Genomic DNA, 137202 nt, shown 5'->3' with positions numbered 1-137202 from the left:
AAGATTTTATTTATTGAACATTAAAAAAAGAAAGAACTCATAGTCTTCCAGTTGGTAGCCTGATGCCTTAATCACTACACCAAACTGGCTTTCATCTCTCATCTATAACTATATAGATATGTATATATACCCATATTTCTATTTCTGTACTCTGTATTTCTTACTTAAGAGTCAAGGGATAATTACATTGTCTACTTCCCACTCCACCCCCCACCCCCGGTGTATTTTTCCTGAACAAATATGATCTCTGCACTCTGCCTTCATTTTCCTATGCTAATCAACTGCAACAGTTAGAGTTGTTCCTCATAGTGGTCTTCAGTGGGTCTTCTCTAATTTAATTTAATTTAATTTAATTAATCATAATTCTATGCTGCCCAACTGCCAAGGGACTCTAAAACCCCACTTCAAGAGTCTTGCCCAAGCTTACCTGGAAAGAGTTACATTGTCTTCAATAACTAACACTGTCTATAATCCATTTTGATCAGTTTTAACCACCATCACCACTATCTCTTAGCTGTAAAAGAAAACCAAGCCATTAAAGAATACAGTGGCTGGACATCATCAAAGCTGATACCAACTCAAAGAAATAGTGCAAGAATAGACATGCTGGAGAGTCCTGGCCCTTAGAAAGAGTTGGACACAACTGAATGGATAACATCATCATTACCACCACCTCTTCCTTCTTGTTCCTTTTATTATTATTCTCCTTCTTGCCAAGTTCTTCCACCTCGGATCAGAACAAAGCATCCCGTTTTGTTTCCACCTTGAATTAAAACTTTTTAACAAAACGCTTTAAATTGAAATATATGTCCTTGTATACCATTTATCTAAGCACAAATAGCCATCATGAAACAGACTAGAAAATAATACGATCACTTTTCTCATAAAAGGATCTTTAAAATGTGTTAAAAAGCTGACAAGTTGCCGAAGAAATGAGAAGGTGGATTATTTAAGGACAGGAATAACACAAGTTTGAAGAAAGTTACATAACCCCCTGCCAATCCTTCCCTTTCTCCCTTCTTCCTTCACACAAATTTACATTGTTTAAAATAAAGAGCATTTTAGAGTGAACTCAAGCAGCTGAAGAGAAAACATACTTCCCAGGAAGTTGAGCACATTCTTCCTTCAGTATCCTATATTTGAGTAAATTGTTACAAAGCTTGTTCTAGTTAAGCATCTCAAAATTCTTATCTTAAACATGCTCATTCAAAAATAACTCCTACAAAATTGAATGTGCTCAACTTCCTGGGAAGTATGCTTAGTTTTGAAGCACCTGAATAAGGAATGGTTAACTTAGCTCTACTGTTATCTGAACCTATGATTCTGAAAAAATGTGGACATTCTATAATAGAGACTTAGACCACCAAAGTAGTCCACAGGAAACTAGCAATTTAGATTAATCTGGATGATTAAGTCTTGTACAACTGTGAACTGTTTATTCCAAATATAACAGTTCCAAACACATTCCCTATGCACATTCATTAGGGGAAAAATCCTAGCGAAAAACTCATTTCTATATAGATTTCATTGCTTGCAAATTTCAAGGAATTCCTCTTTTCAATGAACTAAAAATTGACACATGAAGCAAAGGCTTTCTTCCTAAGGCATGTTCACTTAAGGAAGTTTACAAAGAAAAGGTTTTTGTCACATCATGCTCTTGAATGATGGGGAAAATGATGCATGCAGGGGCCACTGGGGAAGTATTACCCTAAATCAAATTTCAGTCCATTCAATTTTCTTCTATTTCCTTCTACCAATAAAACTTGCTTTTAATAGCCGTGTCCTCCTCTCTTACAAGGTATCAGCAAAAGCAGTATCTTCTTTCCTTTTACAAAAAAGCTTTTGTGTAGTGCCTAATTTCACTGTGAGAAATGAAAAGATAGGGTGAGAAATATACTCTTTATTGTTGCTACCTGATTTTTAAGAGGCGTCAGCAGGAAGTATAGACATAAATAATATTTTGTTTTATTTTATTGAATTTTTATAGCCGTTCAACACAACCAAGTGATTATGGGTGGCTTACAATTCTAAAATTATAAAAAAATATTAAAACTGTAAAAAACATCCACAAAATAAAATGCACCAAACCATAAGACACGCTCCTGTTTTCAGCCTCTGTGTGCCCCATTTTTGGCCTCTGTGTACCCCATTTTCGGCCTCCAGTATCCCATTTCTGGCTTCTGCATGCCCATTTTCAGCCTCCATGAAACTGAAGGCCGAAAATGGGACATACAGAGGCCAAAAATGGGGCACACGGAGGCTGAAATGGACCACATGGGAGCAAAAAATGGGGCACACGGAGACCAAAAATGGGGTGTGTGAAGGCTGAAAATGGCTGAAGGGTAAGGGCTGGTGGGTAGGCAGGGCTTCAGCAATAATCACTCCATAAGACACATAGACATGTCCACTTTTGGGAGACAAAAAAGTTTGTCTTATGGAGCGAAAAATGCAGTAAATGCAAACAGCATCTGGGATGATTAATCAACTAATAGTAAACTCAAGCAATGGAACCATTAACACATTCCAAGTCCCAGGCCAGGTACACAGCCAGGTTTTTAAAACCTTGCAAAATGCCATCAGAGTTGGGGCTATTCTAAACTCTGATGTGAGAATATTCCAGAAGGCATAGGCTACAACAGAAAAAGCCATCTTCTAGTTACCACCAGTTGACATCCTGTGGCTCACAGTATCTGCAATATGGCCAATGAGTTGGATCAACAAATTTATGTTGGAGAATAGGCACTGGAAAATAGAAAATCTAGGAGAAGTTCAGGGAATGTATTATCTGGAGCCTCCTTAATTCTGGCAATACCATTATGTGTACCATTCAGAATTCTATATTATAGTTATTATAATTATAGTTAATGGCAATAAAAAAGTAATCCAGAGAAATCCCCATTTGATTAAAGAAGAAAATATACTGGAAACCAAAGAAGTTTATTTGCTTCTGGAGGCATAGAAAAATAATTTAAAATACTATTTTAAGTAACAGATGACTCATTCTGACTAGAAAACATCTGTTTCAAATGCAAAATGGCCTGTTTCCCAAAGTGTTTTGGGGTTCCCAATGTGAGATACACTGTAAACAAGACTGAAATACATCTAAAACGAATGAACCATGCGACTTCATATGTAAAACAGCTGTTTCTTACTTTACATGATTCTAATTACTAATAATTTAAATTTGACCTGTGAACATCCGAATTTGCTTCCATGATTTCTATGGGTTCTGAAATAGCAGAGAAAGGTCACTCTTATGTAATTTCTACATCTGTGAAAGTTATTTGAAGTGGTACCAAACAAAATAAATAAATAAATAAAATGAATAGGTCTCAGTGAAATGATTGCAGAAGCATATTCATTTCCCCTCACTAGAGTTAGAAAGGTTCCTTTCTTCCCATTTCTCCTTAAGCGCAAATGTTAAACTTATAGGTAGTCCTCGACTTACAACAGTTCATTTAGTGACATTCAAAGTTACAATTGCACTGAAAAAAGTGATATAACCCATTTTTCACATTAATGGCTATTGTAATATCCCATGGTCCCGTGATCAAAATTCAGACACTTGGCAACTGACTCATATATATGATGATTGCCATGTCCCAGGGTCATGTGATTCCCTTTTGCAACCTTCTGACAAACAAAGTCAATGGGGAAGCTAGATTCACTTAACAACCATCTAACACTAACATAACATTTTCTGTAACAACTGTAGCAAGAAAGGGGCAAAAATCACATTAGAACTGTCCTGCTTAGCAACAGAAATTTTGGGCTCAATTGTGGTCATAAGTCAAAGACTACCTGTATACAGGTAGGCAAAATGGGAAAGAGCAGACAACTCCGGGGGTGCTAACAGGTCAAGAGAGAGATACAAAAAGAAATCCAGTTGTAGTTTTGGAGATTAAACAGTACAAAAAATCTTATAACACTTGACAACACATTAATATAATGTAAAAAGTTGAAAAGTTAAAAGTAAGCTGACTCAGGATGGTGACTCAAATACTGGGTGACTGGAAGACAAATCTTTTTCTTTTATGTACATTGAGAGCACATATACCAATATATGCTCTCCTTCCTTGTGTGTCCAATCACACTTGGCCAATAAAAATTGACTATTAAACAAATCAATCAAGAACCATATTCCATTCTGGCATGCCATTGGTGGGGTAGGGGAATTGTCCTTCTTTTTTACAGTTGGAAGTGGTGCACATTTTACTCTCTTATGCATCTTTTGTATCAAAATATGGAATTCAAAAGTGTAAATTAAATGAGATGACTTTGAACTGGCCAGTTCCCTACATCAATGGGTTCCTGCTTGCCATTGGATATTCAGTTTGTGACATTCATGTTATGGAATGAATAACAGCTATTTTAGATAATGGAGCCCATAAAGAATTAAATCTAAGGGAAATTGCCCAAAGTTTATAATATCACGGAGAAGGAAATCTCTATGCTGATAGCCTCAGCCTTAGATTGACTGGCAAAATTTTAAGGGATAAAATTCACTTCAGTATAAATCTCTGTTCCAGGGTCTGGGACAATCTTGTTATTTGTCTTTCTTACAAATGAAGACTTTCCATTAATGAACAAAATAAGATAATCTTGATAATTTGATTTATCAAAATATGAACTGGATCAACAATGTTCAATGTATGCCTAAGGTTTTGAAGCAATTCATCAAAGATTGATCAATAAGATTAGTAATCATAGTGATGCTTCACAGAAAAAAAATTATTATATAGCAAAGTTGGAAGAGTTATGATTATGAGGGAATATTATCAAGATATTGCTATTTTGTTAACTAAGGCATAATGATTTCATAGAACACCATATAGAATGTGGTATTCATAGAACATTAGGATATAAATCATGGTTTCAAATCTTAATGGTTAGATTAACAAAATACACTAAGCTTGATGACTAAATGTGGGCTAAGTGTGTTTTATGAACCAACAATTCTTTCCATTCAAATATGGCCAGAAAATTAAGGATATTTTTCCACAGTTGGTCCTAACTCTGTAGTTCTAGACATTTAACCATTAGTGCAATAATTCAGAGATAATACCTAATCGCTATCATAATGAATAGTTTAAAGAGACGGAGCAAAATCACAACACTGAAGTCATTCAAACAGCATCTGTGTAAAATTCAACATTCTGATTGAATACTGATGTTAAAATAGTAGGAATATGAAGAGGAGAAACACAGAACTACAGGAAAGCATGTCTCCTGAAGTCACACTACTTCATTTTAGAGCTATGAAAATTATTTGAACAGATGGAAAATCCAACGTATCTGGAAGAAGTCAACAGGTCTGTGGTGTCTGCAGTGAATCATTCTTTATTCATGTCTACCAGTAGTATTTATAAAATAAAAGAGGTCATTATTTTCATTCTTTATTCCATCCCAATTTTTCTGCATTTACTTATCCTTTTTTCCCCACAATACCATGCCTGAGTCCAATGGAGTTTATCCTCAGCAAGGATACGTAGCAATATGTGGCCTAGTTGATTTAATAAATTTTGATGTTGTATTTTAGTCACATCAAAGATCCACCTTTAAGGAAAAACTGTTTTTAATATTGGTTGCAGGGCAGATGGGGGGGAGGCATTGGAAAAGAAAAGAAAAATAGCAGGGGAGGTGAGAGGCAGGATATTTATTTGAATGACAGTTTAACATATGCTTGTTAGGTCAGTTAACAAGACTTTGTTCTGGGGAAACAAAAAGCAATGTACAGATATTTTAAATAAATATTAATAAATGTATACATTAATTTTTCACATGCCAGAACTGACACTGAACAGTATATAAGTTTCATCTGAAATTCTAAACTAGATTTCATAGGGATGTGTATTGCAATCTATTTCAATAAAAATGTATAATTCTTCATCATCAACAACAAAAAGAATTAAAATGGTAGAGTATTTTTTTTCTTTCTCCTAGATTCATTGGGATATGGGGAATTCTTCTTGAGGATTATTCAAATTTTTAAAATTATGGTAGTTTAAACTATTTTTTTTCAAATGGACTATAACAAATATTAAAAATAACTGGTATGTATGATATTCTCAACTCAAAACTCAAGACTAAAAATCCAAAGGCATATCAGGAAAAAATAGATTTAAGAGAGGAATTATAGTTTAGTAAAATAGGAGCTTTGTAGAGGATCCTGAAATCTTAATATCTTAAAGTTCTGTTCTTGAAATATCTAGCCTCAAACATACCAGTCTGAGTTGGAAGCCACAATATAGAAACCTCTGATTGCACCTTTGTTAAACCTGAACATTAAGTACTGAGATTACACTTCCATAAAAATGAAGTGCTAGACTGCTCATTTTAAAACTCAATTATAAGCTACTAACGTAATTGTAACCTTGCTTTCTAGAAATAGATTCATGTTTGTTATGTTCTTTTGATTCTAAACTTCAATTAATCTCTTCACTGATGCTTAGGGATATTGGTATAAATTATGATTTATTGGAAGAGTGTCTAAAATAACATATAGAGTGCATTCAGAATCTTTTATAGCCCACTGCTGACTTTAAATGTTTATGTTTCCTGCAGAGATTTAATCCTCAACCCATGATACAACCTAGGAGTTAACTTGGATTTCACTATTTAAGTGTAAGCTGAAGCTGAAGGATGATTATTTGGTTTTTTCCATTTAATATTTGATTGTGTATTTTGGCAGTACAGAGCTTCTCCCCAAACATTTTTAGAAACAGTTGACTTGCAATCTGATTAGTAGCCAAATTAAGTCAAAAATGATTCAATTCAAAGACCCTACCAGCAAAGCTTCTTTAAAAAAGAACTTTAACTCAAGGAATTCCAGCTATAATTGATACTCAGGGATCAAAAGATGAATGGTATTGATTTGCAATCACATCAAGAATGCAACTGAAATACTGTTATGGCATAATCATCAGTCCTGAAATTTCATGGGCAGATTTTGTTTCTTCACTGTTTTCTAGAACCAATGTCGTACAATCCTGAGACTAAAAAGAAGACAGCATGATTTTTCCCCCCTGGTTACAAAAATGCATCTTTTCTCTTGACTAAAATGCACCCCACCCAGTGCAGTCCCTAAATTCCTGTGGACTTTATTTAGAGAGAGAAAAATAGTATCTAAATTTATGATGGGGGTAGATATATGTCTTGTTGTTATTGTTATAGCTATGTACTCTTATTACGTTGTTGAACATTTTGGGAAAAACAACATCCATAGGGAATTTAGAAAGTATCAAAATTGTATGGAAAGCACTGTTAGGAGTTATAGGCATGACAAGAAAGCAATAGATTTGAAATGATAGAAAATACTTGTAGCTAGGATTTTAGATTTTGGCAGTGATTTGCTCTCCAAGCTTGCCATTTAGCTCCTGAATGTTTTATAGTCTAGTATAATGGTAATAAAATGTTTGGGAGCTAAATGGCAAGAAATTAAAAATTTGGCAAACCACCACCAAAAAGCAAAAGATTATTTATTTTCCTTATTAAATCACTTTGGGAGTGTTTATTATTCTGGGGGGTGAGAAATCCTTCAGTCTGAGATGACATTTTAAGAAAAAGTCTTTCTTCTTTAGCTTTGGGGTGCAGATATCATATTTCTGCTGTTTTGCAAAATTGTACTGGGACCGTTTCATTGTTCCTGACAGGAAGGGGTTAACCAAAATGCCAAGTTGGATACTCCACACAGTCATATGCTTTGACTTGGCTGATAGTTTAGGAAACATCTTAGTGTTGTAGATTTCTGCTGAGTGACATATATCTGTACTCTTTTTCCTTTACTAATGAAAGTAAAAGCCATTGCAAAACATGAATAGCTAACCCAAATTGGACTCCCTGTCTTGAACATTCCAGGGAAGTTATAACTTTCTTCTGTCCCACAGTGCTGTCAATGTCATGCTTCATGTTTATAATTACCCCAAATATGAAAACCTTTACAAGAATGTACTGTATGTAATTTAATATCTCTTTAATTTTTACATTCATTTTTCTAAATGGCATTTTGCTTTGCTGGAAAAAAAATCTAGCTTCCCCCTGCAAATTACAGTTCGCTTAAATATCCAAGGACCTACAGTAGTCATTAGCATCTTCTTGCCTATTAAATTTGGTATAGATAGTTGTTTACGATAGCAAAACTAATTATGGACTTCCTCACTGTACTTACTCTGTATTCAAAACAGACTACCTGAACGGTTCAAGAAAAATCTGCAGTTCATGATCCACTAATCTCTAAAAGATTAGTTGGATTTATTTTAGGAAGTTGTATTAAACCAGTTCCTGTGGTTATAACCTTGGTTATAATTTAGCAAAGCCTACTGAATGAATTCATCAAATTATTTGTTCTGTTTCTCTCTCTCTCTTCAATAAACTAACATGGCTTTTGTAACCCCAGTCAAAAATGTATGTAAAAGGTGCAAAAAGTGGGGGGAGGGGTATCATGGAGATATTTATGTAGGTTCTACCTTTATGGCTTAGTTCACACATTGCACTGTCATAGTATAGTTATGATTTATAAACATGATATATAAACAAGGTCAGTGTTACAAGTTTCTGGAACATCTGGCTAATAAAAGTGCATCAAACTGTTTGAGAAATATTTATAACTAGAAAAATTCAGAACAAAAATAAATGGATAAATGAATAATTATTGTGGCTACTACATAATATGAGAGCAAGTGTTTAAGGGCAGACTGAGACAGTTTGAGAAGGCTTTAATCTGTTAAAATTAATATTTTAATAATTTGCAGCCAATTTACAGTCAAAATGTCAGCCTTGGAAACTTGAAGAATTATTTGTAAACATACATTGTGCGCTGTCACTGAAACATATGCTATCCAACCTCTTTTAACCACCTTGGCTAGCTTTCTTTCAACCAGTTTGCCTTGTTTGCTTTGAGCAGACTTGGACTGAATTTTTTTTTTTTTATTTCATCAAGCATGTATTTTATGACAGAAACGAGTGTAAACATAATTATAAATACACGAAAAGGATACAAATAAAAGAAAACATTAGGACAAGGACGGTAGGCACGTTGTGTGCTTATGCACGCCCCTTATGAATTGCTTCATAGTTCAGAAGGAAAAATGATGTTTTACAAATCTGTGATTTTCAGCCAAGCTTTCAGAGGTTCAGTATTTCCCCTCTTCTACACAATCAGGCATATGACATCTGAACTAGAATAGCCTCTTTCATACAACCAAATCAATATCTTATTTAAAAGCTTGTGCTACTGGCAGCCAAGGAAAAGATGTAAATTACAGTTATAAATCACTTATCTTATTATTAATAATAATAATAATAATAATAATAATAATAATAATAATAAAAATTATAATTATAAATCCAGAAAAAGAGCTTATTATAAATTATTCAATGCACCATTATGAGTTTAGTCAGACATTACTAAAGTAGGATAAAATACTTGCCTTAGTTTTGAAGTGAAATGTACAATGAAAGACATTTCTCCAATTATTTAGGAAAAAAAGATGGTTCAATGTTTTTTCAGTTTCCCAGTGTCACTTACAATAGTAGGATTGCTTTGTGTTTTCTATCCAAAAGCTCTCCTACTTCTCCTAACATTTTCTAGGTGCTGCCATATAATTGGACAGCATTTGGTAAAAATAATGGGTAACATTTTGATTCATTATGACACACCTTAGTAGATATAATGAGATTGCTATTTTCACTATCACTTGATATATAAGAATAGCAATCTATCAGTTGAGGTAAGATGAAAATTTATCACAATAATTATTTTAGTAGAAACTACTGTAGATTTCCCAGACACTGGTTCTTGACTGAAGATGAAAAATTAAATGAAATTAAATTAAAATGGAAAACACCAGGCAGAGATTTTTCTGCATGAAAAAAACAGAAAAAAAATAGCGCTCTCCAAGCCAGGTGTTACATAATGATAATCAAGAAATGGAAAGGGCTAGTTTAGTTTAGTCAAACTGTAGGCTATGCAGCTGTTGATTCTATCTCCCGAGACAATTGACTCTGACTTTCCACTGGTTGGGTTGGTCTGGATTTAATATAGTAATACCATTCTCTGTTCTACCTTTCAGTAAGAAGTGTGTTTTTTAAGGTCTTTTCATTATAATGGGCATGTTATTCCCATGTGTCCCTGGAATTTGCATGATATATTTTATTAATGTATATGACTAGGGTATGAATTTTGTACTATGTTTTTGTACTTCTTCCAGTCTTTGATACTGCAATCCTCCACCCGTTTTACTTAGAAATAAATGTGAGATACAACTGCAGGACAGAAAGGTGCTATACACACACATATTAGCTTGAAGATAACTCACTATATATCCTCATGACTCCATAGCCTAGATCCTGTCTAGATCAATGGTGGGTTTCAAAAATTTTTACTACCGGTCTGTGGGTGTGGCTTGGTGGGCATGGCATGGCTTGGTGGGCATGGCATGGCTTGGTGGACGTGGCTTGGTGGGCATAGCAGGGGAAGGATACTGCAAAATCCCCATTTCCTCCCAATCATCTGGGATTTGGGAGACAGAGAATAGATGGGGGCGGGGCCAGTCAGAATTTTTACTACCGGTTCTCCGAACTACTCAAAATTTCCACTACCGGTTCTCAGAACTAGTCAGAACCTGCTGAAACCCACCTCTGGTCTAGATCCTGCAATAATTGAGCAATAATGCAGGTCATGTGAAGGATAATTGAAATTGACTAGTTGTTAGCAAGCATTCTCTAACTATATTGAAAAGGAAGAAGTGACTAAAACTGACAATTATGACCATCGTGTGTGACTCTGTGTCTCCAAACTGGACTACAGAGCCATCTCCACGTCCACAGATAATCTGCACAACAAGAAATCTTCACTGAACCCATAGGACTACCTGTATAAAGAAGGAATCAAGCAGCAAAAGCTCTAGACAGCATTCCTCATCAGTCTTTGAACAATGCAATCAGGATATGTGGAACTGTTGCATTTTGAGATGAAGTACACTTACAAAATTGGGAAGAATATTTCCTCTTCTTCCAAAATGAAATTATGGAACCTCTGCTTTTTATCTCCTTCACCTTGTCAGAAGATTGGAAACAAGTTGATGGAAAGTATGAGAGAAACTTGGAGAATGAAATGGTGATACAGAAGGCAAAGTCTGGGAGGAAAAATAAACTGTACTGGAACTGTACCTGCAACTCCCAACACTCCAATCACATTCACAAATAGTCAGCTGATATAGCTTTCAGGATGATGAATTATGGCAGATTTTATATACATTGAGGATGCAGTTGGGTAGTTTTGGAAAAAAAGAATGATCCATTTATTTTTATGTAGGTACAATTTGGTATAGCACTGAGTTAGAACTGGGAGTCTATGAATTCTAGTCCTGCCTTAGGCACAAAGCCATCTGGGTGACCTTTGGCCAGTCACTCTGTCAGCCCTATGAAGGAGGAAGTGGCCAACCACTTCCTGGCTGAAGACCTGGCTTTTCTGGCAGGCCTGGGGCCTTTGATCTTGCTCTTGTGATCTGGCAAGATCCGGCCATGAATGGCGTGAATGAGTTTTTAATGTTTTTAATTTTAAAATGTTTTTTATAATGATTTTTTAAAATGTATTATGAGCCACCCTGACTCTTCGGAGAGGGGCGGCATATAAATTGAATTAATTAAATTAAATTAAATTAAATTCCAAAATCTTGCCAAGAAAACTTGTCCAGGCCATCACCAGGGATCAGTGCACAAGCGAGCAGAAAACTTTTGGCAGGATATAAATGTAATAATGTAATAATAATGTAATAATTAATCTCATAAAATCCATAAAACATACTTTTGCATGAACTTATATAAGGCAGTGCTATAAAACTCAAATTGATCAGATTATTTTATGCTGAATGGAAAGTTCTCTCAGCTGAATTTTCTGAGCACTACATTTCAATGAGGATTCCCAAAAAATTGCAAAAGATTCAGCAAAGGATAGTAAATACAATCAGGGGACTAAAAATTAACAGCTAGTAAAAGAGGATGAAGGATATGGGTATATTTAGTCCTAAGAAAATACAGCTGAGGATGATGTGATACCATTCTTCAAATAACGGAATGCATGCCACTCAGAAGAAGATCATGGCCTGTTCTTTTTCATTACAACATGCAGGACATGAAATAATCAAATTAAATTACAGAAAAATAGATACTGATTGAATGTTAGAAATAACTTCCTAACACAAAGAGCACAGCAACAGTAGAAGCAAAATTGTGATAGACTTCCCTTTACTGAATTTGTTCAAGCATGGTTTCAACTGAGGTCTGGAATGTTTTAATTTGCATTCCTGCATTAAGCAAGGGGTTGGAGTCAGAAATCTAAGTAACCCCTTCCAGCTCTGTTGTTCTATGGGAAGTAATTGATTCTACCTAGTTTGTTTTGTAGTAAGGATGGATTTACAAAAGAATTCTATTTAAAAAAAGAAGTAATATATTTATTACAATCCTTTCCTATTCAGAAAAAGCCTCATTAAATGCAAAATCAAGTTTTTGCCATTTGAATACATATTGGTATTTCCATCTATCCTGGGTGCGCATTTGAAAATGTAGGAAATGTAGGAAATGTAGGAAATGTAGGAAGTTAGTACCCATCCTTCTCCTAGAAAAATGTAATATTCTAGGAAATATTAAAAAGGCAGAATATTTCCCCTAAAAGAGAAATAGAAATCTTAAGACAGAAACTCAGCCCCAGCTCCCTGCCCCTAGCAGATACTTTGGTTACTTACAAGACAAAAGGCTGGGCCAGCTTATCTACAATATAAAACCATCAGGATATAATAGGATTAGCCCTTTACCCATCTCACCACATGGCACCCAGGAAGATTACATCACCCAGCAAGGATCAACCAAGCATGGGAGTCTGACAACCAATCAGAAGACGGAGTCAAACTATTCTTCAAAGCACCTGAGGGTAGAACAAGAAGCAATGGGTGGAAATAATCAAGGAGAGAAGCAATTTAGAACTAAGGAGAAATTTCCTGAATTAATAAGTGGAACAATTTGCCTGCAGAAGTTGTGAATGCTCCAACACTGGAAATTTTTAAGAAGATGTTGGATAACCATTTGTCTGAAATGGTGTAGGGTTTCCTGCCTGGGCAGGGGGTTAGACTAGAAGACCTCCAAGGTCCCTTCCAACTGTTATTCTAGTCTATTCTATTCAATCAGGATACATTTCTTGCCTCAGGAAAAGGAAGTAAGTTCAAAGCCCAACAGAGGGTATAAATCTCTCTCCCTCTCTCACCCATGTGCTTTTTTTGCCCAGGACCTCAAACCATGTGGTCTTGTCCGCCATTAAGCCATCTTTCCAAGCAGTCTCAATGTTTCCAATATCTTTCTGCCCACTTGGAACTGAACCCAGATGGACATTTCTTCCAACAAAAGGAAAATAATCCTATTCAGAATTCTAGTATATGTTCCAAAATATTTTTCTGGACCTAATTTTAATTGTCAAACTTCTCTGAAACACAAATAGAAATACATTTATTTCAACTGCTGTTCATTTTAATTACTATTTAAAAGTCCTACTTTTAAGAAGTTTCTTTTCTTTTTCTTTTCTTTTTTAAAAATTTCTTTCCGCACATATTAGCTCACAGCTTTTCTCGTTTTCCTATGGTTTGGTCAGTGGAAAAGATACACAGAGCACAGTAACTCCTTGTTCACTCTGAAAAGCTAGCTACTATTTCTTTCTTCACCTTGGCCAGAAGCAGAAGGGAAACAAAATGAAGTTTATAAAGCCATGTATACTAGTGCTTTGAGCTGAAAGAATTATTATTTGGTCAGTTCAAAAATTTACCTCTAAGCAACACAGTGTGTGCCTATTTTATATGTCTATGTGTGTCTGAGAGAGAGCTTTATATTTTTATTTATTTATTACATTTAGATGCCACCCATTTCACTATCCAAAGCAACTCTGAGTGGCTTACAATGCAATAAAAATATAAATGTAAGAACAACTATAAATATAAAAATAATTCTAAAATTACAAGAATTAAATACAGATTAAACACCAATATCTTGAGCAGAACAGAAATGGTGCCTTCTATGTCACTGCACCAATCTCTGTTGGGGCCCCAGGTCAACTGGCAGAGCCAATTTTTAACGCCCTTTAAGAAGGCCAGAAGGGTGAGGAGGATCTCACCTCCTGAGGCAGGATGGGCAGGGATCAGGCAGAAAAGGCTTTTCTCCTAGATCCCACCAGCTGAAATTCCTTTGCTGACGGGGTCAACAAATCACCTTTTCTGCCACAACAACCTGCCAATCTCACTGGGACAAGATGGCCTTTCTCTCTTTCTTATATTGAGGAGTTGCAAAAACTTTTTTCTTTCTAATTGTCTTAATTTTTTCATAGGAGAAATCCACAGAACGAAAACTGATCAACAATTATGGTACAATAAATGAAACTTTATAGTGAACAAATTAAAACTTAAGGGGAAAAAAGAATACCCATACTGTTAATGTAAAACTAAATTTCTTTCACTTATTATGGAATTTCTTCAAGAAAAGATTCGATGGACCTGCAGCTTGATATAATGCATACATTATAATATTTAATGACAGATGAAGAAGTTGGTCTCAAATAGAGCAAATTTGTTCCTTAGTTTCAGTTAAATCGCCAAAGAAGTTATTTCAAGAAACTTCCAGAAATCTTTTCAGATAGTAAGCCATTTGCATTGGATGCTTAAATTAGAGATACTCCCAGGAGCAGGAATTTTCAACAGAGAAATGACATTAAGACTATTTGCCATGTAAAAATCATTAGTTTAAAAATATGAAATTCAAAAATAATATGAAAATGAGGCTTTTTTGCAGAGTGGAAAAAAATGAGAAATTGGAAACAGATTTTGACAAAGTATTACCTGCTATTTTATTTGAATAGACATAGGCATACCTTTCTAACAGACTGTAGAATATTTTTTTATTGTATTTATAGAGAAATATAATTAGAATATTAAATAGTGTATGTATTTCTGGGAGTGAGGAAATGGAACTCCAAGAAAAAAAATCAGAAATATTCATAAAACTATAACAGCAGTGCCCCCTGTGGATCACATGGTGAATAGAAAGGTAAAGCAATATTTGAATGTATCTCAATAGCAGTAGGTAAGATAACAATATTATATAAAGTTTCTTCTATTTAATCTATTATATATCACATGAGTTTACAAGAATCCAATTTGCATAACTCCCTATGTTTTACATATCAAATGGAGGTTCTTTTAGAGAAATTTGAGAAAAATAAATACAGAATTCCAGAGACATTTAACTATTATTGTTACATAGACTTCCTTGGATGAATTGTACTGTCACGTTGTTGAAGAAGTGGCTGGTCCAAATCTGTGACTGAGATCACATATTCCTTTAAGCGGTGATTTCAAAATCATAGCTTGATGATAAAATCGGGAGACAATTTATATCAGAATAAATTAAGAATAAACTCAGTTACAAATCAGAGTGGGTTCACGTTGGATGTTAGTCAAAAGCCCAAAGAAATTGGATTATATGGTTTAGAATAAAATTCTAATTCATCTTTTTAGGCTTATGAATGTTTGCAACAAAAAAAAGATATGGGCAATCACACACCACACATTTACCAAGAAGCAAACTGGTGACATTTCTCTGAACTCCTAATCTACTTTTCTACTTGAAGCGCTACCTTCTCTGCTTGTCTTTTCTTTTTCTTTTTACAGGCAGATAGACATACTTCCAAAACATGTTTATTTTATATGATTAATTTTAATTAATCAAGTTGTAATCAGCAATGACTCAAGAAGACATACAGTAACATTTACACCCAGCTGCTGTGGCATAGAGGTGGAGCTCCTGCCTCACAATCAGGAGGTTGTGAGTTCGATCCTAGGTAGAGGCAGATGTAGGGTCTCCTGCTTGGGCAGGGGATTGGAATAGATCACCAGCAAGGTCCCTTCTAACTCTGTTATCTGTAAAAAAAAAAATTAAAATATCTTTAAAAGACAATACAGGATAAATGCATAATCATCATTCTGACTCCAGGATATGGGACAGCATCTGCCAGACTATCAAAATCATACTTCCAAACTCTCAAATAGGTTCAGAGGAATAATGTGATTTATTATTTATTTATTTATTAGTCCAATTTCTATGCCGCTCTTCTCTGTAGACTCAGGGCAGCTTACAATGCATTATAGCAATAGCCTGCATACTTTTTTGTATATACTTGCTTATTAGGGCTTTCGCCTCCCTCCCCCCAAGCGGTGTTGTTCTATACAAAGTCAGCTTATTGCCCCCACAATCCGGGTCCTCAATTTACCTACTTCGAAAGGATGGAAGGCTGAGTCAACCTTGAGCCTGGTGAGATTTGAACTTGCACTAATTGCAGGCAGCTGGCAGCTAAGTGCTACCACTTAACAGCACCTTAGTCTGCTGCACCACCAAGGGTCTTAAATTAATGGTATAATTTTTTTTTTTAATTTGATTTATATGCCGCCCTTCTCCGAAGACTCAGGGCGGCTTACAATGTGCTCAGCAATAGCCTTCATCCTTTTGTATATTTATACAAAGTCAGCTTATTGCCCCCACAAACTGGGTCCTCATTTCACCTACCTTAGAAAGGATGGAAGGCTGAGTCAACCTTGAGCCTTGGCGAGATTCGAACCCTGCAGTAATTGCAGGCAGCTGGTCTTAATAACCAGCTTAATAACAGGGTGCCTTAAACCCCTGTACTACCAAGGCAAAATTGCCAAGAGATTAAGAAGAACTAGGAAAGTTACATCCTCCTTACCCCACCAGAGGCTCTCCACTAGAAAAATCAATGCTGTTTTAAGATTATATCTAGGCCTGCAATTCAAATAAAAGGGATCCAGATAATCTGAGTCACCCTGGCTGAACTATCATTTCTATAACTTTTCCCCCAAAAAAGAGAAAAGGTTGAAGGCCAGACAGAAATTGTCCAACACCATTGAATCTAGTGCTGGCTTCCTGTTGGTGCATTGCACGTGCCTGTGCTCATTTCTTCCTTTCCTTTTCAGCCCTTCAAGATGGCTCAGCTGCCAGAAAAGCAGCAAGAGTTGTGCTTCTGTATCTGGAAGGGAAAAAAACAAGTTGAATTTCTTGGAACTCTGGAGCCATATGGTGATGAGCAAACCAAAGCAAAAAGCCCAGCACTAAAGTTGAAGAAGGCCAGTGAGAAAAGCCAAGCTTGCTTCAAAGGAATCAACAGGAAAGGAGGCAGCAGCTTGGAAAACTGGGTGGGTAGGTGAGAATCATCCTTCTTTCCTCAGATTGGGAGTAAGACAAACACTCTTCTATGGAAGAAGAGAGACAGCATTCCACCTGCCATAGTGAAATACTTAAAACTGTGACCTTTCTAGGAAAGGTGAAGGAGAAAGGAAATTAGATAAAAGGCTAAACTTGATAGGAAAAGAGTGTAACAGCAACAGGAATATATAGAGATTTGAAGCAAGATCTATTGAGTTTAGTAACAAAGAAATACAGCGATTAGTGGTTAGAAATATATTGTAGAGAAATAGAATAGATTGATATGATAGATGAAAATGGTCTTTAAACTTATAGTGAAGATAAAGAGGGTAAATCAAATAGATAAGGAAAGTTTAGTACTACAAACATTGATTTAGAAGTACTGAATCTGGTGAAATGTAGTCTGTATTCCCTCCATTCCAGATAGCTCAGAGGCTGTGAAGCATGGAATATTTGGTCAGGAGGAGGGAAAAAGGAAGATAAAAATCCTCCCTAGTGATTCCCAAAATCTATCTGTATAGATTCATGGTCGAGCACTGGACCAAGGCATGCCAGAAACCAGTTCGTGCAAACAAGCAAAGCCCCATCCCCAGGATGCAGGCATCATGCAAAACCATACCTTGTCTGATCCGCAGAAAAACTTCTGTCCACAGAACCTATCCCTAGTGCCCAAAAGGTTGGAGGCCGCTGATCTATAGTGATGGAAATTGTTGTTCTGATTTGGCAAGATTTCTTTCTATGATAAGGGATAATAGAGGAAACTACTGTTCTGACCCAGCCTTAGCAGAAGCAAGAAACAGACTCCTTGTCATGAAAAACCCCTTTATTTATCTTTTGTGAATTAATTGCATTCACCCACCTAAAAGTCCAGGCAATAGTCCTTCAAGGAGTTAACTGCAGCAACAGACCTTATCAGTTCCTTGCAATAATTGCAAGGCCATGAGCTCCCAGCCGAAAGGCTGCAAATTAAGTTCTGGCAAGCAGTCTTTGTGGCACGAAACACAATGAGCAATCTTCAGAAATATGAATCGTTTTCTCCTACGACAGCCATTCCCCTTCTATTTATTCCTCAGCCAGGGAGGAGCCATTCAGCATCCATATGCTTCCCGAGCGACTCCTTGTCTTTAGTTGTTCACCTCTCCAAACTACTCTGCACATACATGCATCTGGAACAGGCCCCAGCTGTTCTTCCTTTTCATTCATATCAGCCTCCAAAGGCAGCTGCCTCTCCGGTGGCTGGGAAATGTTGGTCAGCCCTGGCACTTATCTCTGTGTCTGATGCAGAGCATCCATCAAAGCGTTCCCCAGACTCCAGAACTGGACCAAGTTTCTCCCAACCTCCTCATCGTCCGAGTCTGCCACCAGCTCCGCTGGCAGCTGGCGGGCCACAACTACTACTCAGAAGTAACTCCCATGTGTTTTTCTTAGTTTGGGAGGGAGGGACTCACACGTAGGATATTAGGACAACTAGATAAGGGTAGCAATAAGGCATAGAAGTTAAGTAATGTGCCAGGAATTATGTATTTAGATAATATCTCAAGAAATAAAGTGTTTATAATCGCTTTTTATAAAATAAAAAGATTTCCTCCAGTCCCAAGTTCCAGGATTTTTGTATCCATATGGACTGTAATTCCAAAAGAACCTGCAATAGAGCAAATTGATAGGATTCCACGTGGTGACTAAATCAATCTGCCCATCATAGCCTCAAGAAATTTTTACAATTTCAAGGAAACACAGAGTAATCTAAGAATGGATAGATATTTCCCAACTTCTAATCATTTTGCAAGTGTTCTGAGACAAAGAGATCCAATCTGTGATAGGACCTCAATAACTTAAATTAGGTTCATGGTTATCATGGAGGCCATAGACTCCAAACTTGAGAGCGGTATGCAATGAAATTTCATTTTAATGTATGCCAATTAGTGTACATTCAAAGTGACAATAAAGTTATTCTAAGTCTTCTAAATCTAGATTTACTTCAAATTCCACATCAAATACAGACTGAAATCTCCCAGGACAAGATATGGCTGCTTTAACAGTTTTTAAATTATCGAAGTATATTTTCAGTTAAAAGAACTGTTTTAAACATTTATGGAGTCCTTGGTGCTCCCTGAACATCCCCCAGATGTTTCATTATCCAACTAGGTAGCATTATCAGTGCTAGCAAGTCTGTTCTGAGATTAAGGAGTTCTCATCATTTCTTCTGATTGCTAGTTGGTGTTAATGGATGTGCTCTGCTAGTCTTTTGTCTGTCCTACTTAGTAGCTGTTATAGTGGTTACTCTGTATGTTGAAAATGACTCTAGGTCTATTAGGTCTTTTGGTTTCCTTACGATGTTTGGTTTTAAAACTTTTATTGGAAAAATATGACTCAATCAATTAAGGTAATCTAATTATTCTTGCTCTCAAAAGAACTTGCACACTTACTACTCTTTGCCACTTAAGCATAAATAAGATTATTCTACAATATTGGATAGGAGTGCTGGTTGGAGGACAGACTAAAGTTAGAGCTTTAAGAAGCAAGTGTTTTAATGATTCCTTAAATAAATGACTCAAAAAGGAAAATATCAACTTTATTGAATTTGTCAGTTGTCTGAATATTGAGATACCCACTTTGGTTCATTTTATTACTGCAAGATAATACACAATAATTACAGAAAATAAAAAAGGAAGACATAATAAGGCAATTCTTAATATATAAGAGCAGGAAAAAAAATGGCAAATGGAATATATCTGTTTGCTGAGTGAAAATTAGCCGAATTTATATACTATATATTTTTGCTATTATATAGGGATATCAATATACTATATATAAATATTTGACAAATATTTTGAGTTATATGGAATATTCTGACATATATGGTATAATAGTTAAAGGTATGATTGTAAATATTGAAATAAGCAACTTTAGAAATTAATAAAATTCCTCCTGCAGGCATAATTCAATGTGATGAGACTCTTAATGTCTTGATTTGAACTAACGTCTACGTCTATTACGATTGTTCCTGTTTCCAGCCCGTTCAAAAAACATGAAATCCTAAAATGTAAAAGAATAGGAAAAATATTAGTCAAAAAAACTTCAGACTAAAACGCTTGTTTATTTATATCTTATATCTGCTACTCCAAAAAACAGCACCTGAAGTAACCTACAAACTTCTGAATGTATGAGAAGATTGCTGGGATATCTAATAACATCTCCAAGGAAGGAGTGCAAACAGTGCCTCCTCCTCCTCCTTTTACCAATCTCAAGAAGGATACCATGTTTGATAGGTAAAAGGTTGCTGACTGTCTAAGTAGAACTAGAAATGCCTTGCTCTTTATCACAGTCTCACCGCAGATTATTCACAAGAGCAAAAAGTGAGGTCTTGGTACCAAAGCTTAGCTTGCAGCTGGACTGAAGAGTCCAAATAATCTATTTCATCCAAGGTTTCCACATAGATAAAACTATTCACCTTCTCTATATTCTCCCTCCAAAAGGGAAGGTTGGAGATTAGTTGATAATTCTCTAAAAGAGTTGAATCAAATGATGCTTTCTTGAGGATAGGTGAACTACTACCTCTTTCAGTCACCATCTTCATCCCATTTTCACCCAGCTTCCTGTTATCTTCATGGAAACTATAATCAACCTAAAAGTATATGGATCTAACCTACATACTGTATACCCACCTAATAGATGGTGGAACTGATATCATAAAGAGCACTGTCCATTTTTCTTAGGACAAACAGGATCATAATGTCTCACAAGAAGTTAAATCACACTGTCCTATACCTCCACACTCAGTGCACATTAACTACTAGCTACAGTAGCTGAACAGCAAAATCTCGAGTTAAGTGGATGATCTGAGCTACTAGAACTAAACTTGCAGAGGCAAGATTTCTATCTAAATTATAATCCTACACATACCAAGTTTCAATCCTGCTCTATACCACCTGTTGGTAGTGTAGAAGGTTACTACCACTAAAAAAAGTGGACATGTTGTTTATGGACCACTAAGAGTTGATTTGTCCTAAGTTCCTTTTACTATCTTCATAAACCCATTGTTTCCAGAATTCACTGAATTGTAATGTTTTAGGCCTAGGACTTACCAGAAGAAAGCAAGCCCCTGTTATGATTGCTTTCATATTAATATCAAGATCCATTGGAAAACCGATTTGAAAAACGCTTGCATCTGTAGCAACCTCTCTTGCTAAACCAGTCCATTTTTTTACTATGTTTCCAATTGTAGATTTCCCATCCACAGTTTTCACCTGATTTTAAAAAGAACAAGAGAAAAAAAAGAACAGATTTTATCCTTTCTAAAATTTAATTTTTTTAAATAAACTTTATATTTTAGAAAGTATTACATCTTTCTTTCCAGTGTTTAAATTCCCAACATTGATGTCCCAGATAACATTACAATATTTCAAAATAGCTGAATTAATTTTTATAACTCACCATCAATTATATAAGAAATTTCAATATAAATAAATATGTTCATTGAAAAACATTGTTACTTCAAAATGATCAGCACAACTCCTTTATATTTATAAGTATACTATGCTTAAATATATATTTATGGAATATTTTAATTACACTAATGAAAACAAATACAAACTAAACTCAGAGAGAGAAAGGACAGTAAAAAAATTAAAAGAATAATGAAAGAAAAATCAAAAGAAAGAAAAAGGAAAGAGTGAACTAAAGAAACAGAAAAGAAATACATAAAGAAGTGGCTTCTAATCTTCATCAAAAGAATAAACAAGTTTGGTAGCTCTTCACCTTCTATAAGATTACAAAAGATATATTTTCTTTCCATAACCCATTTTTTATATATAAGAAAATCCATAAAAGATCAATTTTTCAACACTGGTGTCAGCAAAAAAATCCATAAAGGTGTTGCCAGAATTTCATAAAAATGCCTTATTTTACCCTTCATTAAAACAATCCAATTTTATATTTCTTCCTTCTACTTCTGAAAATCTTAATCTTTAATTCATTCAATTATTGATATAGGATTTGATTTATCTTGATTTCTTCTTCATCTCATCACATAGGCTTCTTCAAGGCTTTAACAAGTCTCTTTTGTAAATCCAATGGAAAGACATTGTCCAGGTCATTGTTTTAGTTCATCATTTGCATTTCCATTCTTTAGTATAACAAATACAAAATCCTTATCTGGATCATTCTCTTGGCTTGCTATTTGTATTTCCACTTTAAATAACTTCTTTGTCTTTTCCAATATTTCTGATTCCACTATTGGATCTCTATGAGTCCACTCTGCATCAAGCAAAATTTGTTTCACATCTGCCATTTCTTCATTAACATCCTTCAAACATAGTCTATCCGCAGAAACAGACATCGTTATTGATATTGTAGGTATTATGGTTATTAATTTCTTTCCCACTCCCCTTTATTTTTAAAAAATGTTATAGTGTTTTTGTAATTTTGTAAATCAGAACAAAAGGCAGGGCTTTTTTTTACTTTTGGTCTGGAATACGATTCCACTAAAATATATTGCTTCATTCCTTCCTATTTGGGACAGCAATTGTCAAGTGATAACAAAGTTATCTTTCAAGCCTTGGAGCCTTGGTAGTACAGTGGTCTAAAGCACCCTGTTATTAAGACCAGCTGCCTGCAATTACTGCAGGTTCGAATCTCGCCAAGCTCAAGGTTGACTCAGCCTTCCATCCTTTCTAAGGTAGGTAAATTGAGGACCCAGTTGTGGGGGCAATAAAATGACTTTGTATAAATATACAAAAGGATGAAGGCTATTGCTTAGCGCATTGTAAGCCGCCCTGAGTCTCCGGAGAAGGGCGGCATATAAATCAAAATTAAAAAAAAAATAACTCACCAAATTAAGGAAAGAAATGATAAAAGATTGACAAAGCTGGACAAATTTAAAACTCCTTTCATTACATGAACTGTGATTATTAACATGAATATATTACTTAAAATATTATTTTAGTATTTGCTTTTTTGTTCCAGAATCATAGTTCCACAACTGACAAAGAATAACTAACAAATTAGCTCTAAAACAGGACTGTCAAACTCGCAGCCCGCAGGCCAGATGCATCACACACTGGCCACGCCCACACCCGGTTTAGTAAAGGGGAAAAAAGTCCCGATACGTCATGTGATGCTGCTGTGACACCACAAGTTTGACACCCCTACTCTAAGAGGAGAAAGTTAATATTATAAGGTGCTGGTTTAGCCAACAGATAAAAACTTAGACATGTTGTAGGACAGAGCTTGATAAGAACATGGAATTCCATTAAAAACAAAACTCAGTAATCTTGTCTTTAACCTTCAGAATTCTTAATTGTCTCCACAATAAAAATATTCTGGAATAATTATTATAAGAAACAGCCACAATTACAATTTAAATGGACAATCTAGAAATGATAAAAAAAAATAAAAGTAAGAATTTATACAGTCACCCAGAATTGCTTTGCAGAGTAAAATGGACGGCATATAAAATTAATAAATTAGTATATATAGTTCAGGTCTAAGGCCTTACTAATAAATAGTAAATAGAGGTTGTGTTTACCTCAAAATTAACATCCTGATAGTATTGGCAAGACACACAAGGTGCAGTAATTTTAAGAACATTTTCTCTGGCCTCATTCTGGATAGTAAATTTTGGTAGGCATGGATGCCAGTTTTGTTTCACATATCCAATGATGTTGCCTAGAGGTGCCTGAACTTCAAGCTAAAAGAGAGAGAAAGAAGAGGAAATCCCAGTTAATACAAAAGGTAGATTTATAATTTTATCTAGCACAAAGTACACAAAAGATTTCATTCATTCATAGTCAAAATCAGTGTACACTAATGCTGAAGGTTAAAATAAGATTTGAGGATCTTATTTAACAAAACTAATAGATAATACAGGGACAACAGAAATATACCTGAGAAGGTAAATCACTTTCTTAGCCTTAACTATCTTACCATCCTTCTCTTCTAACCCCCAAAAAGGTTCATGACGACATGAACCTTCAGTAGGAAGACATCTTGTCTTCTAGTGCAATATAGAGAAGAGAGATGCTGAAACAAATTCTCAATATACACATTCAAAATAATCTAAACTTAGCTTCCAAAGTAATTAGGAATTGTGCTTGGAATGTTAATATGGAGCCATTTGACTACTTTAGAACTATTTACTCTCAAACCCACATTCATGTATTGCAACTGCCATGCTGGAAGGCCATTTTCCCATAAGGATGAATGTATCCACTTGGATCAGTTATGTCCACAAAGAAAAAGTTGTAAGTGAAGTAAATTCATCCCACCTTTTATCATTTCTCCAGATCGTATAGGGGATCTCTTCCTTCAATTATCTGATAAGTGCTCAAGTATGATACCCATTGTAGACAAATCTCTTTTTCAGAGCAGATCAATCCAGCCTGGGATAATAGCAAGCTATTTGTAATATCTTTAAAACCAAGAGGTCTAGGTTTATTGGGACAATGAAATTATGACTATGCCATTGTGAAATATTTCCTTTGTTTTAGCCTGGCTTTTCCTCCCTAAATCTCACAAATTCTAAATACCAAACTAAAATCTCATAGAATCATAGGGGATGATGGGATCTTCAGGGATCTTTGAGGTTTTTCTATAGTCCAAACTTCTGCCAAAGGCTCCTTCAGTGGTGAAATCTGTCCGGCTCGCGTGAACCGGTACTGCCGCCGCTGCATGGTTCAGCAAACAGGTAGCGGCGGTAGCGCAAGGCTCCGCCCACCCACCCAGATGTCGTTACTTCCTGGTTTTAACCAGGAAGTAACCTGTTTTTGACCCTCTGCACATTTGCAGAAGGCTTTGCGCATGCGTAGAGGGTCAAAAATAGCGTGTGCGAGCTTCCGAACCGGTAGGGAAGGTAAGTAGATTTCACCCCTGGCTACCTTAAACAGGTAGTTCTCAACTTACAAAAGTTTGCTTAGTGACCATTCGAAGTTACCACAGCACTGAAAAAAGTCACCTATGACCATTTTTCACACTTAAGACCATTGCAACATCCCAAGGGCACAAGATTTATGTTTGGATGCTTGACAACTGCCTCACATTCATGACAGTGGCAGTGTCCTGGGGTCATGTGATCACTTTTTGCAGCCTTCTGACAAGCAAAGTCAAAGGGGAAACCACTTAACAACCATGTTACTAATTTAATGACTGCAGTGATTCATGTAACAAATGTGGCAAGAAAAGTCATAAAGCGGGACAAAACTCACTTAACAAGTTTCTCACTTAGCAACATCAATTTGGGGCTCAATTATGATTGTATGTTGAGGACCAGACAAATGGTTGTCCAATCTTTTCTTGAAAACTTCCAGCGATGGACCACTTACAACTCTGGGAAGTAAGCTGTTCCACTGATTGATCATGTTCACTATCAGGAAATTCCTTCTTTTTTCCAGGTTGGATCTTTCTCTATCCATTGCATCTTGTCCTACGCTCAGGTACTATGGGAAAGAAATCCATGCTCTCTTCCTTGTGACAGCTTTTCAAGTTTTAGAAGACTGCTATTATGTCTCCCACAAGCATTCTGTTTGTTAGATTAAACATACCTAATTTGCTTAGCCATTTTATTGGTTCGATTTCGATTTATATGCCGCCCTTTTCTGGAGACTCAGGGCGGCTTACAATGCGTTAAGCAATAGCCTTCATACTTTTGTATATACCTGCTTAGTAGGCTTTCACTCCCCCCCAAAGCGGTGTTCTTTTTTATACAAAGTCAGCTTATTGCCCCCACAAACCGGGTCCTCATTTTACCTACCTCAAAAGGATGGAAGGCTGAGTCAACCTTGAGCCTGGTGAGATTTGAACTTGCAGTAATTGCAGGCAGCTGGTGTTATTTAATAGTGCTTTAGTCTGCTGCGCCACCAAGGCTCTTTCATCATATAATTTATCTCTAGACACCATCATCATCTTTGTTGTTCTTTTCTGCACTCTTTCTAAAGCCTCAGCATCTCTTTTGTATCATAGTGACCAAACTGGACGCAATATTCCAAATATGGCCTCACTAGTGCAGTATAAAGTAGTTATCACTTCCTGTGATCTTGATGCTATTCCTCTGACTCACTGACTGACTCAAGGAATTTCATTATCTCACAAGTTTTATTTTAAAAATAGTTTTATTCTTTCTGTACATCTTTCTCTAATATTTGTATATGTCATATATAGCCTGGTAAAACAGGTGCCCTTTTGCCTATCAGTTGATAAGAGAGTCATGCTTCAAGGCAAAATGGTTGTTTGGAACATGATAAATGTGTGTTCAGGTGGAAATAAACTTAAGAGAGCTGTAACTATCACTTGAAAATCAGTAGCTTCAGAACAAAGAATGGTCCTGCCCTTACACAATAAAAGGATCTGTTTATTACGGATGCAATCATTAGTAGCTGAATTTAATTTTTCCACAAATGAAGGAGGGCACTAATTATTGCTTGGTAACAGAATACTATTTGTTTTTCTGATATTTTGCAATGTCCTTGCCTCACAATTATTCTCACATTTGATGAAAGAGTATAACATTAGCTACACCCACCCCCTTCTGTAACGTCTTTCTTCCTGAAATTTTAATCATTTTCCCTGATGATAAGTTTCTGGAAATTCAAATGCTTGCAAATGCTTTTGTAAATATTTGGTCTATCTAGTTGTTAGAAGGCTTCCCAATTGAAACAAAGCTGTAAAATTAATTCTTTGAAATACTCTAAAACATGTAGAGAAAGACACAACTGACTTGCCAAGTTGTTGGAAGTTGCACTAGAAGGAATTCACAACCGCTGTTCTCTTGACGATAAAGAAACCGATTTAATAGAAAAAAATCAAATGTTGGGCACAGGAAGGGAAAAAGCTGTTTACCTCTTGCAGGCAACAAATACAAGGACAGCAGCAACTGGAGCAATGGAACTCTCTTGACAATTGCATTACTGGTTGGTTTGTACTGTCAAAGAGTTTTATGGTAAACGATCTCAAAGGGCCGTAATAATTCAGGTTGTAGTCATCATTTTCTTCAGCTGCGAAGTATACCCAGTGCCCCATGGCATTTTTTACTTCATACTTATTACAAGTTTCAAAGCCACTTATCACTGAAAAAGAAGCAAAAACTTTACAATTAAGTGAATCTAAATGCTTATCATTAAGAGGAACTGAGAAGAAAGAGAAACCAGCTTCAGACTCTAATATTCAATTCCATAACACACGATACAGTATGGCGACATCCAAATTTTATCAGCCAGTTCCATCTGGTCAGGCAGGGAAGATATTTTGTGGATCCCATCGGTCAAAAGATTCTGATTGGCGGGTCCAGGAAGATAGTCTTCTCAGAGTCCCATCCTCTGGAACATTTCTCCCACTGAAGTGTAAGGCAGGCTCCCACTCTCTTGGCCTTTTCAAAGGTGTGAAAACATGATTCTGTGGGCTTGTTTGGGACGCACAGAGAAGCATGCAACCATGGGGCTGGTTAGTGTCCTAAAAATCTTTCCCCTGTCTTTTACTTAATTTTAATATTGAATTTTAATCACTCTTTGTAAGGTCCAGCCTCTCCCCCTTATTCAAGAAAGTAAAAACTCTTGAAACTTGGCATTTCAAAAGGAACCTTTTATTAAAAAGGGATGATAGCAAAACGAATTCAAAGCAGGCTCTGAGATCCCTCAAGGCATACAACTAGAAAAGAGGAAATTAGAGTCCCCTCCCAACAGTCCGATGTGGATCCAATCAATTCACAGGTGTGAAGATATTATTGTACAGGCCACTCTGAGAAAGAGATAAGAGAACTTTCTCAGGGCCATCTTCCGGGGATGCAGTCCACATGGCCCACCTCTCTCCTTACATTCCCCAAGAGGTGAGAAAGTGCCAGGCAGCTAGGGTGCCAGACAATGGTTATAAATCAGGTTAAAGGTTATGCAAGAATGCAATGCAGGATATAGGATACATAGCAAAGGGAAAGAAGAGAAATGTGCGAAGGGACCAAATCACCCCCTTCCTCCGAAGAATTGCAGATACACGGATCTGACACTCTTGCCTCTTTTTAAATTTTATATACCATTTTTATGTTTTAATATTTTTATTTGTACACTGCTCAGAATCCCTTGGGCAGGAAGATGGGTGGTTTTGAAATCTGCTAAATAAAAATAAATTGCCATGTAGATTGTCACATCCTTACTGCTCTCCCCAGCACCTAGCGAGTTTTCATTCACACATTTTATTTTTATTTATTTATTTATCACATTTTTCTAGCGTCCATCACATTTGCGTGACTCTGACATATTTATAAATAAACTCCATCTCTAATATAACCTTTAAAAGGCCAAATATGACCAAACAAAATTTTTTTTTGCCATACACCCCAATTTTATCCCCAAATAATTGTAAGACCCCAAATAATTTATTGGCTAAGTATCATTGTGGATCATGTACAGAGTGCACAGTCAATAAATAATATCAATGAATAAATATTTCAGATTTACAAAACTATATATTTTCCTAATCCTCAGTCATTATTGAAATAATAAAGCAACATACGTACTTTCCATGAGTTCAATCTGCTCTGCAATTGTTATCTGATCAAGCTGTTGCCATAATAAAAAATAAATAAGAGACAAGAATTAAAACTGAAGAAACATTTACAAACATTAAATGACCGATTATCCTATGACTATAAATATTTTCAAAAGCATTAATAACACTGCCATTTCATTGGTATTATTTATTCAGATTACATAATACATGCTATAGCCAGGAAGAATTATTACCTATTTTGCTTGGTGTTCTTTTCTTCCCCCAAACAAAGGATAGGATGGCAGTACATGTCAAAACATATTTCTGGATTATCTATTCAGTGTCTAGTTGCTGTTCCATATTTGTTATATTTAAATAAATTCTTGAAGATATGTATCAAAAATACGCAAAACTGCATGCATTCATGGAAGAGAAGTTAGAACTTGGGAGTCAGACCTTGGTATCTCTGACTAATGATAGGATCTCAATATCCTGATTGGACCCACTTGGCCTGAGCATAATTTAACTTATCCTCTGAATTTTTTACAACGCATCATCAAAAGAATTCTGAGCACTGTGGGCGATTTAAATAATAATTATTGTGCCAGGAGATAATCCATCAATCTTTGCCAAAAGAGATTGTTTTTCCAGGTCTGCTGTCAATTGAAAATGCTCTTCTACTTGCACACAGGTTTAAATTGCTAGCTGATTCTGTTGCAACTGCCTATACAACTGAGTAGGCAAATCCTACATTGACCATGTGTACACACTTAGAAATGTTAATAGTCATTAATATTATTTATTTTTTATTGCTCGGAGGTACAAAAATAACACTTGGCAATATAAAAGCAATCCATCATAGATTTCTTTCAAAGTGAAGTGCCATTAATTGCCAAGCCCAAATGTGCTTTAGTCTGGGGAAACATTTTACTCACAAAATCCATCAGCATCTATAAAATATTGCTTGAACCTTAGAGGATTGGGATATACTTAATGTTTTAAAGAAAGTAGCTTGGCAATTTAAAAATATATTTTAAAAATATATTTTAAAAAACTGAAAAGAACACAGCAAAAATACTTGATGGAGAGAATTCTTTCAGAGTGAATACAGATAGTCTTTTGACTTACGACCAAAATTGAACCCAAAATTTCTGTTGTTGCTAAGTGAAACATTTGTTCTGTGAGTTTTGTTCCATTTTACAATCTTTCTTGCCACCCTTGTTAAATGAATCCCTCCACTTATTAAGTTAGGGACATGGTTGTTAAGTGAATCTGGCTTCCCCATTAGCTTTCTTTTGTCAGAATTTCGTAAAAGGTGATCACATCATCCCTGGACACTGCCATTGTCGTAAATGTGAGTCAGTTGCCAAGCATCTGAATTTTGATCAGGGGGATACTGCAATGGTCATAAGTGTGAAAAAAGGTCATAAATCACTTTTTTCAGTGACATTGAAACGGTCGCTAAACAAACTGTTGTATGTTGAAGACTACCTATTTGCTCCCTAGTTCAAAGATTAGTTTCACATTTTACTAATGACTAAGGTATTTATGGGATCCCATGCTTCTCTACAAAGGACAAGAGAATAAACTGAAAATAAGAATAATATACTTGGCTGAAATATTCCAATCCACGAGGGCACTTGGGGATCTGAGGTGGCGGCGGCATCCAGATGATGGCTGGAGGTGGGTTGGCTTGAACTAAGAAAATTAAAGAGGATTAAAAAAAGAAAAACCTCAGACAACTATTTTGAATTTTAGACTGCTGAAAGCCTTCTTCTAAAGACCTGTAGTATCTGGATATACTTTGGCAGGGCCATTTCATAAGTATCAATGAAGCACAGCATAATTCTACATTATATAAGGTACTGGTGATGCCAATCAACAATCAAATTAAACCAGCTGCACTACTGGGAAAACATGTATCTAGAATGAAGCACTCAAACTTTTATTTCAACAAAAGGCAAAATATCCACTAGAGGGTGCAAAGGACTTGGTTGATGAAATTTGAAAGGAAATTTCAACAGAACTGCAACAAATATTTTTACAAACACCTTATTGTTGTCATATGTATTGAAGATTTCCAAAAGATTGAACTATTTAGGGTTTAAATTAAATACATATGCCATTAAATTGAGTTCAGTTTCTAGAGACTTCACAGACATGACCATGACATTTACTTGAAAGCAATATCACAGTATTATAGGGAATGTGGTGGCTCAGTGGCTAAGACACTGAGCTCAGCGGTTCGAATCCCTAGTGCCGTGTAACGGGGTTGGCTCCCGTTACTAGTCCCAGCTTCTGCCAACCTAGCAATTCGAAAGCACGTAAAAAATGCAAGTAGAAAAATAGGGACCACCTTTAGTGGGAAGGTAACAGCATTCTGTGTGCCTTTGGCAGCCACATGACCACGGAGATGACTTCGGACAGTGCTGGCTCTTTGACTTTGAAATGGAGATGAGCACTGCTTCCTAGAGTCGGGAACGACTAGCACATATGTGCGAGGGGAACCTTTACTTTTTAATATCACAGTGGTTTCCCATTGACTTTTTCTGTGTTGGTTTTTCTTTTTCTGTTTCTCTTTCCTTGTCTAGCATACAACTCTGATATTCCCATGTACAGTAGTGTCCCATTCACATACTAACTAGGTATGACTCTGCTTAGCTTTGAGTGCAGTTGAAATCAGCCAGGTAATGGCACCAGCTGGAACATTTGAAAATCACTCAGAGTTTAATTAATAGAGACGTGTGATGCTTTGGCTTCAATTCCCGAAAGATGTTTTGGAGTGTGAACATAGCACCTGTCTGCAATGCCTTAAAGCAATTACGTCTTTTCCTAGGATCACAATTCAGCTATTTTATAGAGATGCAAACAAGTATAGTCATTGTGTCCCTGTGTCTTTCAACACACCATTCTATGATCCAGTTCAAAGCATTGCATAGCCCTACTGTGCACACATTCAAAATGTTGTCTTTCAGAAGCACCTCTCTTTGAAGCACTAAACCAGCTATACCTCGTTATGCAATTGCATCGAAACTATTCCTGTGCAACTATTCCTGGAGATAGTACTCTGCGTAAGTACTATCTTTGCATGCACACAGAAAAGCAAACAAGCAATTGCTTGAATGCTTCAAAAGGAGGTACTTTGTCAAACTAATACTTTGCATAGCCCTCAATAAGTGATTATGTTATTATTTTTTCCTGAAAGATATTTAGTAGAGAAAGGATTCTTTGAAGTGCAGATTGACAAACATACACTCTTTTTATCACTTTCTTAAAGTAGCTGTATTTTTCCTGGGCTCACACAGTAGTTGCTCAATTCCAGCCAAAATGCATTTGAGATGAGGCTTTTACCATGGACCCATGCCTGCTCTGAAGCACCTTCTCTCATTTTCCTAGGATCATACGGCTTCTTTAAGTAGGGCCCTATAGGGGTAACATCGGTGTCACCCCTGCTCCAAAGAACTGAAATGCAATTCACCCCTATTATTTGTGTCTATAAATTTTAAGCAAGAAGGTTTATTAATTCCTGGGGTGGAGATCAGTCAATCTTTATATTTAAAGCTGTAGCTTAACATGGATCTGTCAGGTTAAAAGCATTTTTACATTTCTTAACAGATCAAGGGTTTGGCTAAGGCTTCCTGGATGTTAGAAGTTGGTGGAATGTTTTGGAATATGTGATGGGTTTACCACCTTGTTCTTCTTTTTAATTTGTCCCAATTTGGTTTCATTGTTTATTACTTCTTATTATACTGTTCCTATAAGGTGGCCAGAGTCAGACATATCAAGCTGGATCAAATAAATGAAGTTCCCAATGCTGCAATTATAACACCCATTCACCTAAGTCTCTTTAGAGCAACAATTCTCTCTCAGCCTATGGTTTTAAGGGATTGAAGTGAGTATAAAATGACTATAGGAAAAGCATGGAAGAACAAATGTATGTTTATTTTATATAAACGACATGCTGTATGCCATGATTATCTACAATAGAAAAGACACTGTAGCAATAGCTCTTAGACTTATATACCACTTCATAATGTTTTACAGCCCTCTCTCAGCACTTTACAGGGTCAGCATATTGTCCCCAACAATCTGGGTCCTAATTTTACTGACCTCGGAAGGATGGAAGGGCAAGTCAACGTTGAGCTGATCAGGATCCAACTCTTGGCTGTGGATAGAGCCAGCAATACTGCATTCTGACCACTGCACCAACAGGGCTCCTATACAACCTTGGTGACCTTCCTAGAATAGTTCAGATCACTACAATTTTATTTCTTTGAAATATGACTACATTCTGTAAATTTACAGAGTGTAGGACAAATAATATACATACCTGGATTCCTTTAATCACTTACAATTTTATGGGGTTTCTTATTTATTTATTTGAAATAGAATCTGTTCTGTTACTTTATTTTTGTTAACTCACCAAATTCTGATGTGTGACTATAATAAAGATTATTATTACCTGTAAATGCTGGTCCATACTGAGGATATTGGACTTGAGGATGTGAATAAGCTGGGCCTGAATATTCTGGAGGTGCCGATGTGGGCTTAGTTTCATTTGCTGGAAGAAGAGAAAGGCATACAGATATACAGTATTACATGCACGCCTTGTATAAATTACATAAATAAATGGCATTTTATGCCCTATTGCAAGTGTATGTATAGTAATTGAATTTTCCCAGTGCTTTAAGGATTATTTTGAATGAGCCCATTCATTAATATATAGAAATGAAATCAAAATATATGCATTACATGACCAAACATGTAAAATAAAATGAAAATGTTTATTAGTGAAATTTTTTATATATAAACATTCTTTTAAACAGGCTTTTAAACATGCTAATTTATTGCATTATTCATACAGCTACTCCTTGCTCAATTACGGCAATTTGGACTGTCAACCCCTTTGATAAGTGATACCCACATAAAGCACAATGTTACATGATTGTGCCAACTTACAATGGCAGTTGCAGCAGTTGCAGTTGGTATTAAGACAAATCCTCATGGTTACAGCATCCTGCAGTCATAAGATTGCCATTTGCAACCCATTTGCTGCCTTGTCCATTGACTTTGCTTCTTGGAAGCTGGCACCAACTGTTAAAAATGGTGATCATGTGACTGTGGAATGCTATAACATTGTAGTTGTGAGATGGCTGCCAAACATGCAAATTGTGATTGTATGACATTCGTACTTAAGGGAGTGTGTGTTTGTGTGTGTCAAAAGGAGACTGTTTCATCTCAGGTAACAAAGTTATTTTTCCAGTCTGAAAACTGTACAATGCCTCAGCAGACATTCCTGGTTTTAATAAAGAAATAAAATTGTTGTTTATATTCATTTATAAACTTGAGCACTTCCCATACCACTCTCTTACACATATAGACATATAACAGATATGTTACTTACACATTTCCATCTTCTTTTATTTCGTCTTATCTGAAAAAACAAGACATTTCTTTTATCATGTAAGTAAACACATTGTTTCAGATTCTTCAGTTTGCTTTTTGAATTCATAGATAAAACTAAAGAGTGGGTTGACCAAACATTATGAAGAAATCAATGTAGGCTTTCAAAAGATCCAAGTAATCTGTAAATAAAATCAAATATGACCTTTGAAAAAGGTGTGATACATTTTTAGTACATTGTAACATACATATTTGAAGGATAATTCCATTTCAAGGACAATCTTCTGGGCTCCAAATGTTATACTTTCATAGAAAATCCAAGAGTCTATTGTTGAATTTCACCACATTGCTAGTGCTTCAAAATGATCTTTCTTGAAAAATGATAGAGGTATAGTTCTGATACAAATTCCAGTTGAGCACCTGTTATTTCTTGCAACCAACTTTTTTTTTTTCCAGTATTTTTTTTTATTCTGGACACAGCCACCATGAGTGGTAGAAGTTTCTTCTACCTGTTTCTGTCCACATTTCCAACAATTTGGGGCCAAATTTGGGTATATTTTTTGCCAATCTTGAGGGAACCAAATGCCAGCGGTAAAACATTTTATATTGGTTTTCCTTATATTTTACTGATCTTGTTAATTTATAATTTTTGTTCCAAATTATTTCCCATTTCTCTCATTCAATATTGTGCCCTACATTTTTTGCCCATGCTATCATCGCTCCCTTCACTATTTCCTCTGCTTTATCAAATTCCAAAAAATATTTATACAATTTAGTTATTAATTTTTTATCTGGGCCAATCAGTACTTTATCTAAATATGTGGAACCAGTTTAATACCTCTTTGTCCTTTGAATACTGCGATTTTATTTGTAGGTAAGGCCACCGATTAATAATAATTCCTTGTTTTTCCAAATCTTGCCTACTTTTTAAATTTCCTTGGGAATCTAAAATTTCATATTTGACCATTTTGTTTATATCCATAGTGTTTGGGTGTATCATTGCCTCCATTGTCGACAGCCACCCAGGCATTTTCATATAACATTTTTTTTAGTTTCTTGCCATATTGGCATGTCAATTTATTTGTTTGTTTGTTTGTTTGTTTGTTTGTTTAGTAATTTATATAGACATCCAACTCAAGCAGGTAGCTCAAGATGTTAACTACATATCCAACATTTGTAAAAATAGGGGGAAAACTTTCTGCTGTCTCTACTGAGAATTTACGAGGATGTTTCTGATAACATTTTTGAAATAACTGATTAAGTATTTAGTAACAATGTAGGACAGATATGTCCTACATTCTCTTAAGAATTTTTACTTTTTTAAGTTGGTTCCACAGTAATAAATAGCCCACTTCCCTTTATGGTCCCAGGCTACAACGTAGGGATCATGAGCTTGTTAACAGTTAACATATGTTTTGTTTTGATAGAACACTGGCAGATAATTTTGACTGGCTAAAGTCAATTGGCTCACTTAATGACTGCATTATTTACTTAACAACTACAGTAATTCACTTAAAAACCAGGGCAAAAAAAAATCATAAAAGCAGGTGTGGCTCGCTTAACAACTGCTTTGTTTAGCAATGGAAATTCGGGTTCCAAGGTAAGTCAAGGACCAGCTGTATTCCAAACAATGCTACAAGGTTCAAGTCACATTTTACCAGGGATGAAATCCAGCAGGTTCTGACAGGTTCTGGAGAACTGGTAGCAAAAATTTTGAGTAGTTTGGAGAACCGGCAAATACCACCTCTGGCTGGCCCCAGAGTGGGGTGGGAATGGGGATTTTGCAGTATCCTTCACCTGTCACACCCAAGCCACACCATGCCCACCAAGCCACGCCCACAGAACCGGTAGTAAGAATATTTGTACTTCACCATTGCATTTTACCCTTCAATTCCAAATCTCTGAATACTTGCAATCTGCATTTCACACACTGCAGAAATTACTTGGGATTGAGAATATTTTTTTTAATTGAACTTAAAATCATGAATTTATTGAACTGGATAGGGGCCAATCTAAAGAGCTATGCCCTATATATGTCCCCTATGCTGGTTTATAAAATATCTCTAGCTGAGAATTTATTGATTGCATAGAGAACATTAACATGCTTGATGTAAAACTGAGCTTTGCTTGTACATGACAAATACTGGACAACATGTGCAAAAAATGATTCATTTTGAATTTAACATTAGAGAATGACGTATATGCCAGAAACACTTCTAATTTAAATGTCATTATATTAAAAGGTTTTATAAGGAATCAGATTTGATTAAAGCCAAAATGGTTAGCAGAGTATTTGGAAGTCAGCAACATAAGAAACATTAGAAACATAAGAAAAGTTGAGTGTATTCAAGAAAAAAATAATGAATAAAATGGAATGTGATAGGAAAACAGGTATGTTCTGTGCCTGTGAATATCAGAGAATGAGGAAAGGAAAGACATAATGCATCAGAATGAAGATGGTCTAAACTTGTGGAGTAGAATTTGTTAATACCTGCCTAGAATTAGGCAGGTTAATTCCTAGAAAAGGAACTGTAGGCTTAATTATGAATGAAAGAGCTAAATATATATCTGAAAAAAATGGGCTAGTCTCATTTAAATTGATGTGTATGATATGAAAGTAGCAATGTACGATACATTTCAGTGAACTGTGATAATGGAAGAAGCAGATATGAATTCTGGATGAATGCAATGTTGGGGGAAGGAATATTCTGTCAGACAAGGAACCTCTTTCATAAAACTTTGAATCAGGAGGTGGTTCCAACTTCCAACTGCTATGCTAAAAAACTCCAGTGGAAAAATAGTAACTGGTTCAAAGGAGATCAGGCAAAAATGGAAGGAGGTTACTTAAGTATCAGATGTGTCAACATCCAAGACACTTTAGAAGATATTACCTACTTACAAGAACCTCTTCTACTTAGATCAATTTAGATCAGTTTTCTGATCACTACAGAATTGACTAGCTAGTGCAATACTGTAATGGGCTGTAAGAATAATCTTGAGGAACAAGAAGAACAGCTTCAACCAATACAAAACTCAGACAAAAGAAATTTGAATCCAAAGCAGAAATGTAATTTGACAAAAAAAACCCCTACTTTGTTAGGCGCTTTGTTTGTTTGTTTTGTTCTTTTCAGATAAAAGCAGGGAGTGGGAAGACATATTCAGACTTGCAATATTCTGTTACTGTACCTCTATAATAAAAGTATGATTAGCATTCATAAGTTTGGTTCCCAGTCTGGTCTACCTCAAAAAGTTGTAAAATACTTACTGAAATATGGCAACCAATTCCATAAAATACAGTAAAAATTCTAACCAAGCTATACCAGAAAATCTGGAGAACAACACAGTAGCCAACAGATTGGAAAAGGTCACTCTACATTCTGAAACCAAACAAGTAGAGTTAATAGACTGCACAAACTATCAGGTAATATATTTATTTTCACACGCTAGCAAAATAATACTTAGGATCATCCAATGCAGATTACAGCCCTATATAGAAAATGAGATGCCACATATTCAAGTGGGCTTTCGACAAAGCTAAGGAATATTATTTCTGCTGCGTGATGGATAATTGAGAAAGTGAAAGAATACCTAGAATAAATCGCTGTGTGCTTCATTGATTATAGAAAGTCCTTTGATTTGTATCAATCACATCAAACTGTAGAACGCTTTCAGAAAAGAATGGGAATATAGCATTGTGTAATCAGCTAGAATTATTTGCAGCCTTAGAAGCAGCATTTAAAACCACAGGATTTGTCACAGAGACCCAAGAAAACACAAGGCAGACAATCAAGCTACACACCAGAAGAATCAAAACCACTGCAAAACAGGAGATAAAAGCAGTTCTCAAAAAACTAAAGAAAGACCAAACTATTGTCATCCTTCCAGTAAACAAAGTCTGGTTATTATAGACAGAACATAATAATACAAAAAACCAAAGAATTACTGGAAACCTACATCCCAGTAAACCTCAATCAAACACAGAATCTGGGCAACTTGATTAAAAGAACTCTAAATAATCTGACCAAAAAAGATCAAATCACAAAAAAAAGAATGAAAGTGGATGAAAAACAGTGGATCTATCTTGTCACTCTTTAACTGATGCCCCAAAATGCACAAATCCAGCATACCTCTTCATCCATTACTAGGGACCCAATATACAACTTAGCCAAAGCATCAAAAAGTCTTAGCCATCTCACCAAGGGAAACAAATATTCTACCTTTTTTCCACTACAGTGTCTCCATAAAATCAAGGCCATAAAAATAGAAAATGAAATTATGGTTTCATTCAATTTCACACCATTCTTTATGTCCATAGATCTAGAACTAGCAAAAGAATTCATGGCAGAAGTACTATAGAACTAAAATCAAAATACCCAGAATCATAGAATAGAATAGAATAGAATAGAATAGAATAGAATAGAATAGAATAGAATAGAATAGAATAATTTATTGGACAAGTGTGATTGGACACACAAGGAATTTGTCTTGGTGCATATGCTCTCAGTGTACATAAAAGAAAAGATACATTTGTCAAGAATCATAAGGTACAACACTTAATGATAGTCATAGGGTACAAATAAGCAATCAAATCATATTAGGAAACAATCAATATAAATTGTAAGGATACAAGCAACAAAGTTACAGTCATACAGTCATAAGTGAGAGGAGATGGGTGATAGAAACGATGAGAAGATTAATAGTAGAATCATGGACCTGTAAGCACTGTAACAAACACTATGTAGAACAGACTGGCAGAAAACTATCAGAGCACATCCATGAACATTACCTAGCAATCAGAGGCCATGATGAAAACTCTTTAATTTCATGACATGTGCATAGACTCAACCACAGTTTCAACTCAAAAACTGAATATCCTGTCTGGTTGTAATGACATAAGGTGTGGTGGCTAGGGTGTGAAGGTAAATGTACTTTCATACAAAGATAATGCTTATTGCTGGCCAAAACCCAAATACTTTTCAGTGTTAGATTGTATGCCTAAAGGAATATGAATCTAATAATTAACATATCAAAAACAATATAATTGTGTTTGACAGGAGATATTGAGTGCAAATTGAAACTTATACACAAATGATTAAAAAAAACTTAAAATAAGTGACTAATTTATTGGCTTTAGGAGAATGTTTATGGGTGGGCATGGTATCCTAGCGGTTAAGACACTGGGCTGTTGAGCAGAAGGTTGGCAGGTCAAGACCCAAGTATTGTATGACCTCCCATTTCTTGCCCTAGCTCCTGCCAATCTAACAATTTGAAAGCATGCAAATGCAAATAGATGAATAGGTACCATTTTGGTGGAAAGGTAACATAACATAGTCATGCTGGCCACATGACCATAGAAACACCTTCGGACAACACCGGCTCCCTTGGCTAGGAAATGGAAATGAGCACCATCTCCTAGAATCAGACACGACTGGGAAGGAGAAACCTTTACCTTTAGGAGAATATTTATTGAAGTTGGGAAAAATAGATGAAGAAATGTTAAAGCATGCAAATGCTGGAACAAACATAATGGGTAATATAAAGTCATTCATGAAGATGAATATTTGTTGAAAAAAGCCGTGCATCTGCTCATTTTGTTACATGGAAATTAGAGCTGGATATGTCAGGAAAAAAATGATATTAAGTTAACCAATTGGAATGATAGTACATAAGAAATCTGTGTTGCAAAAAATACAGTTAGAATGAGTATTATAGAAATGGATAGAACACAAGAGTGAGTGACCAAAGAAACAAAAAACAAAACCTGGAGCTATGTAACAAATGAAGTTGTCATAAACTTTCGCCTATGGTTATCACCTTCAAAGTTCTTCAAGGCATAGGGATACACTACAAACATATTTTTCATGATTTGCCTTTGCTGTGGTATGTTTACATTTGATTTACAGTAGTCCTTGACTTTTGATCACAATTGAGTTTGTCCAGAATTATAGTTGTAGATTGTGGTGGTTGTTAAGCAAGGCACCCACTTAACTCAAATCCCATCTCTCTTTTTTGTGATCATCAAGTGGAATAGAGTGCCTCAGGTGGTGGGGAAAGCCCCAGGAGGCTGACCTGCAGCACATCCACAGCTCCCACATAATCTTCTCAGACCATGACTGTGGCCACTCCAAACTGGCACATAAAGTGGTCTCTGTGTAGGAAGGTCACCTGGCAGTTTGGCTGCTTTTCTTTCTCAAAGTTGATTTCCAAGTATCACATTTCGAAAGACGCCATCTCAGAAGCAGGTGCCATTTTGGAGGCAGCTACAATTCTTGAATTGCAAGAATTGTGATTGCTTCTGGGATCACACCATCCAGTTTCTGTATAGGAAGGCTGTATGGCACATCAGCTGCTTCTCCTTGGAAAAGCAAACTTCAGAAGAGATCAGTGAAGTGAGACATGATGGGGCATGGGAGGTCGAAAGATGTGGGTCCCAGTGGGGCAGGAAGCAAGTTCAAGGCCTGAGGGGACCCAGCTGCATGGGAAGTACATCCAAGGAACTGAGTGGGCAAGGATGGAGAGGAAGTAGGAGGGTGGAGCAGCTGCAATGCCCCTGCAGTTTGTCATAAGGGCAGGCACATTGCCAAGTGCCCAAATTTTATTCATGTGACCCCAGGGTGTGCATCAGCCCTAACTTCAAGTACACGTCATAAGTCCCTTTGTAAGCGCCATTGTAATTTTAAATGATCACTGAACGAATGGCAGTAATTTAAAGATTATCTTATTGATTAAATATTATTTTGTTTGAGCACTTTTGTGGAATTGCCTTATTTGGCGTATGTCTTAATTGGACTCAGAGCAACATATATTAAAAACTTAGTAAAATTAGAGCACACAATACACATTATAATAAATAGCAGAGTCACAATTCATAAAGTGGACAATATACTGAACAGTTTACCTGCTTCAACCTTGGCTAGCTCAACGCCTCCAGCTCTCCTTCCTGGTCTGAGACTGCAGGACACACGACAGTTACAATTTTTTTCTCCAGGTGTGTGAATTCAGATTGTATAGAAGAGATTCCCCAATTGTTTAGCTCTGAAAAAGCTATCTTTTTGCAAGCCAGTGGAGTAGCTAGGTGATTTTACATTTACAGAAATAGTTTTATTTGGATCCCTGTTAAAAATTGCTGTAGTGTATAGAATTTATCTTCTACACTGTTCTTTGTTTTAAAATTGTGTCCCCATGCTTCACCTATTGCAGTCTACAAACCAACCACGGTGTCCTAGCTCTGGTAAACAAATGCTTTCAGCAAGTGTTTATTTATTGTAATTCTTTCAATCAGAAAACTTCCTCTATTCTCAACAGCAGAGAGGGGGCTTCAATGCTCAACACATTTTCACAGGAAATGGACCATAAAATAATAAAAGTGACAATAACAACAAAACATCTCTAATAATGTCCTCCCCAAACCAGATGCTTCATCATTTCTGATTCTACAAGAGATATTAGAATTCTGACTTCAGGGCTGCCCTCTGGTTATTGATAAAGAAACAGGGTGGTACTGGGTGGAAGAAAAAGAAATCGGCAGGTGACAAGTTCGATTTTTCCAGGGATATAAATTCAAGAATAATAGGACAACTCCGTCTGTGAGTGTGTGGAGTCAAATTGTCCCTGATCCCGCTTAACAGTCCTGAAGAACTCACCAATACCTTGGAAAACGGCAAAGAATCCCTGGCCGTTTCCTGTTTACTATTCTTCCGTTTCTTTGTAAGAGGGTTGTCATTTTCAATCAAAGCAAATAGCGGAGCCAAGCAAACCCTTCGATCCCTCACCCCTGAAGTTCCGAGACGAAAGGGAAAACTTACATTTTACGACCTTGCGACGGAGTTACTCTAGACTAAGCGGGTCAGAATCGCCTTTGCAAAAAAAAAGGAAAGAAAAGGTACTTCCACCCAAGTGACTGTTACTGCTGATCGGTGCGTTTGTTTGCTTGCTTGCTTTTCCCCACCCATGAGAAAAACGAGACTTGGGCGACTGCTCTTCTGCCTCCTCCCGCCCAGCTCCGGGGGCCCTGCTAAGGGAACAGGATAGGGAGGGGGAGGAGGCAAAGAGCAAATGGAGCTAATATGGGAGCGGGGGAGCTCAGAGTATTCGACGGAAAATATTTCCCGCCAGAGGAAGTTGCATTTGCCAGACACTGTTCTAGTTAATCGCACAAAGGAGGAGCTCGCTGCTTAATTGCCTGCGTTTCAAATGACGGAGAGATAAGGCAGAGAGAAGCGCGGGCTGCAGTTGTTAGAAAAGAAACGAGCGGTCTCTTGCCTACGTCACGGGGCCGAGCCCATTGTGCTCGTCGCTGTAAAATCAACCACCTAAATCCATAGGCTTAATCCATAGTTTTTTGCCATGGATTAAGTAATAACAAAGCACCCATTATGCCTTTGCTCCATCCCGTTCCGTCTACCACCCCAAGTGTCTTTTTTTTGTTGGGGGGGGGGGCGTTGGTCGGTGGTGAATCTTGGAACAAGAGGAGCCTGGATAGCTCAACAGACAGAGCTCTGTAATTTAAGACCAGCTGTCTGCAATTAAAAGTAAAATCTAATTCCGCCAGGCTCAAGATTGACTCAGCCTTCCATCCTTTCTAAGGTAGGTAAAATGAGGACCCAGATTGTGGGGGCAATAAACTGACTTTGTATAAAATATACAAAAGTATGAAGGCTATTGCTTAACGCAGTGGTCCCCAACCCCCGGTCCGCGGACCGGTGCCGGGCCGTGGAGTACCTGGCACCGGGCCGCGCAGCAGCCGGGGGACAGGAACGCTGCAGCGCAAAGGCTCCTGGGCCGTGCGCAATGGGCCTGCGCAAAGGCTCCTGGGCCGTGCGCAATGGGCCTGCGCAAAGGCTCCTGGGCCGTGCGCAATGGGCCTGCGCAAAGACTCCTGGGCCGTGCGCAATGGGCCTGCGCAAAGGCTCCTGGGCCGTGCGCAATGGGCCTGCGCAAAGGCTCCTGGGCCGTGGCCCCACCCCTGTGCGCGCTCAGCGGGCCGTGGCGATAAAAAGGTTGGGGACCACTGGCTTAACGCATTGTAAGCCCCCTGAGTTTCCGGAGAAGGGCGGCATATAAATTAAAGCAAAAATAAAAAATAAAAATGAAGAATTGCCTGAAATTCAATCCGAGGCAGGCGCTTTCTGGCAGCACAGTCTCTTCCCGTTTTTTCCCTTTCATTACAAATCTATTTGTTTAGTTTATTCAATTTATTTTAATTTAAGGCATCAGGTATGCCAGGGGAATTTGGTGGGGTACTCAAAAAGTTATTGACTGTTGCTCTGATAGCTCAGCATTAGAAGAATCAAACATTCATTTAGTTGGCTAAATAAACCATGGGCAGAGCCCCAGTCTAATTCATCCCATGGTTGTTGTGACAGGAAATGGGAAAATGGAGTAAGACCCTTTCTACATTGTTTAATGTAGAAAGAGCAAAGTAATATAATGAAACAAAATGATCAGTGGTTGTTGAAAGTGTTGGGCTGTTCGTTTTTTAGGCTTGTTGATTAGCTATGAAATAGAAACATTACTGAAGTTGTAACAGTGTCTGAGAATTATAACAGAGGGTAGAATATTTAGAAGTAGATGGAAGGTTATGCATACAAATGCTTTGTATAATGAAAACTTTTTTTTCAGCCGTCAGAACAGACATTTATAGAGATGTCTTCTCTTTCACTTTTGCTGACACATCTGGATGATACAAATTGCACGGACCAAGGTAGATCATTTTATTCTTGAATATTAATAGCCCAAATTTAAATCTGAATGCAAAATAAATTGTCTATCTTTAAAATGAATTTAAGATTATAAACAGAGAAGCATGCTAATGAAATATAACCACCTATTCTACAGGAACATAATGTTCTGACTTAGGCTTCACAAAATCATGAAGCAGACTCCTTTGTTAAAGGAGTTAAAGTACAATTGTATTTATTTAAACTTATTTTTCCTTTCAGACTAATCAGAGGTTAGAAATAAATTCCCAGAGGAAAAAAAGACTCAAGAATACCAACAACAGTGCCAGATTTAGGCATAAGCAAACTACAATTTAGGGCCTTGCAATCCACAGACATTCATAACATTTTACTTTGTTTGCTTGCTTTTACAATTTTATATGAATTTTTAGGTGTGCTGCAAAGTATAGGTTGTCCTCAACTTACCACAGTTCATTTAGTGATGGTTGTTACAGTGAGACTGAAAAAAGTGACCTGTGACTGTTTTTCACACTTATGACTGTTGCAACACCCTCATGATCATGATCAAAATTTAGAGACCTGGCTACTGACTCATATTTATGACAGTTGCAGCATCTCTGGGTCATATGATCACCTTTTGTGACCTTATTACAAGCAATGTTAACGGAGAAACCAGATTTATTTAACAAACATGTTACTAATTTAACAACTGGAATTATTCACTTAACAACAGTGGAAAGAAAGGTCTAAAATGGGGCAAAGCTCACTTAGTAAATGGCTCACATAGCAACAGAAACTTTGGGCCTCAGTTTTGATCGTAAGTCAAGGACTACCTGTATGAGATTATAATTTATGAGAGAGAAAAAAGAACCATCTACATCACAGGTGTCAAACTCGCAGCGTCATGTTGCCATTACGTGACGTTTCACGACATTTTCTCCCTTCGCAGAGCTGAAGTGGGTGTGGCCTGTGCATGACGAATCTGCCCCACACGCTGCCAGTTTGACAACCCTGATCTAAATGATAAATATATAATCAGTAAAACCATTCATTTGAAAATAATTTGTGTTTTTCACCTTAAATAATTTGCCATTAAATAACTAAAAGCCATATATATGTATTCAGTTTTTTTGTGTCCACCCAAGGTCCTATTTTGGTGTACATTTTTCTAAGGCCTTCTGATGTAACTTTTTAACAGTTTAGAACCTCACCAAATCTAAATCTGGCATTGCAGCAATTAGCTTTTCAAAATTCAGAATAAAATGAAGGTAACCTGACCTCCCCTTGAATTTTAAGATACAGCTGTTCACTAAACATCTGTTAACACTCTTTTTTCAAAATTAATTTGTCCCTACTATGTAGCAAAAGGAATTTCTTTTTGTTTTGACTCAGATAATTACCATTCTGAAAATCCAAAAACACAGGAGTAGAGGAAAAGACAATTCTGGAGAATTCAATTCACATCATAAACCTCTAACAAAGAAACTCATCTTTCCCACAGACAACCCAAATAAATCAAAATTAATGTGGTAAAACTGGTTACCAGAAGAACGCAAGTAAAACTGGCAACCGGGTTCATGGCAATATACTTTGGTGCAAAGGACATGAAAGATGTTAGGTGAAACCAACTTGGTGTTCCTTCCTATTTTTGCCTGCAGATCAGCATCTTTTGTCATAAATAGGAAGAATTGTCTCAAGGACTGCTTCTTATATAACAACCCCTCGGAAAAATAACCTATCTGGAATTGAAACATGAGAGAGGCTCTTCTGAAGATCCCATTGCTTTCAGAAGCCCATCTACGAGACACATCAGACACTATTATTTTTATTCACTCATGCAGTGAATAAAGAAAAGTGCTGAAATATTTTATTGAATCTTACAAGCATATTTTAAAGCCAATATATATTACAATGGAATTGTTATTATTCAGGTTTTTACTTGAACTATACTTAACCAAACTGATTTTTTTACACTTACATTATTTTTTAACAGATATAAAATACAATCCTCTCTGTCTCTCTCTCTCCTTTTTCCCCTTTCCATCTCCCACTCTTTCAATTGTTGATATCCATCAAGGCACCAAAGAAAAGGAAATTGTTCTTTCCATAGTTTCTGTATGTTCCATAGTTACCTGTATGATCTTTCATCTGGGAATATCATTAGCGTCCCTCTAGAAGTACCTTGAGCAGTTGCAAAAGAGTCTTTTTAATATATTATATATTCTAGAGCAGTGTTTCTCAGCCTTAGCAACTTTAAGGTGCATGGACTTCAACTCCCAGAATTCCTCAGTTGTATGCTGGCTGGGGAATTCTGGGAATTGAAATGCACATATCTTAAAAGTTGCCAAGGCTGTGAAACACCATTCTAGAGTAACACTTCTTGCCTCATAAGAATCCACAATCTGGTTGCTTGCATAATATGAGGGTCAAGATCCATTGGGAATTGGATTAAGAAATTGCTGGCATCTGTTGAAGCTTCTGTTGCTAATCCTTTCCATTTCCTGTGAATTTTTCCAATTGATGAGTTTTGATTGAAAGATTTCACCTAATTTTAAGCAAGTAATAAAAAATTATTCAAGGAAGTTACCATAAACCATAAGGCCTAGTCCCAAGACTGACCCAATATGCAGCTGTGTGTTTTATAATTTCATATACATACATACATAGATACATACATATATCATTTTGTACGATATAAGGATAACAATATCAATGCACCATAGTCCTAAATGCAATGTGATATATCACCCTTAGTAAGAAATTAGAATTTGAATTCTATTAATACATAAAACATAAGTTATGAAGATCTTAAGATATGTAAGCAACCACACTCAGAGATTTGCAAATCATATTATGGAGAATATGAATATGCAATAAAAAGTAGTATGAATTTTTATTAGATAATCGATACAATTATTTTATATGCAATGTTATACAAATTTTTCCTTATCAGAAAAGTTTGTGTGTGGCTTCACTCGTTGACTTAACTCACTCACTGACTTAAATATGTTATTTCCACTTAAGAGTATGTATTATTTTTTCCCCCTTCGGAATAAGTACTGGAATGTGACATGCTTTTGAAATAGTTATGACATCATCTAAAATAATTACTTTTAAGAGGTAGGACAGAAATGCAAAATACATATCAGCTTAATAAACAATAACATTATCATCATCATCATCATCCCCCAGGATATCTTCTAAATTATTATCGTAATTTATAGACTTCACATTGGGCATATAAAATTCCTTGGCTACAAAGAAGAAAAAGGAAACAACAGAGAAAACTGTATGCAGCAATCTTACTTCTGCTCTTATGAATTAGAAAAATCATAGGTCTATCAATACTTAATATATTTCAACACTGAAAAGTGGATAAAGACAGAGTTTAGAGTGTCACCTTACCTCAAAATGAAAATCCCTAAAGCCATGGCGTGATAAATCAGGTCCATGCAATTTCAAAATGTTTTCTCTGGCCTCATTCTGGATAACAAATTTGGGTCAGCAGATGTAACACTTCTGCTTAACATATCCAATGACTGTGCCTAGTGGTGCTTGAACCTCAAGCTTTAAAGGAAAAATAACATGCAGCAGAATTAGAATAAAGAGCAGTATTTTATCTCACATTCAGACATGTTAACAGGCACTTTTACTATAGTTGGGTTTGAATGCACATGGAAAATCAAGGTAATAAATGATCAAAGGGAGTTAACTGTTAATGTGGAACAGAACATTTTTAATATGTTGTTTTTGGATTTTATGCCCCTGCTTTTTGTTTTGTTTTTGTATTAGTGTGAAGTCGTGAGCAGAAAGAGGTTGACTTGCTCAAAATAACTGAATGAATATCCATATGTACACTAGCCAGTGTGGGTTCCTCCCGGTTTGGCCCGGTTTTCCCGAGCCGGTAGCAGTGATGATATGATGTCACCGAACCGGTTCTGCCTCCCTGCCCCCCCGCGCCCCCACCCCCCGTGTCCCCCCACTCCCGCATTCTTACCTTTTATTTGGCCCCACCCCCAACTATTGCTGCCTCCTGAGTCCCAGCTGATGGCTAGAGGGAAAAAAACTGTTTAAACTCTTGCCGCGGGGCTTCAAAGGGCCGTACTACAGCTGATCAGTGTTAAAAGAAAACAAATGAGTAGATCGGTGCCTGCAAAAATACATGAGTAGATCAGTGCCTGCAAAAATAAATGGGTAGACCAGTGCCTGCAAAAAATAAATGGGTAGATCAGTACAGCTCTGCAAGCAGTTAAAAGACTGGTAGACCAGTACCTCTGCTAAATCCTAAATAATTGTCACATGACCATCAAGCCACACCCACAAAATAAGCCACACCCACAGAACCGGTAGTAAAAAAATTTAGAACCCACCCCTGACACTAGCATATCTGGGTTGCAAAAATCTGAACAATTCCTATATGACAACAAAGACTCTCTGTTTCCTCAACCTCTTTGCTTCCACCTAATGGTCATAAAGATTTTTGTAGCTTATATTTGATACCCCTAAAGTAGATATGAACTTGAGTCTCCCTAATCTATTCTAGTATTTAACAGCTATACCATCGTAGTTCTTATAGAGGAGTCTTAGAGGGATACACTGACTTGTGTAAAGTTATTGTGTAAAGTTATTAATTATTACTGTGACATCGTCTGTTTATGGTTCTATTACCACTCTGAAACCCCTATAGTTATGGAGAAGATCTAAAGGAAAGTCAAGATACATATATAGTACGTACGTATATGTAACAAGAATCTTTACAATTAAATACTATTGTAATAATAACCATAGGAGGGAATAGAACGCTAATTTATATTTCTGTAAAGTTGTATATCACTTCTTGATACTCTTGGAAAAGAATTAGTGAACAAAACAGTCCAAATGGGCAGAAGGGTTGAGTTTACCTTTTGTAGGCAGCAAATACAAGGACAGCAACACATACAATGGAACTCTCTTGACAATTGTATGACCGGTTGGTTTGCACTATCAAAGAGTTTTATGGTAAATGATCTGAAAGACCCATAACGGTATATATTATACTCATCATTTTCTTCAGCTGCAAAGTATATCCATTGCCCCATGGCATTTTTTATTTCATATTTATTACAAGTCTCATAGCCACTTATCATTGGAAAAAAAAGAAACATTAAGTTAAAGACCTGTATCAAAATAATTATATATTACTAAACATACAAGACAATGCATCATTGGGCAATAGTTTTGAACCAAGGTACTTCAAATGGACTAATTTACGGAATGTATCCAAAATGACAAAATGTTAATGGATGCATGCAGTAGCCCAAGAAGAAAAAATAGAAATCTTCCATAACATACAATGTAAAAAGTGTAACAACCATGATGTATGAAAACAGATAGAAAACATCATGAATACCACTAGTAGTCAGAAGACACAACGAAAAATCTTTAATTTCACAACAAATGGACAGACTTTACCTAGATTCAGTTGGGAAACTCTAAGCATCCTAGACCAACCTAAATCCAAATTATACTGAGGAATTCCTGGAAGGTTGTCAGTCAAACAAATCAGCTAGCGACAGGCTCATAGAGATAAATAACATTTATACCACATTCAAAAGAGAAATAAAAACCCTAAAAAGGAAACAAAAAACCTAGAATGTTTTTTTTCTTTTCATCAGCAATCAATATCCTGAAAAGCAGAGTTTTATACCAGGATCAAGACCAGACAAATAATCAAACACTAGACAACAGCCTATCAAGGAAATAACAAGAAAATAACAAACAATATTTCCGCCAATTCTGATAGGGCAAGCCACTGTATATAACCAGATAGAAAATACCATTCCCTTCTTGCACTAAAAATGTTACCTAGTTGGCTAACAAAAAGTCTGCAAGAAAACAACCAAGTTCAGAGACCACCAAGGACTCCATGTTGAAGTCTGGTCTACATATATTCTCTCCTATTAGAAGTGCCAAATGCTGGTTAATCACTGCAATGAGATGACAATAAATTCATCATAATCAGGGGGGAAAGTGAAAGAATATGAAGAATTCTTCATATGCATTCTTCTGCACATCTACAAATACTCCGTTGATATTCATCAGATCCGCTACCAAATCTTTTTTTTTTAATCAGTAATTTTATTTAAAAACCAGTAAACAGGAAGTTGACATCCTTAAGCCCCTAGCATCAACTTTCATTACAAAAAGAACTCTCGGAACACAATTGCCTGAAAACATTCTTAGAAAATAAAAATGCTATGTGACAGCAGTCCACACTTGTGCCCTCGGAAGAAAAAAGGCAAAGGTAAGATTGGGTGATAAATGCATCTTGAACAGTTGAAAAGATTGATGGGTCAAAACTTTCCTAATTTATTTTCTGGTAAATGAAAGATTTGAGACCAGCTGTCATTTTCACTCTAAAGCAGAGGTTGGTTGTAAGCCAACACCAAAGTTGCGAGTTTTAGTCTAACAGTATCTGGAAGTCTTGGTTCCTTTATAATGGGAAGCTGCATTTCCAGATATTGTTGAAGTACAATCCCATCTTTTTGGTGATAATGTCGCTCTAGAATACTTGAGCCAAATTTATCTATTTAACTGAATGCAGTTTTACAAATGGCTATTTAATAGTCTCCCAAATGGTTTTTGGTAATGGTTGAAGAGAATTGGACTTTAATTTTAATTCTAATCGCTTTTGAATTTTAGTCCTAAGACTACGTTACAAATTACAAATTTCATTTTTTAATGATTGTCAAAATATACTTTATTACTTTTTTGACCCCTACCCAAAAACCCATCATGAATACTAGTGATTTACTAGTGAATACTATTAATTTATTATTAATAGAATTATTAATACATCTGTTTAATTCACTAGTGAATTTATGTAATCATTCTTCAGTAGAATCACATTGATTTACTAAGACTATAAGGATGCAAGAGAAATAAATACTTCATTATGTAGGCTTGGTGGAAATTTCCAAATTTGCTGGCCAGTGTTAGAGAAAGTATAGTCCAGTATAATTAGAGGCTATTAAATAGGGAAAAGATTTAGAATCTTGTAATCTGTACTGATCAAGTAAAAGGAGCATAGGAAAAACATACCTGATTTAAATATTCTAATCCAGGTGAACATTTGGGAGGAACTGATGGGGCTGGCATCCAAACCACAGGTTTAGCTGTAATAGGCACACTGGCAGTTTGGAGAGCTCCATAAGACAATGCATTAGGTTGAACTTCCAAGTTTCAAAAGTTTCAAAATGAGATCATAAGCAAATTATTTTCTAAAATGCCAAGGATAACCAAACTTTAACAAGGATTTCAAGTTTCTGGTAAAACTTTAGTTAAAATATCTGCACCGGTCTATCAAATAAGAAACATAGTCTTCTCTGTTATACAGTATAGTATTATGTAACTACATGGTTGGAGGTTATAAAAAAAATTAAAATATAAACGAATTTTTGGATTTTAGTCACATTACTTTGCCTGCTCCTGATCTGCTGTGCTCTGCATTCTTTTCTGGAATTTTTTAGGAATGCGATGGTTTTATGCATTATTCATATTGGTGGAAGGGGAGAATTGGTAATTGCAAGTAAATTACCAATTCTCCCGTTCCACCAATATGAATCTGAGATGTCTAAGTTTAACTTTGCTACATCTACCCAAATACTATGGACTTTGGTAAACTTCAGTAAGCCATCAATTTTCAGTCTATCTGATGTTGCAGATGATGTGCTGCCATTAAGAGTACTCTAACATGATCAAAAGAACAACCAGTTAAAATGTCACAAAATATAATTTCAACAATATGAGAAAAGACAGGACGCCTCTGAGGTTGTGTGTGTTTTATTCTTAGAAAGAGGCAGAAATCCTGCCTTTTAATCTGTGGTTATTGATGTGGGGGAAGACAGAGGTAAAGAATTCCTTTCTAGTCAATCTTGATTCTGGGTGATATCCAGATACATTACTTTTCTTGATAATAATGGTAAACAGTTTTCCTTTGCCTTCTTCCAGGAACTGTTTTCAACTTCTTCATGTAACCTACAGCCTTATTATTTCCTAAAATACCAAAAACCTTAAAGTATTGGAAGAAAAAGTCTAGATTTGGCTTTAATGCTGAGCATTTGTGCCCTATTAAGAACTATTAATTATTAAGGCATTTTATAGTCCTCCAATTCTGAAATTCAGCAGCAGTATGACCAATTTTTAGCTATGCAATTTTGAAGGTTTTTTTTTTTAATTACAAAAAAAGCTATGAAAGCAGGCGGCTTCATACTGGCATACCACAATCATTTCCACTCTCAAAACCTTCAACATAATCCCCAATCCTCCTGTCAAATTTGTGAATCATTCAGTGAAACAAAAGCTTAATGGAAAAACTTTTTGAACCAAGAAGGCTGCAGATGCCTCAACAACCTACTTGGCAAAGAGGATGGAGGTGTATATTGAGGCAATCCAGATGCATGCTGAGGAATTCCAACTTGGACCTGGGTTCCTGGATAACCTGGGACATCATATCCTTGGTCTGGATAATTTAGGCTTGGATACTCCGGAGGTGGTTCTGTAGGTGGGGTTTTTTTAGCTAGAACAAGAAAGCATTTAAGCTAATAGATGGATGGATGAAATGCTTAATGTCAATCTACTGCCATAGTGATCTCAACCTTATTTTTTATTTTTCCTATACATGGTAAAGCAAGTGGGTTTAAATGCAACAAAGCTATTTTTAACAGAGATATGTATTTTCCATTTTTTATATGGGGAAAAAACTTACAGATAATAAAAATGAAAAACAAAACCACTATAAAATCATATCAAACTAAAATTTCTTTATAGATCCCCCTAGTATAATGTAATATCTTCAAGCACACTTTAAATCACATATAGTGCTTCATTTCCCAGGCACATTAGGCAAAGATAATTTAAATGTACATTTACATTTTTTTCTATTTCTAGTGCCACAATTCACAAATTATAAATAAGATTTTTTTCCTATATTTTATTTAGATATTTTTTGCTTGATTATCATTTTTAATTGTAATAGTAATTCACTTTCCATAAGGACTACCCAAAGGTATTCAGCCAGCTGCTATGGTTGCATTTAGCTGTAGCATGAATAATATCCTTTCTCTAATTAAATCCCAATGCATTATTATTGTTGCATTGTTTGTTATGCTATAACAAGGCTAAAATTCTTTTTTTTTTAAGTTTTAGTAAAGGTTGCAGAATTAATTGAACATCCACCTGCTTTTTTATTTAATTTATAGCAGCACTCTAGAGGTATATTGATACTTTGATGGTAACTAATAATGTGTTAGGACAGGGGTGTCAAACTCATGTCATCATGGCAGCATCACATGACTTTTTCCCCTTTGCTAAACCGGGCGGGGCCGGTTGCACATGATGCAACCAGTCCCTGGGCTGCAAGTTTGACATCCCTGTGTTAGGGCAAAGCAATTTGCCTTCCTCAAGATATTTTCAGTTATAACATCAAAATTCCTTGATGGATGTCAAAGTCCAATTCTATATACAACATTCTTGGGATTAGATACTTCTTACATATAGATATTGGTATTAGAAACATCCTACATATAGAGAAAGAGCTATTGCTTAATGCATTGTAAGCCTCCCTGAATCTCCGGAGAAGGGCGGCATATAAATTAAAGCAAAAAAAAAAAAAAAAGAATCATACAGAAATGAATTAAATGAAATACTCCACATAAAAAGTTATTACTATCTTAAGATATAAATGTTCTTTACTACGTATTTGAATTTATTTTATGTACATATCAATCTGTACTGCAAGATATTTCAATAGAATATAACAGATAGATCAGTCCTGCTATGTTTTTCCAGTCTTCTTACCATTTCAGAGATTAAGAGATTAAGCTTTATAGTTTAACTAGGATAATTTAACTAAGGTGATTTCATTGATTTTAATGATTTCCAAAGCAATACACACTGCACAGATATTATAGGACTCTATTGAAGTATATGATAAGGACACTACAGGTAATCTTCAATTTACAATAATTTATTTAGTGATGGAAATTACAACAGCACTGAAAAAAATTGACTTATGACCAATTTTCACACCTATGACCGTTGCAGTATCCCCATGGTCACATGCTCAAAATTAGGTTACTTGACAACTGACATGTATTTATGACAATTGCACTGTCCCAGGGTCATGTGATCACTATCTGTAATTTTCCTGGAAGGTTTCCAACAGGCAAATCAATGGGGGAAGCCAGCTTTATTAAATAACTGTATGATTCACTTAACAACTGTGGTAAAAGAGGTCACAAACTGGTGCAAAACTCACTTAACAACTACCTTGCTTAGCAACAGAAATTTTGGGTTCAATTGTTCTCATAAGTTGAGGACTACTTGTAAAAGACAGAAAAATGTAGAGGGCAGAGACATTGATGATTCACAAAAACAATATTTCTAATTTTAAAAGTAATTAAATTTTACTTACACTCCATTTTTCTTGATTATGTCTTCAAGTCGTTCTGAAAAAAAAAAGATACAAGATGCTTCCAAAAACCAGTAGCAAAATCAAATGTTATATTTGGCAAGACCTTTTATAATGAAGGCTGATTCCATTCAGATGGCTTTTTACCTTATTTAGCCGGACTGAGCTGTCTTTAAAAAAACATTGGGACAAAGTACTTTTGAACTTGCACAAATACAACATTGCAATGCCACTCTTTAAAGCAGCCACTTTTTAAATCTTCTGAAAAGAATATGCAGCTGCTTTAATTCTTAGTTTGTGTAAGTTCCGAGTCACTTCCTCAAGGTCATTTTCAGGAATGCACAGAGCTATTCTTCAATTTTGGTTCATACACCATGAAGTATAAACATGTAAATTTTCTATATTATAGAGAGTACTACATTTTTCCCATAGTGTATACTCCACTAATTTCTAACCACCACAATAGTAGATCATGCTGTGCTATAATTTTCCAGTTTTATAAATCCACATACATTGTCTGGATTTGCATATTGATTTTTGAACATAGTGGCTGAATTCTTACAACTACAGACAAAAAAACAGCCAAAGAAAAAGTCAAAATCGTAGCTTAGTAGAATGCTTTGACAATGGTAACTCATGCTTGGATCATTACTCATTGGCATACTGTAACTTGCTGTTCATGGGAAAGTTTCTGAAGCCAATCCAAAGATCTAATTAGGGTTGTAAGTGGCTGTTTTTTCATTCATTTACTTCTCACATAAACTTATTTTTGAAAAAAATATTTAGTAGCATTCTTTGGTAAGAGAGGATGGAGTTGATAATCCAGCATTCATTTGTATGAAGAAGTGTCATGCACTTTTCCTAGAATTTTGCAAATATTTCCCAAGTGAAATTAATGGGGGATTTAAGCATGGGACTTTCACCAAGGGATCTGACCTGAAGGTGTCACTGGGCTCTTGGATCAGTGGAAATAATCATTTTCCCCTGGCATGTTTTTCTCTAGGTGGAAGGCACTGTATTCCTAATTTCTTTATATAAATTTGAGAGGAGATGAAGGTTTTATTGTGAATTTAAAATTTCTAGACATCAGCTCTGATAGTCACTAAAAATTGAATTTTAATCATCATTCAGCTAAACTTAATCTCTGGGGCTGTTTCATAGTGGAATACCAGCAAGAAAAAGACCAATGCTGTGAGATAAGGACAAGGTATAAGATAACAATTAGCAATAGCAATAGCACTTAGATTTATATATCGCTTCATAGTGTTTTTCAGCCATCTTTAAAGCAGTTTACAGAGTCAGTTTTGTCCCCAACAAATTGGATCTTTATTTTACTGACGTCAGAAGAATGGAAGGCTGAGTCAACTTTAAGCTGATCAACATTAAACTTCTGGCTATGGACAGTGTTAGCCTGCAATATTGCATTCTAAGATTCAGTGCTGATTAATTCTATATTCTTCTTTAAAGGTTTTGATGAACTCATCTTAAACTATCTACCCTGTTTTCCCCAAAATAAGGCATCACCTGATAAGCCCAATTGGGCTTTTGAGCGCATAGCAATAAGGCCAAGCGCTTATTTCAGGGTTCACAAAAATATAAGACAGGGTCTTATTTTTGGGGAAACACAGTAATATGAATGGTCTCTGGGAACTGTACACAAGGTGGAGTTGACTATATTTTCAAATACAGTTTAATTGATAGAAAGGAAGACACACCTATTATTTCAACATGCCTCTAGCAGGAGTGTAAACAAGTCCAAAATTTCCTGAGTTTTTTCCCCATAGGCCAAATGCAAATTCTACATATCCCCAATGATCATAGTTAAAGTAATGTTGTAGATTTAAAAAAGCAGCAACAAAAAAGTGTAGATCTTAAGAAGGCAATCCAAATGTGATGACAAGACCTTTATTATGTTTCTTAATTAAAATTAAAAAATGCAGTTGGTCCTAATAAAAGTTTTGATACTAAAAAAAATGGGGTGGGAAAATCTCTATTCCCAGTGGACAATCTTCTAGATAACATATCTTTTAGACTGCATTCTCCTATCCATTAAAGTGGAAGAGAACTCATAAGCCTTCCTGCTGTCATACCCACCTTATTTTAGTAAGAAAGTACAGGTAGACCTCAACATACGATCACAATTGAGTCCAAAATTTCTGTGGCTGACCAAGGCAGTTGTTAAGTGAATTTTTCCCCATTGCCCCATAAGTAAATCACTGTAGTTGTTAGGTTAGTAACATGGCTGTTACGTAAATCTGTTAAATCTAGCATTAAAGGGCAATTCTGATACAGTTCTGGCACAAAGCTGTCAGTGGATCACAAATAGGTCATGTGGCAAGAATGATAGGCAGTAATTCTCCAAAAGGTGGGAGGCATCTGCTATTAGATGTTGTCAATGATTCCTTTCTCAGGACAGGGATTTCTGGAAGCATTAGAACTAAAACTCCCAGCCAAGTTAGAAATGAACCAGACTGTCCATAAGAACTCATAACAGCAATTTTGCAGAACATGCAAGGCTTAAATGTTGCTAGCTAGTTTTGTAGCTAAGGTTTCATATAATCCCTTTCAAGTTCAATGCATTGTTCAATAGAGTTAATTCAGTAAACAAAAGTGTGGCTAACCATACAAAGGCATGATGAAAAATTAAAGTAGAATGCTATCCGGCAGGTAGATGCTACTCAAAACACCAGGAAAGAATCATTTCTTAAAGATTTCAGTTATGAGTCAACAAAAGAACAGTGAAAAGGTTTTAAGTCTGCAACAGCTACTCTAATAGAGTAAGGATGAGTAAAGTTTTGGTGATCATGTACTGCACTTTTTTGGGGGGACGGAAAGAGCCTGGTGGCGCGGCAGACTAAAGCACTGTTATTAACAGTTATTAACATCAGCTGCCTGCAATTACTGCAAGTTCAAATCTCACCAGGCTCAAGGTTGACTCAGCCTTCCATCCTTTCTAAGGTAGGTAAAATGAGGACCCAGACTGTGGGGGCAATAAACTGACTTTGTATAAAAATATACAAAAGTATGAAGGCTATTGCTTAACGCATTGTAAGCCGCCCTGAGTCTCCGGAGAAGGGCGGCATATAAATTAAATTTAAAAAAAACAAAAAAACCTTCTCAATATTTTACACCACAACTACAGAAAGTTGAGCATTGTCCGCTTGGTATTGGCTTTCTAAATACTGTAATCCAAGACATCCAGAGGCACTATTTTTATTGCTAAAGGCTGCTAGTTTCTCTACATTATCATGACTGTGTAATACTCTGTGTAATCTGACTGGTAATACAACAGAAAATAGCATTTATTGTTGATCTGTAGATTGACAGGTATGACCCAGGAAATCTTGTGGGAAACAAGAATTGAAGCAATTCTTAAAAGGAAAATTCCTTGCGATAGGTCTGTGCCTTCTGCAGGTTGAAGTAATTACACTTTTGATAGCTTCCAAAGGAAATCTTAATTATTTATAATTATGATGATGTGACAGGAGAGAATAAGTCTTGTGACAATTTACTGGTATTTGTAATATCTTTAATATTACAACATGTTGCATTTCATGAAAACAATATACAGTAACCTATTTAGAAAGGAATGGAATAATCTTCAAATATGTAACTATTTCTTTAGCAGTTGCGGCTTCAACAAAGACCCAGTCTTTAGAAATAAAATATAATTTTCTTTTCAGATGCAATTAAAAGCCACAGTAACCAGAATTTCCTTGCTTTGCTTGTTAAGTTGGTGCAAAAAGTGATTAGATCTCCTAATTTTATTTAAAAATCCATTTTATATAGATTATTATAAACTGTGACCTTTATAGCATTCATTCTGCTGGCCCTGTACAGTAAACCGTCCTATGCTTTCTAAACATCAAAAAGTAAAACTATGAATAATAATGTATTCATATTCAATTTATTAACTAGAAGGATAATCTAACAATAAACAATTTAGAAGGTATGTAGAATGTACCACAAATATTTTTAATGCTTTTATTAACACTATTTAATCCTGAAGTACACTTGATAAATCAAACTGGTTGTTTCAACTCCAGTTGAAACAACTCCAAGATCTTAGAGTATGCAAAAAATGTACCAAGTGATGAGACAAACGTATCTGCAGATAGGGACTTATCTATCCCTATCTGCATTTTTTTCTGAGTCATTTCAGCTATTGACAGAGAAAACTTGGAACTTTCCTTCTCCTTTACAGGCATTTCTGTCCTGAAGCAAAAATTGTGATGGTACAGGCAGCACATGTACTGACTCACTCACTCAAAATTGGGACAGCCCGTATATCCATAAAATAAATAATAAATAAAATGTGTGGGAGCAAAAGAGGTGGTCAAGAATAACAGAGAGTGAGAAAGGGACAATGAAAGGAAGAAAAAATTTGATTAAGCAACTGAGTTGGAGCTTTCATCCTAGTTTGAACAAGAGTTGCAAAAGGGTTAATTATTTTCCAGATTTCTTTGATTATCAAGGAGAGTAATTTAGAAGATGAGTTATTAAGAAGCATAATGCACATTACTTTAATAATGGAATGCTCCAGGAAATAGTCACAGCTTTTCCTTACAATGTTTTATCAAGTCAAATTGCAGATACAATTTAGAGCAGTGATGATTAACCTTTTTGGTGCCAAGTGCCCAAAGCCCACAGGCGTGAATGCATATGCAGGTGCCCCAAAATGCAACGTGAGTGCGGCCCTGCGCATGTGCCCTGCTCCTGCCCCAAATGTGGTCTTATTTATTTAAAAAAACCTGTATCAATAATTGCTAGACTCTACTTTCATTTACTAGAATGATTAATAATTAGTAAGACTAATAATTTCACACGGTAGGCATTATTTATAGTGATGGTCTTTCAGTTCTTATTAAGGAGCAATTTATCTTTTGCTAAAATTGTTCTTGAAACCAGAAATTTACCAATGATGCAGTTATTTAATCAAGTTAATCCTTCTAGTCCAGTGTTTCTCAACCTTGGAAGCTTGAAGATGGGTGGACTTAAACTCCCAGAATCCCCCAGCCAGCTGGCTGGGAGATTCTGGGAGTTGAAGTTCACCCATCTTCAGGCTACCAAGGTTGAGAAACACTGTTCTAGTATGTTCATGTCAATAGCATGAATGCAGATATAGGTAACCAAACTAGAAATCCAGGTGTCTATTATTTCAAAATTGGGGAACAGGTTGTCGTGCCATGGATGTGATGCTCTTCATCCTCCTGTCTTATATAATTGGCACTCAAATTCTGCTTGTAAGGCTATAAATTGGGGCACCTATGTGACCAGACCCGACTTTCTGATATTTTCAGTGACAGTTAAGCAAGTCACTAGAGTTGTTAGTTAATCAGTTGTTAAGTGAACCCATTATTCCAAGTGGGTATTTTTGCTGGAAACTGGCAAAAATATCAGTCATTTGGTACCATGAGACACTGTAAGTGGTCATAAGCATGAGCTGGTTGCCAAGCACCCAAAGTGTGATCATGTGACTACATGGAGGCAACATTTAGAAATATTTATGTCCATAGAGCAGTCATTTTGAGACCCTCATAACTCCCAGCAGTCATAATATGACTGGTTATAAATTGAGGATTCCCTATAGTAAAAATACTGGTTGTATGGAAAAGGCAGAATATTTCTGTCTTCTTCATACTTTGTTGTTAATTAGTCCCTCCTTTCCAGAATAGAATAGAATAGAATAGAATAGAATAGAATAGAATAGAATAGAATAGAATAGAATAGAATAGAATAGAATAGAATTCTTTATTGACCAAGTGTGATTGGACACACAAGTCTTTGGTACATATGCTCTCAGTGTACATAAAGAAAAATAAAATACATTCATCAAGAATCATAAGATACAACACTTAGTGATAGTCATATGTTACTAATAAGCAATCAAATCATACTAGGAAACAAATAAAACAATATAAATTGAAAATATAAAAGTAACATGGTTATATTCATAAGTGGGAAGAGATAGGTTCTAGGAAGGATGAGAATAGTAATAATACAGTCTTAGTAAATAATTTGACTGTGTTGTGGGAATTAGTTGTTTAGCAGAGTGATGGCATTCAGGAAAAAACTGTCCTTGTGTCTAGTTGTTCTGGTGTGCAGTGTCCTATAGCATCATTTTGAGGGTAGAAGTTGAAACAATTTATGTCCAGGATGTGAGAGGTCTGTAGATATTTTCACAGCCCTCTTTTTGACTCGTGCAGTATACAGGTCCTGAGTGGAAGGCAGGTTGGTAGCAATTGTTTTTTCTGCAGTTCTAATTATCTGTTTAAGTCTATATCTGTCTTGATTGGTTGCAGAAGTGTAGATGACAGACTCAATAATTCCTCTGTGGAACTGAATTAGCAGCTCTTTGGTCAGTTTGAGCTTTCTGAATTGGCGCAAATAGAACATTCTTTGTTGTGCTTTTTTTATGATGTTTTGATGTTAGGTGTCCATTTTCAGTCTTGAGATATGATAGAACCTAGAAACTTGAAGTTCTCTATTGTTGATACTTTGTTGTCTAGTATTGTAAGACATGGTAGTAAAGGAGGGTTACTCCTAAAATCTACCACCATTTCTACGCTGTATTTAGTTCAAGATTGTTCTGGTTGCACCACAAGGCTAGTTGTTCAACTTCCTGTCTATATGCAGATTCATCGTTGTCTCGAATGAGATCAATCATCTGCAAACTTCAGTACTTTAACAGAGGGAACTTTTGAGATGCATTCATAGAGAGAGAAGAGAAGTGGAGAGAGCACACAGTCCTGGAGGGCTCCTGTGCTAATTGTACAGGTATCTGATGTGATTTTGCCTACCTTCACCTGCTGCTTCCTGTCTGTTAGGCACTATCATCCCAGTGCCAAAGAAACCCTCCATCAAGGAACTGAATGACTTCAGACCAGTTGATCTAACACCTATAGTTATGAAGACCATTGAAAGGCTAGTGCTGGCCCACCTGAATTTACAAGTGTGTTCAGGTACCGCTGGCTGGTTATCTGGAATGATGGTATTGAATGCTGAGCTGAAGTCTACAAAGAGGACCCTTGCATAGGTCTTTGGAGATTCAAGATGTTGTAGGATGTAGCATAGAGTCATATTAACAGCATCATCTGTCGATCTATTTGCTCGGTAGGCAAATTGCAAGGGGTCTAACAGCGGATCTGTGATGGTTTTCAGGTGGGCCAACACTAGCCTTTCAAAGGTCTTCATAACTACAGGTGTTAGATCAACTGGCCTGAAGTCATTCAGTTCCTTGATAGAGGATTTCTTCAGCACTGGGATGATAGTTTGAAGCAAGAAGGAACATAGCACATCTCTAGTGATTTATTAAAGATGCAGGTGAAGATGGGGGCCAGTTGGTCAGCACAAGCTTTTAAGCAAGGAGTTATCTTGTCTGGCCCCTGTGCTTTTCCTGACTTTTGTCTGTGAAATAGACCTTGCACCTCATTATCTGTAATCACCCGAGGTGGTGAGCCCAATGGGTAGGTTGTAGGATGCTTAGCTATTGTTGGTGTGTCTGATGAGAATTGTGGAGAGGGTAGCAGTAGGTTGATGTAGGAATCTGATCTAGATCACTGTTTTATAAACTTTTTGCTCTCAGGACCCCTTCCCTTGTTTGAAAATTATGGAGAACACACAAGAGATTTTCATTGCACTGGTAAGACTCAGTTGGGACACTGTGTCTAGTTTTGTATGACCATGATACAAAAAAAGATGTTGAGTCTCTAGAAAGAGGGTAGACAAGATTAGGGGACTGGAGGATAAAACATACAATGAACTGTTGCAGGAACTGGGTACTGTATGCCTAGTCTAACAAAGAGAAGGACTAGGAGTTACTTGATAGCAGTCTTCTAATATTTAAGGGGCTACTACAGCAAGGAGAGGGTTAATTTATTCTCCAAAGCACCTGAGGGCCAGACAAGAAGTAACAGTTGGGCACTTACCAGTGGAATAGCTTGTCTCTGGAAGTTGTGGGTCACATCACATCACGAGAGATATTAAAGAAGAGATTGGACAGCCATTTGTCCAGAATAGTATTGAGTCTCCTGCTTGAGCAGGCGATTGGACTAAAGGACCTCCAGGGTTCCTTCTGACTCTGTTATACTGTTACTGTAAGTATGGGTTAAATTTATCAATATTTACTATATTAAAATTAACATGGTACATAATACATGTACCATATATTACATGGTACATAATATAGGATAAAATATTTATTGTCGTGTAAAAACAGCAATATTAAATCCATTAGATACTAACAAAAATAAAATATTTTCCAAGGTTCCTTGAACTACACTTTAAGAAACAGAGTAATCCAGGTCTAAGAAGTCTGAATTTGAAAATTACATAAATGGTATCCAGTACTCAAGTATGATCATGTTCACCCTTTCCTGATATCAGATGAAGAAAGCACATCTTTGGTGTAATTTCTAAAAAGTTTGTTCGAATGTATCATAATCCTACAACAAGAATCAGGGTAGGAAACATTTAAAAAAATAGGATGAGAGCACTCAAAAAGTACAGTACATTCATATTATTACAACAGTCATACTCCAACATTATAGCATTCAACTGTTTGCAAAATAGTTGTAAAAATGTAAAAAAAAAAGTTGTAAAAATGATATTCTTCCTGGTACACTATTTTTATTTCTGCACACATAGGATAAAAATTACAGAGACTATCAGATTCAATGCGTATTGTAATGGAAAACGTGATCTACCTTAAGAAATACTCAAAATACAAAAACCTTATTTGAAAAATTCACTTTATATATTCACTATGTACAAAATATAAATCTGATTATCACTTCAAGTTACAGTACAAAGTATAACATTCACATTAACATTATTTGAAATAATGTTGAGGATGCATGGTAAGATCTCACTTTTAATATAAGGTAAAGGTAAAGGTTCCCCTCGCACATATGTGCTAGTCGTTCCTGACTTTTAATATAAATACGTATAATCACTTCAATGTGTCATTATACATAACTATAATTCTAAAATAGCCTTCATAATTTAGAAGTAATTTGAAATCCTACTTATGTAGAAGCTATGGTATAATGCCAAAAGAAAAAGAGTGTTTAATGAAAATCTCTTGGAAGAGACATCCACTGAAAATAAAAATGATGAAACTACTTCGCTGGAAGTTCTTACAATGAAGATTGTACTCTGTTACCAGACTCCAGCACGTTGTTGTCGATTTTGTCCTGAATGTTCAAAAAACATGAAATCCTATTGAAAAGAAAACAAACAGAGAATAATTAAATAAATTGTTAGCTAAAATTCAGACATTCTTCTATTTTACTCAACAGTTTTCTTTTAATTAAAAAAATCCTTATGGTGGGATTCATTGAAACCGACATACCACAGTACAACTTCCCCATCCTCATGTTCTGAGGCTGGGGCTACGGATTCCAAAATCTCTAATCTAAAGGGTGTTGAGTTTGGAAAGTGTGGAGAAGACTACATCATGTGCTGCTTCCATCCTTAAAATTGCAACTCTTTCAGCAGTCCATTCCATACCGTTAAGAATTTTATCTAATCAAGTATGCTTTGGAAATTTGGAAGTTTCTTTCAGAAATGGCTAGCAAACTTAACACTTGAGATAATTAGATAACTTCCTCTGGCAGACAAAAGAATTTAGCAATTCTCCTGATCGGTGGTGGGTTTCAAAAATTTTTACTACTGGCATGGCTTGGTGGGCGTGGCTTGGTGGGCGTGACAGGGGAAGGATACTATAAAATCTCCATTCCCTTTCCAATCCAGGGGAAGGTTACTGCAAAATCCCCATTTCCTCCTGATCAGCTGGGACTTGGGAGGCAGAGAATAGATGGGGGCAATGCCAGTCAGAATTTTTATTACTGGTTCTCTGAACTACTCAAAATTTCCGCTACCGGTTCTCCAGAACTGGTCAGAACCTGCTGAACCCACCTCTGCTCCTGATGGTTCAAAAAAGAAACTCTTTTCAAGCTGCTATAGTAAATTCTGTTAGGAACTCCACTGATGTATTACACCAGGGCTGTCAAACTGCCAGCCCAAGGGCCAGATATGTCACATGCTGGCCACGCCCACGCCTGGTATAGCGAAGAGGAAAAAAAGTCCCAATACGTCACCTGATGCCGCAAGTTTGATACCCCTGTATTACACAGTATCTGAGAATATTATACTTACTATAAGGAAGCAAGCTCCAAGCATAACAGCTTTCATTTTCACATCAAGATCCATTGGAAACTGGATTCCAAAATTGTCAGCATCTGTAAAAGCCTCCCTCACGAAACCAGTCCACTGCTTGGAAATTTTTCCAACAATGTTGTCATCTAAAGATAATACCTAGTTCAGAAGAAAATACAGAAAAAAATTTATAATGTTGAAAATTCAAGCATCTTGAAGCAGATATCACTATTTCATGTCAGTAAGAAAAATAGTGTAATAATAAAAATGTAAATAAAAATATCTTCGGAAATCAAATCAATATTCAATAGTCGTAGGAAATCTTTACAATATTATTAAAACAATAATAATAAGATAATCTAAAACAAATTAATCGAACATTCAGGAAGCTTTAAAATTTTCCTTGTTCCTCATTCCGTTTAATCAAAAAGAATATACTTTCTGAATATAACTCATTATGTGATTTTTTTTTCTGGGGCTGGAAATTTCCCTCAAACTAATAAGAATTCTATATAGAAGAACTATAAGATTTATCCTATGCCATCAAACCATTGTACCAAGCAATAAAATGGGCAAGCTGGTTTTCTATATCAGACACAACATGATTAATCTCTTAAAAAGTAGAATATGAACTTCTAGTGTTAATTCACCTCAAAATCAATATCTGAACAACAACTGCAGACTACACAGGGCCCAACAATTTTGAGTACATCTTCCCGGGCTTCATTCTGGATTACAAATTTTGGCAAACAAGGATCCCAGGTCTGTTTAACATATCCAACTGGTGTGCCTTGAGCATAAACTTCAATCTTTAAAAAATAGAAAAGAGAGATGAAGAGTTAAATCTACACAAAATTCATTAAAAAGACAAACAAAAAGTTTATTCTTGTTCAATCAACTTGCTCATCAATTCGCTCATAATTCTTGCCTGAAATCCTAGAGTGACATATGGTTTTGAAGGTAGACTCCTTCAGGAATCTTCAGATTCCTTCAGAAGATACTACCAACAACAACATATGGATTTAAAACCTGAACTGTTCCTATTGGGTATCTTACCAGAAAAACTTAGTAAAGAAAATATATATTTGATTATAGATGTTATAACTGCAGCGAGGATAGTATTTGCGCAAAGATGGAAAGCAGAGAAAATTCCTACAGAGGGAGAAGTAATTAAGAAAATATTGGATTGTGCAGAAATGAATAGATTGACTTTGATAATTAAAGAAAGAGAGGAATTGGAATATTTTAAGGTCTGGGGACAATTTTATCATTGGTTAGACAAGATATATATATAGGGTAATGTTGTAATGAAATGGAGAAAAAAGAAGAGAAAGAAGATAGATAAAGTATTAATATAAAAGTAAGAAATGTGGGGAAAATGTTATAGTAAATGAAGATGTGATAAATAGTGGAGGAGTAGGAAGAAGACACAGAAGATGTGCTCAGATGATACACTGAATGATTATGTATTGTATGATTGTTTGTATATAAAATAAAAAAAACTTTTACATATATAAAAAAGAAGATGCTACCAAGTTTTTAAAATATGACAATACAAAAAAATAATTAAATATGTAAGGACTACCTTACTTTTTAATGAATCCAATTTAATACTATGTTTAAATTTAGTTTTTGTCCTATATCTACCCATGGTTTAGAGTACACACCTAGTATCTAATTCAAAGGCCAAGTGTGTCTCTCAGCCTGGAAAACAAAACAACCAACTGTTAACACAGTCTGACTTCATGTGCTTTTCATGGCACATGAAGTCAGACAAGTTCAAAGCACTGAACAGGCTGGACTGCATGAAACTTTTAAACACATAAAAAATAGGGCTGCATCCACTGACCATGCCATAAATTCTTCTGTATTTCTCTTTCTGTTCACCCTGAATTCAATACACCAAATGACAATCAATTCTTGTCACATACTGGTCTCAACCCAATCCAGCAACCTGATTTATGAAAATCAAAAGGAATTTTTAATAATCCAGGATATTCAAGTAAGAAGCAGAAATGACAGCACTGAGGGGAGTATCCAGTAATAGACTACCAATTTAAGTTTCATCATCAATGGTATTTAAGGCATGCCTGTTAGACTAAGGTCTTATATGGAATGTCTGAAGTCTGCAGCCATGCAGATTGGATAAGACAGTGTAAAGTTGTGCCTTCCAATCTTGGGTTTCTTTTGAGTTTTTCTACCTCAAAGTAGTATTGGCTACAATTGCTTGTAGAACCAGTTTGGTATAGTGTTAAGGTGCTGACCTTAGAACTAGGAGACCATGACATATTGTCCTGCCTTAGGCATGAAAGAGGCTGAATGACTTTGGGCCAGTCACTCCCTCTCAGCCCAATTCCCAAAGGTTATTGTGGAGGAAATAGGAAGAAGAAGGAACATTAGGTATGTTCATTGCCTTGAGTTATTTATAAATAATAAACAAGGGAAAATAAACAATCTTTCTTCCCAAATCTTGATTTAAGAGGAGAAAGCATATATACATTGTAAAAGTCTTGGTTAACCAATCTACTACTAATTAAATGACTTATTTTTCATGCTACGTACAAATAATTAAATTTGTTACAAAATATGAATTTTGTATTTGTTGTCTTTTTCCCACATGTTGATTTACATCACAACATTACATCACAACATTACAAAAAGAAATATCTTTGCCTTGAAGGGCAACACAATGGAGAGGAAAAGGTAACACAATGAAACTGGACTCAAATGTACAAAAATATGTAATTGTTGCTTAGGTAAAAACTTAAATATTAGAGACAGCACAAGACTCTACCTTAATACTGATGTCCCTCCACCTGAATTTTCCTTTCTCCAAATTACCACTGTGGAGGAATATGGAAGTCCAAGATTGCTCCATTAAAGAGGGGAGGGCAACTTTCATATGGCATCAAAAGGTGCTGGAAAGAAGTTCTTTGATAGAAAAAGGGCCCAGCAGGTAGAGCAAGGTATTTGGAATTTGTCAATTGAAAAGTCAAAGGCAATGAGACAACATAAATAAGAATAAAGAAACATGAAGGAAATGGTGGCTTTTGAAGTAAAGCTAAGAAACACAGGGAAGTGGCTTAAAAGTGAATAGAAACCCAATGTAAGAACTGAAAGAATATATTGGCCGTCTCCCAAATCAATATCCTTTATTTTGAGGATCTTAAATTGGCTTTGCCAAAAGAGTCATAGAACATCAAGTGACTCACCTCCTGTAAACAGCAAGGAAAGCAGCAACTGGAGCATCGCAGAGGTCGCATGAGGTTTATGACTTCCCGGCCCATATTGTCCATGATTTTCATCGTAAATGGTCGTGATGGTCCACAGCAGTTCAAAGTGCAACAGTCGTTTTCCTCAGCGGCAAAATACACCCTTTGCCCCATAGCATTTTTAATTTCATATTTGTTGGCAGTCTCAAAGCCAGTAATAACTGAAACAAAGAAACATACGTACATAAAGCTGTTTGGTCAATTCACACATTTCACTATTAAGCTACTTCTCTTTCCAAGAATGCTAACGTAAATCAAGAAAATAATCTGCAAAGTTCTACTTAAGGCTATGGGGCAGTGAGAAGGACAAACAAAAAGAAGAAAAAAAGATACCCTGCAATCATATTTGATATGGTTTTATGGATGATACTAGGATGTTTTAGCTCCTAATCCAAAGTCCCCAAGTACTTTCCAATTCCTTCACTAGAGATGCACAATTTAAAGTAACAGATTTCCATGTGTTCCTAAAATCTTGGGGGACCTTCCATTCTCCAATTTCCCAAAAATAATTGGACTTTTAATTTCTAATTTTTGATGTGATAAAATATATGAAATACATAAGAAATAATATCGACTATATATAATTTCATTCCATTTACCTGTAATAAAAATAACATTTAGTTCAAGGAGTGCTTTGTGGGCCAGGTAAAAATTTTGCATTAGCTTTCCTATGTTCAAAAGGAAGGTTTGAAGAACATTCTTATTTCCATTCACTAAAAATTGGTTAGGATTATTTGCATAATTGTAAGATCTGATAAAACAGGATCCCCATGTGCACAAAGGTTTCCACCAGCATTCAAGAAACAGCCAGCAGGTCAAGGAGAGAGCAGCTCATGGAAAGAACAAGGAAGCTTCCTAGAGGATGTTTGGGGCAGAATACACACACGTCCCTCAGCCATGTATGTCTGGCAGGCCAAATTAAAAACTCAATTTCTGACTCCCGTTGCTTGATCCAGAGGGAGCTAATGGAACAAATATTCTCAGCTTTTCCTGGAGTCAGAGAACACAATTAGAGCTTCCCTTCTCCAAGTCAATGCTGAGGCAACTAAAATCTATTTCCAATCTACAGCCATGTGGAGGAATAATAATTTTTTCTTTCTTCAAAGGGAACTTCACCTATTTTTTTTAAAACCTCAAGTGACAGAAATATAGAAATAAGGTTGTTTTAGTTTACAACAGTATGTTCCAGGAGCAAAAAAGTAAAACAGAATGTAATATATGAATATGAAAATTTTTCCTTTTTCATTTCATCTTTTGGAGATGGGAAATTCTTGGTTTTTCTCCCATGGATGTGATCTTTTCATTTACACCGAACACCAATTTGACTGGATTGAAACTCTTTGATTATATATAATCCCATACATAGGGACATGCCATAATGTTCTACCTATGTATATATTTTTCTGAAAAATTAAGAAGACAGTGATTGTATATAGCAGGGGTGTCAAACTCAGGGCCCAGGGGCCTGATCCAGCCCAGTTGCTTACATCTGGTCCGTGGGGCCACCCTACAAAAAACAAAGGACCAGCCCGTGGTGCCTCTGCCAGCAAAAATGAAACTTGTGAGGGCTGCGGGCGGACCTCCCGAGCTCCATTTTCACTGGCAGAGGGTTGCAGGAAGCCATTGCAGCCAAAAACTGAGCTCAGGAGCTAGTTTTCAATGGCAGAGTGCTCAAGCCACCACAGTGCCCCCGACACGAGTGACTTTGAGCTGGCCACACCCACTCTAGCCATGGCCACCCCGGCTCCCCAAGGTTAAACACAACCCTGATGTGGCCCTCAATGAGTTTGACACGCTTGGTATATAGCATTCTAATACATCTTTTGCATGGCTAAACATCAGAATTTGGAGAGCTTCTAAAGCTATTGCCCTATATGCAGTCATTGAAAATGCAAATATCCAGGAATTCAATTCCTGGTAGTGAGTATAGAGCCCATAGAATACCAATTGGCTAAAATACATTTGAAAAAACCCCCAAACATGGGTAGTTCTTAACTTACAACCATCTGCTTAGCGACTGCCTGAAGTTACAACTGGTCTTCACATTTACAACCATTATAGCATCCCCATGGTCATATGATCAAAATTTGGGCAACTGGCAACCAGCATGTATTATGATGGTTCATGTGATCATGATTTGTAGCGTTCCCAGCTGGCTTGAAACAATCAAACTCAATGGAAAAACCAGATTCACTTAAAAACTACACGAATCGCTTAACAACTGTGGCAAAAAAGTTGTAAAATCAGGTATGACTTATTTAACTACTGCTTTCCTTAGCAATGGAGATTCTGTTCCCAATTGTGGTTGTAAGTTGAGGACTTTTTGTAGAACCCATCATGCTCTATCTCCTAGTGGTCAGTTTAACTATATCTCTTTCAGAAAAACATTGCAATACAAGAAATTGTATTTCTGTCATCATCAGACACTTTTTGCCATTAAGTACTCAAAATAAATAACTAACACAACAATGTAACACTTATAACAAATAGTATAATCCAAATCAAAGTATTATATTGTGCTGAAGTATCTATTTTTATTACATTACTAAACAGAAAATATATGTAGAAAAACTATATAGATAGAATTCTGTTTTCACATATAAAGGCTAGTAAAAGAAATAGTACATTCATCTGATTTTTTTTTAGAATACCAAATAGCATAAAATACCTACTTTCCAGAAGTTCAATTTGCTGATGGATTAATATCTGATCAATCTGTTATAGAGTTAAAAAAAATATTAGAACTGAGCTATAATCAATGAATTCATTCTGCAACTTGTCTGTAAATTATCAACCACATCATTTAAGAGAAGTGCCTTAAATGGAAACAAAACTAAGTTATTTTCTTCTTGATAAATTTTCAGAATTAAAAAGGAATCTTATTTTAGCATCTGTCAGCCCTCATGCCCTCCAGATAGCTGGACCATCACTCTAAAATATCCAACCAGTACAAAGAATTTGTCAACTGGGAAGCCAAGAGATTGCAGGTCCAACACATCTAAAGCACACTAGTTTTGTTTGGTTTCAAATTATTGATGGTAGTAGAAGCAATAACTTTCACCAATCAAACTACAAAAAGACAACCAGGACAACTTTATATAGAAGTTCTCTATACCATTCCAATCTTCTGGCAGCATCTACACCATGAAATAAAGGTTTCCTTTCTTTACATTGTCTTCTCATGGCCATTCTTCTAAACCTTATACATCAATGTTTGTCATCTTTCTAAATGAATGGGACATGTTTTACCTGCAGTCCCATGAAGTGCAGAAACACTCCTGCTCTACCTTTGACTCCTCAGGCTTCGGCACATGTTTTTCTAAATATAGCTAGCCCGGTATTTAGTAAATGAGTGCATGCTTTGCATTGAAGACTATTCAGGTTCAAATTTAAGCATCTTTATGCACAGCTGGAAAAACTCATACCTAAAAACTTGGATATGGGCTGCATTATTCTAATATCCCCTAGAAGGAATTTCTGCTTCTTTGTAGAGGATATTAGAGTCAAACATGTCCCTACTCTGCTAATGTTTTGAAAGGCTCTGAAGACCTGGATCTTTGCCCAAAATTTTGGTGAGCATGATTGAAGACCTCCTCCCTTTCTTCCTTTTTTCTGTTCCCATTCAGGTTTGTTATCTCTGCCATCTTTGTTCTTTTGTGGGTTGTATTGTTTTCTTTAATCTTTAACCATTTATGGACTTGCCAGAGTTTTTAGGTATTGGACAGCATATAAATTTAATAAATCATCATCATCATCATGCTAAATGAATGAATGGCTTATACTTTCAGTGACCATACTTCCTTGAAAGAATTTTTTTTTACCAAAATTCATATCTTCATAAAAATAGCTAAAATCAAAAGGTATATGTAAACTTATCTTAAACATATAGGTCAGTTTCCATATTTTTCACGACTGTGAAAAATCATGAATTAAGTGGTGAACATTTTGAAGAGTAAAAGTTAAATGACCCCCCCCCCCAAAAAAGGGGCAAAATAAAAGGTTTTGAAAAATAAATAAATATAAACGAGAGCCTTCTAAAATACAGTACTGTCCTTTATAATAAAGGACCTATGGTTTCCATATTTAAAACTCTGTGCCAAGATAAGCATAACTGTTTTCACACACTTTGAAGAAATTCAAATTATACTTTATCAGATAGAAGGAGAAGAAGATACCTGACTTAAATATTCCAATCCAGGAGGGCAATTTGGAAGAGGAGCTGGTTCGGGCATCCAAACAGCTTGGGGAACAGGTTGGCCGTAAGTTGTTGGAGCTCCATAAGCTGTAGGAAATGCATATGGGGGCTGTCCTGGAGCACCTTTTAGAAAAAGATGAAACAAACAAAAGTAATTAAAAAAATAAGCAGTCCATGCAGATTTTTTTTTTGTTTTATGTTTAAGCAATTAGGTTTATCAATGTTCAGGATGTATTATACATAATTTTCTCTTCCATCACAAAGGAATAAAAAAAGCATACAGTATTTGCATGTGTAGCATTTGAAATGCAATGTAGTTCTCCTTCTCCCTCACTCTATAATGAGACACATGATGGGTATCTGTATGATACATTACAATGATAAATTACACTAACACAGTGTCTTCTTCTAGATTAAAAGGGAGGAAAGAACAAAGAGGATGAACACTGCATCACATATGATATATGTATTTCCTTTGTAGCGATACCTAGAGAAAGGAAGACTACACTGTCCATACTGTATGTGGACAGATTTTGGAAGACTTTCACTGGTTATTAATTTCTTTCCGGCATAAATCAAAGTGTGGGTTTTGACTTTTGATTGCTCCTGCTTTTAAAGATTAGCATGACGGCAGGTTAAAGGAAGAATTTTTCTGTGGTGGCCATGCACCCTCATTCTGAAGTTCTGTTCCTAAGAAAGTTCACACAGTATTTTATTATTATTCTCATTTATTCTTCTAGTAGTGGTGGCCTGCAAACCAGGAGTTTGTATTCTTAGGCACAAAAGGCCTAAGAAAGCCAGCAAAGTAACTTTGGGCCAATCACTTTCTCTCAGCTAAAGCATGTCAGAGGTTTGTGGTGGGGGGGAAAATAGGGGCTAGGAATATTAGGCACTGCCTTAATAATAATAATAATAATAATTTTATTTCTATACCGCCCTTCTCCCGAAGGACTCAGGGCGGTGTACAGCCAATTTAAAAACACAAGACACAACAATAATTAAAAATTAAAATAATTAAATAGATTTGGCCGATTTAAAACCCCAAAAATTTAAAATACCCCAATTTAAAATTATTAAGTTGATAGCCCGGCCTGGCGGAACAACAGGGTCTTCAATGCGCAACGAAACACCCGGAGGTCGGAGATCTTGCGTATTTCCGGGGGCAGTTCATTCCACAGGGCTGGGGCTCCCACAGAGAAGGCCCTCCCCCTGGGTGTCGCCAGCCAACATAACTTGGCTGATGGCACCCTGAGGAGACCCTCTCTGTGGGAGCGGACTGGTCGGTGGGAGGCTATTGGTGGCAGAAGACGGTCTCGAAGGTACCCGGGTCCTATGCCATGGAGCGCTTTAAAGGTGGTAACCAAAGGTGGTATCCAACACCTTAAGTTATTTATATAAAGGCAGGATATAATAAATGTTATCTATATCAGTTTTGAAGGGACACAGTGGCTCAGTGGCTAAGATGCTGAGCTTGTTGATTGAAAGGTCGGCAGTTCAGCTGTTCAAATTCTTAGTGCTGCATAATGGGTTGAGCTCCTTTTACCTGTCCCAGCTTCTGCCAACCTAGCAGTTCGAAAGCATGTAAAAAATGCAAGTAGAAAAATAGGGACCACCTTTGGTGGGAAGGTAACAGCGTTCCATGCACCTTTGCATTTAGATATGCCAGCCACATGACCACGGAGACGTCTTTGGACAGCGCTGGCTCTTTGGCTTTGAAACGGAGATGAGCACCACCCCCTAGAGTTGGGAATGACTAGCACATATGTGCGATGGGAACCTTTACCGTTATCTTATATCATTTTTAAATAAAAACTTTTTTCATCACATTGAGTTGCAACTGTAATGGTACCTGCCCATCATGGTCATAAGTTGTGACAGCTGTAAAAGTGAGTTAGTCACATAGCCTGTCTGATTTTATGACCTTTATTGGTGGCAGCCGTTAAGCAAACCCTTAGTTGTTAAGCAAATCAGTTATTCACTATGGGCATGGTTTTGCCAAAAACTGGAAGTAAATGCTGATTTTTAGCAAAACCACTGTAAAACATGATCACATAACTACAGGACACTGCAAACAGCCATAAATATGGCTCCATTTGCCAAACACATGAAGGACAGTCACTTGACCAGCCAGGGATTGTCCATCGAATCGTAATATTTAAGATCCAGAGACTGATTTTTCCTGTGCTAATCAACAGGAAGAGTGAGTTTTAAATACTGGTTAAGGCATCAGAATAGACACCGAGAGACCCTGAGTTCTAGTCCCACCTTAGGCAAAAAACAGATGGTGACTTTGGGCCAGCTCTCACTCTCTCAGCCCTAGGAAGAAGGCAATGGCAAACCACTTCTAAAATCTTGCCAAAAAATCTGCAGGGACTTGCCCAGGTAGTCACTTCCTCAAAGGCACAAGGGGGAAAAAAATCAACAAGGAACAGGACTATGTTCCAACAAAAACTGTGACACATCATCCAGAAACTGCACTTCTGATATTACAGGTAGTCCTCAACTTAAAACAGTTCATTCACTGACCATCCAAAGTTACAACGGCACTGAAAAAAGTGACTGTTTCTCACACTTAGGATCTTTGCAGCATCCCCATTATTACGTGATCGATATTCAGATGCTTGACAACTGATTCAGATTTATGAAGGTTGCAGTGTCCCGGGGCCATGTGATCGACTTTTGCGACTTTCTGACAAGCAAAGTTAATTAGGAAGCCAGTTTCACTTAACAACCATGTTACTAAGTTAACAACTGCAGTGGTTCACTTAACAACTGTGGCAAGAATGGTCAAAAAATGGGGCAAAAATCACTTAACTGATGTCTCACTTTAGGAACAAAAATTTTGGGCTCAATTGTGGTCATACATTGAGGACTACCTGTACATTCTTACAAAAATGATGGAGGGTATGAAGGCTTTGGAGACAAACAGCTTTGATTTCCACGCTTTCAGTCTCCTCTCAGTCCCCTCCCCTTCCCAAATGCAGCATAGCTTTTGGTCCTATTGGAGAAAGATTCAGAATGGAAATGGAGAGTGCCTTCCAGAGACGTGTCAGTTCAATTCCTATTCTTTAAAACAAACACACTCAAAAGCAGAAACAGGAAATCCATGTCTTCTCCTTTTCCATCAGCAACCAGATCAAATTACAGAAGTACAATCATTTGCTACAATCATTTGCTAAAATCTGACAATTATTTTCCAATTATGTGCTTTCTTCATGTAGGTCAAATGACACAGATTAAAATTAATGGGCTGTAAAATAAGAAAAACCCATTTGTGAAATTGATTGATCCTCCATGTATACACACAGACAAACCATAGTCTTCTACATAAATGACTCTGTTTTCTATAGCCCTATACCAAACCTCAATTTATGATCATAAATGGATTGGAATCTTGATCAATGAGCAAAGCAGAAGGTTGACTCATCCTTCCATGGTCAGTAAAATGACGACCCATATTGTTGAAGACAATATACTGGCACTGTAAACCTCTCAGAGAGTGCTGTAAAGCACTGTGGAGCAGTATATAAGTCTAAGTGCTGTAGCTATTGCTACAGCAGTCATTAAGCAGAACATCACAACTGCTTCATGCAACGAATGCAATCCTAGAATTCCCGGTTGTTGCTCTTGAATGTTCTCATGGATAATTAAGTAATGCAATATCAAGTAAGGAGTGTGGGGTGCCTCGGCGAGGTGGGGAAGACCATGGGATTCCTGATGCCAGCCTTATATGACCGTATTTATATGCAAGAGCTGAAAATCATCCTTGCCAAAATCCAAGCAGATTTTCAGCACCAGAATGGAGAGACAATCATAGACGGCATATTCCAAGCTTACGGAGTCATCACCCACACTTCTGAGTCACTCCACACTTCATATCTTACTGTTGCTTCTTCACTCTGGCCCTGAAATCCTCCCTGCAAGCAGGATTTTTAGAGCCAAAGTGAAAAAACGCTCAGTCTATACCAGGCCTACCTGGGCAGTTCCTTTACTGGGCTTCCCTTCCTCTCTGCTGAAATCTAGGCAGGGTTTACAGCTGCTGAGTTGAGACACACTCAACCCTGTGCCTATGCCAGGCCTCCTCCACCAGCCCATGGCATCCCACACTCCTTGCCTTGTTCCACTGCTTCTCCACTCTGGGACTGAACATCCTGCTTGGATTTTGGCTGTCTGTTTCTGGGGGTTGATTGAAGGAACTGCCTGTCAAAAGATTTCTTATATCCTCCATGCATAGAGCTCAAATGGTGACATTTTTCAGTTCCATTGCTGAAACTTGCCAAAGGAGTTTGACTAATCCTTTGGTGAGCTGCAGAACAGGCTTGAAATCTGAGGAATTTTAGGTCTGTTCCTGCAGCCTGCCAAAAAAGCTCAACTCTCCTTTGTGCACAGAGCTCAATTGTTGAAGGTTACAGCTCTGTCCTGAAGACAGTTTTGGTCCTGCATCCCATCAAAGGATTTCAACTAAGTTCCACAGTTCCCTCCACATGCAGAACAAAAATGTTCAGAAATTCTCCTGCACTGGAAAACCAGCATTCTCAATGGATGGACCATAAGCTCTTTATTACAAAAATTGCAGAATGTGACCAAAAGGAGATAGAACTAACATCTATTTAACAGAAACGATAGTAACTTCTCTCATTTTCTTTCATAATTATATCATCCACTCATTCCTTTACTCACTTATTTATCTTATTGTGCTACAGCATTCTCAGCAAAGGTAAGCTGATCACTTTCCATTAACTTATATATTATTATTTTGGGCAGAATCTTGTATTCCCCCCTGTGCAGTTACAATAAACTTAGCTTAATGCAGAAAGCATGGTCTCCATTCACTAAAAATGCTCAGGACCTTGATTGTTCCCTTTCACCTCAACTTGATTTTTTAAATTTCTGCATGCCTTTAGCCCCAGGTAACTGATGGAACACACCTGTCTTGAACTTTGGAATAGGATATTACTGTTGTTTTTCTTTTAATTATTATGTGCTGCCCAGAGCAACAATCTCTTTAAGATTGATAATAAGGTAATAAGTACAGTTAAATAAGCAAAAAAAATAATTTTATTTTTCTCCGCCCCTCCCTGTCTTGGTTAATGTATTTATCATCACTTCTGAAATCTCCACAAGTAAGTGAAATGAATGAACTTTCTTTAACTGTTTTGATATGATGTTACTTCAGTTCTCCTTTTCCTCACCAGGAATTTTACGCTTATTTTGCAACAATTTTACATCTTGGTGACATTTGCCCTTTTGAATGGATATCATGGAACTTCCCCTTTCATATTATTAAACACAATGATAGACTGTTTAAAAACAGTAAAAAGTAATGCTAATGATGGCTTTTAACAGTGTACAATTTAATTATTCTATTAGATAAAGTGATCAGATTCAGATAAAATATCAAAGTGTAGTTTAGTCCAACCTTTAGCTTCTAGGAATTGTAACCCCAAGAATATCTAGCCCAGGAGATTTTCCTTCAGTGTGAGAAAAGTTTTGAAAACACTAGGAGCTAATTTTTGCCAATGGAGAACTACTAATTATGTATGCTTAAAAAGTGAAAATATATTATAGGTTCAAAACGGAAAAGGTTGTGCAATGCTTTGCACATGATCCCAATGAGATGCTTCAAAGTGCCTGAGGGTGTGGAAGTCATATAATGGACATACAGCCCTAATAAAGGGACTCGAAGTTTAACTGGAAATATTCCTACAAAATATTTACCAGGGAAAGCTTGTGGAGCAGGATATGGAGCCATTCCAGGAGGATATTGAGCATACTGAGGATATCCATACTGTGGCTGTGGTCCAGGGTATCCAGCTACTGCTACGGGTGCAGGATTATTTGCTAAAATAAAGGAAAGGCAGGTCAAATATTTAGAAACCTTCTTTCATTTATATGTACTTAGACATATATGAATCAAATAAATATATCTGCTTTTTTAACTTTTAAGAAATGGTACCTTATTTGGGCAGTTGCAGAAATAATAAAAAAATTCAACTTTGAAACATGAATAATATTGGACTGAGAAAGATACCAATCTACATTTTAGTGGGCCACTGTTTAACAAAGAATGCTTAATGGAAAGGACCATATATTTAACCTGATATAATAAATTTTCACAACATACTAATCTAGACTGAAATGGAGTTGGCTATTTCAGTGTGTTGTGGGACTCCAGCAATTACCTTAGTGTGTTATAAGAACTTAGCCAGCATGTCAATTTGCTATAGAGTGTATTACATTAGGTGAATTATCTTATGTGAATATAGTATATGTGTTTTGCTGATATGAATTTAGTATGTTGTATGAACCGAACTCCTTTGTTCATGCTATAGATATATATTTTCCATGTGTTGCATTGATATCTTTGCTTGTCTTTTACCAAGGATGATTATGTAATTATCAGTTGAAACTTGCCATTCTAATGCTGGAATGGACATGTTTTATTTACTAAATATGTAGCTTTGGCAGCTACTGTAGATACAGAAACTCTAACAGGAAAAAAAACTTACTCACATAGTTCCAACTAAACTACCAGTATAAAATATAGAGATTTCCTGTAGAAAAACTCTACAGGAGGGCTGTCAAACTCGCAGCCCATGGGGCTGGATGCATCATGCACTGGTCACGCCCACGCCTGTTTTAGCAAAGGGGAAAAGGTGTCAATACATCATGTGACACCACCATAACAATGTGAGTTTGACACCCCTGCTCTACAGCATTTTGAATTAAATCTCCAAGCATCATTTGTATACTAATATATTAGTTCCTCAACATTTAGTGAAGTATGTTTCCCACACAAAATTAATAAAAGAATGCTTATATACAGTTGCTGAAGGACAGAGTTAGGTATATTCTCTGGACCTTCCTTGAGACTTTTCCTGCAGCCTGCCAAAAGAGTTCAGCTCTTGATTCTTAGCTATATATTCAGCTATCTAACCCTAACCCTTACCATTTCTTTTATGAAAATGCCTATGATGTACTTTTCACATTTCAGTTGTTCTATACCGACTGATCCTAAATTATCAATTGACAGAAAAAAAGAGTAATACTCACCTTTATTTTCCATAGTTATATACACTTGGTTCTGAAAAACAAATAAAATTGAAAAGCCTTTTAACTAAGCTATAGTATATTTTCAGTAGCATGCCTGTGAATCAATTGCTAAAAGGGAAATGTTTACACAAGCTTAACATCTCCATGTTTGTGCTTGAGAAAAATGTCTCTTGCCTAATCTTTCCACAGACTGCGTAACCTTTAAAGCACAATTATACCACCAAGCAAAAAGGTTATGTTGCAAATTCTGGACCACTCTGTTTCCATTTTCAGTTTTGTGGTTACCAACCAATGCAGGATTGCTTGAGAACAACATTAGCTAACAGAGTCTTCCCTGAGTTGCAGTCTGAAAGTGGGAGGGAACTTGGGAATTGAGAGGGAAAGCTATCTGGCCCAGATCCAATCAGTGCAGTTATATGCTTTTCAATTGCACAATCATTTACATTTGAAGATGATTTTCCACAGAAGCTTAACTGTAGAACTTTTAGTAAATCATTCCTACACCCATTCTTGATTACACTTTTATAAGCTGTTCCACAATCTCTGTTATTTCTGCTTAACAAGATAGCTTTTTAATTTAATCAGTTTTCCTGCAATTCAATTTTCAAGAGAAAACAACTGAGGGCACAGCTGTGTAAATCTAAACGAGACCAAATATTTACATATGGGGAAAACCAAGATAAAGTGTAAGTCACAAGCTAGCATGCATCTTTTATTAGATGGATAGCAAAGCTGTAAATTCAGTGCTATTTATGATATATATATACATATACATATACACATACATACATACATACATACATATACATATACATATACATATACATATACATATACATATACATATACATATACATATACATATACATATACATATATATATATATATATATATATATATATATATATAAAATTATTGTTGTTTGCCTTATCCCAATGAGTATACAATTACTGATTTTATTTGACTATTTTTAGTTATCATATTTAGAAATTGACCATCTCCTTCACAGAGGCACTCTGGGCTACAAATAAAATATTAAAAAACATAAAAAGTGTATATAAAATGTAAAAGAGGTGAATATGATTACAATTCAACACTAAAGTTTAATGAAAGATTGGGGATAGCCTTCAGGACACTAAACAGCCCATGGCAGCAAGTTTCCCTATGAGCTCCCAAGCAAGACAGCAAAGCCAGTTCTTTTGACATTTCTGAAAGGTCAGGAGAGTGGGGGATCTGGATCATCTTTGTGGGGAAGAGAATGGTCCAAAGGGGGGAAGGAATGGCAGAAAAGGCTTCCTTAATAGACCCTGCCAGTCAGAATTCTTTAACTGGCTGATTCACAGCAAACGTTCCCTCACAAATGAAGGGAAATATACGTGTCCCAGGATAATATTGCAGGATCCAATCGGGGTCGGTCACCAGAACCAGAGGTTTGTCTTCTGAGCTTCTGAACTTCTTCCCTGAAGATGGGCTCCAGCACAAATCTGAAAGCTCAGAAGACAAACCTCTGGTTCTGGTGACCGACCCCGATTGGACCCTGCAAACCTTCCCTGCCTGACTGGGTGGGATTGACTGACATAATGTGATGAAAACTGTTCTGTATAATCATTCTTATACCCATGTTTGGTTACATTTCTAGAAGCTGTTCTAGAACATCTGTTATTTCTTGGTAATGAGATAGCTTTTTATTTATATTGATAATTGCCTTTAATCATGTTTTCCAGCAATTCAATTTGTAAGAGAAAACAACTGATGGCACAGCTGGGTCAATCTAAAGGAGAGCAAATATTTACACATGGGTAAAACCAAGATAAAGAGTAAGTCATGTGCTAGCATGGATTCTTTGTTACTTGAGTAGTGAATGGGTGGGATAAGTCAATATAATGGAGTGAAGAAGTTCTGTATAATTATTCTTATGCCCACGCTTGGTTACACTTCTGGAATCTGAGAAGGCTTTCAGAAAAGATTTTTATTTCGTGACCCACAAGTTGACTTTTTTTCTGGAACCCGCCAGTCAGAATTCATTAACTAATGGGTTTGCAGCATATCTTCCCTGCCTGACCAGGTAGGAAAGGCTAATATATAGGGGCAAAACCTGGCTCATGAAGTAATAATAAACAATATTATCGTCATCATCACTACCTCCATCCTTCAGGACATAGTAGATAGAAAGTCAGGTTGGACTTAGTTTTTGGAAACCACCAAAAATTCCAAGATTGTCCATATAATTAAAATGAGTAAACCTGACCACAGAAGTCTTTTTTTTTCCTTTAAAAAAAAAAGGGAAACTAAAAAACATAGAAGACCTTACTTCTCTTCCAACTTATTTACGAAGAAATTTCTGAAATGTCATCTGTGCCCCGCTTTAGACTATGCAATATGAACAATATTCTACTAAAGAAAATTCACCATCTTCTTCTAATGCTGCAGCATCTTACTGATGACTAGTACATAGACGTATTTATATGTTGACAGAGGGCACTTCGTAATAATGCATATACTAATTCCAAACAGATTTTAAATATATTTCTCTATTGTTCTGTTTGTTCAATCCAAACTAAAGCTAAAGGCCATTTTATGACGAGTGATTTAATTTCTGACTTATAAACGTAACATGAATTTTTTTTTTTAAATTTGATTTATATGCCGCCCTTCTCCGGAGACTCAGGGCGGCTTACAATGTGCTCAGCAAAAATTGTCAGGTGAAAGGTTACATGAAATGAAAGGAAATGAAAGCTGGAACAGGAGTGCCTCCTACTTCATTGAGGAATTTCCCTTTATAAAGTAGCAAAGTAATTTGCTTTGCAGGATTCACAACCGATGAGTAATGTTACATGAGGAACTGGCAACCAGAATCAGTTCAGAATTCTATTATGAACAAGGAAGGAAAATCACATTGTAGTGAAATAATGGTTTTAAAAAAGAAGTCAAGCATGCAATTTATGATTCTATTGTATTCATATTTATCTCAAGAAGCCCTTCATACCATCTGGTTTCCTGGTCAACCACTATTCTATAATTATTTTCCTAAAAAGTTAGACATAGGAGCACCATGTTGGGGGCATTTCAAAACTGCAGTAGTGCTCGACTGTGCAGCTTTACTCTTAAACTGGTTATGGAAAATTGGAAACAATAAAACATGAAATGAGATAAAGGAAAAATGGCAGTGAAAAAAAGATTGCAATGAAATGATGTCCTATTAAAGGCTTCAATAGTGCTGAAGAACAAAATAGTGACAACATGGTACCAAGGGGAACACAAAAGAATTTGGAAGTCAACATTTATTGCCTATATATGGAAGTAAAAGGAAGGGGGAAATACTAAAGAAAAAAGTGCTGCCTATTACTGAAGTCCTTTTATGACTCTGATCTGTTTTAGTATTTTTTAAAACAACCTAAAAATGTTATCCCACTTGGTTCACAAGAGAATGGGGTGCAGGAAGAACTGCAAAGAAAGAAGCTTGAAAGAAAAGTCAACCCTTTGGCTAAACCCACTTCCTTCCTGCTGCAGTCTCATAATTGTAAACAACTTGCTCACCAGTTGGGGGTGCACAAGAAAAGGAGGACAGTGAGTCAGAAGGACAGCTCTGCTTATCTGTATAATCAGGACAGCACCATTCAGAGTTGGAATGAACACTGAACTTTACATTAGAAATTGTCTACATCTTAAAAGAATATGGCAGATGCCACTCAGTATACAAGGATGTGAAAGCTAACAGATGCCCTGTGACTTGAGACCCTGGAGTTGGGGAACTAAGGTGGAAACATACTACATTAACTGTAGTAAAGCATTCATCCTGGATGGGGAACAAGATGAAGACAATACCATGGGAACATGGCTGAGAAAATTCTAGTTCCAGGTAGTGTCCAAGTTGTTATTTGGTTTGGGGGGGGAGGTAGAAGCATTATAACTTAGAATAACAGAGTTGGAAGGGACCTTGGAGGTCTTCTAGTCCAACCCCCCTGCTTTTTTTTTTTTAATTTGATTTATATGCCGCCCTTCTCCGGAGACTCAGGGCGGCTTACAATGCATTAAGCAATAGCCTTCATCCTTTTATATATTTATACAAAGTCAGCTTATTGCCCCCACAAACTGGGTCCTCAATTTACCTACCTCAGAAAGGATGGAAGGCTGAGTCAACCTTGAGCCTGGTGGGATTCGATCTTACTTTAATTGCAGGCAGCTGGTCTTAAATTACAGAGCTCTGTCTGCTGAACTATCCAGACTCCTATCCTTAGACAGGAAACCCTATACCATTTCAGACAAATGGTTATCCAATCTCTTCTTCCCAGTGTTGGAGCATTTACAACTTCTGGAGGCAAGTTATTCCAGCACTTAGGTGCCTGCCCCAAATATAGATAAGCATAGAAGCTAAAACTTCTATGGAGTTGGACCTGTGGTGGACCTAAAAGGACCTTTTAGGTGACCATGGTGTCTCTTTCTTCACTTCCTTCAGCGTGAGGCAACCTACATTAGCTGTTTGGGAGTGGACCCAAGGCAGTTCCAGAGGGCGCTGTTGGCCAAAACGCTATGGCTACTACCCTTGATTAAATGCAGGATGGGGATGAGGTTGAGGCACGCAGCTGAGTATCCCATATTGCCCTGGCAAACCCAAGACACAGCTCTCCTCCGTCTCAATCGTATGCTTGACGTTTGGTCTACGCAAATAATAATAATAATAATAAAAACCGTAGGAAAAGTACCGCAAAGAATCAGTTTTATCATTATTATTTCAAGATCGAAGTGACAAAACGGGAGAAAGAGGGAACGCGAAAACAACGAAACCGAAACCACTTTGAGAGTAGCTTTCGTTTCTTCGGATCTTTCCGTTCTAAGTTCCCAGGCGAAGAAAAAATCAACTATCTTAGCTGGAAAACAACCAGGTTGGGAACATCCATCGAGTAAATGCCCGACTCTACCACGAGAATACTTAACCTGACCAAGGTAAAGTTTTTTTTCCCCCTAATCAGTTGTGCGCTCCCACCCCCCCACTCCCCATTTTCGCCTTGTTTCTGTTCCCCATCATTGGACAGCCGCCCTCCGGCATCCACTTCTGTTCAATTTATTTACCTCGCTCCGCGATCCTTGTACGTCTTTCAGATCCTTTCTTTACTAGAAAAGGCGCAGCAGGGGGAAGAGGAGAGCCCTAGATGAATTTCCTTGGGTCAAATCCTTGGAGACCAAACACCCTGTAGAGCACCAGGAGGGGGATGTCTTTCTTCGGAATAAATACACGACGTAGGATCACGTGTTAGCCCTGCATCTTTAGGCAGAAACAGCCATCTGAGGTTGTATAGCAGAGAAGTCTTTCCTTTAGAAACAGGTTTGAAGACTGAAGACGATCCTGAGAGGAGAAGAGACGAGGGAATCCCTACGAGCTGTGCAGTATTTTAACTCCAGAAAACGAGGGTTCTTCTACTTTGTGGGCGGTTGCCTTCTAACTTTATTGAGAAAGAAAGTGTGACGGTTGTTGACAAGCTTTCTTTCTAATGTTGGGAATTTCCGGCGCCGAGCTAGACTCTGCCCCAGTCTTATCTCATCTCAGGGAAAGTAGGGAAATAATTTGCCTACTGCTAATTCTTTTGGAATATATTTTCAACTTCCCTGTTGGGGAGTGGAAATTTCCAAGGGAGACCTTCTGTTTATAGTAAAAAAAAAAAAAAAAAAGTAGAGCTTACTAGAAGCACTTTATGAACTTTTTTTGGTGAAACCAGACAAAAATGAACTTGTGATTTAGATGGTTCGAAAAGAGAACCTAAGGAAAGAAGGAAATTATGGCCTATAACCTTAGAGAGAAGGGGGTAAAATATAATTTTTATATTTATATATATAATTATATTTGATATATATGCTCCTTTATATAACTTTTCGTTCCTTTCCCTATTTATTTCTTTTAACTTTTTTCAATTATTTTCTTTATTTTCCTTGTTTTATCTTTTTCTTTTAAAATTTGTATTTTTAATATTGTTATATATTATTTATATATATATTGTTTTAAGAGCCTTTTAAAATAATAAAACCAATATTAATTTTGAAACAAATATATATGGAGACAATAGGACCCTAAATCTGAACTGCAAGAATAAAGGACACCAAACAGATACAGAAATATCTACAGGTAATTCTTAGCTTATAAAAGTTCATTTAGTAACTGTTCAAAGTAATAATGACACTGAAAAAGGCGATTTATGACCGTTTTTCACACCATGAAAGCATCCCCATGGTCATGTGATCAAAATTCAGATGTTTGGCAGCTGATTCTTATTTATGACAATTGCAGTGTACCAAGATCATGTGTTCATCTTTTACGACCTGACAAGCAAAGTCAATGGGGAAGTCAGATTCACTTAACAACCATGTTATTAACTTAACAACTGCAATGGTTCACTTAATAACTATAGCAAGAAAGGTTGTAAAATGGGGCAAAATTCACTTTACAAATGTTTCACTTAGCAACAGAATTTTTGGGCTCAGTTGTGATTGTAACTCGAGGATTACCTGGATTTGCTATCTGGTTATGTTAGCTTTCTTGAAAGTAAAACAATGTTCATTTTCTTTCATTTGCAAAAGGACTACAAAAATCTAATTTGTAAGGTATTGCTCTGGCAATAAAGAAAGAGTTCTGTGTACGAAGTTATCTGTTTATATGTATTCTAAGAGATGAAATCCCAGCACATCAGACAACTGTTAAATTGAGGTTGATTTGAATCCATGTTTTATACGGTTTAAAGATTCCTATGTGTTAAGCTTTCATTTCTAAATTACAGAGCCTGCAATTACAAAACACCCAAACTGAAGCCAAGATAACAATTGTATTCTGTATTGTCCAAATGATGGGACAGAGTTTAGTTTTTCATGCTGCATTTTTTTTTTAATTTGATTTATATGCCGCCCTTCTCCGGAGACTCAGGGCGGCTTACAATGCGTTAAGCAATAGCCTTCATACTTTTGTATATTTATACAAAGTCAGCTTATTGCCCCCACAAACTGGGTCCTCATTTAACCTACCTTAGAAAGGATGGAAGGCTGAGTCAACCTTGAGCCTGGTAAGATTCGAACCTGCAGTAATTGCAGGCAGCTGTGTTAATAACAGGGTGCTTTAAACCACTGTACTACCAAGGCTCTTTTAGCATTGCTAAAGCATTGATGGACAGACAATTGGGAGATACCACTTTATATGCTTTAGGTCAGAGGTGTCAAACTCAAGGCCCAGGAGCCTGTGGGGTGCTTAGATCTGGCCCACAGGGCCACCTTGAAAACAGCAAAGGACTGGCCCTCAGTACCTCTGCCAGGGAAAACGGAGCTCTGGAGCCTATTTTTGCTGGCAGAGCACTTGGGCCACCACAGGCGTCGACACTAGTGATGTCAAGCTAGCCACGCCCACTCTGGCCCCCCAAGGTCAAACACAACCCTGATGTGGCTCTCAATGAAATTGAGTTTGACACCCTTGCTCTAGGTAGTGATCACGTCTCTGCCTGTTTGGTGGGTTTCTGTTCATTTGTCAGCAGCAAAGAAAGATCTTAAAAGACTGAAGACGTGAAGGAATCTTAATAATCACCTGATCATTCATCTCCTTTCCCCCTCCCCCAGCTTCTCTTCCAAGACAAGACAAAAACAGGGTGGAATCCTTCTTTCCCTCAGTTAGCCACTGGCAGAATAAAGGGGAAAAAAACATTTTGGGTGGAGATCCTGTTTTTGAATTTTGAGTCTCCAGAACAGGGATCCCCAACCCCCAGTGGGGCTACCTTGACGTCACTAGTGTCAGTGCCTGTGGTGGCCCGAGTGCTCTGCCAGCGAAAATGGGTTCCTGAGCTCCGTTTTCCCTAGCAGAGGCACTGCGGGCTGATCCTTTGCTGTTTCCAGGACTGGCACAGGGCCGTGGCATGTCAGCAACCAGGCCATGCAAACAAGGAAAGCCCCATCCGTGGGATGCAGGCAGCACATGAAACCACGCTCCCTCCTGTCTGTGAAAAAACTTCTCTCCATGGAAGTGGTTCCTGGTGTCCAAAAAGTTGGGGGACCGCTGCTCTAGGGCAAGGGTGTCAAACTGGCAGCCCTTGGGCTGGATGCGTCACATGCAGGCCATGCCTATCCCAGCTCCATGAAGGGAAAAAATGTCACAATACGTCACGTAACAGCAACATGACGCCACGAGTTTGACACCTGTGCTCTAAGGAGGGCATACTCATAAAACGAGGGATTTTCCTATGTACTAATTAGGACCATAATGGGCATAATTAGCCATAAAATCCATTACCAGAAGGTATCTTCCTTAACCATCCCAGTGAGAACTACTGCAAACAAATACGATGCTAGTTGCTGCTAGTTTTCTTTGGGTCTTCAACTTCCTATGCTTCTACACCACAATATTTTTTTAATTAAAAAATCAGATAGGATAGATCTAATTGAGACTAAATAAAGTGTCTGAAGTTGAACATAGTGTTATCTACCTCTTTCTTAGAAAAGGGAGAAAGTTACAGTAAGTGTAACACCTGAGAGAAAGTGATGCCAAATTACCATTTCTCTGAAATGTGGGAATTCTCTTTAGGATATGTGTAGCATTCAGAATAAAATATTTTTTTAAAAAAATTAAAAAATTATTTCATTATATTATTGTGTTATGTTGTGTTATGTTACGTTATTATGTGTATGTCCCACAGATAATATAAACAATATTCAAGGAAAGAAAATGAAGGTAGAATGCAGGATTTGACATAGCAAGATGAATAAATTAATAGTAATAGCAATAGCACTTAGATACCGCTTCACAGTGCTTTACAGCCTTCTTAAGTTATATAAATCTCCTGATAAAGTCTGCCATGGCCTCTGGTCAGCTTATCTAGCTGCAAATAGTGTGTGCTTTGGTTTAGTAATTATTTACATCTGTCAACAAGAAAAATATGGGACACACCAAACTATTTCTTTCATTGAAATCTGTTTATTCCTACAATGCGCTATTGCAGTTCAGTTAATGTTGAACCAAGAGACATATACGAATATAGTTTTCTTTAAATTAAAGGGAAGAAGGAGAGCCATATTGACAGGCTTACTAAATGCCGTCTAGTCGATTCTTAGGGACTTAGATACAATTTTTTCAAGGATAAAATGTTACTGGTCATTTAGGTCTTCCAATGATGTATTGATCATCACTGAATTAAATCCATCCATCTTGATGCTGGTCATCCTCTTCTCTTTCCTTCTCCTTTCTCCAACATTATACATCACTCTAGAAAGCTATGTTGTTGCACAATGTGTCCAAAGTGGAATAATCTGAGCTGATTATTAAGTCTCTGAAAAAGGAAGAGGATAAAGAAAAATCCATTTTGCATCATCATTACTGACTGTCAAGAATGTGAAAGGGAAGAGGATATTGCTACAAGTAAACAATAAAACAAAAACCACACCTAAAATTTCCTTCTGCTTAACAAGCACATGAGCATTTACAGCTTAACAACTTCTGGAAGCAAGTTGTTCCACTGATTAATTGTTCTTTTCTATTGTCCTTGTAGTAATCTTTTGATACAGACTGTACTTCTTACTGAGTTTTTATACCTAATACCTTCTTGGGTACTAGGACTAATTTTCATGATAACTAATATTAGCAGACTTGTCACAGCATCTGTACAATATGCTAACCAAGATTTATTTTTAAGAGTAAATGAGCTTACATTCATGACTCAAGTTTCCATCCTAGTTAGCCTCATGTCAAATGCCAGCCATTGGGTTCATTTTGCACTCAGTGTTTTATCTGCCTGCTGCTGTCACCCTTCACCTATGAACAATTCTTTCTAAGACTGGAACGGACAAGCTGGAGACATAAAATCCACCAGTGGCCACTAGAAAGAAGTTTCATCAGACTGAAAGAACCAACAATTAATATTAGCTTGCACATTCATCCTAGGCTATAAACCATAGCTGACATGCCACACAATCATGATATATCTCTGTATAAGCAGAATCTAGTAAGTTATACACTTGGTAAATTTTATTTGGCTCACATATACCAGAGACTGGAAGAATCCAAAGCAGCAGAACAGTTTCTAGAGATCTCAAAATAGATCAAGCCCGCTTGCACGTGTGACATATGTACATTCCCAGCATTAATGTTACCCTGTTGTGTTATGATCTTCCTCCTGTGAAGCTGCTTTCCTTAAGGCTTGGCTGCAGTTAAAACTCAAATAGCAAATTTTGCAATTTGTAATGCTGGGACTCTGTATAGCTTTGGCCTGAGCTGGTATAATTTCTTGTTTCATCCTGCTTCTGTTGACGTATAGTAAATTTTACAGGAAACCTATGAACAAAGTGACTATATACAGTAAATGTTCCAACTTCCTGATTCACCTCTTCTCTCGGGATTCTGAGGTCAAGAGATCTGTTCTTTTCTAGCCATTCAACAGGATACAACTGTTCTGCACTGCAATCTACAACTCTAGTTGCAATTATTGGGAGAAACAGCATTGCAAATAGATGCTATATCGTAGTTACAGCTTTCAGTGGAATTTATAAAAGGAAAAATGACATGTTGACAGCATTTCACACAAACCACTTTTTTTTTAAACAAACCAGTCAAATGCATACAGCATGTTCTGAAAACATGGGATTTGGGTGAAGTGTTGATTACCCAAATGTATTTCTTCCCCTTTCTATGTGGAAAGAGGAGAAATGAACATGGCTTTGTCTGGATGATAATTTTTACTCTCTTCCTTGGATCAGATAAAAAGACAGCACCGATTGAAGCTGCCTCAAAGCAACTAAATATTCTAAGCATACGATAATAAAAACCTATGTTAGAATTAATCTTAAACAGTGACATACTTAATTGCTTCGCTCTTATTCTGTTCATAGCTACCACTTTCTTCCTCTTTTTCAATTAGTCACTTTTCCTAAATTGTGCAAATCCATGTTATAACAATAATAAAACAGAGCCTGTGATCAAGTAAAGTAGTAAAGTGGTAATGAATGACCAAGGCTTTGTTTATGCAACAGACGTAACCAGTTCAATTAAGAGTTAGTAGCTGCATTCTCCAAATTGTTAAGCTTGGTTAGTGTAAAACTTCCCTATTATTTTGTTATGTTTTAGTATCTTCACATTTCTTTGTGTTTGTTTTTTCCACTGTATTGTGCAAATCAAAAAATGAATTAATTTAATAACCAAGTTCAACATCTACATTGAATGAATGCAGCCTCTGTGAGTTAATGTGGTCTTCCGGGTGCGCTTCAAGGTGTTGGTTATCACCTTTAAAGCGCTCCATGGCATAGGGCCTAGCTATCTTCGAGACCGCCTGCTGCTACCGACAACCTCCCAGCGACCCGTGCGCTCCCACAGAGAGGGCCTCCTCAGGGTGCCATCAGCCAAACAATGTAGGCTGGTGACCCCCAGGGGGAGAGCCTTCTCTGTGGGGGCACCTACCCTCTGGAATCAGCTGCCCCCAGAGATAAGGAGAATCCAAGACCTCAGTGCCTTCCGCCGTGCCCTTAAAACCCACTTTTTCCAGCAAGCCGGGCTGGCTTAGGAAGAAAATTTTTTAAAATTGTTAAATGTTTAATTGGTTTGTGGTTTTTTAAATTTTGGGCCAAATTTATATAGATTTTAATTGTTTTTAATATTTGTATTTCATGTTTTTAATTCTGGCTGTGCACCGCCCTGAGTCCTCAGGGAGAAGGGCGGTATATAAATTGAAAAATAAATAAATAAATAAATATGGAGAGAGACAAAGAGTTCATTCACTTCTAACTCCTCTGCTTTACATTTTTTCTCCATAGAATGATGGCTGTCATGAATGCTCCCAACATATCCAGGTGTACCTACCTGCTTCCTGAGTTTCATCTGGCCAAGGAATTCTCAACCCATGTAAAGTGGCAAGAAGACTTGTAAAGGAAAGTTAATCAATGGAATAGTTTGGACCAGGGATCACCAACCTTTCGGACCTCAGGGACCACTAAATTCATAATTTTAAATCCCGCGGACTACTAATATGATCTGCCTAATGACTGGCTGGGTGGGCGTGGCTAGGTGGCCAGGTGACTGGATGGGCATGGCCAACTCAATGTCACTCACATCAAGGGGCACCTTGTCGGCCTCTACTCGCCTCTCCCCTCCCAGCCACTCATCACCTGCCCACCTGGGCTCCTTAGGGCCCCAAACAGGAAGCAGTTGTTGGAGTTAAGCAGCCACCATGAAAAAGAGTCAGCAAAACAGCTGGCTCAGTTCAAATTGGATCTGGCTGAGAAGGAGGCTCAGTAGAAGCACCTCACTGAGGACTAGGAGCATAGGCTTTCCAAGCAGAGGGAAGACCTGCAGGAGTGCAAGGCCAGGTACCGGCACCTGGAGGCTCAGCAGGCTGAGATGGTCAGCCACTTCCAGACCATGATGCAGTCCCACTGGAACGAGATCCTCCAGCTCTTCACCACCAGTGGCACTTCCCTCCAGCCTTCGCCCAAAGCCCTGCACCAGGAGGCTGAAGCAAGTCGGAATTTCTGCCCCCCTCTGACCCACACAAAAAGACCCTGACGGGGGATACTCTCTGCAGTAACACAAATGTTCACTGCACATATCTGGCCCAGGGGCCATAGTTTGAGGACCCCTGATTTAGTGCAATATAAAAAATACAAATAATTTTTCTGAGGACCACCAAAATTTTCTCACGGACCACCAATGGCCCATAAATCACCAGTTGGTGACCGCTGATTTTGACAACCATTTGACTGGGATGGCATAAGGCTCCTGCCTTGAGCAGAAGGTTGGATTAGAAGACCTCTGAGGTTCCTTCCAGCCCTATGATTCTAATTCAGATTTATTTCCGACAAGCGCAGAAGACAATCTTTTAACACAGTTTTGTGAAATGACACAAGTAGCAGCTTGGCAGTTCTACTTGTACATGGAAAATGCTGTGGAGAGAATTTCATTCTCTTAAAACATTACTGCCAGACGTCAAGACATGAGAGAAAAATATTATATATGAAAAGAAACAGGACAGAATGTATTAGGAAGGCTGAATACTAATGAACATTATTTTTCTTTCTTTCTTGTATTGCATAATTGTTGCGAAATATTTACAGGTCCTTCCTGGAACAGTTCTCTCAGATTTGTTCTCAGATGTTTGCAAATTATAGTCAAGAGAATTGCAATATGACCTTTTTCTTTCAACCAAGAGTTTTGAGGGTTTGCTTATCTGAACTTCCTCTTTTTTTTTTTTTAATTTGATTTATATGCCGTCCTTCTCCGGAGACTCAGGGCGGCTTACAATGCGTTAAGCAATAGCCTTCATACTTTTGTATATTTTTACAAAGTCAGCTTATTGCCCCCACAAACTGGGTCCTCATTTTACCTACCTTAGAAAGGATGGAAGGCTGAGTCAACCTTGAGCATGGCAAGATTCGAACTTACTAATTGCAGACAGCTGGAATTAAATTACAATGCATTAGTCTGCTGAGCTATCCAGGCTCCTCTTTTCTCACTTTAATTTGCTGACCTCAAAATCAAGAACCATCAGCACTGTCTGCTAATTTAAATGGGTTTAAAAGAATGTAATTTGTTTTATTTTGATATAACTTGTAGATAAAATCTACCCACTGTGGTTTATTCAACAAGTATACATGAAGAAACCACATCTTACCATACGCAAGCCAAGCAAACTTGATTGCCATTGTGGGAGCTTAATACATTTTTTAGAGGTGAGAGTCCCAGTAGGAAATGCAATACCATAACACGCTCCAAGATTTTCAGGTATTTTAAGGTGATGTTTTAGGATATCAGTAGGGTAGTTTTGGGCCAGTCCCTATCACTTAGCCCAATCCTCACAGGATTGTGGTATGGGGAGAGAATAGGAAGAGGGAGTAATATGCTTTCTTCCAGGGGTGGGTTCTACTTACTTTTACTACTGGTTCACAACGGGGCTGCGCACAGAAGCTTCCTGATGACATTGGGGTCATTAGGTGGAGCCTCACGCCGGTTTTACTACCGTTTCTATAGAACTAGTCCGAAACGGGGGCAACCCACCACTGCTTTCTTCCTTTGGCATGACAGTATAGAAACAGGCAATTCTTATTTTTTATTAACCACGGAAGGAGACAATCAGGTTTAGTACTATAGAACAGCAAAGGAATTCATTCCAGAATTCACCTTCATATTATACTTATTGGAAGAGTGTAGAACAATCCTTTGGAATTAAGCCTACAACTTTGATAATAATCAGAAGGGATTTTAATGCTTGAGAAGATAGGCATGATTCCATGCATTTTAGTCAGTTCATTTTTATTCATTTTTTTCCATTCCAACATTTCATTCATATATTTTTATTCATCCATTCATTCATAGGACTGTTGCTGAAGTCGTAGGCTGCATTAACAGAAGAACAGTATCGAGGTAATGTGAAGTGTTAGTATTGCAGGTAAGAATGCACTTGGAATATTGGTCACCAGGATATAAAAATGGTAGTTGGGACCTTTAGAAAGAATGCAGAGAAGAGCATCAAAGGTGATTAGGGGACTGGAGACTGAAGCAAACAATGAATGGTTGCAGGAATTGAGTAAGTCTTGTCTGATAAAGAGAAGGATTAGGGATGTCAGGATAGCATTTTAGGGGAGAGAAGAGAGGGTTGACTTATTCTCTAAAACAGTGGTCCCCAATCTTTGTGCTTTGGAAGCCCAGCTAGAAGGGGGAGACAGGAACTGGGCGATGTGAGTGGTGGGTCAGTGCGCAAGTGCAGGTGCATAGCTCAACTCACATGAGTGGTGGACCAGTGTGCATGTGCATGCAGCTGGACTGCAAGTTGAGCTGTGTGCACATGTGTATGTTCACCTGCCTGCCACTCACTTGAGTCGAGCTATGCACTCACATGCATGCGCCAGCCCATGTCCTGATTGTGAACAGGCCACAGCCTGGTAGTGGGCCATGGCCCAAGGGTTGGAGAACCCCGCTCTAAAGCATCTGAGGACAGGACAGGAAATAACAGATGGAAACATATCAAAGAGAGAATCAACCTAAAATTAAGATTATTTTTTTTTGGTCAGTGAGAACAATTAATCAATAGAACAGTTTATCTCCGGAAGTTGTGGTGCTTCATCACTGGAGGTTTTCAAGAAGAAACTGGACCGCTGTTTGTCCAGAATGGTATAGGGTCCCTTTCTTGAGCAGGGGTTTGGACTAGAAGACCTCCAAGATCCCTTTGTAACTTTATTACGTTGCATTCTGTATTTGTTTGGTTTAATATAGTGTTCCACTCACACAGATGCAACTTTGTGCAGGTCTCATTGGGTTGTAATTGATTATGAAAACATGGTCTGCAACCTTGTTTGGGGTGCACAGAAGAGGACACAGAGTGGACCTGGTTAGTGACCTAAAAGTCCTTCCTCGCCTTTTAATTAATGTTTAACATTGAATTTTAATCATCCTTGCCTCTGTTTAATGTACTATTTATATTATATATTATGTAATAAACTATCTATTTTGCATACTGTTCTTACATTTTCATGTTTTATCTGTGCAACACCCAGAGTCCCTCTGTAAGCGAGATGTATAGTTTCAAAATGTGATAAAGAAACAAACAAATAAATAATATTGTGAATAAATACCTTCAAATCAATAAGAATTAAAAACTATAACACATCTTAGACAAATCTCAGTCAATTCAATAGCCCCTAAAGAAGGATCAACAGGTGTCATAGCCCATCATGAGGGCAAATACTATATATAGCATTTCTATTTCTATATCTTACTATCTATTTCTATATCTTACAAAAAGCCATCAAGGGCAGAACCATCCTCATCCCAGAGGCTAGGGGATGGAAATAGTCTCTTTTATTAGGGTAGGCATTACAGTAGAAAAGGCATGTTTCCTGGGCACATTAGATGGCATTGTTTAATAGAAGCTATCAAGAACATCTCCATTTGGTCAGATCTTGTGTACAGGGGAAAATAATCAGAGATAGTTCTGCAAATGACCTGACCATGTGTCCTTCTATGAAGGAAGAACTTCTCAGTGAAGGAAGAACTTTTCAATCCCAGAACTAAAAACATAATAATTGTAATCTAGCAGGATTTTACTTGAAATAGCTGGTTATTTGCTTTCCTCTGTATGCATGTAATGGTTCATTGAAGTGAAATAAACAAGTAGAATTCTACTTTCAATAGGGTATGTTATGTGTTGTTAATTGGTGTCTTACAATTTGCCCTCAACTTTATGAATATGATAGTTGAGTCATGCTTAGATAGTGACCATATTTTCCTGGTTCCATGAATGTATCCCCAGATGATAATGATAGAAACCAATATTAAAGAGGGCATTTTTTTTCTTTTTATGACTCTTTTAATTCCTTATTTGGAGTCAGATTGACTGAATGGTGCTGAGCTTTTTACTGGCCAGATGCCCTTCCTGATGCCTATGCAGAGTTTGCAGCAGATATTTTCTCTTTATGCCTTGATAAAGAAACATCTGCTGCTCCTAGGATTGAACTCTCAACCTTCCAAGAGAGAGGTGAGCATTTTCATGCCTAGGCCACAATGCTGCTAAAGAGGACACTGTTAGCTGCATCAAATTGTTAAGGACATTGTCCAATTTTAAGGGCATTGTTATCTGGGTCAAATGGAACAAAAGATGTACTAAAGACACTGCATCATGGCTAAATTTGTCATTCATAGGAGAAATCTGTTCAAGCTTCACAAATGAGATGACATCACTTGGATATATTGGACCATATCAATCACTGTTGTTTTGATTATTTACAAAAGTTTTGTGTTATTGAATAAATAAGCAGATATACTAGCAGAGAAATGAATGCCAGGCATGTCTTGGCAAAGACTGTGTGGAGTATTGAAAGAAATTTATAACCACCATAACTTGATTTGTGTGCAGGAATTGTCAAAAAACATTAGAAGAATCTTCTTAGTGAGTAAAAACAGGTGGCCATTATATCTATCTATCTCCTGAGCAATTATCAAGATGGATTCTTCTTTCTTTCTTTCTTTCTTTCTTTCTTTCTTTCTTTCTTTCTTTCTTTCTTTCTTTCTTTCTTTCTTTCTTTCTTTCTTTCTTTTTTTGCCAAATTAATATCAATTTGGTAAATTGCCAACCAGCCCAAGTAATCATGTTCTAGTGCACAGGCAGGAGAAACACTTCACAGCCTTGAATACATTCTCTAACCCAAGCCATCTGCTGTGGAGTTGGGTAATGAACTTTGTCCTGCAGTAACCATACCAGCAGCTCTCTGTAATGGTATGTGAGAATGACCTGGGGGGGGGGGGAGAGAGAGAGGTCAGCTAAAAGGCAACTTTGGCCACAGCAGGAATATGGGTAGATCAACAGTTCAGAAGGGACTCTCCCTAGTTTCTTGAGTTGTAAAAGTATGTCTAGATAAATGTACTTCCAGGCTTGCAAGATTCTTTTAGTATAACCTTACAATAAAGTGGACTTAGTTCATCAGCCATATTTCCTGTTCAGAGGTGGTATTCAGCAGGTTCTGATCATTTCTGGAGAACCGGTAGCGGAAATTTTGAGTAGTTTGGAAAACTGGTAAAAACCACCTCTGACTGGCCCTACCCCCATCTATTCTCTGCCTGCCGAGTCCCAGCTGATTGGGAGGAAATGGGGATTTTGCAGTAACCTTCCCCTGGAATGGGGAGAGAATGGAGATTTTACAGTATCCTTCTTCTGTCACATCCACCAAGCCATGCTCACCAAGCCATGCCCACAGAACCGGTAGTAAAAGATTTTGAATCCCACCACTGTTCCTGTCTAGTCTACCTTGCAAGGCTAATACTACCAAACTGATTGAGTCTCAACTAGTGCTCCCTACACTAAATTAAAATAGCAATAGCACTTAGTCTTACATAAAGCCCCATGGTGCTTTACAGCACTCTCAGGGTGCTTACAAAGTCAACATATTGCTGTCAACAGTCTGGGTCCTCATTTTATTCTGAATAAAATAATATATTCTGAATATTCTACTTTTACTAACCTCAGAAGAATGGAAGGCTGAATCAATCCTGAGCACCCTCACAATCGAACTCCAGACTGTACAGTTTGCAGAGTTTGTCTACAATACTACACTCTAACCACCGAGCCCCTAGGCCTGCTGAGGAAGCTTATTGTTTGGGTATGAACAAAAAAACTTTAAATCTGGGTGTATTTAGCGCAATTTAGTTGTATACCATTTGATTGAAAAATATATTCTTTAATTTAAATGATCCCTTGTTCCTTCTTGAACTTTGAGTTTGCTTTTAAAACCATTCAAAGGCAATTTTATGGGACAAACTTAGGAACATAGGAACTTAAGAACATCTTATGTAGAGACCCTTCACCTAAGATCTTACCCTCCTAATCTTCTGGATGACTGAATTTCTGGCTTTTCACCAAGCCACTGGAGTAGAATGAGGGTGGAATTCTTTAGTATAGTTGAATGCTGATGTGGGGAGGAGTGTTTGCCTTTGGGATGCTGGGATTCTTAATTATATTTTTCTAGTTTTTTTTTTAATGTTTTCACTGCTGTTTTGTGAGCTACCTATGGTTGTGGCACATATGATGGGTGGTCATATAAGTCTTTTACATAAATAACAACGTAAAATAACATAATTTTTCTGTCAATTTGGCTGTCTTTTTCTCATCCAGAAACACTGTGCTAATAATACTGTTCTAATAGATCAACAGATGATGCTGTTAATATGCTCTGCACTACATCCTACAACATTCTGAATCTCCAAAGACCTATGCAAGGGTCCTCTTTGTAGACTTTAGTTCAGCATTCAATACCATCATTCCAGACACTCTTCTAACTAAGATAAACCAGCTACAGGTACCTGAACACACACTTGTAAGTGGATCATAAGCTTCGTAACAAACAGGAAGCAGCAGATGAAGCTAAGCAGAATCACATCCTGTACCTGTACAATTAGCACAGACCCCCCCCCCCCAGGCTGTGTGCTCTTCCACTTCTCTTCTCTCTGTATACCAATGACTGGATCTCTAATGATCCATTAAACTACTGAAGTTGGAAGATGATACAACAGTGATCAATCTCATTCGAGGCAATGATAAATCCACATGCAGATGGGAGGTTGAAAAACTAGCCTCATGTTGCAACTGGAACAATCTGGAACTGAACACACTCAAAACCGTAGAAATGGTGGTAGACTTTAGGAGAAACTCTTCCATACTTCCACCTCTCACAATACTAGACAACACAGGAATCTTCTTCAGCACCATAGTTCTAAGGCCTCAATTCTTTGGCGTTCAGCCTTTCTTATGGTCCAACTTTCACAGCCAGACTGTCACTGCGTTATTTTCTTTCCCAGCTGAGCTCATTATTTCTGGACTATCTGACTCTCCATACCTTGCCAAGAATTGTTATCAAAAGTTACTACGCATGTCCATCCACCCACATTCCTTCACACTCTTTCCTTTGTTCTCCTGCCAGCAAGGTCCGGCTTGGACCGGCAGGAGACCTCGCTTGCCAAAATGTAACAATTACTTTTCTTAGTTAGTGAGGTGTTTTATTTTTCTTTATAACAAATAAATGAGTTTTATTAGAAACCTTTTCCTCGCGTTTCTTTTCAGATTATTGCAACTTGGAATAAGCCACGATACATCTCCTCTAAACCAGGGTAATTAGTCCCAGAGCCAAACATGGGATTAATAAATGCCCTGACACAGACATTGCAACTGGGAAAACCATAGCCTTGACTTTTCTAATAGTGAGAGGTAAACCACAAAGGAATGTTTTTAAAAGTGGTTATTATGCAGAAAGGAATTCAGTAGATGTATATATTGGTACCCAATCTACATTCACTTTGTTTAGGATCAACATTTTTATTAGTTTATAGAATAAAATACAAAAATACAAAAGCAAATAGCATGACACAGAGGGGAGGAGAAGAGAAAGAGAGAAAGAAAAGAAAAAAAAATTACTCCCTACTCCCTTAGCAACAGCTAAATTGACCATTTTGATCAAAGAAAATAATATACGTACTTTTGTTTCTACTTGGAGACTGCTTCTGGACTTTGTACTTGAGGTGGAAAAAAAATGAAACTTTGATTTTGGGTTTTACTGATTAAATTGATATGTCATTATAGAAATGGCTAGTTTATACTGTTATGGAAAAGTAAATAGTTAAGGTTCAATGTTAATGCCTTATTTCAATCTACATTAACTTTGTAGCCCAAACCCTTAAACAAGCCAGATTTCCACCTTCTCCAACTGGCAAGCAACGAAACTCCCATCTTGCCATATGCTGATGATGCAGCAATTATTTCACTATTCCAATTGGCCTTTAGAGAGCCATAAAATTTATAATCCATCCTGCAGGGACAACATACCGGCCATTAACTTTCACAAAGCAAAATTATGGTATTTGCCAAAAAGATGAAACCCCGGAGATGGATAATCAAGGGAAATAAAATCAAACAGATCCATAACTTCATCTGGTTTTTTTTTTTTTTTAATCATCTGGAGATCTGGAAGGACCACACTGAGTATTTCAGGGGTAAAAAAAAAACAGTAAGATCCTCAAGGGCTGTTTAAAGGTTTTAATTATCTAAAGGAGAAGAACTGATCCCAGCAGTTTTAAAACTTTAGAGGTGAAATCCCTAGCCTAACTTTTATGGGGTACAAGTGGACTTCCACGTAATGAATTCAAGACTGTGCAGGCTAAGTTTTGTTCTTTCAATGGCAGACTAGTTGACACAGTACTTAAGACTAGAGACTGAGATACTTAAATAGAAAGGAGAGTTTGAGATAATTAGTTACTGGCTTTCCACCTCTTCAGATGCAGTCTCAGTAGCTTTGGCAGATAAACATTTATCAAAACAGAAAATCAAAATTGTTAAGAAACTCCTGACATAAGGCTTTGGGTAGAGTTCCTTATGTCTCTAAGACATAATCAGGCTAATCAGAATTTTTTTCAAGGAGTCAAAGGTGTAGAACACCAAAACAAAGGGAACTCAACAACAACATTTGGGTTAAAAATTCAACTTGAGAACCAGCAAATTATAGATCGTCTTCTATTTACAATTGTAATTGAGCCTAGAATTATGCTTGCAAGTTGTGGAAGTTGTTAAAGCGAGCCCCCATGTGACTGCACCCCTTTTTTTGAGGAAGTCGTGAAGCAAATGCTATGACTTTTAAGCAAAGGTGGCAGTTATTAAATAGCTCATTTTGGCCAATGGATGCTTTTTGGCAGAAACTGTGAGACACTGCAAATGACCATAAATGTAGACTGGTTGCCAAATACTCAAAACGAGATCATATGACTCCTGGAGTAGAGCAGCTGTCGGAAAACCAGGTGTTTTCTTTCTTTGGAGAGGTCCTTTGTAACTTGGTAGCCAAGTGACTGATTGTAAGTCAGGGACTACCTATGTTTCGGAAACTTACCTTTCCAAAGGTGTGAAGAAAATTCTACAAACAATGTTTGTAGATTCCATCTGGATTTTTTATTATGCCTTTTTAAAACTATGCAACTCAAGGCAGAAAACATACCTAATACCTTAATCCTGATCCTATTTTCTCCACAGCAATAATCCTGTCAGGTGAGCTGGGTGCACCTGGCCCAGGCAATTTTCATGCCTAAGGTGGGACTAGAAATCAGTCTCCTGGTTTCTTGTAATCACCTAACCATTACACCAAATTGCTTGTCTTTTTAATAGACAAAAGAACCTGCCACTGTGAATGTGGGAAAATGGAACAATAAGTTGCATTTTACTCTACTGACCTTTCTATAATAATTTGTACTTAAGATACATTAGGCCTGTACAGTTAGATTGCACATACTTTGGATGTGAAGTACCGCGTAATTCTCAGGATAGCCAATTTTGTATAGTTGTTGTGAAGATTTTGGCAACAGGTTGTTTAGCATATCTTGGATGGCACAGATTCTTGTTAATGTTCAACTATGTTTTACAAATTTGGTTTCATCTTTGTAAAAAAAAATAGAATGTGTTACATTAATATTATGGACTAACATAAGAAAAGACAAGCATGTTTACAATTTGTGGCTGAATTACATCATGTACTATCCACTTTTCAGTTAATTTAGTCTTTCTGGGAGCTGTGCTATAATCTCAGGCTGCCATTTGGTGATGCTGCGAAGTTACAGTATGTTTCCATATTCTTTGGCTTTTGTTCAACTCCAGGCACATACTATATTACAGGAAAAAGTGCATACATGTTCTATTAATTGCTTCTACTATTAGTAGAGTTGATTTAGGGCTCAATTGGAAATATCTAGTGGGCTTGGGAACTCCAATCCAGATAATGTATTAATAAATTGTGTGAAATCTGAGAAGTGCTGGAAGAGCTTCTCTACTGCTCTGAAAGATGTGACAGCACTGAGGTTGGAAGGCTCATGAAGCAGGTGGATGGTTTGGAGCAAAAGTTGGGTAATCACTGTAGTTTTAAGTCCTATGAATACATTGCTGGGTGCCTTGGCCAGACAGTGGTGGGGTGTAGAACTGATGGAACTGATTACATGAGAAGGACCTATTGTTTGGGATTATGCAATGGGGGCCAGGATCAGGATCAGGAATGGCGCTTAAACATTATATAAGCCACTGCAGGAAAACAACTTGCATTAAGTCAGTTGCCCCTATCTGGACCTAGGTGTTCAAATTGTTGGGTGCCTTGGTTTCCAGCTACTGCTGATAAATACATGTACAATATTGGTCCACCAAGACTGCATTCATCTAAGAAGTTGTGATTAATGAAGACTAAGCATGTATTACTCAGACTTATCTGCGCATCAGCCAAGATTTAGCCCTGTCAGAAATATAACCCTGTCACCTAAGTTTCAGGTCTTGCAGCAGCTGCAACAGCAAAGCCAGGGAGGAGAGTGTCTGTCGGTGTTGTATAAAATGCTCACAGTGGCAAGTAATACTGCCCTGAAGTTGGCTGGGTGTGAGCACCTTTGAGTGGAATTGGACGTCAACTGCCAACCACCCTTCTGCCCAAATCACGTTCTTGATAAGCAACTGCATGTTAGCTTAGTGCTGGCATTGGAGTTCCCTGGGCTTCTTTTATTGAATTACTTCAACCTCCATACCTTGGGGATGGCTGCACTGGCTCCCAGTGGTCTTCTGGGTGCGCTTCAAGGTGTTGGTTATCACCTTTAAAGCGCTCCATGCCATCGGACCTAGCTATCTTCGAGACCGCCTGATGCTACCGACGACCTCCCATCGACCCGTGCGCTCCCACAGAGAGGGCCTCCTCAGGGTGCCATCAGCCAATCAATGTAGGCTGGTGACCCCCAGGGGGAGGGCCTTCTCTGTTGGGGCACCTACCCTCTGGAATCAGTTGCCCCCAGAGATAAGGAGAATCCAAGACCTCGATGCCTTCCACCGTGCCCTTAAAACCCACTTTTTCCAGCAAGCCGGGCTGGCTTAAGAAGAAATTTTTTAAATGTTTTAAATGGTTTGTATTTTTACTTTTGGGCCAAATTTATATATATATTAATTGTTTTTAATATTTGTATTTCATGTTTTTTTAATTCTGGCTGTACACCGCCCTGAGTCCTCAGGGAGAAGGGCGGTATATAAATTGGAAATAAAATAAATAAAAATAAAATGTAATCTTATAGATTCATGTTCTTGACACAGGTAATTGCAGCCATAACTTAGATAGGCAGTCATAAGCCTTAATTCATAGCTTATGAGTCATAAGAATGGAGAACACTGACATCTGTGGTCAGATCACTTCCTTGTCAGATGATACATCACGGTGCCTTTGGCCTTCATGTGAAAGGCGATGTTTAGAATGGTCTTCATAGGCCTTTAGTAGATATACAGGGATTCCAGATAGCCTCTAGGATGGAGGCATTGGGGTGCATCCTGAGAGTGGGCAGTTTCATCTCATACCCAGCAGGGGTGGGTTCTACTTACTTTTACTACCGGTTTGCAACAGGGCCGTGCACGCTCTTCTGTGCATGCGCAGAAGCATTTTGATAACGTCAGGATTGGTGGGCGGAGCCTCCCACCGGCTTTACTACCGGTTCTATACAATTGGTGCAAACCGGGGGTAACCCACCACTGACACCAGATGATCTCTGAAATGGAAAGTAATGGATGAGACTTCTTCTGCAAGGTCTTTCCCCAATTACCAATTCCAAGTTGCTCCTTGATTTATTGAGTATTGAGTAGTTGAGAGAAAATGAAGCAAATAAAAAGACACTTAGAATGATAAGATCTGTAAATTACTAGTGAGCAAGCACTGTAGGGGTTCACATTTAAGTCTACAGAAAGGTAATAAGAGCTTAAAGCCGGGGTGAAATGCTACCAGTTTGCTGCAGTTCGGGGGAAGCAGTAGTGATAAAAACTACCAGTTCGGGCAAACTGGTAGTAAAAAAAAAAAAGCTACCAGTTCAGGCAAACCAGTAGTTAGCTACCAGTTCCTCCGAACTGGTATTTCCAATGATCAGCTGTGCAGTGGGGTTTAGCTTTGCTAGAAAGCAGGAAATCCTGCTTTCTAGCAAAGCTAAATCATGCACCACAGCTGATTTCCCCCTCGCTGTTCTACTTACCTTCCAAAGCCTCCTTTTGGTGCATGCACAGCACACACCAAAAGGAGGCTTGGGAAGGTAAATAGAACGGGGGGGGAGGGGTCAGCTGTGCAGCACAGTTTAGCTTTGCTAGAAAGCAGGAAATCCTGCTTTCTAGCAAAGCTAAATCCTGTGCCACAGTTGATCCTCCCCCTCACTTCTACTTATCTTCCCAAGCCTCCTTTTGGCACATACTATTCATATACGCGGGTGTAGAGTGCGCATTTGGTGCACACTATGCATGTGCACGCAGCATGTGTTTGATGTGCAGTGTGCATGCGCGGCCAGCAAACCGGTAGCAAACAGGTTCGGATTTCACCATTGGCTCTAAGCAACAATAGTTCTGTGCACTTATTGCATCTGCCCTATTCAGAATTATGACGATCCTTCTAGGAAAAGAGCAGGAAGTACAAAGTCCATGGAAACATACTGGGTAAATGTGCAGTTTTTTTAGACAGCTAAAGCCTTAAAAATGCAGTCTGATTAGATACCAGTTTGGCACAACCCAGTGAAATGGGTAAGTTGAGACCTTGTAGCACCATCTGGGATTCTTTTGAGCTTGTATTGCCCAATGTACTGGATAGGATTCTTTCTGTAATTTGAATCTAGAGTATAAACTGAATTGATGTTCTTCTTGGCTTCTTTGGGCAGGATTAAGAGATAAAAAAGGATTTAGCCAAAATGAACCCTGATGAACAAGATGGACTAAAAAACAAAACAAACAACTTACTTCCACATACAGGTTGTCCTCAACTTACAGCAGTTCATTTAGTGACCGTTTAAAGTTACAACAGCACTGAAAAATGTGACTTAGGAGCAGTGGTGAAATTTTTTTACTACCGGTTCTGTGGAAGTGGCTTGGTGGGCGTGGTGTGGCTTGGTGGGCGTGGCAGGGGAAGGATACTGCAAAATCCCCATTCCCACCCCACTCCTGGGGGAAGGATACTGCAAAATCTCCATTTCCACCAGTGGTGGGTTTTAAAAATTTTTACCACCGGGTGTGGCTTGGTGGGCATGGCATGGCTTGGTGGGAGTGTCAGGGGAAAGATACTGTAAAATCCCCATTCCCTCTCCAATCCAGGGGAAGGTTACTGCAAAATCCCCATTTCCTCCTGATCAGCTGTGACTTGGGAGGCAGAGAATAGATGGGGAAGGGGCCAGTCAGAATTTTTATTACTGGTTCTCCGAACTACTCAAAATTTCCATTACCGGTTCTCCAGAACTGGTCAGAAACTGTTGAAATCCACCTCTGATTTCCACCCCACTCCTGGGGGAAGTATATTGCAAAATCTCCATTCCCACCCCACTCTGAGGCTAGCCAGAGGTGGTATTTGCAAGTTCTCCAAACTACTCAAAATTTCCGCTACCGGTTCTCCAGAACCTGTCAGAACCTGCTGGATTTCACTCCTGCTTAGGACCGTTTTAAACAAGTTACAACCTTTGCAGCATCCCCATGATCATGTGATCAAAGTCCAGAAGCCTGGTGGCTGGTTCATATTTATGACCATTGCTGTGTCCCGGGATCACGTGATCACCTTTTGTGACCTGCTGACAAGCAAGGTCATTATGGAAGCCAGATTCACTCAACAACTAAATTACTAACTTACCAGCTGCAGCGATTCATTTAACAACGGTGGCATGAAAGATTGTAAAATGGGCCAAAACCCACTTAACAAATTCTCACAGAAATTGTGGGCTCAATTGTGGTCATAAGTGGAGGACTACCTGTATTGTGTAAAATTCTTCAATAAAAATTATTAAGAAAGAAACTTTGCTTCTGCATAAAGTCCAATGTTTGGGACTTATATGGTTATATATTCATGCAATTTTCTTGCCAACAACACAAAAGTACACTGCCGCGGTCATTTTCCAAGCTTTTTTTTTTTAAAAAAAATAAATAAATTAGCCTTCACAATCGAACTTCTTCAAGTACATTTATCTCCTATCCAAGTATTAAACCGGCAACCTAGTTAAATGTATTCAAAATTGACTAAGTGCTTCCACCTAGTGGCCCTTCATATATCTATGCATTATTGTGACATCTCTCTGTCTCCCTATCTTCCCTCAAATCACAGGTAATTTGGTGGCTGTGGAAAGGAGAAGCGATTTCAGAAGAATGCTCTGAAGAGCAAGATCGGTTTGAGTGTATTCTTTTCAACAACTATTTTTGTTGTGTACCTTTCTATTAACTGAACCAAATTGATTACACCCCTCTTTTTTTTATTACTGGGCTGCACACTATAATTTTCCCTGAATCCATATTTTAATTTTTTCAAACTCTTTCTTCTTCTCGTCCACTTTTCTTTCAAATGCTACTAATAGGAACTTAAACTTAGAGAGAAGTGTGTTAAAATGAAGCAATACTGTCCCCTGCTGTTCAGGTTTAACTTTGCAAGCCATTGTTATAGTATAATGCTTTGAGCCTTTAAGCTGTTTTTTTTTTCTTCTTGTCTGTAAGGCACAGATAGGGATTTACTATGTGAAATTACTACAATACTAATAAAATCTCTGCCCCAGAAATGCCCATTTTTTAAATCTGCAAATAATAATTAGTAGATTTTTTCTTATGAAGAGAGAGACTTATAAGACTAACACTTTTTAGATCGGCTCATTGTAGTTTTTTTCCTCCAAAAATTATACATTTGTTTCCAGATACATTTCAAAGTGTTGTTTTTGTTTTATAAACCTGTTTCTGTCGTGCCATCTGGATATCTATAGGTCTGCTTGCTCCAACTAGAATAAGCCTGATCTATTAAGTCATATAAGGGACGCGGTGGTCCAGTGGCTAAGACGCTGAGCTTGTTGATCAAAAGGTCAGTAGTTCAGCAGTTCAAATCCCTAGTGCTGCGTAACGGGGTAAGCTCCCATTACTTGTCCCAGCTTCTGCCAACCTACCAGTTCAAAAGCACGTAAAAAATGCAAGTAGAAAAAATAGGGACCACCTTTGGCAGGAAGGTAACAACGTTCCGTGCGCCTTTGACATTTAGTCATGCCGGCCATATGACCACAGAGACATCTTCAGACAGTGCTGGCCCTTCAGCTTTGAAACAGAGATGAGCACCCTAGAGTCGGGAACAACTGGCACACATGTGCGAGGGGAACCTTTACCTTTACCTATTAAGTCATATTCTGGACAAATCATTCCTGGTGCTTTATTTTCAGGAAGCTGAAGTCAAAAAGAGCTGCTTCTTAGTAACTGCTTGGTTCTCTGTAAATCTCTTTATGAAGATCAAGCTGACAGCACCCCCCCCCCCGGCCGCCTTTCTGATTGTATTTAAAAGATTCTAAAGACAGAACTATTTAGAGGTTTTGCGGGGAAGAACTAACCACCGGTGAAGAGGTTGTGTTGAGCTGTTGATGAACCAGCCCTTTTGATATGTTTAACCATTCAAATCTATTCAGAGTCCTTTTAAGGGATAAGATTAAATAAGAAAAATGTCCAAAAGGGAACTCCACAAAAAGGCAGAGGAATTAAATGGAGAAACTGAGTGGAATCACCCTTTAGTAATAAGGAAGAAGAAATGGAAAAGGAGAAAACTTTTTGAAAGCTAGAAAATTATGAGATTTGGATTTTTGCTCAGTGGCATAAAAGATTAAGCAATTTAAACAAGAGCTGAAGGGATAATGAGGACAAGGTATGAAAGAGCTTGGAAACATTAATAAACAACTTACAAAAGTGTTTTATCAAATACCAGAGATTGCACAGACTTCTAGCAAAACATATGCTGATGCTATAAAAAAATGAGCTTGATATTGCAAAAGTTCAAAAAGATATTACAGACATTAAACTAGATTTAGCAGATGTCTAGGACCAGAAGAGATGAGAGTTAAAGGCATCAGAGAGAATGTAGAAAAGACTGATTTAATTGGATATCTTATCTCCAAGATTAATAACTTCTTGCTAGATGTTGAGCTTTCAGACAAAGATGTAGAATTCTAGGCTCATCTGAATATAAAAGCCAAGAAATGTCATCACAAGATTTGTAAATACTTTGGATGAAAAACAAAGTTGTTCAAAGAAGCTGTGAGCTAGAAGAAACAAACTAGGAAAGATATTGTTTTTCAAGATATTAGTTAATTCATTTATAAGGCTTATAAGAACACCCAACTTAAGAGAAACAACTCTGAGCAGCTCACAGCAGGGGTGCAAAACCCAAACTCCATAAAAGCAATTAAAAATAACAGGCACCACAACTAATCTCCTTCAATGCAGCCAAAACCACCACTCCCAAACTCTGTGCTAACTCCGTCAAAGTACTTGAAGGGAAGAACCAGCTCTTTAGGCCTTCTGAAAGATTTAGATGGTAGGGATCTACTGGATCTCAAGAGGGATGGCATTCCACAGGGCAGGGGGTGTTATGGAAAAGGCATACCTCCTAAATAGCAAGAGATGACAACATTTAAGGTAAGGGATCTGGAACATGCCTGTTGTATCTAATTTCATGGGATGGGTAGATGCCCACAGGGAGAGGGAGAGGTTAGAATAGAATAGAATAACAGAGTTGGAAGGGACCTTGCAGGTCTTCTAGTCCAACCCCCTGCTTAGGCAGGAAACCCTACACCACTTCAGACAAGTGGTTATCCAACATCTTATAAAGTTCCAGTGTTGGAGCATTCACAACTTCTGGAGGCAAGTTGTTCCACTGATTAATTGTTCTAACTGTCAGGAAATTTCTCCTTAGTTCTAAGTTGCTTCTCTTCTTTATTAGTTTCTACCTATTGCTTCTTGTCCTACCCTCAAGTGCTTTGGAGAATAGCTTGACTCCCTCTTCTTTGTGGCAGCCCCTGAGATACTGGAACACTGCTATCATGTCTCCCCTAATCTTTCTTTTCATTAAACTAGACATACCTAGTTCCTGCACCGTTCTTCATATGTTTTAGCCTCCAGTACCCTAATCATCTTTGTTGCTCTTCTCTGCACTCTTTCTAGAGTCTCCACATTTTTTTTTAACATCGCGGCGACCAAAACTGAATGCAGTATTCTAAATGTGGCCTTAGCAAGGCAGGTCTCGTTCCAAGTAGGATTTAAAAGGTAATAATCAATACCTTGAATTACATTGTGAGATAAATGTGGGAGGCAGTACAGTCTGCACAAGAAAGGGTATAACTTGAGTGGAGGGTATAACCTGGGTGAACCTATGTGTACTCTATAATGCCCATGCCACCAGATTCAAGACCTGAATGATATTCAAGGACAGCCCTGTGTCTCATGTAGAGTGCACAGCACTAGTCCAATGTGGAAATTACTAAAATATCTAGGCATATATGAACAAGGCCTCCCAACAATTGATGCACAAGATGAATCTTTACAAAGTCCCCCTAGGCACTTGTTCCTCTAATAGGAGCTGTGAAGGCACCCAAATTGTGGAGCAGTTTTGTCAGGAAAAGTCTAGAGTCAAAGATGACATCATGAAGACTGAGGCTTCAAAATTCAAAGCCATTCCATCTTGCCATAGTTGAGACAGAGTTAGTTCCTCCTCATCCAGATCCACACAGCCTTTTTGGGCACTGAATCAGAACTACAGCAGCATCACCTACCGAGGCAGAAGTAGAGATGTATAATGGGGTGTAATCAGCCTACTGATGATACCACATATCATCCATCAAATGACTTCACCCAGCATTATGTAGCTGTTGAAGAGGAGTGGCAAGTGACCGTAGCTATGAGGAGCCCCAGACTGCAGGCCCATCCCCCAGTAACATTGATTGGAAGTGGTCACACTGGATGGAGAAGAATCACAACAAAATGGTGCCTTCCATTCTTAATCCCCAGAGCCAACCCAGAAGGATATCCTGATTAATAGTATCAAAATCTGCCAAGATTTCCTGGAAGGTTGAGCCAGTTATACCATCTCAATCCTGACTTCTTCCGAGATCATCTGTAAACGTAATCAATGTTGCATCAGTACTATACTCTGGCTTGAACCCAGAATTTAAATGGGAATTTAAAAGCAGATAATCTGCTTCATCCATTGCCCTCTGCAGCTGAACACCAACCACCCTCTCAACAATTTCCCCTAAGAAGAGAAAGTCAAAGACTGGATGAAAGATATACAATATTGTGAGTCCAAGGATGGCCTTTAAAATGGGGTTGCAGCACTGCCTTCTTTCAGATGCAATAAAGGCAATGGTGGGATTCAGCTGGTTCAGGCTGGTTCTGGTGAACTGGTAGTTAAATTGCTGGCTGGTTCCGCCCCTCTCCTCTGTGCCCCTCCCCTGAGTCCCCACGTGTCCCATTTTGGCTCCCAGTTAAGTGCAGGGTGGCCTCTTAGGCCTAAAATGGGGCACGGGGGAGTGCGGCACCTCCCATGACCTGTTTTCACTCCCAGGAGGCTGCAGGGAGGCCTCCTAGACCCAAAACGGGGCATGAGGGTGACATTCCCCTGCAGCCCATTTTTACTTCGGGGGGTTGCAGGAGACCAAATGCTGCGGGTCACACCCCCTGGCCACGCCCACCATGGCCATGCCCATCCAGCCAGTCCTTAGGGCAGAAAACCGGTTGTTAAATTATTTGAACCCCACCACTGAATAAAGGTGAATGATTGCTTTAACACTCCATGAGGAATGCTTCATTGCATGCTTCTCAGGACACCAGCTCTAATTTTGAATGTTTCACTCTTAAAGAGCTTCATAAATCTGAAGTGTTGTACATTCAGCTATGTTTGTGATTCAGATAAAGGAACTAAGCTGAGAAAAAAATTGTGCCACAACAAGCTGGCATAACATAATGTCTCCATATTTGGAATAACAATACCAGTTAAATTTGGCTGGAATCAATGAACAAAAATTCATTCACTCTTGGCCAAATGTTTACATATTCTTTACGAATGGATTGGAAAGGGTAGAATTAAAATAATTGAACTAGAAAGGAGTAAACTAGGCAAGTAAATAAGTTGCCTAGTCATTGCTAATATGTGTTAGAACCTTGAATTGTTTCATTACAATGCAAAGCATCAATAACCCAATGGCCAGCTAATAGAGGAAGTTCTTATCTCACCATAAGTAACATGTAGGAAGGAGATTTAAAAGAGGGATGAGGATCCAGATGGATCTCAACAGACTTTAGCCCTGGGCTCTATCTAACAAAATAAAATTCAACGTATATCAAAGTAAGGATTAACACTTAGACAAGAAAAATCAAATGTACAGGTCCCGATTAGGAGAAACCTGGCTCAATAGGAGTAACTGTGAGAGAAAATGTGGAGTCCTAATGGACAATCACTTAAATATGAGCCAGCAGTGTGCGTCAACAGCCAGAACAAGCCAACACAATCCTAGGTTGCATTAACAGAAAGATAGAATAAAGATCAGGTGAAGTATCGATTTATACAACTTTAGCAAGACCGCAGTTAGAACACTGCATCCAGTTTGGGTCACTGTATTATAAAAAAGATGTAGAGACTCTGGAAAGAGTGCAGAAAAGAGCAACAAAGATGATTAGGGGGCTGGAGGCTAAAACATATAAAGAATGGAATTGGGTAATGAAAAGAAGGATTAGGGATGACATGGCAGCAGTGTTCCAATATTTGAGGGGCTGCCACAAAGATGAGGGAGTCAACCTATTTTCTAAAGCACCTGAAGGCAAGTCAAGAAGCAATAGATGGAAACTAATCAAAGAGAGAAGCAACCTGGAATTAAGGAAAAACTTCGTAACAGTGAGAACAATTAACTAGAGGAATTGCTTGCCTTCAGAGATTGTGGTGCTCCATCACTGGAGGCTTTTTAAGATACCACTCACTTTTCTGGAATGGTACAAGGTCTCCTGCTTGAGCAGGGATTGGATTAGAAGACCTCTAAGATTCTTTTCAACTCTGTTATTCCGTTCCTTATTGCCACCCATACAAGCCAAGACAAATCAAGCCAAGAAACAAATGCTATTTATGGCTAAAATCACTTTTATTAATATTGGCTGTAGTAACAGAATCTTGGAAATCTGTATGTGCTTCTTCTCCTCTCTTTTATTTATATGAATTTAGGAGGTGTTTGTCTGAGACTTTTCAATGTTCATCCCCTTATCGCCGTGGTAATAGCTCTTCCTTCTCCCCATCAAGGTCATCCTCTTTATTCTCAGCAGACAAACAGAGCATTAGCTGGTGAAATCATTACCGCAAGACATGTTTATGGGGACTGAGGTGGATGGCTTTAAAACTGGATGGGGAATTCTTGGAGAACAGGTGTAGCAAAGGTCTTTGGTTCTGGAGACTGACTCACTGTTACTTTACAGTTAGGTGCAGAATGACTCTTCTTGCAATTACAAGAGGGAACAATAGCAGGAGCCTCACCTTTGGCCTATAAGTATGTAGGAGGCATCTGGTTGACCTCTGTGAGTGTCAGCCCTTCAGGGTAATTGAGACAAGAAACCAATACCATGAGTAGTAACGCTACCTTTATTGTAAGGTTACAGAAACAAAATCATGTTAATGTTAAAGCATCTCTCTACCCCCTTGCCTTTACTTTGCAGGGAACTAGGGAGGCTCCCCTCTGAGATGCTTTCCACACCCTGTTCCTTCTGTGGGCTGAAATGTATCTTATCTGACTATGGCCCTGGTCTTTCCTCCTCCTGTCTCCAAAGGATATTCCCACAGACCATTGTAGTGATCAACAAAATATTGGAAGAAGATAAGCCTGAGCTTGTTCTGCATGGCTATTCTTATGTGCAGATAGAATAACAATGTCAAAGGAAGCGTATATTTGTCTGTAAACCACCAGAAGCATGCAAGTATGATGAGCAGAGTAGAAATTTAATAAATAAGAAATAAATTTCAGAGTCACAATTGTCAATCAAATATCCTTGCCATCTTGTGCATTTTATGTATTGCATTTCATGCGTTATACTTCTTCACATATTGCATGGGGTGGGGGGGAATCCAAGCTTGTCAATGTAGATCTTTAAAAAGATACTGTATTGTTTATGCATCCCTTAAATTTGAGCAATTTATACCATCATCCACCATTGTCCCAAGAGATCACTGTCTTAAACTTTCCCAGTAGATGATGTCTCTGTTAGTTACTGTTAATTGAACTCTAAATCTGAAGCTTCTTGGGATATAAGGAAATAAAACTCTCGCTCTCTCTTTTGCTAATAGCTGGGGCCAACACTTGCAAAACTTCAAAGGGGGTTGTGAATCAAAGCTTTTCATCAGTGGGGCTGCTCGTCTGAGTTCTAATCTTTCATGTTTTCTAATGCAATAACATCAAAGGAACCCAAAGAGAATTGCAGCCGCTCCAAAGCAATGTTGAACACACTCACAGTAAAATAGTTAACAACCACCCCACAATTAAAAGAAGAAAACAATTATTTACATAAGTTATAGTGTAATAATCATGATTACTGCCCCCTCCCCTTACAAAAAAAAAATCAGATTGTATAGTTCAAAAGTAATATCCAGTGCTCAAGGGACCGCTGGAAGAAAATGAAAAAGAATTAGGAAGTGTCTTATGTATAAGTCTTCAAAGCCAAAGCAACCAATTTATGTTTCATTCTTACTTACTGAAATGTCGTTTGCATATTTTATTATTCCTATCATCTTGCTTGTTACAATCCATCCAAGGAATTCTCAAAGAACATTAAGTCCTACAAATAAATAAACTGTGAATGATGAGCAAGATACAAAATGGCAACAATTAATATCAAAAAGCTGACTTGTAAGGTTTCATTACACCAAAGACTTTTATTATGCTTATTATTATTTTTATTAGACAGCTGCTCTTCTGTGTGGTGCCTCTGGGCGAAGACAATTTTGTGCTAGAAGAAATTGGAAAGCCTTAAGTATCAGGAGAATGTTATTTCTAGTCTTGTATGAATAAAGTAGTGGAATAACAACTAGTTGGTATGCAATTTTCTTTAAAAAGTTATATGACAGCTTTAGGGTTGCAGAAGGGAAAGCAGAAGTGGAACATAACTTGTCTAGGCTTCCTTCTTTGCTGATAAGTATTTCCAGCAGGGTTTTAAAAATGCCATGTAATACGTTTCTATCAATACTACATACCATATTTTTCGGAGTATAAGACACACCTTTTTCCCCAAAAAAGAGGGTGAAAATCTGGGTGCGTCTTATACTCCGAATGTAGCCCCGCCCAGCTTCTCAAACTGAGGTTTCAGAGGCTGAAAAAAGCATCAGAAATGAAGCTTCAGGAAAAAAAGCCCCCAAACAGAGCTTCAGAGGCTTTTTTTTCTGAAGCTGTTTCAGAGGCAGAATTTTTTTTTTCTGAAAAAGAATTTCAGAAGTTTCAGAGGCAGAAAAAAAAGTGAAAAAAAGCAAGGCACAGAGGTCACAACCAAGGAACCTGTTGCTAAAATTCACTTCTGGGAACAGCTGATTGATTCCGGGAGGCCGATCCACCTGCCAATTAGCTTTTTTCTTATTTTCCTCCTCAAAAACTAAGGTGCGTCTTATATTCTGAAAAATACGGTATTTGAAATATTAGGGCTACAGTTCCCATAATTAATATGCTTGCCTAGCAAAGGTCATGATATTTCCTTCCCATTGACTTTGATAATACACAGAACAATAATCCAAAATAAGAACAAAGATATATACATCCCAATATAAGTCTATTGTATTTAGCGCAGAGTTTACCAGCCTTTGGTAGTAGCAGAAATGATTATATAGATATATCTTTAAAAGTTATCAAGTGATACGTCGCTTATTTTTGGGATGTATCAAAATATTATAAAGTAATCAAGAGAGAAGAAAGAATGGGAAACATACTTACTAGGAGAAAGCAAGCACCAATCATCACAGCTTTGATTTTTACATCAAGGTCCACAGGAATCTGAATGCCGAAGTTGGCTGTATTAGTAAATATGTTATTGACAAATCCAGACCAATACTTAGAAATCTTGCCAATAGTTGACATATCATTTAAAGATTTTACCTGCAGGAAAGAAAAAAAACAGCATAGAAATTATTTGGAAAACTTCACCTGTCTATTTCTGAAATATTTAAATAATTTATCTAACTGTGATGAGTCCTTCTGACACACTGTTGGTTATCAAAGTAACAAATTGATATTTACTGAGGATTTTCTCTCCACTTGGCTAAGGATATTCTTAGCATGCTAAGTGTTAGGGTAGGATAGGACAGGACAGGACAGGACAGGACAGGACAGGACAGGATAGGATAGGATAGGATAGGATAGGAGTTGGAAAGGACCTTGGAGGTCTTCTAGTCCAACCCCCTGCTTAGGTAAGGAACCCTACACCACTTCAGACAAATGGTTATCCAATTATCTTCTTAAAAATTTCCAGTGTTGGAGCATTCACAACTTCTGGAGACAAGTTGTTCCACTGATTAATTGTTCTAACTGTCAGGAAATTTCTCTTTAGTTCTAAGTTGCTTCTCTCTTTGATTAGTTTCCACCCATTGCTTCTTGTCCTGCCCTCAGGTGCTTTGGAGAATAGCTTGACTCCCTCTTCTTTGTGGCAGCCCCTGAGATATTGGAACACTGCTATCATGTCTCCCCTAGTCCTTCTCTTCATCAAACTAGCCATGCCCAGTTACTGCAACCGTTCTTCACATGTTTTATTTCCAGTCTCCTAATCATCTTTGTTGTTCTTCTCTGCACTCTTTCTAGAGTCTCCACGTCTTTTTTATGTTTAACATAAGCGAAGTTGAAGGCCAATAAAATGGAATGCAGAGCAGGTGGTGTGTATGTGTGTGTTGCCCTTGTGGAACTAGGAGTTTTTCCTATGGTTTTGTGATTTGATGTTAATAGCGTTGTTGTTTGCGAGCCATCCTGGATTATGATTCATCAGATGGGAGGGCAACTGTTTAAAATAAATGAATGAATGAATGAATGAATGAATGAATGAATGAATGAATGAATGAATGTTGGGATAGGCAACCTATGTTCCCAAGGCTGGATATAACTTTCAACCATACTGTCTGTGTTCTCTGTGGCCTTTTGGGCCTCACTACCAAAGTTTATTTCCCTACATTTTGGAAACAAACCAGAAATAATGTGTATGCCTGAAACAGGCATTAATTTAATTAAATTTAAATTTAATTTAATTTAAAACTTAATTTAACATGAAAAAGAAAACAAATATTTCAAATCCCAGGAAAACCAAAAAAATCATGGTCCAACCAATACATACGGTATATGACATTGCCTCTGACCCTGATTCTTTCCCCAAACCTTTAGGTCCAGGTGACTGGAGTCTCGAATGTTGTATTGCAGAACATTTCAGTCTAGTTGACATTTTCTGGCTTTAGCTGGCATTTAAAGTATTATGTGCTTTTTGTATTTGTATTTGACTCTAGTTATCCAGAGTAATTTTTTTTTGATTTGGGTGATCAATAAATACATGCAGAGCATGGACCCACTTTTCCTCATCATCTTAGTCCCAGTAGTTCTTGCTGCTTAAAACCATTAAGACTGAACTCAACTACCACCCCTCTTTTAAGTGATGGACAAGTAAGGGCAAGAATATTTCAAGTGATGGATACCTGGTGTGCCTAAGAATGCCATTTTCTGAAAAAAGCCTTTTTCAACTATGGCACTTCTGCAAATAACATTCAAAGACTCTCTCTAACTGTCCCATTAGCAACATGGATAGGCCATATAGAACTTGTATTAATAAAACCATTGATGGGCGAAATTTTTCTGAATTTGGAACTATCTAAAACTTTTGAACTAATGACCATCTTGTAAAAGCTAGTTGCAATCATTTATTTTACATTCACTGAAGAGGTACTTTCACTTAACTCTTCTGTTCTGTATCTTGGCAGTTGTGTGTGTGTGTGTGTGTGTGTGTGTGTGTGTGTGTGTGTGTGAGAGAGAGAGAGAGAGAGAGAGAGAGCAGACACAGAGAGAGAGCACACACAGAGAGAGAGCACACAGAGAGAGAGCACAGAGGGGGGGGGAGAGAGAGAGAAAGGCACAGATAGAGTGCGTGTCTAACTTCCTTTTATTCACTTTTTCAATAGTAGTGTGTCATGTCTCTCAGCTGCTCTGCAAATAACTATTCAAACTATTCATAACTATTCAAACTGACATTGTTGATAAGATATTGGTATGAATCACATACTGTGGAAAATAGATATTGCCTTTACAGTATGCCTACCTTCTAGGAGCTATTAATGCTCCAAGGAGAAGACAAGGAATATAAGAGTCACCTGCATAGAATTATTAATTGAAATTGCATTTATGGACTGCAACTCAGGGTTTTCCTGAAACCAACATCATCCAGAGGGGGTAGATACTGCAGCTCCCTCAATTTCCTGTCAGTTTGGCCAAAGGTGCCCAACATGAACTTTCTAGATAACAAAACACTGATTCATTTCACTCTCTCTCTCTCGCAAACGCCTGCTTGACATTTCTGATGCAGATTCTTATTACTGAAAACTCAAATAATGTTGCCAAAAGAACCTCAAAATCAACATCTCCAAAGCAACCGCATGTGATGTAAGGACCTGTGATCTTCAACACATCTTCATTATTCCCATTCCGGATTGTAAATATTGGTAGCAGGGGGTCCCATTTCTGCACAACGTAGCCAATTGTGGTTCCAGGAGGTGACTGAACTTCTAACTAGTAGGCAATCAAAAATACAAGTGACAGCATATGAATAATATACCTGATGCATATATTCATTTGTTTTGTTTTATTCTTTAAATGGTACAGACACAACATGGGCATTCCTACCAAGCTTTGCATTCAGCCCTAAAGTGCTTCTAAAATTTGGGGCTGAATCATTATGTTTGGCTGCTTATTAAGCTTATTTTCTTAACAATCTTGAAGTTTTACAATGAAAACATAAAACTATAGTTAAAACTGAAGAAATTAACAAAATTAAAATACAATAATGTATGACTGAAGATGAAAATCAATTTAGGTTAATTACATTATTTTTCCTAGTCTCACCGTCCTTTCTTCTATCTCTTTTCAGTTTCTGAAAGAAGAAACTCCAGGAACAAGTGGAGCTTTTTGCCATAAAAGTTCTTTTACTTTAAGGTATAATCTGTTATTTATAATTAATCAGAGAGAACCTGTTTGTTCTATTAATATGAAATATCTGAAATTTTCTTAGTATATTGCGAGCTCTTTAGCCAATGTATATTCACCCACACATATACATAAATAGTTATATTTTCAATTTCTCTCCTTATATCATAAATTCTTTCAAAACAGGGATGCTGGGTGAGGGAGTATGGTTTATGCTATAAAGTTGATGTTATAAAAATACTACTATTGTTGCTAATTGTAATTATCATCACATCACTCCTTAGTGGCATAAGGCTCACATGTGGACCCCTGGGCACAGAAATTATGGAAGAAATAAAACTGGAAAAGAATATCTCTAGAGATTGGAAGGCTTGCAAGACATTTACGAGGTTTTTTTTTTAATCCTACTCTTTAAAAATCTTACTGTATTGAACTGAATTGCTTTGAATTGAGTTTTTATTAGAATGTACTTCCAATTCAAAACAATTTCCACATCAAAGTATGTTATAAATTCAAATTAATCCAAATATGCTTTTTTCATCTGAAAAAAGATGAGAACTGAAACATCTTCAAAGAAAAACTAGAAAGTCCAGTTGCCTCTTGAAGAAAAACATCTTTGGGATAACCACGACCTGGATGGCTGAGAATCTCCATAGTCAAATTAATCCAGTTACTCTATAATTAAACTATTTTTAAACATTACAAACCTGTTGAAGATAGCATGGAAACAAACAGCTACTACATCTTAAAGGTCTGTTCACAGTTATCACCTCTTGACCAGTATTGTCTGTGATTCTTATGGTGAAAGACCGTAATGGTGCACAGAAGTTCCGATCAAAGAAACCATTTTCTTCCACAGCATAATAAACTCTTTGCCCCATGTGATTTTTTATCTCATATTTACTGCAGGTTTCAGTTCCGAGTATAACTATAATCAAAGGGATAGACATTTTGAACAATACTACATTTACATTTAAAGCTCAGTCAAATCTAAACTTTTTTAGATCAGATGTCTCAACTACCAAATAGCCCACATAAAATGAGGTTATGTTATTAGCTTTGGATTCATTCATTCCATTAGCACAAATCTCATTCCAGTTTGTGTGCAGTAATTGATAGCAATAGCAATAGCACTTAGACTTATATACTGCTTCACAGTGCTTTACAGTCCTCTCTATGCAGCTTACAGAGTCAGCATATTGCCCCCAACAATCTGGGTCCTCATTTTACCCACCTCGGAAGGATGGAAGGCTGAGTCAACCTTGAGCCTGGTAAGATTCGATCTGTCAAATTGCAGGCAGCTGGCAGTCAGCAGAAGTAGCCTGTGGTACTGCATTCTAACCACTGCACCACCATGGTTCCTATGCTGTTCCTTATACCAGGGGTCACCAACCTTTCGGACCTCAGAGACCACCAAATTCATAATTTTAAATTCTGTGGACTACTAATATAATTTTTTAAAAAAGATAAATAGTATTTAGTGCAATATAAAAAATGCAAATAATTTTTCTGCGGACCACCAGTGGTCCATAGACCACCAGTTGATGACCGCTGCCTTATACAATAGACTGCAGCATAAGGATTATATTAGCATCAGATGGAACTCAGTAGCCTAATATTTTATTATGCTAAATATCACATAGGATATAACATGAGCTGATTCATTCAAGGAATGCACCAGCCTATTAAATTTTTTCAATATTACTTGGTTTTAGTGAGAGAAAAGCATATAGTTACTTCTGTAAGCAAACCAACCACTTGCTTAAAACTTAACAAATGTGAAAGGTTTTATGAACTAGAAACAGGCAAATTTGGCCATCTTCTATTTAGTATAGGAATCCAGACTTCAAATACCTTGAAGAAGCTCCACTTGCTGGTGAATAATGATCTGATCCAACTGTTCAAAATTGAAGAGATAACTTGAGAACACTAAAAATCTGAGAACAGTTAAAGAAGTTCATACTTATCAACTACCTTCATTGATAAATCAAAAGATTTTGCAGGGTGTAATAGAAATTCAATAATGTGAACTAATTGGAGTAGAACTAAGCCAAATTTGCATAGGGAGATTCAGAGAATCTATTTGGAAAAAAATATGTTAGAAATATTTACAGCATCATGTCTGTAAAAATTCTGCTCATATATGATGTGAAGAAAATGAAATGGAACACCTAAAATTAAGTAGGGTCAAACAGTAAGAAACCACAATGTCCTTCTATTGCCATGTTATTACTAGCTGGTGGTAGTAATCATGACCCTTGAGTCTCTAACTATTCTGATGAAGACTCTAATAAAGATCAGCCTGATTAAAAAAATATAAAAGAGCCAAGCTGTTTATTATGCTTCTTATAATTCCCAGTGGAAACAATATTACACCAGGAAAACCTTCTTGGAGAAAAACCAAGAATATGCTGCACTGATGAATTACTCATTAATTTTTTTCCATTTAAATTGGAAAGCAAGTAAAATGTTGCATTACACAATAATTTCAGTTCTTGAAATGACTCGTGGACCTTTAAAACAGGTGATCATTCTGAAGCAACATTCAGATTTTTTTTTTAAACAGGGCTGTGACATTTAGCATGAGGAGGAAGGAACTTATTATTCAGAGCCAGAAACTTAATCAGAAAGAAGAGAGACATCTTTCATAACACTGTCACTGACACAAACACTTTTGACACTGAACAAGTTTATTCCCTTCTTTCAAGATATGGAAAAATCCAAGTCCAACCTTCATTATTTAATGATAAGAGAGTTTTGGAATCTGCTATGCTGTTATGACTGAACAGGATTTCTAGCAACACTTTTCATGGAGTATTTGGAAGTGTTTGATCAAATTTGATAGCGCTAGACACAGAGCCTTAGATCAAACTGCAGTGATGGTGTGACAGACATTCTAAGGTTTCATAATTTGAATTTGATTTCACAAGTTAGGTCCAGCTGCAAATCAAAAGTTGTGCTTTGTAGAAAACTTCAAAACTAGCTTCTTTCATGCTATAAATCTGAGCCTGGAGCAGAATATTAGATGGGTTAGACCACTTATTTATTTATTTATTTTGCAGAAAAAGACAGATCGTAACAAAATCATATTTTGCTCTTAAACCTTTGCTCTTTCATCATAAACTTTACAATAAGAAAGAACATGGAAATAGTTATGTTGCTTCATTAGAAAAAAGAAGCTCCAGAATCAACACCTGGCATTGGCAAACTTCAATCTTGCAAGATTTACTTCACTGTTTATAAGAACATCAGCCCAATCAGTGAGAGCCAGTTGTAAACTAATATTGGATTGTCTCTTTTGACAACTGTTACATCACAGTTTCCTTGACATTTTGATGCATTTTGATGCTTCTTGACTTGTTGTTTATGCCCTTTGGGTTTTTTTTTTAGTTTTCTTTAATCACTTTAATAAATTAGCTAGAAAAATTTGCTTGATTTGTTTGGCAACATTCAAATTTGTTCCTGAATTTTTTCCCAGACTGGAAAGCTACTGCATGAATTATAATCTCAATGGCTAGACACTTTTTTTCCTCTTGATCTATTAGATTTTTTAATTACATTATGGCTTCTTCAAAAACCCACAGTTGACTGGATTCACATTGTCACAGAGTCACAATGTCATAAAGCAAAGTTTACAAACTCACATTGGTTGACTTTATTCGATTTGTTATGCTAAAAGCAAATCAATCATTGTGGGATTGGTATAGTGATTAAGGCACCAGGCCAAAAATTGGGGGATTGGGAATTCTAATTCTACTTTAGGCATGAAAGCTGACTGGGTGACTTTGGGCCAGTCACTCACTCTCTGGCCTAGGAAGAAGGCAGTGGCAAAACACTTCTGAAAAACCTTGGGAGAAAACAGCAAGGGAGTCAACTCTGATGTGAATATGTACACATGCACACGCAGATACATACATGCACAAATTAAGTAGCAAGATAACTGTCCTTCATTATTATTGCCACATTTTAATTTCCTTATAAGCAGAAGGAAAGAATTTCGCATTATGTTAGCCTCTTTTGTTGCCCAAATTTTAATAATTGACTGTTCTGGGACTTCAGCGTTATGGGCAAATCCCCAATATTTATTAAAGAAGAAATGTTGCTCTGCCAGGGAACTCTTTCCTTGCTTGAATAAGACATGAGGGACGAGAAAATACTTTGGAACAGGGGTCTCCATCTTTGGCAACTTTAAGACTTATGGACTTCAACTCCCAGCAAAGCTGGCTGAGGAATTCTGGGAGTTGAAGTCCACGAGTCTTAAAGTTGCCAAGGTTGGAGACCCCTGCTTTGGAGAACATAAAACATCTCTGTAATTTGAAAAATACCCCCCCCGCCCCAAAAAAGGACCTTTGAAGCAAACTTGATCCCTAATAACCACAAGAACATCCATGCAATTTTCTTGGCAGCAATGGGAACATTATTTGCGATTGCTTTCTTCCATGAAGTTTTATTGACTTTCCAGCCTAGATTACAGTTTTGGGATTCCCTAGTATTTCCCATCCAATCTTAGCCAGATGCTGCCATGAAAAAAAAAATCCAAAAAATAATATTCCTATTCCAGCCTTTTTCCTCATTACTGGAGAAAGTTAAAAGCAGTAAAGACAAAAGCACCATGGAATATAGGGGCTTATTTGCAGATCATATTTTATAAGCCATCTGCAAAATTCCTGAAAGAAACAGGCAGCACTTGCAGACATTCATTTTTGTCTTCATTTTTGTGGAATGCTTACATATTGTTTAGATCAGCGGCTCTCAAACTTGGCAACTTTAAGTATTGTAAACTTCAACTCCCAGAATTCCCCAGCCAATATGTTTTCCCATCTCTTGGATTATGTATATAACCCCTTGTCTATCATTTCTACTGACATGCAAAATAAGCTTTCTTTGCGGTTTAACCATTTCATTTCTGATTTCTCTCAATTCTCCTCGCATCCCTATTTATTAGCATAGAGCCTTCTTGCCAGGATTTATGGAGGTATTGGAAAACAAGCTTGTTGCCATGGTAACCATGCAGCTTTTAATTTCATTCATTTATGTTGCAAAAAATAAAAACATAGACATTTGCCCTAATGTGAATATCAGCATAGACCTCGGGAAGAAAAGGCTAAATCAGAAACTTTTTGATTAGATTTTAATCTAGATTGTAAGGGTTTTGGAAATGGAAGGGCCAGCAGTCTGGAAGAGCTTATGACAGGGCTGTCAAACTCACATCGTCACAGCGGCATAATGTGACATATTACAACTTTCCCCCCTTCGCTAAACAGGGTGTGGGTGGGTGTGGCCAGCGCATGATGCATCCGGTCCCTGGGCAGCAAGTTTGATTCCCCTGACCTATGATGATTACACTGTAAAAGTTTCATTTGGACAGGTTTTCAATTCTTATAGATTAAGGATTAAAATAATTTTAATCCTTCAGTCATTAAATAATTGAGAGACGGACACCATTGTTGATCTACACAAATCTTTTGGGAAGTGTACCAGCAGATATTGGTTGGCCTCACTTGTAAGCTATTATTTACAAGATTCAGACACTTCACCTATTTTCATTAATTGGAGCCAAATGGGACAGAAAAACATTTTTAAAAAATGTTTGGTGGTGCATTCATAAAGGTTAAGGTTAGCAGTTTTCAAGATGAAGAGCAAGAAAAATTTTCTGTAATAGGACCAGCCTTTCTAAGCAGCAGACAGGACTATAAAAACATAACCATATGAATAAATAGGAATAAACCCTTCCTTATTCTTAAAGTGTATATAATAATAACAATGTGTTTCTTCTGACTGTTGTTCTGACCAGTGGTCCCCAATCTTTGTGGCTCCACAGTCCGGTAGTGGTGATGGCGGTGGCAGTGGCAAGGGTTGTTTCATGTGCACGACCTAATGCCACACATGTGCAAATGAAGCTTTGTGCACCATACCTGTTGTGGCCCGTCAGAGACCTGTGTGGATTGTAGCTGATTCTTACAGTGAGAAGGCTGGTGTGGTATTGCGCCAGCAGCCTGGGCAGCTGGCACCCGAGTCAGACAATGAGAAGGCAGGGATTCAGCCAGGGCCTTTAGAACCTCCAGAAGCTCCTTTAAGTGAAGAGGATGAAGAGGAGGAGCCTCTTCTTGATGCACGGGTGCGCAGAGCTGCCAAAAGGCAGGAGTGGATTCTCAGGAGGAGGTCTCATTGAGAGTAAGGCTTGGGGCTAATTGGCCACTCCCTTAGCCTATTTAAGGGGTAATGCTGACTGAAGCAAGTTGTAGGGAACAACTTTAGCTCATTCTCCTTCGCGTCTGGATCTCCACAAATTGCTTCTGGGCTTTTTGCCAACCTTAGTAAGATTGTGATTACTTTATCTTTGTTTTTTTGTAGGCTGTTAAGGAAGTTTATTAACAACATTTGTTTGGAAAAGACTGAGTTATTTTAGTAAATTTAAGTTTTGTACAAACTTTGTGTGTGCTGTGTTCTTTGGGGTCCGTAGCTGGGGCAGAACAATACTCTCCATGTGTATGACCCTGTTCCCTGGAGTGGTATTGGTCTGTGGACCAGGAGCTGGGGACACCTGTTGTAGACTGTCAGTCTGGAAGCCATCTTTTACTTTGGATCTTCAGGACTGCCACATTTAGTGCTGTGGGAAACTGGGAGGGGGGATTGTATGGAGTGGAGAGATATCTAGCCATAATAACATTCTTTTCTTTGAGAGTCAAGGACATTCTGCCCTGCAACTGGAGTGGGGTGCCTGGGAGGCATCTCCAGTTGGGAAGGTGCATTGATTGGACCCTGTGATGGACATGTGGGTGCAGGAGAAAGGACTTGCATGTTCTTTTGGGTTGAGAAAACCTGGAAGCTTTCAGATTTAGGTTTCCCCAGATGTGTCAATATGACATCTCTGATAAAATGGAACTTTGAGGAAACTCTACTCTCGGAGTCTTCTTTCATTGGGGGTGTTACTTGGAACCCTGACATAGACAACATATCATTTTTTTAATACCAGAGGACACCAGAGGAATAAGTAGCAAATCTGGATACTAATTTTAAAATTGTACTATAGGCAGAAAAATACAGAAGGCATAACAGGTATTTTTGTTAACATGAAATAAATTTTAAACAGGAGCTCATAATGCATCTACTATAACTTTATAGTTGTTATTTAGAATGGGAACAGGACCTGTCTTAAGTATTCCAGACCAGGTGGAAAACCAGATGGAAGCAGGGTTTGTTTCCAGATTACGGTTGTTTCTGAAGGCTTTGCTTGCTCAGGCATGTGCAGAAAACCTGGAAGATGATCTTGCATGGTTTTATTAACCGGACCTAGAGCGTTTGCATGAAACAGAACGTTTACATTAGGAATGAGAATGGATTGCAATCATATATACCATTAAATGTAAAACCACATAGCCTGATCGTATATAGTTGTTCTATTGAGGCCTTGAGCCAAGGGACCAAAAGTTGGAACCACAAAAAATATGCAGAAAAATATAAATTTTCAACAATTGTTTCCTTAAAGTTCATCCACGTGATGTTGATAGAAATATTTGTTATTATTAAGATAAAGCTACATATGGTCCAGGAAATATAATTCCTATACTGTTCTGAGAGGTTTATTTATTCATAAATATTTCATATTTCTTAACCACCCATCTCCCTTATAAAGGATGGCTGAATATACTTTATATAAATTCTGTAGAAGTAGAATTGGTAAGATTAGTAAATTGGATTGCCTAGGCGCCATCATGTAACCAAATGAATTCACAAAGTTTTATTTTTTTCCCCAGCACTTTCCCATCTGCCTCCCTTTCCCTAGCTTAGGAGCAAAAGAAGGCAATATAAGATATCCCGAAGTTAAAATTCTTACCAGGATGCACAGTCCCTTTTATGTTCCAAAGCAATTCATATAAGTTGTTTTTCATTCTCACTCTATTTCAGTGGCTTGTTTACAGAGCACAGCATAGCCATGAAGTCAATCAGTTATCAACTATTTACATCACTGTCATCATACCATGATAATTACTGGCTTTCATCTTTACATCAGCGTGATCAATAATGAAGCATGAAGGGACCTGTGGTCCATCCTCTAAAGGACCACATATGGAGCAGGCATATGGAAACCTATCACCATCTACTAGTCAGAGTCCTACCCCCTCATTAAAAGTATCTAAAATAACAAAGTCTCCAACTTTTTGTTTCTTCCTGATCTCTTATCTACATCATTATGCACTGACTACTCACATTTTACCTAATTTTTCCAGTTCATATTCTTGTTATTCTGAATTAAAAACAAGAAGAGGTCAGGTACCACATCTGAAGAGACCCTACATGATGATCTTTTTCATTCTGGACTGAAAAGTTAAATCCATCTTTCTTGAAGTTATAGACTAAGATGAATTTATAGTCCTTTATTTGAATGCGTACATTGGTCCTTCATCCTGTAAATTGTATTGGGATCTTAATTATTATTGCAACCACAGCTTTCCTTCAAGGCTTAAGACCACGGGAAGGAAAAAGAATCCCTTTGAATTTCTCTTTCTCTTTAAATATGCATAACTGGATTGTAAATATTTCATTGGTTCTCCTGCATCATGTTACCTCACTGGGTTGTGCTGTTGCCAAAACCTGTATTACATGAGCTACTGTGAGGTTTTATTAGTTAAAAGTTCAAGCAAAGTGGAATCTTTCCTCTCAGACTTAAATTAACTCCAGAAAATCAAGAATCAGGTATACTGGAATTATTAGTGGAAAAATGAGGACATTTTGAGTCATGATTTGCGTTGTTTTCTTAATTTGCAGATCTTATTTCTCTTTCTTTCTAATCACATATAATATATTAAAATGAAAATAAAGTGGTTTAACCAAAAATTTAAAAATTGATATACAATTCATATTCTTTTGGTGTGGGATATCTTCTAGGAGCATGATGATTTTGCTAACACAATTGAAATATTACAATTTTCTGTTTTAGCACATAAATTAGACTATTCATTCTGCAGAATGTTTTTATAATAGCTACTTGGATTTTTCTTTTCTCCAGGAGGTTGACCACATTCTTTCCATTTCACGAATAATACCTTTTTGAAGGAACTAGAAAGTGCCAAGATGAAAGTATTTTGATTTCATGGGGCAAGCAACAAAAATCATGCAGGCTTGAAGACTGCATTAATGAAGCATTTCATCTATGATTGTTCCATGATGGGAAGAGAGTGGAGTGAACTTGTTAGTACTTCTAGAGAATTTCTCTACCAAATTTTCACACATGCTATTTAAAGAGACAAGCTGCAAGTTGTAAGAGAGAAATTTGACTTCATTTTAAAGTGTAACACTCTTTTTTTTAAAAAAAAAAGAAAAGAAAAGAAAAAGAAAAAAAGGGGAGGGGGGGGAAAGATTTGAAAGGCTTTTCAGCCAAGCTGCAATTTTCACCTTTAATGAGAAGTTAGCTGTCTCAGACTAAAGGGAAGACATGGCATGAACTACCCTTCAGTTTGATTGCACTCAATTGTCCTTCAGAAGCTTGTTAGCAGGAATTTTCTCAAGCATGTTTCAGAATGATCAGGAGTTGCTGATGTGAGATTTCTCAGGTGAAGTGTGCTTGAAGGATGCAAACCTTTTTAATGGAAGCCTGACATTTCTGAGTTTTCCTCTTGCTGAATAAATAGCACCGATACATACCTGCAGACTAGAGCAGGCAGTGGAGTATAATCAATATCAAATACCTATGAAGACATATGCAGATTCAAATTTATATATTATCCTTGACATCCCGTTCTATTCTACCTCCATTCAGAGCAGAAATTAAAATGGACTTTCACCTTCCCATTTAATCATATTACTGATTGCTATATGAATATTATCTCTTGTTATACTTTATATATTAGCACTTACCTTGAGAAGCCATGAAGCTGCCTGGATCACTTCTTCAAAGTAATCTGGGTTAAAGAAAAAAAAAAACCCACACGTGCTACCTGGTTGCAACAGGGCAGAAGGGGAATGGAAAAAGCACAGCATGCAGAAAGTTCAGATAATGTCTGTCTACAAGTCAGGTTGCAAAAGAATAGCATGGAAACATATCACCTTTCTTATATTACTGATTGCTGCATTTTGCTGGTATGAGCAACAGGGGGAGATAATGCCTGGAATTGAGAAAAAGAATTCTCTATCTGTGTGAATAATGAAAAGAAAGAGGATGCATATAAACAATCATATTTAACAAACTAGCTGTTGTATTAATGGCTGTGGGATTAAATTTCACATGCATATCGTATGCAGTATGTTGCTTTTACATTATCCGCTAACTACCTCAACATTAAGATGCATGAATTAAAGAAAGGTGATGTCACAATGTTTTCTATGGGAACAGAAGAAAATGTGAATGTATGATGAAGGTTTTATCCTCCTGTCAGTCAGCTTTTATCAAGGGAAATTGTTCCGTGGCAGAAGAAAATCATACCTAGGAAACTGCTTGTTTGTCTTGCAATGGAAATAGAATTCAGATGTGGAGATATTTCTTCAGAATCTAGACACTACATTATAAAGCTAATGGTCATCCTAAAAGCATTAGGAAAAATAACCTTGAGTTGCCAGTTTATATTTCTAACTCATAATCAAGTTGCCATGGTGATTGTGTCCACGTCTGACTCACACAGCCATGATTCACAACTATTAAGTGACCACAAAAAGGGCAATAGAAGAAAAAGCTGTCATGCAAATCTCAGCAGGTTGAAAGTCATTGTTAGCTAACATTGATAGTTATCTATACATGTTCAAGCTCATTTTATGATGTCTTTTTAGTTCTTTCTCAGGATAATTACATCTAAATTGTATTTTCATATGGCTGATGGCAGAACTACAATTTAAGCCCTTTGCCCCCATTTATTCAGAGAAATAGCCTGTGGTTTGAGATTCATCTTTTTATATACTGAAAAATTCAGGACATACACTAATTTTAATTTATAGAATTTGTTGGTACAAGATTCCATTCAAGATTGATGGATACTTTACTTATGCCATACAATAGTATATGAAGACAGTTCAAAACATTTCTATGCAACATAAGATGTGTTGACTACACATTTTAATGATTAATGACAAATTAGACATTTTTACGGAAAGCTAATATATTAATAGGTCCCATTAAAAGAAAGCATAAAGCCCTGATCAATATTTAAACCTCTTAAGAAGGGGTTTAAATATTCAAACACACACACACAGATAAAATTTAATTCTGTGGTGTAAATAGATGGAACATGATTTTATAATTATATTTCTAACCTCAAAAGAATATTATGTGGCACAATCTGAACTGTGCAGAAAAGGCTGAAGTATATATAGGTTCTGACCTTGCATATAGAAATAGGAAAGGATAAAAACAACGAGGCTTTAACATAACATGTAGAACTGAATCAACGAGTCCTAGTTTTTTATATATTTATCAGTTTATTCTCTGTAAAAATGTGTAATAGATTTTTTTCTCCTTGAAAATCTGTTTCCCTTCCCCCACTTCTTTTTATCTGGACTCCCCCCAAAACACCTTGAAAATCCCAACCTTTAATCTGAGACTCCAGGTAATTAAGGTACATTAGTCTTTTCTTTTCTTTTCTTAGCTTTGCTCCAACAACTTGGACAGATTTTAAAAAGGAGAAGCAACATTTTTATCCCCCAAATAAAAGGCAGTCATTAGACACACTCTGTGCATGTGACAGGCAGACCCTGTCCTTCCTGAAGAAGTGGGCTCTACATCTGCCTTATCTGACCGGCTAGCTGGCTGTTTGTCATTTTGCTTTATTTTTTCCTCTCTTCTTTTATTGCTCCTCTTCTTCCTTCCTTCTTTGATTAATAAAAAAAAAGAATTCTGAAGACGAGCCCCAATGAAGACCAAGTACTACAGACAAAAACAAGAAAGGTCTCACCATCACGTGTATCAGCTGCCAGAAATTAGAATTATGTTCCAGATCAGACTGTTTTTGACATCAGGATAGGAAGCCTAACATCTGAAGCCCCAGAAGGGGTGGAGTGGAGCAGCTGAAACCTCCATCTAATTCTCTATTTTAAGGCATAAGTTTAAAACAGTTTGACAGATGGTTTAAATTTCTTCCTGCATTCAATGCTTTGGAAAAGGAAACTAAGTTTAATAATAAATAAAAACATGGAATGGAACAAAGAAACATGAACAAATCCCCATTTTGGAAAACTCAAGGGTCTACTAAAGTTGGAATGCTTCAACCTAACATTAGATTCATCTCCCTTGAGAAAGGATGTTTGGTGAGGGAATTATATAGAAAAGAAGGATGAGGCTAAGTTAGTATAAGATTTGGTCTGAGAATTTAAAGTGCGTACAAGAGGAAAAGATTTTTATTTCAAAAGAGGATGTCTTTTAAATTAAAAACTAAAACCAGGCTAAAAAAGACATGTTTGGATTAAACTCAAGAACCAGATCCTTCCCATATTTTAAATGTTCAATTAAGTCTTTAAAAGATCAGCTTGGAAATATAGGATCAACTGGAAACATATATTTTTAACAGTTTGTATGCTGCCTTTCCAAATAAATTTTTCCAGATTTAGTTTACAACAGTGAAGAACAGAGGATCCATTTGCTTTTGCCAAGTGTAATGAAACATATGTAAACTATTCACTATAAACCGATAAAAAATGGCCTATCAAAAGAGAGGTTATATATGAATTTGTGCAAGCTGCAGCTAAGGATCAAGTTCAAAAACTGACCTTTTTGTATTACACTTAATATAAGTCAGGGAATATTGGTTCCTCGGTAAGCTTTGTTCCTTAAGCCTCTCAGCTATCAGAATCATTCAGCACAGACAGAGAAGGTTCTTATTATGGGATTTGCAGCTGAAACATGTTTTCCTAATGGAGTGATTTACAATTTGAGGTGTCAGAATGATTGTTATCATGGGCAGCTGATGCTCATTTGATTGTTTCAAGCATTCTGTAGGTTCTTTTTCCCTTTTTCAGACAAGATAATGTAAAAATAAAGACCAGTATAGGAATTGTGGGGGTGTCAATATGTTTATTTTTTTTTCTCCAAAAATGATTTGTCTCTTTATTCTTACCTTATTCCAATGGCAAGCTTGCTTTTGACAAATAATCAGTAAGAGAGAAGTAAATTGCTTTGGCCTGCATGGTTTTGGAGGGTCTCTGTGTGCAGTAAAAGAAGCTGCTAGTCTACAAAACCAAGTGTAACAAATTGAAGTAACAAATCTCTGCAACATAAAAAGGCTCTTTTGCTGAAGGAAAGACCAAACATTATGATCAAAATGGAGAAAAGAAAAAAAAAGTTGTGTGATAGGGAAAGGGAACCATAGCAAAAAGAAAGACAATTATGCTTGTGAAGTCATACCAGACATTTTCAATAACATACTTTTCTTCAAAATAGTTACAAAAATAATGTTACCTTTTTATGTTTTCAGAACATGTTTACTGCTTACAAGATAGAGGATAGAAGAAGATTATGTCCTCGACAATAGCTTCCCTGGCTGAGCTAGATTTCTAAAAACCTTTGGCACTCACAAAAAGCTCCATTGTGAAGGAGGATATAGAGAGAGCACTAATACATACGTCTCTCATTTCTGCCATATTCCTGTTTTCTTCACTAAACTTGGTTCAAGACCTATTATGTTGACAGTCTATTCTATAAGACAACTGCTTCCAAAGGATTCCAGATCATATTACCTGCCAGTGTTCTACATTAAGATCCATTCATGCCTGGGATCAAATAGCTTCAATAGAGGCTTACATAGGAATTCAGTCAATTGCAGCCTAACTAAACTGCAAAAGGAAATGATCATAGCTTGGTACATGTACCAGATTTAACATTTGATATTTACAATTAAAAGACCGTGATGAGAAGAAAGAGTTGTCAATACTTGGCTAAATGGACAGTTAGGGAGAGCATAACGTATTTTTCATGTATGTTCATAGATTCATCCATATATAACATTTTAGCTGCTTTAGGCACAACTCTTTTGGTACTTCCTAGGCCAATTACCCCACTCTGTTTTCAGTATGTCCAAATGCTACTTTAATTGTAATTGTAATAGAAGGAAGCAGTTATGCAGTAAAAGAAAGTGTGACTATCTGAATTTCCAAGAACATATATACTGGATTATATATAGACCTAATAGTCTTGAGAGTCATTTTGATGTAGGGGTTTAAGGCATAAGGGTAAAAAAAAACTGGGAGACACTGAGTTCTAGTTCAGCCTTAGGGACAAAGTCAACTTGGTGATTTTGGCCTACCCAGATTCTTTCAGCCCTGGACAGAAAGCAGTGGCAAACCATTTCTGAAAGTGTTGCTGAGAAATAAATTGGCCTGTAATCCAGAAATCAAAAGTGTTTGGAAGATATATGTACACACACACACACCCTACCACCACCACCAAGTATTTAAAAATAAACCTTGTAGGTGACCATATCCTCATGCTTACTTTGCTAATTTATCCACATCTCTCTTACAAAAAAGTAAAGATAAGTGTCGTATTAATATTATCTATTCTGGAGGATTAAAGTGAGTATGAGGGAACATCCTTTCCACTGTGGACCTTTAGCTTTTGGCCTTCCCATTATGTATTCTTAAAATGTCAGCTATCTCTAGTGGTTTCTAAAAGGTTGGGGGACTTTTGTGTCTGAGTGTAGACTAAATCTTGAGTGTTCTTTTCTTCTAGGCAATTTCAACCATTTACCCAGTTCTCACTGGATGTTTTATTCTAGTTGTAATTCTGCCTTTGCAGCTTAGGAATTTGTTTCCCAGTGTGGCCATATCAGCAACTGGATGTCCTGAAGTGTTTATAAACATTAGTTAACATTCCAAAAGATTCTCAGCTCTTCCTGAAAGCCCAACCTCAAGCACTATATCATCAATCATCTTTATATAATCTAATCACGTGATTTTCTTGGTAAAATACAGCTTTGGTTTATCATTGCCTTCTCCTGCCCAGTGAAATGATGCTTTTGTCACTGTCACTAATGAACATCTACCACCGTCTATATCTCTGTTGCTCAAATTAGGTGCCTGCTAGTATTACAACATGGGATACTTCATGAAATGTTAGCTGTGGTCAAGATATATGTGGTGTATTACCACAATCTATACAGAAAGTTATCAAAATTGAAATAAGATTAGCTTGTCAGGACTTACTGACAAGATTTACTGAGAAATCCATGTTGATTTTTAATAATCATTGCATTGTTTCTAAAGTGCTTATAGATCCCTCTTTATTATATGCTTAGAACTTCAAATGTGTGTTGAATGAATGGTTGTAAGTTGAGAACTACCTGGATTCCCACCCAAATTTGGGTTTTTCATGTATTCTCTGCATCCTTATGATTGCCGAAGAATATCATATAGATATAGCTATTTTGGAAACAATGTAAGGTTAATATTCAACACATGATTTTCCACAAGAGAATCACATACATTTTATTTCTGAATGCAAATTATCTTTTTTATTGCATAGTTTCTTATGAAACTATGCAATTAACTTCCACAAGTTTTTCCTATCAAAGTCATCTATGATTTGATTTTAGAAGCTGGAACTAATGACCAAGTGACCTGAAGCACTGAGCTTCCTGAAGACTTTTCCTTGGAGATAATTGCTATCCTTTCACCAGAATGTCTTTCTACTGGAGAAACAGCATTTTCACACAATTCTTCACAATCACTTTCACACAATCCTTCAGTTTATAAATTACAGGATTGCAGCCAGAAATTCTTGGCTAATAATAGCAGCAGAGCATACAAGTATATAATTTTCAAAAAGTAAAACTTCAGAAATATGAACTTTAAACCAGTACCAAATATCAAATTCAATTCCACCTAAACTATTCTGGAAAATCTCTTCCATTTGACTTTATTTATTTGGATGTGAGAAATATGTCTTATAAAATACTCTTAAAGCAGGGATGGGCAATTTTTTATGAGAGGGTTTTTTAAAATAACATCTGTAGTTGGGTAATGATATGATGACATCACTGGGGGGGTGAAACGAAACTCTGAAATTTTTTATTATTCTAGAGGCAATGTTATTAAACTAATATACAGATAGCATAAGTCTATTGCACGATAAATGCCTCTGTTTATTTTGTTCTCTGTTCTGCAATCTCTGCATGAAGTTAAATTTCAGCACTGAAATTTAGAGAGATCCAAGGACTGTAAAAAAATATGAATCCCATAGGAAACTAGCTGATACTCTTGACTTAAATAATTGGGTTATTTGAATTTTTCTTTTTTGTGCATTTAAAAAATTAAGTAATGTCCTTTACAACTACAAAACTAGGTTTTATATTTTTATTTCACTGTTCTTTGTGAGTTCAGAGAATTTGCTTTGATTATTGGCTTTCAAAAATGGAATCTTTAAGTGTTCTACCTAGTCACGTCCTGCAGAGGGTGCAGCTCCAATGCAAGGTCCTTTCAGCGGTTCTACAGAGGTCTCCATACCCATTTGCATTACTCAGGTAGCACAGGCAAACCTTCAAGCGGGCTCAACGACTGTCTAAAAGAATGCAAATGACTAGCTGTCTGCAAGAAATATAAATTGTTCCATTCCCCACCTATTCCCCATCCAGAAGCTTCTTGGATGAGAAGCAAAACATCTTCCAAGAAAAACAAGAAAGTCCAGTTGCTTCTTGAGAAAGCACCTTTGGGACCTGCTGCAGATTACATTTGTTATTGTGTACAAACTTAATTTAAAAGCTATGTTATCAAACCAGGCTCTTTTTTCTTACTGCCAAAATAAGAATTAAAGAACAACTAAAGCTAAGGGGGATACAATATGAATAGGCTGCAACCTTACATTTGGGAGGCAGATTGATCAAATCCCACCATACCACATAAAATGAATTGCAAAGTAGGAGTGTGTGCTCTACAGAGCCATTAGAGTTGCTGTGATATGCCTAGGAATTATTCTAATTTCCACTTTCTCCATGTTGCCTAGCAAGCAATATACTTCTTGAATCAGAAGGATTCGAAGAGGTCCCAATGGCTAGTCCTTCTGCTATCTGCAAAAACTTTTACAGGCGCTTCCCTCAGTCATATACTAGAGTTTACTCATCTCTAAGCAAGAACGCTTATAAGTTTTGTAATTTTGAGACATATTGTTATTAAAAGAGCTAAATATAAAGAAAATGCATGAAGCTGTCATCTTATGTGCTTTGCTGCTAGGTGGTGTCAGACTGCCATGGATTGTGGAGAGGGGGAATGAAATGCTTGGGAAATAGAAAGTAGAGGCTGTACTATCTTGATATGCTGCCTCAAGGTCATCCAGCTGGAAGAAAGAGGGAACTGCATACCAACCTGCACTTGGATTGACCTTTTTCAAAACATCTTGCATGAACTTGATGAGGTGGGCAATGAGAGACAGCAAAGTGTGTGTGGGGGGGTACAAACGAGAACTTAGGGATTTTGATTCTTAGTTCTGGCTATGCAATGCTGCAATGCATTTGATCTCTAATAAAACTATATCTTTCTCACAAATGGAGCCAAGAATCATTTCAATCTAGAAGTTCAAGTTATGTGCAGTCTGATAACTATACTGGAATTTGAATCTATTGCTTTCTTAAAAAGTTTCCTACCACAATGCTATTTTTCTTTTTTCTGGCAAATAACTTGTCATATTCATCTAAAAGGATAAAAAATTAGGGCAAAAAAGTATTATTAGCATGAACACTGTTTTGTGATGTGCCTGTATTTTGCCTTCTCTGATTCTCTTCCTCCATCTGGTATGTATAGTAACTTCACTGATATTAGTCTGTTTGCAGAGGTATTGCAGATAGCCTAGTAGTAATTGCAAATGCTGCCCCATTATTTTGATTTTTGCTAGCTGCAATTAATTCACAGAAGTCACTCACTGCTTGTACAGCATGTTCTTGATAGTTTATCATGGAAGGAATAAAAATCTTTCTTTGGAGCTTAAATCAGGACTTCTTGCAAAACATAAAGAAGAAAATCTTTAAAATAACAATTAACAGTTTATTGCAAATTTTCTTAGTAGCTATAGCTAATTCACTATTTATGTTGGCAATTAACTGAAATGAAGAACTAGGTCACAGTGATAATTTAACCATAGATTTCAAATGGCAGGGCAAAACAAGAGCAAATGTTTAAATCCTACATACTAATCGTAATGAATTTTAGCGAAGGAAAACTTTTTGCTTTGTTTTCATCTTCTGTAATGTCATAAAAAGGATTATGGTCTGAAAATGGCTTTTTCTGAGTTCTGGAATTTCTAAAAGAATCAGCTGACCATTGGCTTTTACTCTATCAAATATTTATTGAATCAGGTTTGCAGTTTAATCCTCAGAATGATTACTCCTCTAAGCTTACCCCAACTTTAAATGCAATGCACAGTCATTTCTCAATGATATATAGACAAAAAAGATCTGCTAACAACTTATTGTGTCCCTGTGCAATGCAAAGAATATATCGTTCTATGGCAAGGACAGGCTTTCCAAAGTTTTCTAGATGTTTTGGATTTTATATTCCTATAATCTTCAAGCAATACGGCAAATGGTAAGGGAAATTAGATTAAAAACTTTAGAGAACAAACCAGGTTCCTGCACTAAAGGGACAATCATTCAGGACTGTGTTTAGAGATAGACAAGCAGGACCTATGCCCTAGAGGCCAAATTTAAGCAAGCAGTGGTGAATCAATGCTCAGTAAGCATGCATGCTGCAATAGTTTATGGCAGAAGAAAAAGAAACATCTAACTATCTTCACACATGCCTTCCTTATGATTGTGCAGATCATATAGTTATAATTATATATTATAATTAATATATTATAATATAATATATTATAATGAATAGTTTTTATCCCAGAGCTATAATTGCACTCAACAATGAACTAAAAGGCCACCATCAGTGGGCTGTTGGACAGTATTACTTGGTCTGTTGTGTGGATGTTTGGGTGGTTTGGGGGGGGAATTGTGGTGGGTGGGGGTGTGTTTGGGGATTTTTATGTGTGTTGGACCTGGTCTTTGGGTGTTAAGTGAATTTTGTCACTTAACACCCAGTACACAGTATACAGTATACTGTACACAGTATACCCATACAATGACAATGAAGTTGTAGTTGTTGTTGTTGTTGTTGTTGTTGTTGTTATTGTTGTTGTTGTTGTTATATTACTTCTCTAATTATATTGTAATTATATATTTCTCCTTCCAAACAGATGTATTTTTGTTCTAATAAAAATTAACGAAACATGCTTTTAATGAGTAGAGTTATCAAATTCCTTAAGTACTAGAATTCTTTTCAGCCTTTTGACTGAGATCAATCATGAATAAGTACTACAATACTTAGAAGGATCAGAAATTATTTTTGAAAGTAATAAGTTGAGTGATGTGCAGGAGCATCAGAGACATTCTTTGTCCAGAGGATTGTTTAACTCTGGGCCAAAATAGGAATTTGGTGAAAAAAATTAAAATAGTTCAATGGCAAAATGCATGCTTTCCATGCTGAAAATCCATGTTTCTAATTGTTTATTTATTTATTTTTATCCTGCCTTTATTGGTAACCCAAGCATAATCATAGTACTCTTTCCTCCTATTTTCCTCACAACAACAATCCTGTGAGGTAAATTGGGCTGAGAGAAGATGACTGGCCCATGGTCACCAAGCTGGCTTTCATGCCTAAGGCGGGACTAGAACTTATGATCTTCTGGCTTCTAGGCCAGCACCTTAACCACTACACCAAACTGGCTCTTGATTCTAATTTCTAATTTCATGCAATTACAAAAGGTTCTGTTAGGTTGAGATAAATAATAAATAAATAATAATAAAACAAAAAACAAAAAACTATAGAAGAAATCTAAGTTAGGAGTAAA

General features: G+C 37.2%; 3 protein-coding genes and 2 long non-coding RNA genes across 10 annotated transcripts; 2 read left to right on the top strand and 3 right to left on the bottom strand.

Annotated features, from left to right (window-relative positions):
* Window positions 1–19808: 19808 nt before the first annotated feature.
* On the bottom strand, window positions 19809–42382 carry LOC117678318 (phospholipid scramblase 1-like). 2 transcript variants are annotated; one of them, XM_087872643.1, is made up of 10 exons: window positions 41928–42369; window positions 41021–41073; window positions 34124–34153; window positions 33182–33280; window positions 30329–30417; window positions 28748–28790; window positions 27082–27308; window positions 23777–23938; window positions 21336–21497; window positions 19809–20286 (listed from the first exon to the last, which is right to left on the bottom strand). In XM_087872643.1, exons 3-10 carry the CDS (start codon window positions 34131–34133, stop codon window positions 20227–20229), a joined length of 852 nt encoding a protein of 283 aa, XP_087728769.1. In that variant the 5' UTR covers window positions 34134–34153; window positions 41021–41073; window positions 41928–42369; the 3' UTR covers window positions 19809–20226. The 2 variants fall into 2 exon arrangements, with proteins under 2 accessions (XP_087728769.1, XP_034295186.1); XM_034439295.3 differs by lacking the exon at window positions 41021–41073 and having other exon boundaries at window positions 41928–42382.
* On the top strand, window positions 42169–91246 carry LOC117678317 (uncharacterized). Of its 3 annotated transcripts, none has more exons than XR_009620429.2 (3): window positions 42169–42708; window positions 43744–43825; window positions 90695–91246. It is a non-coding gene; the product is annotated as an uncharacterized LOC117678317 (long non-coding RNA). The 3 variants fall into 3 exon arrangements; XR_004594992.3 differs by lacking the exon at window positions 90695–91246 and adding an exon at window positions 45461–45719 and having other exon boundaries at window positions 42180–42708; XR_004594991.3 differs by lacking the exon at window positions 90695–91246 and adding an exon at window positions 45195–45298 and having other exon boundaries at window positions 42180–42708.
* On the bottom strand, window positions 62986–84425 carry LOC117678316 (phospholipid scramblase 1-like). Its single transcript, XM_034439293.3, has 9 exons — window positions 84002–84425; window positions 78931–78961; window positions 77596–77718; window positions 71858–72000; window positions 70355–70397; window positions 67623–67843; window positions 65061–65219; window positions 64411–64569; window positions 62986–63471 (listed from the first exon to the last, which is right to left on the bottom strand). Exons 2-9 carry the CDS (start codon window positions 78941–78943, stop codon window positions 63412–63414), a joined length of 921 nt encoding a protein of 306 aa, XP_034295184.1. The 5' UTR covers window positions 78944–78961; window positions 84002–84425; the 3' UTR covers window positions 62986–63411.
* Window positions 91247–93246: 2000 nt separating the features above from the next.
* On the top strand, window positions 93247–117734 carry LOC148113077 (uncharacterized). Its single transcript, XR_015728604.1, has 3 exons — window positions 93247–93321; window positions 117343–117407; window positions 117683–117734. It is a non-coding gene; the product is annotated as an uncharacterized LOC148113077 (long non-coding RNA).
* LOC117678315 (phospholipid scramblase family member 5) lies at window positions 111326–127451 on the bottom strand. 3 transcript variants are annotated; one of them, XM_034439291.2, is made up of 8 exons: window positions 127257–127430; window positions 124549–124691; window positions 119253–119295; window positions 118106–118326; window positions 116823–116984; window positions 114165–114326; window positions 112940–113022; window positions 111326–112851 (listed from the first exon to the last, which is right to left on the bottom strand). In XM_034439291.2, the coding sequence occupies exons 1-7, from the start codon at window positions 127267–127269 to the stop codon at window positions 112984–112986; spliced, it is 783 nt and encodes a 260-aa protein (XP_034295182.2). In that variant the 5' UTR covers window positions 127270–127430; the 3' UTR covers window positions 111326–112851; window positions 112940–112983. The 3 variants fall into 3 exon arrangements, with proteins under 3 accessions (XP_034295182.2, XP_034295183.2, XP_087728770.1); XM_034439292.3 differs by lacking the exon at window positions 127257–127430 and adding an exon at window positions 126795–126879; XM_087872644.1 differs by lacking the exon at window positions 124549–124691 and having other exon boundaries at window positions 127257–127451.
* Window positions 127452–137202: the final 9751 nt, after the last annotated feature.

This window comes from Pantherophis guttatus, chromosome 6 (assembly GCF_059756535.1).
Source record: "Pantherophis guttatus breed Tessera chromosome 6, ASM5975653v1, whole genome shotgun sequence".
In the NCBI taxonomy this organism is placed as follows: domain Eukaryota; kingdom Metazoa; phylum Chordata; class Lepidosauria; order Squamata; family Colubridae; genus Pantherophis; species Pantherophis guttatus.
The sequence above is the reverse complement of the archived record's forward strand: the minus strand, read 5'-3'. Positions and strand labels throughout refer to the sequence as shown.

Coding starts and splice junctions, on each gene's coding strand:
- LOC117678318 (XM_034439295.3), bottom strand. Junction 28,791..30,328: donor GATTGGAATATTTCAGCCAA/GTATATTATTCT, acceptor TTATGGCAACAG/CTTGATCAGATAACAATTGC. Junction 27,309..28,747: donor GCAGATTGAACTCATGGAAA/GTACGTATGTTG, acceptor CTTCTTTTTCAG/TGATAAGTGGCTTTGAAACT.
- LOC117678316 (XM_034439293.3), bottom strand. Junction 72,001..77,595: donor TGCTCCACAAGCTTTCCCTG/GTAAATATTTTG, acceptor TTTTTCTAAAAG/GTGCTCCAGGACAGCCCCCA. Junction 67,844..70,354: donor GCAAATTGAACTTCTGGAAA/GTAGGTATTTTA, acceptor TCTTTGTTTCAG/TTATTACTGGCTTTGAGACT.
- LOC117678315 (XM_034439291.2), bottom strand. Junction 119,296..124,548: donor GTCTGGAATACTTAAGACAG/GTCCTGTTCCCA, acceptor AATTTTGAACAG/TTGGATCAGATCATTATTCA. Junction 113,023..114,164: donor TTGGTGCTTGCTTTCTCCTA/GTAAGTATGTTT, acceptor ATTTATTTGTAG/GACTTAATGTTCTTTGAGAA.